Source organism: Eschscholzia californica, unplaced genomic scaffold (genome assembly GCF_041429995.1).
Source record: "Eschscholzia californica isolate CP2 unplaced genomic scaffold, dmEscCali1.0.p SCAF_5, whole genome shotgun sequence".
Lineage (NCBI taxonomy): Eukaryota > Viridiplantae > Streptophyta > Magnoliopsida > Ranunculales > Papaveraceae > Eschscholzia > Eschscholzia californica.
In genome coordinates this window covers 22,003,083-22,147,261 of record NW_028238472.1, presented here as the reverse complement: position 1 = coordinate 22,147,261, position 144,179 = coordinate 22,003,083, and the positions used below count along the sequence as shown (strand labels likewise).

Here is a 144,179-nt window from a genome sequence, read left to right as displayed (position 1 = left end):
CAACTTCAATCCTTAGATATGGGGTTGGCCTCTACCGACTTTCCATAACGTGAACTAAGATTCATTTGATTTTAATTTGGGACATGATTGTTGTAAAAAATTTTGAGAAAAAATTAAATATTTTCATTGATCAAAGGAAAACAAAAAGAAAACGAAGCCAAGATAGCTAGCCATCCCCTCTGTAGAAGATGAAACTAATTAAAGATCAACAATACAAAAGGCTTAAAACCAAATTATGGCATCCTAATCTCGAATTGATTGACTAAAAGAATTCTCAGAATCGCTAAGACCTAATGATAGATGACATTCTTTATATGTATTTGACAAGTTGATCTACATTCTTTATATGTATTTGACAAGTTGATCTTCCTAATGAAAGATGACACCAAAAGACGACAACCCGTCCACCTCCACATGCTCTAGTCTAGATGGTGTGCTAGAATAGCTAAGACCTACATCCCCTTTAGCTGCTCTGATACCAATTGTGACGCTTTGTGTCCCAAAATAGACACGGCCATGTCCCGTCTGTTCACAGACGACAAAAATCCGACAGAGTCTCCTCTGTATATCGAACCGGTCACACCTGTAAAACCTGTCATACAAATCATACATTCGCACACACAGAAATATACTATAGAACGGAAGCTAAACAAACTCAACATAACTTCGGTCCAGAGAGAGAAAGAGAGTTTTACTTACTAAATTTCCATTAAAACCATGCTAAGTCACTTCCTTGTACCTTAATTCAACCAAAGCAAGATTTTCCCCTTGATTTCCATCCAAAATCTCAATTTTATTTTATTGAAACTCCTCCAAACCCTAACCCAATTGAAAAGATCGAACATAGAAAAAAGAAATTCGATTTTTTTCCCTTAATAACTCTCACGGGATTTTAGTTTAGTCCCTGGTTTTGACTGGATTGCAAATTAACCCCTGAAATCAGAACAAATTGCAGAGTTAGCCCTTATCTTGACTTGACCCAAATGAAAAATAATCCCTCTTCTAGCCGAAGTCATTTATTTCTTCAACCGAAAACATGGGATGTTACAACATAAGCAATGCAGAAAATTCTGCCTGTGTAAGGAATTATGATCTCTGGGTGATTGAAAGACCATGGGGCGACGACCATGTTGGAGATAATGAGGAGAGTTTACAGGACTTGTCATGGTGAAAGAGCTGGGATCGATTAAAGGTGAACTGAAGAGGCTTATGAAGGAAGTTGGAGTCACCCGGGAAGAAACCCTCCGATCCGACAAGATAGGAAAGTATCAATTCAAAGACTACCACTATTTAAATCTTAGTTAGGATGCTTGAGTCCACAATCAGTGCATGCTGATGAAATCTTATCTAGACGTGGAGATATATTGAGACTGATTATGAGCTTTACAGCATGATTTTTTTAGCAAAGAAAGAAGAGGAATCTCCCAGTTACTAAACATAAACCCAAAAGAAACTAAGGTTAAGAATGGAGCCCAACATTTAAAAATTTCAGTGGAGAAAAGAAAGGATCCGAAGGATAGGTTGAAAGCGTAAGAGAGACTTGGAGAGCGAGAGGGAAAACCCCTTTTAGAAATGGTCGGTTGGGATGATGAAGGCGGATCACCTCTGCCACGCAAAGCGTTCAATTTATGATTGTGGCAAGAATGCAACTTGTAACGGTAACATCAAAGGCTCAGTTTGGTTACCAAGTAGATATTAGGAAGAATAATATGCTATGACTTGAATGTGACCCCAGAATGTTGAGATGACATAAGCAAACACGGGAAGTATGCCGACGAAGCATATATACTCTGCCTTATAGAATAATTAATACATATAAACCTCAAAGAAGTCTGCCACCTATGCCATGACATGGGAGGTCGCCACGAGTCTTCCTAGGCACCTTGAGCTCTGTTGTGACTTAAAGGCCAGTAAGTGGATGGACCCAAGTCAGCTCTGCGGCATGAGCCTTGAAACGAAATGTTTGTGGAAGTATGCTCGCCACTTTTATATCTGCGCTGCCTAAGAGAAATGTCGGTTACGCAGAAAACCAAATAGCCCTCAGATATCCGCTTACTTGATCGAGAAAATAAGATCACATCTCTATAATTAGAAGAATTATATTAACGGCCCTGCCAGGTGGCCTCCTTTAAGCTGGCGATTTACCATCGCCATGCAAACCCTATACTGAAGGAGTTGAAGGAGATGTCCTTCGACCAAGGTGACAATGCGAACAATTTGTCGGATAGGACAATTGATGTGGAAGATCATCAAGTCCGATTGATTTAGGGATCGTAGAGTTGTAGCTAGAGACCAACTACGATCGTCGAATTACGAAGTAATTCGCGGCTAACTTCGATCGGATCCTACAACGGGTTACACATAAGAGTGACAAATTGATCTAGGATATGACTAGTGGGAGTGAGATATAATCATGGGAGTGTCCCATAAACATATCTCATAGGCCTAAAAAGGAATTAGGCAAAGATAGTACAAAAAGGCCAAAAACAGGGTTTTTGGGCCTTAGCCGATTCGGGCACTTTTAGGGCTCGGATTGGGCTGATTTTTAGAGGGACGTTTCCTTTTGTTATGAACATTAAATATGCCAATTTTTGCTGGGTTTGGACGTCATCTCCTTAGGGAATTGAGAAAATACCAATAGTTGCTATTCCGACTATTTCCCTAAATCTTATTCTAAAGGGTGTTTTGGGAAACCTAAAAGGAGGTGGATTCTTATTAGGGTTCTATATAAACACTCTTAGGCCAGAGAATAAGGTGTGGAATTTCTCTCTAAGCTTTCTTACTCTACCACATCAAGTAGAGAGGAGAAAGTGAGCTAATTCCCATTAACTATCTATCTAGTCAAAGAAGAAGGTGTTCTTCTATCCAACCACCATTGGTGTGCGAGCTATACAACAAGGTGGGAGATCAAGTTGATTGCTCGTGTCCCAAGTAGAGGAGCTACACTTGAAGCTCTTGGTCTTCTTCAATCAATTCAACTAGTTCGAGGGAAAAGCGATTAAGGTAATCTACTATCTCCATTAGATTAATTACTAGTTTTGCATGTGATCCTGGGAATACTAGTGTAGACATTAGATGTCTTATTTCCGCTATAAACACTAGTAGAAGGGTGTAAATCCCTACAGTGGTATCAGAGCCTCTTGCAATTAACTAGTTTTTGCTAAGAATCGAACTAGTTCACATTGGATATGATTGATAGTTCAATAAATTGAGTTTATAAAAGTATTTTAAAAGTATTTTAAAAATTATTTAAACTCACAATTTGATATTATTGAATGGGATTCAATGAATTTCAAATTGAGAATCAAATTGAGAATCAAATTGTTAAAAGTATTTTAAAAGACTCAATTTGATTGAATTTCAAACTAATCCATGCTTGATAGTTATGCTTAAAAAAAAAGATTTAAACATAAAATTTGATTAATTTTGAATTGGATTCAAAGATTTTTCAAATTGATTTCAAAATTGTTCTTTGAAAAGTTTCAAAAACCTAGATTTTGATCCAAAATTGGTTTGATTAAGAGTTGTTTTTAAGTTTTGGAAACTTTTGAAAAACAAAATTTTTGGAATTTTAGAAGTGTTCTAAAAAGAGTAGTTTTGAGTTTGGGAAACTCCCAAAACAAATTTAAAAAATTTAAAAGTTTCTAAAAGTTTTGAAAAATTTTAGAAGTGTTCTAAAAGGAATTTCAAAATTTTAAGAAAAGTTTTAAAATTGGAGAATAGCAACTTAGAGTTGCAAAAGAAAAAAAAAAAAAAATTTTTTTTTGGAAACTAGGGTTTTGAAAAACCCTAGTGTCCGGCCAGGAAGCTTCCTGCCTGGACCAGAAGCTCCTGGATGCGTCCTCTGGACGCATCCAGAGCAGCTGCTGAGACGCGTCTAGGACGCGACCAGTAGCTGCTACAGAAGCTTCTGGACGCGTCTTGGAGACGCGTCCAGAGCAGCTACTGGGGATGCGTCTTGGAGACGCGCCAAGTCGCGTCTAGGACGCGTCCAGGTCGCGTCTAGGACGCGACCAGCAGCTGCGAGGGAGCTTCCTGGACGCGTTTAGGACGCGTCCAGAGCACTCGACCAGACGCGTCTGGGAGGTTCTGGGTGTCTCGGACTAGTCCGAGACACCTAGTGCTGGTCCGGTCCAGCACCAGACACGTCTAGGACGCGTCTGGTACATGGACTAGCGTCCTGGCTCCGGCCAGGACGAGACCAGGCCTTGATAGGCCTCGGCCAGGACATGCCGGCCCTATGGGCCGTGCTATGTCCGGACCTTGTCCGAGCCCTTTTGTGGGCTTGGGCCGGGACTTGTCCCGGGCTTTTTCGAGGCTTTTCGGACTACGAATAGGGACCATCATTCGAGTGGGAGTTTTTGCCAAATTTTCTTCCGATTCCAACCAAATAATTCCAAAATCAATCCGGGCCATCCAGAAGGCCAAGACGGATTTCTCTTTAAATTGATTTATGAAATCATTAAGAATCGAACCAATATTTTTTCCGAAATTGACCCGGGCTTTCTCGAAGCCCAAAACGGAGTTTTTCTTAAAGTTGATTTTAGAAATCATAAAAGATAAAATCGGAACGCACCGTTAGTTGAATTCTTCGAATTTAGACTTAAGGTCCGTAATGTGACATGTGATGTCAACAAAAGTATCTCCCAAGATGATCATGCATATATAATTCTTAGCCTTGATATATTATATGATTGCATGTGATGTGAATGCAGGAAACTAGTATGGCCATAGATTTATTTCCTTATTCTTGTTTTAAGCACGGATGGGTGCATGCTTTGTAATTAATTTTAATTTCAAGTTTATACGATCTGCGAATCGTTAGAGTCTTGTAATTAGAGTTTAGGGTCTATGAGTCCATTGAAGAAACTCGAGGATGAAATCCAAAGGCGAGTGGGAGAAATCAATGGAGGTTCAAAGATGGCGATCTAAGATGAACCAAAAGGCGAAACAAGAAGAAAACCAAAGGAGATTAGATCTTCTAGGTTAGGGGCCATACTAAGATCCATGTCTGCTTGATTTACATTCTCGCGCGCATTTACTTACTTATTTACGCTTTATGTCGTGGATGTTAGTTAGGCTAAATAGTTCACTACAACAAATGCCAGACTAGCGTAAAAGTCCCCAAAAGTAATCTTGAGTAATCGCCTATCCAGATTAAGACACTCGTTGCGCCCTTGTTCGAGGAAGGTGGGTCGGCCTTCGCAGAGTACCTCCTCTACCTTGGGACAATGCGGGTAGGCCTATAAAAGAGGCCTACACGTCTAAATGGTTCTACTCAACGAGATCAGCAAGAGAGTCTTGGATACTCGACGCAAAAGGATAGATTAGTCATTCATTAATGAAATCTATCAACCAAGAGTCATAAGGTATGATCAGTGAAGTAGTTCACTCACCCGGAACGACGGAGTCAAAGGGTAGGGCCTTCGTCCGCTTTACTCCGAAGAACTGGGGTCTTGGAATCACTTATTCAATCGGGGACGATTTTTATTGAATAATGTGGGAAAACTAAGTTTTTCAAAAACGATAACGAGTTTTAAAACTTTGCCATTTCTTTATGTAGTTTTAAGATGACACAAACGATTTCAACATTGAATCACACCTAAGGGAGGTGCTGATCCACTTCCTAGAATGGAAGAATGAATCCGAGAATAGTTCTCAGATTCAAAAGGAAGGTCACTAGAATACCCAATCCCAATGTTGACTCATACAAGAGAAGGTCAAAAGCCTTTTGCAAGCAATCGTATAACATTCTCTTTGGAAGAGTATTGGATGCTAGCATAACCATTAAGACAAACTAAGGAAGAAATTCCTACAGAAGTCATAAATGGAGAGGTACGAGACCTCCAAGGCAATCTGAAAATCATCCTAAGGGAAGACAACAGAATACATCTATCACCCAATTCAATATCGATTGAACAAAGATTGATAAAGACCTTAGATGAGTCACTCAGGTTGTTACAAACAAACTGAGCAGAACATACGGGAATATCCAGTCTAAGAAAGGTTTTTGAGATTTGGTACAAAGAATCTAAGAAAGAGATCTTGAGATTCAAAAGGGCAAAAGGATCAGTCAAGTGAGACAAACATTTGATCAAAGAAAAGCAGTTGCCGAGTACATGATCAAGAGTATTCCTCATTACTGTGAATGTTTCTAAAACAATGGCTAGACCATTTAAAAGGAAACTACCATTAGCACCTGGAGGACAAAAGGAATGGAATTATGAATTCCGGTTCCGTATCCTTGCTAACAAAGTTAAAAACAAGTATCGTAAAATTCCTTCATCAGGTATTTAAGACCAGATGAGCGGCTCAGTGGGAGCATAAGGGAATTACATACTTGACTAAAAGAAGTAAAGATCCAAGAGGGAGCAGAAGCAGTAATGCTAGGGATGCTGAAAGGGATCAAAGTCTTCTTTTAGACACTGATCTAGCTTAGAACTTAATAGTGATTATTTTGTTCTTCTAGAAACATATGATGTTTTAAACCAGTGGTAAAATTAACTGAAGGTTAACATTGATAATGGCTAAAATCAAGAGATTCAAACTCATTAAACTTCAGCATTGTCAATTAGGTCTTAAGGACTGAATTGACAAAGTCACCCTTTTCAAAAGGCATAGAGACTGGTAATCTATTAGGACTCATACAGTGTTATGCAGACCTATAAGGTTACTTGCAGAAGCTAACGAAAGAAACTTCAAATACGTACTCTGACAACTTCATGAAGTATGGAAACGTACAAATCATAAAGTATAAGTCGGAATGTTTGAAAGGTTCAAACAAAGTACAAACCGAAGTAAAAGAATCATTTTACAAGAGAGTTTTAGTCATCCAATTAGATTGGAGTGATAAAAACTTGAGTCAAATACTAAATAACCATCAAAGGAGTTGAGAAAACGTTTCCCAACTCGCTCCATGGAACACATCTGAGGGATGGTGGATTCAGTGGGAGTAATCGAACATTGCTATGCATAATTCGATCAAAGACGGGTTTAAGCCAGTCTTCCGAATATTTTGGGACATATTCTATAAACGATTGTTTTCACACTTACCAAAGTCCGTCTAAAAGCTAAATTTGTAAAAGCGTTACAAAACTAGCTAATATCTGACGCAATTTCTTTTGAAAGAAATTTGGGCTTCTTCCACAACCAATCAAGAGAACAAAGTGTTTGTTGCTCATGATAGTATTCTTCTAATAATTAGCAGTCTGGGAGAAAAGCACTAATTGTTACAAGAATAAGTGGGAGAAAAGTACAAGTCGATTTAATTCGATCATGAGAAAAATCATGAAGAGTCATGAAGAACAATCATGAAAACTTGTACAAGACGATTAAATTCGACCAAGAGCAACAAACTGCGGCTCCTCGGAAAAGGAAAGGTTAAAGATATGATCTTGTAAACCCACCGCACAAAAGCGAATGTCATTCGCAAGAGAACTCTCAAAGCGAGTGAAAGTGTCTCTAAAGGAATATCTGAAAGTAGTTGAGATAACTCCAAGTTGTTGTTCAAAAGCCCTAGAAAGGTCAAAATAAAATCTTAAAGACTCAGAAAATAAAGGTTATTTCTGAAGAGATAAAAGACCTGCGCAGAAACGGAAACTGACTCTAGATTTTTGCTAAGAAGCCAAAATCATCGTGGAATCCATATCTCGTCAAGACATGAAGCTTGATAATTTAAGTTAACAGAAGACCTAAATTGGTTTTCCAAAATAGAAAACTGAGAAGGATGGAAACATTCATGTTTCCCGAAACTAGACAAGAAGAATAAGATTCTTCCAATCAAGTTATGTCCATAAGCATGCTTCAGAAATCTATCGACGGATTAACAGCACGCAAGAGTTAGAATCTTCGATTCAAAAAGGAAATCAAAGAAGTTTGATTCCTGAGGAATGAAGAAAATCTTGAATCACGAGTTTCAAGAAGGTAAGTGGGAGAAACAAACCTTCCGGGTCCGTATGCTGAGTACATACAAAAGATTGAGTACGACATAAGATGTTGTATAACAGTAACGAACTGACTCAATAAAGGACCACACACAAAAGGATAAAATACCATTTTGGGCATCTGTAGATCTATAAGCATAGATCAAAAGGATGATAGGATTAGAGAGACTCAGTACGCTGAGATGCTTGAGATCCGAAACAGAAAATCTAAGACTCGGAAAGTCTAAAAGAATTTCGACCCAAAACTCATGACTAAGAGCGTTGCTAAATCGGAGTTTGAAAAGACACCGACGTAGCAAACAAGCATGAGAGAAAGATTTATGTTCGAATACATAAAGTCAATCATATTGGATATGATTAGCATTTGAATATCCAAATTCAGATTTGAAAACCGAAACACTACTTAGAAACATCCTAGAAGGCTAAAGGATGAAGTAGTACAAAAGTTGAACATGTCATCGTAGCAAACTTTCAGACATGGAAGGAAAGTAGGCTAAAAGTGTTTTAAGCCGGGAACTGTTGCAAATACTACATAAAGAATTAAAAGCCTTAACTCTAGTAAAAGTTACTAGAAATTATCAAGGTTGAAGTAAGCAATCTTCAAATTAATTGATAATTAGCAAAGTTTAAAACGGACTACATACGTAGTCAAACTAAACTGTCACCTAAGACATAGTATGAGATTCATACACAGTCTAAGGCATGAGGTATAATTTTAAACCTCGACAAGTAAAATTGAGTGGGTAAAAGGAGTTTTACGGAAGAGGCTCAGATTTACAACTCTCGTTATCAGAAATAATAGAGTTATTTCACCAGTCGTCTAAATTTGGTTTAGTATTTAAACGACAGTCCATCGATAATAAAACATTCCGAATAGGTTTGTCAGATATGTGATCTGATGAATGAAACCCTATTAAGTGAACTTGGAATATTTATTATCAAATCCCTGGTCCAGGTCATTGCATGGACAACAATGACTCACGAAGACTAGCACGGGAGTCGATGGGATAGCGCAGTTTCATGGGCTATAGGAATAGTATATTCTATTCGACTACGTGGGTGTGTAAAAGGTTTATACACTGGATAACCCTCAAATGAGAAGTACATCACTCGTGATGAACGTCAATACTTCTCATAAAGACAATTGGAGAGATTCCTCAAAACATGAGTGCTCCACTCATCTTATGTAAGGAATGCCCGACTTTGGTTCCGTTAAACGCCGCGCCGTAAAAGGAGGTTATAAAGACGGATACTGGGAAGGACAGGATAGACATGAAGTTAAGTGGGAGCGCAAGAATGGATTGTGTCACCCTAATCACATTGGGTACAAAGTGTCTCAAGGCCACTTGATGAGTAGCAACTGAAAATGCGTGGCCGCGCTCAAACGGATTAAAAGTTAATCGTTTGTCTTTTACAGTTGTACTCGGATATCAAGAAAGTCTGAATGACGTGACGTATCAGATGGGATACTAAATTGACACGGGAATCGAGGCATTGCACTTGTTCTAAGTCCAAGTGGGAGTCTGAAGGAGTTGAAGGAGATGTCCTTCGACCAAGGTGACAATGCGAACAATTTGTCGGATAGGACAATTGATGTGGAAGATCATCAAGTCCGATTGATTTAGGGATCGTAGAGTTGTAGCTAGAGACCAACTACGATCGTCGAATTACGAAGTAATTCGCGGCTAACTTCGATCGGATCCTACAACGGGTTACACATAAGAGTGACAAATTGATCTAGGATATGACTAGTGGGAGTGAGATATAATCATGGGAGTGTCCCATAAACATATCTCATAGGCCTAAAAAGGAATTAGGCAAAGATAGTACAAAAAGGCCAAAAACAGGGTTTTTGGGCCTTAGCCGATTCGGGCACTTTTAGGGCTCGGATTGGGCTGATTTTTGGAGGGACGTTTCCTTATGTTATGAACATTAAATATGCCAATTTTGGCTGGGTTTGGACATCATCTCCTTAGGAAATTGAGAAAATACCAATAGTTGCTATTTTCGACTATTTCCCTAAATCTTATTCTAAATGGTGTTTTGGGAAACCTAAAAGGAGGTGGATTCTTATTAGGGTTCTATATAAACACTCTTTGGGCAGAGAATAAGGTGTGGAATTTCTCTCTAAGCTTTCTTACTCTACCACATCAAGTAGAGAGGAGAAAGTGAGCTAATTCCCATTAACTATCTATCTAGTCAAAGAAGAAGGTGTTCTTCTATCCAACCACCATTCGTGTGCTAGCTATACAACAAGGTGGGAGATCAAGTTGATTGCTCGTGTCCCAAGTAGAGGAGCTACACTTGAAGCTCTTGGTCTTCTTCAATCAATTCAACTAGTTCGAGGGAAAAGCGATTAAGGTAATCTACTATCTCCATTAGATTAATTACTAGTTTTGCATGTGATCCTGGGAATACTAGTGTAGACATTAGATGTCTTATTTCCGCTATAAACACTAGTAGAAGGGTGTAAATCCCTACATATACAACACTGGTTTGTCCTAAAAAGAGATCTGATCTTTACCTACGGTTATTGACTTTCATCCTTCAACACTGGACTGACTTAAGTGTCAAAGTATCTTCGCAGATACTGCCTATCCCATCTACTCACCGGCAACACGGAGGAACAATAACTCAAAAGTACAATAACGATTTCCGGAAAGCCACAATCCAGGATCGATAGGACCATCAAGATTTTACTGATAATTTAGTTTAACTTTATATTATAGTTCCCGGGTTTAGAATGATGTGGTCATCAATAAAGGTAAAACATAAAGTGAGAGTACATAACTAACCCTTAGTTAATGTTGACAAAATTAATTGAATCCACAAGAGTATGTAATAGAAATGGTTTTGCTCAAGTTAGGTTTTCCAAATCATTTTTAACCGGGTTAAATATTTTTTTTAACTCCCCTGCTTTTACTTAGGCTGCAATTAGTAAGTGCTATTATAACAAACCAACAAAACTGTGGACTCAACCTCACCAATTATGATCATAATTATCAGTTAATTTATTTGGTAACATATTTGTTGGTGTTTCCTTTCCATTATTTTGCACTCATCTGAATTTCATAAATCATCACACCCCATTTTCAATAATTTCTTTGTCTTCATCATTCATCATCCCCCACCTATCTTCTTTAACCTTTCAATATTCTTATTGCTATCTGAGCTTCCACACAATGACACAAACACAAATGCATTTTGGTCATTACAATATACATGCCTCATGTGTACAGAACTGTTTTCTTCAGAGGGTACAGTAGTTCAATAAAGAAACAAGGATCTTTTCATTGAGTACATATATACTATTTAACAATTTCTTTGGTTAAGTAGCTAGCAAGAATTTTAAAGAACAAAATTTTTAGAAAATCTGTCAGGTCAGCAATCTTGTCCAGCACAAGACCTTCGGCTGCATATTTGTTATGTTTGTGGTCATCCAAATCAAAATTTATTGGCAATGAGTGGAGAAGACCTAGACATTATATTCTTGGTTGCTAAATAGTCCTCCCTTGTAAGACTATTCTCACACGCCCCCTCACGTGTGGCGTGGTTAGCCTGATACGTATTTTTTTTTTCAGGTGACGTAGAGCACGTGTGGCTTTTAACCCTATCGCGTGTAACTTTTTAACCCTATCAAGTATGACCCTAGCTCTGATACATGTGATGTTTGTGGTCATCCAACTCAAAACCCATTGACAATGAGTGGAGATGACCTAGACATTATATTCCTAGTTGCTAGATAGCCCTTCTCCCATGTGGAACTATTCTCATAATATTCTAACTCTTGAGTAAAGGCCCTCGACAGTTTTCTACTTTTGATTCAGGTCGTTCCGTGTCTAATAATCTGGACCGTTGATTTCCAAGGACTGTCTAGACCTTCGGTGTTTCTATCATTTTTATTTAAAGAAAGTTATATTAGTCATTTCCCTTGGATATTATTCTTTATCACTAATATTTTGTTTTCCAATTTCTAAGAAAGTCTTGTGTTAGCTATAAGGTGGAAGTTAACAAGAGCATCAACCTTACCAAAGAGAGAAAGAGAGAGAGAGAGAGATAGAGAAAGAGAGATCATGTCATACTCAACCTATCTTATGCTTAACCAACAAGGATTAGAAGATCATCAAGAAATACCTACTGTTTGTATGGGTTTCCATACCAACAACTCTTCATTCTCTCTCAGTAACTGGACTTTCCCTTCAAATGGGTATCCTCAATCTTTATTAAGAACCAATTATCAAACAGATCATGCACCTTTTTCTGAACTCAGTGATCAAGCAGCAAGTCTTCTTCTTTCTACTACTCCTAAGCATATAGATGTTAACATTTCATCAAATATTGGTTCTCAATTTGAAGCTCCTTCATCAGTTCCAAGATCCACTACTTACCTCTGGTATGTTCATAGTCTACTATGAAAAATACATATATAGAGTCATTCCTTCTTTAGGGTTAAATTATATGTCAATAAGAATACAATAACAAATAAACATCTTTTTAGATTTTTCATGCAGAAAGAACTTGTTCCTCAGTCTCTATCTCTCTCTCTCTCTCTCTCTCTTGATTTCAGGCCATGGGGAGAAGTTGATGATGATGGGTATATGGGGAGTAAGCAACAGAGATCTAGTATTGGAGAAAACAATAATAATAATGGTCATCTTGGTTTTGGTGCAATAAAGATGATGAAGAAAGTGAATGGAAGGAGGAAAATTAGAGAGCCAAGGTTTTGTTTCAAGACCATGAGTGATGTGGATGTCATGGATGATGGTTACAAGTGGAGAAAGTATGGCCAGAAAGTTGTCAAGAACACCCAACATCCAAGGTACTTGAACATATACATACACCTCAATATACATGGTCCATTTATACCCAAGTAAAGTTGTATCTACACTATGATTACTTGTTGCTGTTCAGTTTCCTTCTTATTAATAATTTAATATGGAACATATTTGATCTCTTATGCTCTACAATAGAAACCAAATTCTAGGGTTTTGACATGTTCTTGTGATCTACCTTTCTCTTATGCTTTAACTAAATTCTAGGGTTTTTTTCTTGTTTAGCACATTGAGGAATATATGTGAGTAGAGGAACAACTAAATATTAACTAGATTTTATATTATTATGTGCATGAGGATATATGTGGTAAAGTTGATGTTATAGATCTTAGGTTATCTAGCTAATCTCTTTCCCTCTGCCTATTGATGCATTTTCCCTCTCAAAATTGAAATTAAAGGTGAGGTTGGCCCAATGTTTCTTTTTGATAGTTCTCTCAAAGTTAGGGTGGGATTTCTTTTTTTAATTTTGTTACTTCCCTAATAAACTAGCAATAGAAAATTAAAGTTATTTGTAAATACCCCATTTTGCTGAAAGTTCAAACACTACTAAAACTATGCTGGAGAAATGCTATTTAGCCCGAAAATAGAGATCGATCACGAGCCGAAAACTGATGCGACCAGATCCCATTGGCCTGGACTTTTCTCTCTCTACACATTCTGACTAATGGGAGCCGGTTTCCCGCATGTGGTCGGCTCCCATTTGGCCAAATAGCCTTTTTGATAGGATACATGATATGTATTTTGTATACTGCGGATAGTGCCTTATGTTGCATAAACTTGTATTATTGATCATACCTTTTCAACAGTAATAGTGAAAAGAAACTTCCTTTTGTTTAATTTCATTCTCTACATTGCACTCCTAGTTATAATGTGATACAATTGCAACAAAAAAAAGTTATAATGTGGTACAAAGTTATGTAGCCTGCCTGCTCGTATTATACCTATTTTGACATGAAACAAGTGTCGTAATTCCGGTGACCTGGTGGGATATTTCTCTTCTGATTTCAGTTTCTATTATTGTAAACTCTTAATATTATAAATAGAGGTGAGGAGGAATCGTAGAATTCACTCCATTATTCATAATCTTTTAGTTCTAATCTCATTATTCATAATCTTTTAGGTGTAATCTCTTTAACGAAAAATTATACATTTGCAATGCAATGCTGACATCAAGTCATGAAAAGGTGTTCAATTAGCGTGTAGGTGCAACACTACTGAAATGTGGCCAGCTAATGCATTTGGTCCAAACGAATAATATTATTCACTATAATATCGTTTGATTTACAGGAGTTATTACCGTTGTACGGTGGACAGTTGCAGGGTGAAGAAGAGAGTAGAACGATTAGCAGAGGATCCAAGGATGGTGATCACTACATATGAAGGAAGACATGCACATTCCCCTTCTCATGATCAAGAAAGCTTCCAATCGGATCTCCAAACTAACAATTTCTTCTGGTAGTACTAGTACTTAGTATGTAATAAAGGATCACACGTTTTATCAGTAAAACATCGATTAATTTTCCAGTTGTGGAACTAATTACAAGTGTTCTTAGTTCACCTTATCGATGTTGTCATGTGTCTGAAAGAAGAAAGAAAAATAAATAACACAAATGGTATAATGCTTAATTTAAGACTATTATTTCTTTGTTTGTTTACCCTAGCACATCCGCCTGTGCTCTTTGAAGTAAGTACGAGGAGGTAGAACTAATACAGAGAGATTTTCGAAATTTGATTTTCGTAATAGATAAAATAGTATTATCCATTAACAACGATAATACAAAGCAATGATGGTAGATGCCTAGATGGCTAGCTATTCATTACACCTAACCATAGGGCTGATAAAAACAGTTACAATGAAGTTTATAGACAAGATAAAACATCCTATTTATTGATGTATTCGTTAGAGGGGTTGATTTGCTAAATAATTGATGGGAATTAGGTTTTTTACTTTTTGCAACAAAAAAAATATACTCTAGTTTACTTTTTTTTTTTTTTTGTTGAAATATTCCCATATATTAAACTAAAAAGTTATTACAGTATTTTGAAACTAACATATAAGGTACATTTTTTCATATTCTACTTGCGTTCTTCTTCCTCGACCATTTTGCCAGTTTATCTGCACTTGAGTTTACCGATCTTTGGATGTAGTTGAATTTCACCTCTTCAAATTCATTGATCATTGCTTGGATTTTCTGCACATGGATAAGAGATTGCCAATGTATAGAGTGTTTATTGTTATGAAGATGTTTTATAAGATTGACATTGTCATTTTCCACTATAATATTCTTATGATTATTCTCTATAGCCCATTCGAGACCAAATACAATTGCCAGGGCCTCTCCCTCTTCACTGTTCCTCGCTCTCGTCGTTTTAGCCTGTGCTTCGATGAATTTTGAATCTGCATTGTGAACAATAAAGCTAACACCCACATTAGAAGTAAGATTTGTATAGGATGCATCAACATTCACCTTGATAAAATTTTGTGGAGGAGGTTGCCAATAAACCGTTGGTTTTTGTTTACTACTTTTTTGATTGGTTTTGATTTTAGGGAAGTTTTCAATCATTCTAATGTTATGATTAAGATCTGTAATCTCATGTTGGAAGCAGTGATCACACCTCACTTTCCAAATAATCCATAAAATGGTTGAAAAGTGAATGTTATCCTTAGTGTAACTAAGATTTACATTTTCTTCCCACGAGAAGATCCAATCTGAAATAGAAGTGATGTTTTCAGTGATGATATTGTAGTAGAACCAAAGATTTTTCGCTAACGCGCAATGTAGCAACGCATGTTCAATAGATTCTGATAGATTGCAATTCGGACAATTGGTAATATTATTGATATATTTTCCTATCCTTTCTCGCACTGGTAGGGCTTTGGAGCAGATTTTCCAGATAAATAACTTCATACGCGGGATAGCCGATATAGACCAGATAAAGTTCCAGTTAAGGTTGCTAGTGTTATGATTGCTATTATTGACACTAAGGCATTGATACATAGAGGCTACCGTAAATTTACCTGATTTGGTAAGTTTCCATTTGGGGCGGTCTCTACCTACACTATTAATCGGGATAGTTCTAATAAGATTCTGAGTATTAACGTCAAAGTTGTGCCTTAGCATATCATTGTTCCAACTATTATTGGTGATCAGTTGAGCTACTTTAATAAGAGTGGATTGATTGTTGTTTTGAATTGTACCGTTGGTTTCCGGTATCCAGTTGTCAGTCCATATATTAATATCTGTCCCCGAATGCACTTCCCTCGTGGTGAGATCTTCAATCATGCCTAAGTGCTTACTAATAGTTTTCCATATCCAAGAGTGTTGAGCTTTAGCAGGTCCAGGGATATCGGAGTGCGGGTAATACTTGGATTTCAGCATTTTCACCCATGTGGCTTCTGGATCTAATTTGAGCCTCCAAGCCATCTTTGAGAGAAGAGCAGTGTTACCTAAATCCGGAAGATGAAGACCTAGACCTCCAAATTTCCTAGGGATGCAAATAGTATCCCAGGCTTTAGTGCATATACCATTAGACTTACCCCACCAGAATTTCCGTTGAATGGCCTTGATTTTTTTGCAAATTCCTTTAGGTATTTCAAAGCATTGCATTTGGTATCGGGGTACGGCCGCGGCTATGGCTGAAATAACCACAGTACGGCCCGCTTGCGAGAGAAAACGAGTGATTCCATTTGTTAAGCTTTACTTAGTTTACTTGAACGATGATATTATTCAAGGTAGCTTCTTTATTATGGTCTTCTCCTTGGCTTTCTTCTTCCGCTCTAATCACATGGCACATATAATTGCGGGAGGGGTGCAAAATGAAGGAAGGACTTTCTACCTGTCTCTATGGCCAAACCGTCTCGCTTTTTCTTCACATAATCACATATAAGGATTTTTTGCTCATCCCTTCCTTCCGATATACGATTTTTTTCTCTACTTTTTGTGTATCTTGTTAGGAAAAATAACCTAATTAACTTGTTCAGGAATATGAAGATAAACGATGCGAAAGTAAAAGTAGAGACACCAAGATTATTTAACGTGGCAAAAAACCCCTCCAAACTAAAAGGTAAAAAAACCACGGGACCTAGTCCAGAAATCTTCCACTATAATGATAATAATGGGTTACACAACTCTTCACCAAAACTATGGTGGATAAACTGAACAAAGAAACAAAGAAATAAAAATCTCTTACTCCTTAGGATTTGAACAAATCCTAGATTACCAAAAGGTTGAAGAAGATAACCACAAACTAAATTGCTTCACAAGATTAATAATCTTCTTTTCTTCAAACCAATATTCTGCTCTTTCAATCTCTCTTGAAAGAGCCACTTAAGAAATCTCTCTTTCTCTGACTTCTCTTTGTTCTAGAAGTTGTTTTGTGAATAATCCCTTCCCTTTCATTCCCTTTTATAAAGATAAATAGGGAGGTTTACCAATAGAGATAGGAATTCATTTTTAGGCTTGAAAAAATAGAAACTTCTATTTTTTCCCCAAACAAGGAATAAGGGAAATCCTATTCCAACTAGGAGTCCTTTTATTATAAGGAGGGACCCCAACAAACTCCCCCTCCCGACTTATGAAGAGGGACCTGATGGGCCTAAAAGGTAACCCTAAAAGGTCACCACCCGCAAGTATACGGGCGTCAAGTGATAGTTCCGGTAAGACCGGTTCGTTCCTCAGAGACTAAGTTAAACTAAATTCTAACCTTAAAACTATTGAGATTTAAAATTGGTTTGATGGTGGTAAAGTAAAAATAAAATATAAAACTGAAAAATAAATAAAGAAATAAGTCGGTATTCAGAAAAAGGGAACCTAGGGTTTTCGAATCCGTCTTCCTAATAATTCTAACGACAATTTAATTTTGATCTAATTAGAGAGTTCTTTATATAACTCAGGTTTTAGTCCATGAACGGTCTAAAAACCCGGAAGATTCTATCGTTAAAATGGTAAAAACTTTAATAAATTATCGAGAAAATAATTATTATGACTTCATCTAAAACCCTAGATATAAAAGATTTAGCTACTCATGCTAGAAACGATAAATATTTGATTTAGTATAAGAAAAAAAAGAAAGAAACTTACTTTTCTGTGATTTTCCCACCAAACAGAGCCTAAGGAAGTGATTTCCTTCTGATTTTCCGAGATTCTGCCAAACGCACCCTCTGGGAAAACGATTTTCTCGTCTTCCCGGAAATGGTTTCCCTCTGGGAAATTTATTTTCCCATCTTCTTCAACCTTCTTTCTCTCTCTAAACTTTCTGTTTCTTTCTCACTCTTTCTGTAATCTCTCTCTCTCTCTCTCTCTTTAATCTCCCTCTCTCTCACTAAGAAGTAGAAAATAACAAGAGAAATCAAAAAATCAAGAAAAATCAAACTAATTTCTTAAAACCGAGTTTCTGTCTCTTTACAATATCTCTCTGTCTCTCTCTCTAACTTTCTCTCTTTCCCTGTAATCTCTCTTTCTTTCTCACTAAGAAGGTAAGATTAACAAAGAGAAATCAAAAAAATCAAGAAAAACTAAATTGATGAAGCTCTCGGTTTCTGTCTCTCTCTCTCCTGTTCTTCTCTCTAAAATTCGTCCTCTAAAACTCTACAACTCGTGCTCCCCCTCTCTCTGTTTCTCTTCTGTTTTATATACCCGAAAACCAATCGAAATCCTTTGTTTCTGTTTTGATTTGAATTCAATCGAAATCTCTTGGTTCTCTCTCTAAAATCCTAACAACCATCTCTAACAACCGTGATCCAACTCTCGGTTTTGATTTCTTTACTATCTTCTTCACTCCTTCTCTCTCTACTTGTTTTGATTCTTGCCGAGAATATCTCCTTCTCTCTCTCTCGGTTTGAATTCGTATCCTTCCCATTCCCTCTCGGTCTTATCTCTTTCTCTTTCTACTGTAAAAAAGAAAGATACGAGAAAAAGAGAAGGGAGAGTTGGTGCTTCTCGGACGAGTGAAGATCGTTACTGCACCGCTTTTAGATGTCCACACGTGTCCCGTACCTGAACCTGGCCATTAGATCCTCACGGGTTACTACTTTATCTTGGACCGCGTCATATGGAATCAAAGGCCGCAAAAAATCCCGTATAACACCCGTATGGAACCGAACAGAGCCCGCCTTGCTTTGCTACCACCTGATCTGTTTGCCTTTGCGCGCCACGTGTCCGTCTTGTCATTTAGCCCACCAAGTTTGACCCGAACTTCGACCTTCTCTATTTTATTGATCCAGACTCCGATTTGACTTTCGTTTTCGCCTATGGGCTCGTCTTGGATTCTACTTTCCATCCGAACACTAATCTTGACCAAGAAGTCAGAATCAACAAATGACCAAAATGCCCCTAGTCTGTATTCTTTCCGACTTTATCCGTTTTGCACGAGTAACTCTGTAAAAAGGTACCTAAACATAAAAGAGAGTAATTCGTGAGAGTAACTGCTCTAGAGAGACTAACTCGTCTAAATTAAGAGACTCAGATGGGACATTTCCATGTCTCATCAAACATCCCCAAACTTAGATTTTGCTAGTCCTCGAGCAAAACAGAAAAATAAAACTAAACCCATTTCACCACTTTCGTAGAGACCCACGATTGCACTTAGCACGTGCAACAAGCCGTTAAACCTCTAGGTTACCCAAGAGGACGAGTTTTGTCTCGTGAGGGTTTGCAGTGAATATACCCACAAAATTCAAAGATCAAAGATGCAAAAGGGTCTAAATATGATGTGGACTAAAAATGTTCATCCGGTAGATTTTCAAAAGTTAATAGACATGAAATCTAAGTCGACAAAACCATACAAATGCTAAAAATCCCTTCACTAGTAATCAAGACTCGAAGTGCACGTGACCAGCCATTATAAGTATCATTTCGGTTCTGAAAAGACAAGACCTCGATTACCGTCTCGATACATTTCTCCTCGACTACTGCCTCACGGTCATACACTCAAAAATCAAAGTCACTCAAGAATGGTTCACTCTATGTGTTGGTATGAATATGAAGGAAAACTCAACACATGAAAAAGACGGGCTAAAATTCTGTGGACGACTGATCTCAAAGAAGGAAACAACCACTAATATGGAATGGGGAAGCTTACCAACTCTTCTCACCTGATCTACTATCTAACAATGCTTCCTAGAGGTCGATAGACACTAATGAGGGTCTGACTAGAACTCCTGAGAACTCGACGTCTTCAAATCTTCAAGGACTACTTCAAGGAATAAACACTAAAACAAAACTACACAAACACTTTTTTTTTCTTTCATTTACATCATTTCATTTTTTTTTTTTTTTTTTTTACTGACTCTGGTAATAAAACTCAAAATACATAACATACTTTCTTCACATTATTCTTTCCTTGGGTAAAATTCTATTCACTTTGCTTCATGCCTTATTCTCAGGGTTCTAAATAATGATGACATTCATATCTTCCTCTAGTTGACACTGTTTTCAAGTTTCTCAGACTACAAAAGAAGGTTTGCATACCTGATGACATCCCTAGTGGTTGTAAAATTTGAACTCAAGAGATCAACTGAGTTCTAATGAATATTGCGAGGTTGAGTAGCTCTTCATTCTACTCAGAATTAGCTCAGAAGAGATCACTCAAAGCAAAAGGAAAGGCTCAGAATCTCACATGGGTTAAGTCTCCACTAATGATCGATTAAGTTCTCTTAGAAAAGTCTACTCTTCACTTATCTAATACTCACATGGCTAGTGCACAAACAACTTCAAGACTCGAAATTCGTGGAAAAACCTTTAGCAAAAGCATAGTACAACCAACTAGACTCTATAACTATTAACAAGCAAAAACAACTAGACTCACGTTTCCAATCCAAAAATTAAAAATTTTGAACCCTTTTGAATTTTTTTGAAATAAGGACTAAAAATTCAATCCCCATCCCCAAACTTAAACCGAACATTGTTCTCAATGTTCTGAAGACTATGCAAAATAACAGGATTAGGGAAAAGATGTTACCAGATTCAGAAGTCCTATGCATGGGTTGCCTCCCAGAAAGCGCTCAGTTTAACGTCTTCAGCCAGACGAAACAGATGACTAGAAAAATAGAAAGAATTATATCTACTGGATTACAAAAGTGTAACTAACTATAAACCAATAATCGATACATCTGTGGGTCCACCCAAAACACAAAGTTTTCAGTGAACGATAGTCTCACATTTTCATAACTTGGTGATAGTGTAAGTGAGACTATCAAGAAAGAAGGGCAATCCCCAAACTTAGACGATAATAAGGTCGTTAAGTTTGGCACCGCACTAGAGAGAGTACAGACCGGATAGAATGGGTCTTCATATGGATGATTGACAGAAGGAGTGAGTGCTTCAAAATCTACACATGGTTTTGAGGGACAAAATGCAAAGTAATCTAGAGGACTATCAATGACAGCCGGAGTTAAACTAGGGTTCTCTAAAATAGGTACTTCGGGTTCCTTCAATTGGAGAAACCCTACTATCAGACTCACAATCCCTAGAAGTCGAGTTAGATAGTCCTTCTATAATTTCTTTTATCATGTTATCATCGGTGTCCCTAAAGAATTCTAAATCTTCGCCTAAATCTGGCGAGTCAATCCTTTCATTTAGCAAATTGGTCAACCATGATTCATCATTCTCAGTTGAGTCAAACGACTTCAAATCATCTTCAACTCTAGTGAACTCTTCATTATGGTCCGAATGGATTTCAAGTTCGATACAATGAGAGGATATCTCAATATCGGGCTCCATCGTTTCTGAGATTTTAGTCTCAATAACGATGTTGTCGGGAGAACTGTACTCCTCTAAAAGTGTATCCTCGTCATCATAGTACACAGGACACTGTGGACCGTACTCTACATTCTCATGGTGATCTTCTTCTATAATACTGGTTGTTATTTCTTGTAGAGGTCTACAGATATTGTCAGTCTTTTCTTCTAAATTCTGACAAAACTCGAAAGTACTCTTTTTAAGATCACTAACAGTTTCGGCCAACGAAGATGATCCTAAAGATGGAGAGTCAACCTTTTCACTGTTATCCCATTGAGGTTGAGACACGTGTGGAGCAGAAGAGTCTCCATTAATTCTCCTTAGCGCACTAATAGACTCTTCATGAACCTTCTTTAACATACTCATAGTTTCGGCCAACGAAGGTGATGCTGAAGATGAAGGATCAATAGTTTCACCGTTATCCCATTGAGGTTGAGATACGTGTGAAGCATAAAATTCTTCGTTATAATGCATGTAAGATGATCTGTCAGGATATCTATAATATGGTTCATAACCTTCTTGAGGTTGATAATAATCCCTACGACCATCATTATGCACATTGTCTCTAGGATGACTACTACTATTCTGCCCATTTGCTAAATACCACCATGGTAGATTTGAAGAACTCTCGTCCCTTCTGCCATTATGTTGGGAACACGATCTATCCATCTCTCAATTTTATTATTATTATTATTATTATTTTTTTTTTTTATTTTTTTTGGAGACCGAAAACCGAGGAAGCCCTACGAAGATCTTATAGGAAAGCAAACACAATCAGGCTGACTCCACCAAGCAACCTAGACAAAATCTAGCAATGAGCGGGTTTGTCAGATTCACCTAAAAAGCTAGACAACTCCTACTTCGCCACAACACTTGAACTTTGACTGTTATAAAGGTTACTCGATCAGAGTAGTCGGTAAACAATTCTCCAGGAAGACAACCAACGATGAACGTTGTGACAGCCGTCTTCCTTCAGCAAACGTTTCCTCTTCTCGAGGCGGCCTTTTTGACAAGAATTGTTTACAAACTTTCCTCTGAGAATGCCTAGATAAAAGTCAATTTCCCGAGTTGTTTTTGAAGGGTCCTATGAGCTCGATACCTTAGGGGCTGATGTCTAAATAATATTTTAGCTTTTTAAGTGAGGTTTGGGTTCGTGAATGTTGTTACCTATGTGGGCAAGAGAACGGTGATGAAATCCGTTTCTTATCTTGCAACTGGGTTAGTGCCCTTACTAGAATGATTACACTAACAGTTCGATCAAAGCATTTAGGCACACGAATTCACACAAATACCCACTGACAGGAGATTCGTGGGTGTTCAAGAAATTTACCTCCCGTTCAAGACGGGCGATGACCTTTGTAAATGACCCGCGAGTGTTCCAACCTGAGGCTTCGTTTTGGTTTTCGGTTACAATTTAATTAAACCCTCCAATTTAGGGTCAAGACTTTAAAACCAAAAATAAAAAAAACTAGAAAGTCTAAAAGTCTCTCTCTCACCAAAAAAATAAAATAAAATAAAAATACTAAAAATAAAATGTAAATTCTTCTTCTTGAGCTCCTCTCCTTGTTGCGCCTTCTCCTTTGCTCCTTAGTGTTTTTTCTACACAAAAAACGGAAAAGCAAGTAAAAGTGTCCAAAAATATAAACTTACCAAAAATAGAAATAAAATTAGATCAAATTTAAACTAAGTCCCCGGCAGCGGCACCAAAAACTTGATGGGCCTAAAAGGTTACCCTAAAAGGTTACCCTAAAAGGTCACCACCTGCAAGTATACGGGCGTCAAGTGATAGTTCCGGTAAGACCAGTTCGTTCCTCAGAGACTAAGTTAAACTAAATTCTAACCTTAAAACTATTGAGATTTAAAATTGGTTTGATGGTGGTAAAGTAAAAATAAAATATAAAACTGAAAAATAAATAAAGAAATAAGTCGGTATTCAGAAAAAGAGAACCTAGGGTTTTCGAATCCGTCTTCCTAATAATTCTAACGACAATTTAATTTTGATCTAATTAGAGAGTTCTTTATATAACTCAGGTTTTAGTCCATGAACGGTCTAAAAACCCGGAAGATTCTATCGTTAAAATGGTAAAAACTTTAATAAATTATCGAGAAAATAATTATTATGACTTCATCTAAAACCGTAGATATAAAAGATTTAGCTACTCATGCTAGAAACGATAAACATTTGATTTAGTATAAGAAAAAGAAGAAAGAAACTTATTTTTCTGTGATTTTCCCACCAAACAGAGCCCAAGGAAGTGATTTCCTTCTGATTTTCTGAGATTCTGCCAAACGCACCCTCTGGGAAAACGATTTTCTCGTATTCCCGGAAATGGTTTCCCTCTGGGAAATTTATTTTCTCATCTTCTTCAACCTTCTTTCTCTCTCTAAACTTTCTGTTTCTTTCTCACTCTTTCTGTAATCTCTCTCTCTCTCTTTAATCTCCCTCTCTCTCACTAAGAAGTAGAAAATAACAAGAGAAATAAAAAAATCAAGAAAAATCAAACTAATTTCCTAAAACCGAGTTTCTGTCTCTCTATAATATCTCTCTGTCTCTCTCTCTAACTTTCTCTCTTTCCCTGTAATCTCTCTTTCTTTCTCACTAAGAAGCTAAGATTAACAAAGAGAAATCAAAAAATCAAGAAAAACTAAATTGATGAAGCTCTCGGTTTCTGTCTCTCTCTCTCCTGTTCTTCTCTCTAAAATTCATCCTCTAAAACTCTACAACTCGTGCTCCCCCTCTCTCTGTTTCTCTTCTGTTTTATATACCCGAAAACCAATCGAAATCCTTTGTTTCTGTTTTGATTTGAATTCAATCGAAATCTCTTGGTTCTCTCTCTCTCTAAAATCCTAACAACCATCTCTAACAACCGTGATCCAACTCTCGGTTTTGATTTCTTTACTATCTTCTTCACTCCTTCTCTCTCTACTTGTTTTGATTCTTGCCGAGAATATCTCCTTCTCTCTCTCTCGGTTTGAATTCGTATCCTTCCCATTCCCTCTCGGTCTTATCTCTTTCTCTTTCTACTGTAAAAAAGAAAGATACGAGAAAAGGAAAAGGGAGAGTTGGTGCTTCTCGGACGAGTGAAGATCGTTACTGCACGATTTTAGATATCCACACGTGTCCCGTACCTGAACCTGGCCATTAGATCCTCACGGGTTACTACTTTATCTTGGACCGCGTCATATGGAATCAAAGATGGCAAAAAATCCCGTATAACACCCGTATGGAACCGAACAGAGCCCGCCTTGCTTCGCTACCACCTGATCTGTTTGCCTTTGCGCGCCACGTGTCCGTCTTGTCATTTAGCCCACCAAGTTTGACCCGAACTTCGACCTTCTCTATTTTATTGATCTGGACTCCGATTTGACTTCCGTTTTCGCCTATGGGCTCGTCTTGGACTCTACTTTCCATCCGAACACTAATCTTGACCAAGAAGTCAGAATCAACAATGACCAAAATTCCCCTAGTCTGTATTCTTTCCGACTTCATCCGTTTTGCACGCGTAACTCTGTAAAAAGGTACCTAAACATAAAAGAGAGTAATTCGTGAGAGTAACTGCTCTAGAGAGACTAACTCGTCTAAATTAAGAGACTCAGATGGGATATTTCCATGTCTCATCAGGACCTACCATCCCCAAACCTGCAACACTGCTACATAGCTCATGTTTGCCTTTGGGTAATGGTTTTGTCATCATATCTGAACCATTGTCGTCAGTATGGATTTTCTCGATCTTCAACACCTTTTCTTCAAGAACATCTTGGATCCACTGGTATCTCACATTTATATGCTTGGACTTGGAATGGAAACTAGAATTCTTACTGAGGTGGATGGCACTTTGACTGTCGCAATGAATAACATAATTATCCTGATTCATACCAAGTTCTTCTAACAGTCTCTTCATCCATAACATCTCCTTGCAACATTCTGTAATGGCAATATATTCTGCCTCTGTAGTAGATAAAGCTACACACTTTTGTAATTTAGATTGCCATGACACTGCTCCCCCTGAAAATGTAAATAAGTAGCCTGATGTGGACCTTTTAGAGTCTACATCTCCTGCTATGTCTGCATCTGTGTAACCGACTAATATTGGCTTATCATTACCAAAACATATACGAGCTTTAGACGTACCTCTAAGATACGTCAGAATCCACTTCACTGCTAACCAATGCTCTTTGCCTGGATTTGCAAGAAATTTGCTTACTACTGCAACTGCAAATGCAATATCCGGTTTTGTACACACCATTGCATACATCAAGCTTCCTACAGCTGAAGCATAAGGAATTTATCCATTTCTTCTTTCTCACTTCTATTTGATGGACACTGATCACGAGTCAACTTGAAGTGACTGGCTAGTGGACAACTCACTGGTTTTGTCTTGTCCATATTGAACCTTTCTAGAACCTTCTCAATGTATCTTTCTTGTGATAGCCAAAGTTTTCCAGCTTTCCTATCACGAGATATATGCATGCCAAGAATTTGTTTTGCTGGACCCAAGTCTTTCATATCGAAATACTTGTTTAGTTCTTTCTTTAACCTGCTAATTTTATTAGCATCCTGACCAACAATCAACATATCATCAACATAAAGCAGAAGTATAATCAAATCTCCATCAGGAAATTTATGAACGAAAACACAATGATCTGAAGTCGTCCTGTGATACCCTTGATCCTTCATGAATGATTCAAACTTTTTGTACCACTGTCTTGGTGCTTGTTTCAGCCCATACAAACTCTTCTCTAACTTACAAACCAAGTGTTCCTTACCTTTAACTTCAAACCCTGTTGGTTGTTCCATATACACATCTTCCTCCAAGTCACCATGAAGGAAAGCGGTCTTGACATCTAGTTGTTCAATTTCTAGGTTCATACTTGCAGCCAATCCTAATAGTAACTGTATCGAGGACATCTTCACCACCGGAGAGAAAATCTCATCAAAATCAATACCCTTCTTTTGCCTAAATCCTTTCACCACTAGGCGTGCCTTATACCGTGGTTGTGAATTTCTTTCTTCGGTTTTGATTTTGAAAATTCACTTATTTTTAAGAATCTTCTTATTCTTAGGTTTTTCAACCAACTTAAAAGTGTTGTTCTTATGCAATGATTCAATCTCATCTTGTATAGCTTTCAACCACTCCTTCTTGTGTTCATCATCTAAGGCTTCTTCATAACACTGTGGTTCTCCACTATCAGTAACCATCACATACTCGTGTGGAGGATACTTGGTAGATGGTGCTCTCTCTCTAGTCGATCTTCTCAATTCAGCTGGTGGTTCATGTTGAAATTCCATTCCTTGCTCAACATCATCACCCATAGGAACATCTTCATGAGCTTCATCTTCATGATTTTGTTCTTCACCTGCATTATCATGCATAACCTTAGAAGAGATATGTGGATCTAGGTCAATGAGATCACTACTATGATTCTCATGCTTCTCAATTTTCCCGAAGTCCTCAATAGTTTGATCTTTAAGAAAGACCACATCTCTACTTCTAATAATATTCTTATCGACTGGATCCCATAACATGTATCCGAATTTCTCATCTGCATAGCCTAAAAAGATGCATTGCTTGGCTTTATCATCAAGATTTGCTCTTTGATCTTTAGGTATATGCACAAAAGCCCTGCAACCAAACACCCTTAGGTGTCCATAACTGACTTCTTTCTCAGCCCACACTCTCTTAGCTACATCTCCATCTAATGGTGCTGAAGGTGATAAATTAATCAGATAACATGCAGTACGCATTGCTTCACCCCAGAAACTTTTAGGCAACTTAGCTTCTGAGAGCATACATCTGATCCTCTCCACAATAGTGCGATTCATGCGTTCTGCTACACCATTTTGTTGTGGAGTTTTGGGAACTGTCTGTTCATGTCGAATACCATGGGTTTTGCAATACTCTTCAAACGACCCGATGTATTCTCCTCCATTGTCAGTGCGAATGCACTTCAATGATTTTCCTGTCTCTCGTTCTACCATGTTGTGGAAATTCTTGAAAAGTGTAAGTACCTGATCTTTGGTCTTTATGGCATATGCCCAAACTTTCCTGGAAGCATCATCTATAAAAGTAACGAAATACAAAGCACCACCAAGTGTTTTGACCTTTAAAGGTCCACAAACATCAGAATAAACAAGCTCTAAAACACTAGATTTTCTTTCAGATGCATTCCTTTGAAAGGAGACTCTGTGTTGCTTTCCTACTAAACAATGGGAGCAAGTGTTCAAATTTATACCTTTTACGTTCGGCAAGTCTTGTCATTTAGCAAGGATTTGAAGTCCCTTCTCGCTCATGTGCCCGAGTCTTCTATGCCAAAGATCAGTGGAAGAATCTTTTTCAACTGCATTCAATTCTCCTTTACACAGTTTTACTTGAGTCCTGTATAAAGTACAACACTTCTTCCCCCTTGCTATCACCATTGACCCTTTTGTGAGCTTCCACTTTCCATCACCAAAGTGACTGTGGTACCCTTCATCATCTAATACTCCTGTAGAGATTAGGTTATATCGAAGATTTGGTATATGCCTCACATTCTTAAGAATCAATGTACTCCCTGTGCTCGTCTCAATTTTCACTTCTCCATTTCCTACGATTTTTGAGCAACCTAAGTTTCCCATCCTGACTTTGCCAAGGTCACCAGTTCTGTAAGAGTTAAAGAAATCCTTACATGGAATAGCATGATACGAAGCACCTGAGTAAACCAACCATGTTGTTTCTGGTTCTGACTCAGCCATACCTAAGCAAGTGTCTCCACAACCTGAGAGTAAGATAATGTCATCACCTGATGCAACTGCCGCAACATTATTTTGTTTTTCATCATCCTTTTTATTTTCCTTCTTTGGTTTCTTGCAATCACTCTTGTAATGACCCATTTTTCCACAACCAAAACATCTACCTTCTTTCTTTGGTTTTGATCTCCCCCTTGACTTATCACGGTTATGAGGTTTTCTACTTTTACCTCTCCCCCGTCTTTCTGTAACAAGTGCCTTTGAATGAGACTCGTCTGACGATGATTTCCTTCTTGTTTATTCATTCAACAAACTACCTGTTACGTGATTCATACGCATTATGCCATCAGGAGCAGAATTGCTAAGAGACACCACCAATGTCTCCCAACTATCTGGTAATGAATTTAGAAGAAGTAAGGCCTGCAACTCATCATCCAAAACTAACTTCATTGCAGAAAGCTGATTTACTAGACTTTTCATCTCATTCAAGTGTTGAGCAATTGAGGTTCCTTCTTTTTATTGCAATTTTCCTAGCAGTCTGAACAAGTAAGCCTTTTTGGCAGCTGTCTTCTGATCATATAATTCTTCTAATTTCCTCCATAGACTAAAAGCGGAAGTCTCCGTCGATACATGATGAAAAACACTGGGTTCTACCCATTGTCGAATAAATCCAACAACCTTACGATCTAATACCTTCCAGTCTTCTTCATCTATCTTCATTGGTTTTGTACCGTGATTTTCAATGAGTGCAGCTAGGTCTTTGCAGTACAACAAATCTTCCATTTTTTCTTTCCACATCAAGTAGTTTTCTCCATCTAAACTAATCATGCGATTAATATTCACTTCCATATTTCTGAACAATAAATCCAACCTAAGCTCTGGTACCACTTGTTAGGAAAAATAACCTAATTAACTTGTTCAGGAATATGAAGATAAACGATGCGAAAGTAAAAGTAGAGACACCAAGATTATTTAACGTGGCAAAAAACCCCTCCAAACTAGAAGGTAAAAAAACCACGGGACCTAGTCCAGAAATTTTCCACTATAATGATAATAATGGGTTACACAACTCTTCACCAAAACTATGGTGGATAAACTGAACAAAGAAATAAAAATCTCTTACTCCTTAGGATTTGAACAAATCCTAGATTACCAAAAGGTTGAATAAGATAACCACAAACTAAATTGCTTCACAAGATTAATAATCTTCTTTTCTTCAAACCAATATTCTGCTATTTCAATCTCTCTTGAAAGAGCCACTTCAGAAACTCTCTTTCTCTGACTTCTCTTTGTTCTGGAAGTTGTTTTGTGAATAATCTCTTCCCTTTCATTCCCTTTTATAATGATAAATAGGGAGGTTTACCGATAGAGATAGGAATTCCTTTTTAGGCTTGAAAAAATAGAAACTTCTATTTTTTCCCAAAACAAGGACTAAGGGAAATCCTATTCCAACTAGGAGTCCTTTTATACGATTTTTTGCTCATCCCTGTCTCTATGACCAAACCGTCTCGCTTTTTCTTCACATAATCACATATAAGGATTTTTTGCTCATCCCTTCCTTCCGATATACGATTTTTTTCTCTACTTTTTGTCTATCTTTCAGTCAAAACAACCAAAATACCCTTCGAACTCTTTGTGACATCTTTACTCTTTTCTTCTGTATGAAAGATCAAAAACCACTTGGACTCTTTATGCCATCTTGAATCTCTTGTTGCTTTCTCCTCAAGCCCAAAATGATCAAATTCCTTGGGATTTTCATTCGATCTCATGCTTCTCGATCAACAGTATAAGGTCTGGTTCTCCATTTTTTTTCTTTTGTATTGATAAGCGGATTAAGGGCCCGAACCGATACAACTATTAGAAATCAGAAAAGCGAAGATAAAATAAAAACAAAAGTACATTAGTAAACGAATTAGCCCCATCCCTTTCGTAACCGAACAGTTCCACGAGTATCCATGCAAACAATGTTGATTAATTCCAAAGGAAGATTCTGGAGATCCAAAAAAGTCTCTCCCGGTCCCAGTCTCATCTTGGAAAGAAAATCAACCACTTGGTTGCTCTCTCGATAAATGTGGTAAACATGAACACTTCGAAATTAATCTCTTAGCCTTTTGACCCGATGCCATAGGGTTCGACCCTTCCACTTGCTGAGCTGGCTTTGTTAAAAGTGAGACAATATTCTGTGTATCCATTCCAATATCAACATTTGTAATTCCCTGTTGAAAAGCCATACAAAGCCCTAACTCCACTCCTTGGAGTTCGTGGATAAATATAGTTTTTCGCTCCGTCTCTGCTGTAGCAGCCCCTAGCACTTGGCCTGTTGAGTCCCTAAGGACCGCTCCGTAGCCCGCAAATATATCACTTAGAGCGCCGTCCATACTAATAGTGACCCGCCCTGGTTCCGGTCCAACCCACTTACATGACTTATAAATTGGGTGGACTGAGGAAATAGAGAGATTCCACCTATCCACTGTCCTACGGTTATCCACATTATCTTCAAGTTTAGGCTAATCGAAAGCTATTTTAATTTTAACCTCATCTCTAATATTGCGAATTATAATCGATGGCCCAGTGAGAGTGCCTCGAAGTATTCGATTATTTCTTTCAATCCATATATGGTATATGTAGGCGTTAAGCACCATTCAGCCCAGTTGAGCACCCAAAGCCAAGCCTAAAAAATGATGAAGGCACTAGTGCACATTTGCTTCCCAAGTGTTAGCACACTGAAGCTGAAATCCTAGAGTTTAAAGAATCGATTCCCAAATCTTTGAAGTGAAATGCAACCGAACAGTAAGTGGAAATCCGTTTCTTCCTCCTGAAGATAGAAAGTAGATCCACCTGTAAGCCCCATCTCCGTAATCGATGCTTAGTTTTCAACTTACGACAAAGGGAAATCCATGTAATGTGGCAATGACGAGGAATTCCTCCCGTGTACCAGACCAACCTAGCCCAATTGGGCTTTTGACCTTTATTTCAAAGCGCCTCATAAGTGTCCTTCAGCGTGAACACTCCTTCCTTATTGGGGATCCAAACGACGTCATCATCTGTGTCAGCCTCCACCTCAACAGTCTGGATGATAGTTGCTACATCCCCTAACATATTCTCAATGTGATTGGGGAACTGCCACCCTACTGGACCGATAAAATTTGACGCTTTCGCATCCTTATTAAGGCACGAATCGTGTCGAAATCGAGAATTAAAATGATCAGCAAGAAGGCCACTCGGGTGCTAAATATCAGTCCAAATGAAAGTGTCTCTACCATCGCCAATTAGGGTAACCACCAAACCTTTTTCCTTTTCTCGACTCTGTAGTATCCGACGCCAACACCAGGAGCACTCCGAAGGAGTCCTCATAGTCCAGAAATTCTGCGTCTTAATAAGATTCACCCTTACCCATTGGACCCATAAAGTGTCATTTCCACTGATTATGTCCCAAATATGGCGAAGATTGGAAGCATCGAAGATGGTAGATAGATTACGGATACCCAAACCTCCTACTTGAACCGGATAACAAGTCTGTTCCATTTAATACCCATCTTCTTGCTATACATTTCTATCCCTGTCCATAGAAAGAGGCTAAGAAACATATCAATTTCGTTAATTACCCGTTTCGGTAGAACAAATACTCCAGCCCAGTAGATAAGCATGCTGTTAAGCACCACTTTGATGAGTAATGCTCGACCTGCAAATCTACTCAAAATGTTCAAAAATTTTCAAATTTTAGCTAATTTGAACCCTTTTTGTCTTTGATACCCATGGTCATGCATTGGTTATGGTCATATCCCCGCATCCCCAAACTTAAAACTAACATTGTCCTCAATGTTCTAAGCATACACTCACCAAAAGATAAAGATGCATATCAATTTAAAGAGAAGAGTGGAGAGATATTACCATAACCGTAGGAGATAAAAGATGATACTACCAAGACTCATGTATAAAGAGGTTCCAAGTTTTCTACCAAGCTCGCGCCATCCCCAAACTTGGAACAAACCACGCCTTAGAAGTAAAACATATAAGAAATGCTCCTAAAATATCACCAAAATATAATGAGAATCAAGCACATAAAAAACATGACCATATAGAAATCTACCACTAACGCGGGTATACACGATTGCATTGAGCTATGCAATTAGCCTTTGATTCTCTTGTTTTCACCCAAGAACACGAGTTATGTCTCGCGGAGGGTTTCCAGAGATGCTACCCACAAACATCAAGGCCCATCTTAATCGGCTAAATATCATATAACAAAAGACGGAAGATTTGGGAGTCAACCCAAAGAAAGCTATATACAAATGCTAAAAGTCTCACAATAATATCAAATGAAAGAAGTGCAAGTGAGACTAAAAGCGAAAAGAGGCCATCCCCAAACTTAGTGGATGCACGGTCCACTAAGTGCGCATAAATGTTAGGGGCGACGACTAAACAGTCGTCAAAAGGATCGACATACAAATGAAGGGCCAGGAAGTCAGTCGAAGGCAAGAAGTCAAACTCAAGCTTAGTGGATAAAACATCCACTAAGTCCCTAGACATGCTAGGGAAGACGTCCGAAGTATCTCAAAAGGGGTCAACAACCGAGTCTGAGATCATGTGGAAGGTCGAACTAAACTCTAAGGGTAAGACAATAGGCTCAGGGACCAAGTCAAGGTCCATAATTTCCTTAGGTAAATAATCCAACAAGCTATCCGTTATCTCTTCAACTACTATGTTATCGACATCCTTAAAGGCATCTGGAGCCTCAAAGTTAGGCATAACACCTTCCATTCTACATAACCCATCCAAATAATCACAAGTGCTAAAGATTAGAAAGTTCAACATTGTGTGATCCCCAAGTTTGCTCGTAAAGCTAACATCCTGAACATCAAAATCTAGAGTAGTCCGATCATGGTGAGATGACAATGGTGGAGAGATTGAGCAATAAGATTCATCAGTCAGTTCATGCTCTAAGGGCCTATTAAGAGCTTCTTCGACATTTAACTTAAGACTAGAGTTAGGTGTATTACCCTCACCATCATTCATAGTCTCTTCTTGAGTTAGGGGTGCGCAAACCCCTTCCTCGTCGATGATAGGCTCTGACTCAATTCTATCAACAATTTTGAGAATCCATTCCGTGATCTCTGCTACATCTCGATTGAACCTAGTCTGATACTCTAAAACTAATTGGAGAGTCTCTTCAGACATCTCCTCGTAATAAGGCACATGATTATAACTAGACGAAGACTCTCGCGGAACACGGATCATGGGACAATAGTCGGTCAAATGGTCTAAGCTCGCACAAATAGCACAAACCGGGCTAATGGTCTCCATGGTCCTTTCTTCACTACCTTCATGTAGATACGTAGACTCGACTCTTTGAGTGGAATCATCGAGTCGGGAATTGTCATCACCCGAAAAGGTTGCACATCCAAGCGGAGGTATCAAGTAGTAATCCGGCAAAGCCGGGATCGATCCAAGGATAGGAAGGTAGTTTGGATGTCGAAGGGTCTTATCCCCCGGTCTAGATATCAAATGCTAACTTAGAATAAAAAGGAAAGGAAACAAAGACAAATGGGGGTTTAGATTGAATGAGTAACAAAACAAAGAAAACAATCAAAACTAACTAAACAATATAAGTAAAATGGGTGAGAGAGATTCGAGAGAAGTGTCGGAGGAACAAGAGTCGGGAGACGGCAAAACTCGATTCGGACAACAAATAAGTAAGAGAGGTGTCGAAGTCCGGGAATCCATAATGATAAACCTACGACTACGTATGATCCAATCTAATGTGTCGAAGTATAATCGATGTTAGACTCCTAAAGTAGATGTTTCTAAGTACTACGTATATCCGGAGATCATACCTAGTCAAACAAACGCCTAATTCGGTTAATCCCGAGTCATCGAAAGTGTCGTCTAGTCGCCTGACTATGTGAAGTGCATGACAAGACACATGAAATTATGATTTAGACTACAATCGATATCGAATACCTCGTTTCGCCTATTAACTATGCGAAGTGCTTGACAAGACACATGAAAATACGATCGAAACGATAATCGAATCAAATGAACATCAATTCATAATCGAAACATGAAATCATATTAAACATAATCACGAATTCATCACATTTCATCCCATATATTCGACACACTTGATTTAGCTAAACATGTTGAATGAATAATAAATGAAAAGATGATGATGAGAAATCCCCCTTTTTCGATGTGGTTCGAGGCTAGGTTCGTCGAGAAAATGAGTCTCTAAGTGTAGTCGATCTCCCCGTAGCAATTTTCTGGATTTCCCTTTAATAGTGAACTTTGGGTGTCCCCGAGTGAAAATCAGATTTCCCCATAGCACCCATCATCATCTTCTCCATCTCAAGAACATCCACCATTAAAGCTTCATTAAGCTTTCTCTCTCTAGAGATTTTTCACCCAAAATCAAATCAAATTACATGGGAAGATAGATCAAGACATGGGGAGTAAAAGCCCTAAGGTTTCGACTCAAGAAAGTTACCGGAAAACCATGAAAAATCCGATCAAGAAAGCTAGGTTTCCGGCCAAAAATTATCAAAATCCGGCCAAAAATCATCAAATCCGGCCATGTCCCTTTATTCCAAGCTGTCTCGTGTCACAGCCAAGCTGCTGCCGTCGCGTTTTGCTGCTGTAGCAGCTGTTCCGCCGCTGTTGTTGCCGCCATAGCTGCTGTACTGTGCGTCGCGATGTGCTGCTGTTGCAGTTTGCTGCAGTGCTGTCGCGGTTCACTGTTGTGCTGTTGCGGTTCACTGCTGCCGACCGTCGCTACTGTTGAGTGTGTTGCTGTCCGGCGAGCTGCTGTAGGTGCTGTTCCTTCCATGTTCCGACCGAACCTTATGGTGCCGGCCAAGTTGGCCGGCACCTCCCTCTCTCTCTTTCCTCTCTTATCAAACTCTCACCCTCACCCTAGTGTTTGATTTGGTGAAAAAGATGAAGAACTCTCACTTTCTCTCTCTTTCGGATCTTGGCCGGCACCTCCCTCTCTCTCTTTCCTCTCTTATCAAACTCTCACCCTCACCCTAGTGTTTGATTTGGTGAAAAAGATGAAGAACTCTCACTTTCTCTCTCTTCCGGATCCTCCCAAGTTTGTGTATTCTCCCTTTTTGTTGTATGATGAATGAGTAAGAAGATGAATAGTGGATTTGACTCAAACCCTAGACTTAGTCAACCTTGACTTTGACTCAAACTTGAGTCCATTGGGTGCCTCCAAAATCTCTTCCTTCTTTCATCTTCTTTGGGCTTGGGTTTTATTCCTTCATATCTAGGCTCTTGGGTTTTAGACTTAGGCTTTAATCTACACTTGGAAATAAAGGGGGTGCCTTCATAGAATCTTTGTTTTAGGACCGAACCTCGACTTCTTTCTTTCACAACTTCCCCGTCCGAACTCGGAATGGACTTCCGTTTTCACCGTTGGACTCGTCTTTGACTCCTCTTCTCATTTGATTTGTTTGAAGTCTTTTTCTCTTGTTTTCGACGCAAGAAATGATAGTGACAATTTGTTCCCTTTATTCTGATTTACATGTTTAACTCCAAAATAGGTACCTAACATTAAAAACACATAATATATTATTGATAACACTAAAAAAGGAATAACTAGTCTAAGTTAGGCTCTCCAAATGTGACATTTTAGTGTCACATCAGTTATCATCTAGAGTAAGCCACTCTGTCTTCGCTTATTGTTTACTCATGGTGAGTTCTGTTCGCGCAGCCCGAACATAGTTATTAGTTGCCATTTTCTCCTTTCTTCGAAGAGTCGGATCACTAGGGTTCTCCTGTAAATTAACCTGCACAGCAAGCAACTCGTTATGAAAAGATAGAACTTTGTCATTAAGGTTCCTGAATTGATCCTTATGTCAAAGGACCATATTGTCTTTGAGAGGTTTCAATTTCGCCACTAAGCGAAACATCGGGGTCCCTCTAATATCAACTTCCTAAACTTCTTGAACCAGCTGTGTGAAATCCAGAAGTGTTGTCCAAGCATTGAGGAATCGAAATGGCCTTCTGAAGGATATTCCTTTAGAAAAGAAGATGTCCTTGAAAGAGATGTCCTTCGACCAAGAATACCATGCAAGCTATTTGTCGAATAGGAAAATTGATGAAGAATATCAAGTCCGGTTGATTTAGGGGTCGTAGTGTTTATCTAGAAACCAACTAGGATCGTTGAATTACGAAGTAATTCGCAACTAACTTTTACCGGCTCCTACATCGGGTTACACATAAGAACGGCTATTTAACTGGATGATATGACTAGTGGGAATGAGATATATAATCATGGGAGAGTCCCATAAGTATGTCTCATATGCCTAAAAGAAGTTTAGGCAACGATAGCACAAAAGGCCCGAAAAGCGGGATTTTGGGCCGGGTCACCGGAAGGGTGTTTTGGGAATAAAAGTGTCGTCGACCATGATCATTGGGGTGCCCTAAAGGGGACGGTCAGATCTGGACAACTTCCCGTAAAGGCGATGGCCACAACTATTAAGAAAAGGAGAAATATAAACTAGTTTCTATTTTGACTTTTTCTTTAATCTTATTCAAAATGGACTTTTTAGGAATCTAATTAGGGTCGAACTCCAACTTAGAACTCTATATAAGGTCTCTTAGGGACTTGAAGAAGGTGTAGAATTTCTCTAAGAGCTTCTTACTCTACAACATCAAGTAGAGAAGAGAATGTGAGTTAATTCCCAAAAGGTATCAACTAGTCACTTAAAGAAGAACAAGTTCTTCTCATCAAACCACCATTGACGTTCTAGCTAATAAACAAGATGGGCGATTAAGTAGACCATTCGGTGTCCCAAGTAGAGGATCTACAATTGAAGCTCTTGGTCTTCTCAGAAGCGATTGGAAAGGTTTGAGGGAAAACTAGCGATTAAGGTAATCTCTAACTCTTAGTTGATTATTAGCTTATGCATGATGATCTTGGGATTACTAGTGTTTGACATTAGATGTCAAGTTATCCGCATACAACACTAGTAGGTGACTCCATAACTCTACAGTGGCGTCAGAGCCTCTTGCAAATAGCTAATTTTTGCTAAGTTTCGGACTAATCCATGATTGATTAGCTTGATAGTTTTGTCTAAAAGTGTTTTAGACATTCGATTTGATGATTTTGAATGGGATTCAAAAGTTTTCAAATTGATTTTCAAAGTTGATGATTGAAAATAGTTTCAAAAGATTCAATTTTAGTTGATTTCGGTATTGAAAAGAGTTTTCAAAAGAGTTGATTTCATTGATTTTAGAAATCGATTGATAATCAAAATTGAAATTTTAGAAGTTTCAAAAGTTATAAAATCTTCATAATTTTAGAAGTTGGTGGAAATCAAAATTGGGTTTTTAGGAGTTTCCTAGAAGTTTCAAGAGGATTTTCATGGTTTTAGAAGTTTTGAAAATCAAATTTGAGTTTGCTGGAAGTTTCTAAAAGAAGCGAACAAAAGCTTTGGAAGCTAAAAGAAAAGAAAGAGGTGGGAAGGAAACTTGGAGTTTGTAGAAGTTTCTAAAAACTTCAAGGTCGGAGCTCAGGCCGCGTCCAGGACGCGTATGAGACACAACCAGGACGCGTCCGCGGTCACGTTTGAGACACGACTAAGACGAGTCCTGGGACGCGTCTCTGGATTGTCTCGGCTATGGCCGAGACAGAAGCTCCTGTACTTGGGCAGACGCGTCCCAGGACGCGTCAAGGCCGAAGTACCACGTCCTGGCCTAGGGCCAGGACGCGTCCCATACTTCATGGGCAAGAACTAGTCTGGCCCAGGCCAAGTTGCAATTGGAATAAGCCAGTTCTTGCCCTAAACCGAGACAAGCCCATGGGCTTGGGCCGAGAGTCTCTCAAGCCTTCGCCAAGGCTTGTCCCGGGTCGTTCTGAGATAGGTTTTGGGCTACGGGCTAAGTTTTTCGGGTCTTGACCCGAGTTGAAGTTTTTTCGACGAAAGTCCAATTTTTCCTCCCGATTCCACCCAAATATTAACAAAATTGCTTTGGGCCACCGAAGGCCCGAAACGGGTCTTTCTTGAAATTTAATTGGGAAATCATTAAGAGTCAAACCAATTTTTTCGAAATCGACCCAGGTTCTTCAAAAGCCTAAACCGAGTTTTTCTTGATCTGATTTTGGAAATCATAAAAGATAAAACCGGAACGCCCCATTCATTAGTCGAATTCTTCGAATTTAGACTCAAGGTCTGTAATGTGACATAGAATTGTCGACAAAAGTATCTCCTGGATTATCATGCATGTATAATAGTTAGCCTTGAATATTATATAAATGCATGTGATGTGAATTCGAGAACTAGTATGGCGATAGAATGTTTTCTTTAATTTTTGTTTTAAGCACGGAAGGGTGCAAATATGTAATAATTTTAATTTCAAGTTTATGCGATCTGCGTATCGTTTGAGTCTTGTAATTAGAGTTTAGGGTCTATGAGTCCATTGAAGAAACTCAAGGCTAGAGATCCTAATTCGAGTGGGAGAAATCAATGGAGGTTCAAAGATGGCGATCTTGGCGAACCAAAAGGCGAAATCCTAAGAAGATTAGATCTTTTAGGACTAGGGGTCATACTAAGATCCATATGTGCTTGATTTACTTCTCGCGCGCATTTACTTATTATTTACGCTTTACGTCATGGATGTTAGTTAGGCTAAATAAATCACTATAACGCATACCAGACTTAGCGTAAAAGTCCCTAAAAGTAATTTTGAGTATAGTGCCTATCCATAACAAGACATGTGTTGATCCCTTATTCGTGATGGTGGGTCTGCCTTAGCAGGGTGCAATCTCTACCTCGGGGTAATGCGGGTAGGCCTATAGAAGAGGCCTACAAGTCTAATGGTTCCACTCAACGAGATCAGGAAAAGAGCTTTGGATACTCGAGGAAAAAGGATAGATTAAGCATTCATCAATGCAATCTATCAACCAAGAGTCATAAAGGTATGATCATTGAAAGAGTTCACTCACCTAGAACAAAGGAGTTGAGGGCAGGGCCATAGTCCGCTTAACTCCGGAGAACTAGGATCTCGAAATCACCTTGTTCAATTGGGACGATTTTATTGAATAATGTGGGAAAACTGAATATTGTGGAAAATGATAACGAGTTTTAAAACTTTGCAATACTTTCGTGTAGTTTTAAGATGACAAAAGAGAACTTCAACTTTCACTCGCTTCTCGACAAGGAGAAGTTGTACGAGCACAACTTCCTTGAATGAAAGAAGGAATCGGAGAATGGTTCTCAAATTCAAAAGGAAAGCGTACTAGAATACCCAACCCAATGTTGACTCATACCGGATAAGGTCAAAAGCCTTTCGCAAGCAATCATAGAACATTCTCTTTGGAAGAGTAATGGATGCTAGCACGACCATTAAGACAAACTTAGGAAGAAACTCCTACAGAAGTCATGAATGGAGAGGTACGAGACCTCCAAGGCAATCTGAAAGTCATCTCAAGAGAAGACAACAGAGTTCATCTATCACCTAGTTCAATGTCGATTGAACACAGATAGTTAAGACCTTAGATGAGTCACTCAGATTGTTGTGAACAACTGAGCAGAACGCACAGGAATATCAAATCTGAGAAAAGGTTCTTGAGATTTGGTGAAGGGAATCTAAGAAAGAGTTCTTGAGATTTAAAAGGGCAAAGGGTCCGACAAGTGAGACAAACATATGATCAAGAAAAGGGAAAGTAGTTGTCGAGTTCATGATCAAGATGGTTCCTCGTCACTGTAAATGTTTCTATGATTGGCTTGACTAATTCAAGAAAAACTACCCTTAGTACCTGGAGGACTAAATGAATGGAATTGTGAATTCCGGTTCCAATATCCTTGTTAACAAAGTTACACAAGTAAAATTCCTTCATCAGGTGTTCAAAACCGGATGTTCGGCTTAGTGGGAGCTTAAGGGAATTACATACTTGACTAAAAGGAGAAAGATCCAAGAGGGAGCAGAAGCAGAAATGCTAAGGATGTTGAAAGGGATCGAAGTCTTCTTTTAGACACTGATCTAGTTTAAAACTTAATAGTAATTATTTTGTTCTCCTAGAAACATCGTATATTTTAAATCAGGGGTCAATTAAGTAAAGGTTATCGGAGAAGCGAAATTGTTAACATTGATAATGGCTAAGATCAAAAGATTCAAACACGTTACCTCCAGCATTGTCACTTAGGTCTTAAAGACCAATTGATAAACTCACTCGTTTCAGAAAGGCATAGAGACTAGTAATCCTTCAGGACTCATACTTGGTTATGCAGACTTATAAGTTTAATTGCAGAAGCTAACGAAAACTACTTCAAAACGTACTCTGACGACTTAATGAAGTATGGAAACGTACAAGTCATAAAGTATAAAGTCAGAATGTTTGATAGGTTCAAACAAAGTGCTAACCGAAGTAAAGAATCACCTTGACAAGCAAGTCAAACACTTGATAACCATCAAAAGATTTGAAGAACGGTTTCCCAACTCCCTCCAAGGAATACATCAAAGGGATGGTGAATCCAGTGGGAGTAATCGAACACTGGTACGCGTACTCGATGATGGATTTAAGTTAGTCTTCCGAATTGTGGGACATATTCTAAAAACGGTTGTTTTCGAAAGGCATAACTGAAATTCGTTTAAAGGTAAAAGTCATGCAATACGATTACAAGGCATAAAATTAGCAAAATCTAACGCAATTTTTTAGAAGAAATTTGGGCTTCACACGATCTATCAAGAGAACAAAGTGTTTGTTGCTCATAATAGTATCCTCCTAATAATTAACTCCGAGAAGATTATTAGTAGGATAGTGAGAAAAAGAGTCGGACGCTTTAACGCTTCCTCGAAGAGTCGAACGCTTCTTCAACCAAGAGTAACAAAAATTTGGGAGGAAATAGAGTTGTTAAAGAAACATTGGGAGCTACCTCACCAAGCGAATGAGATTCGCGAGAGAACTCTAAAGTAGTTGAAAGTTGCTCAAAACTGGAATATCTCATGGAGTTGAGAGTATTCTGAATAGTTGTTCTTAAGCCCTAAAGGTCTTTAAGGTTTATCTACAAGATTAGTAGATTGAAATCTTACTAATAAAAGATAAACAATGAGACCGGCGCAGAGACGGAAACCATTGGACAGAAATTAGTTTTCAAGGAGGAAAACTGAGAAGGATGGAAACTTTGGAGTTTCCCAAAACTAGACAAAGAACATTAAGATCGTGGATTCATACCAAGAAACTATTAACAAGAACTTATATCAGTCTATGTTTAAAGTCCATAAACGAAACACAAGAAAGTCAAAAATCGTGACTGTAGCCGACTTTAGTGATTAGTAAACAAACATGCTCTGGAATATCCATCAAGGGATGAAGCAAGGTAGAGTTGGATTCTTCGATTCAAAAGAGGAAAATCAAAGACGCTTGATTCCTAGAAATTCAAGAATATCTTGAATCTAAGGATCTCAAGAAGGTTAGTGGGAGAAATGTTTTTCAGATCCGGTGTGTAGTGTACACACCATAACTGAGAAAAACATGGAGACGTTGGAATCAATTAAGGACAGACCATAATAGATTAAACATGCTTTGGGCATCAATGGTTTATACGCATTGATCAAGTGATGGCAGGACTAAGATACGAAAACTTGAGATTCTTAACAGTCCGAATGCGAAACGCTCTAAAGGAGATATTCAACCCAAACTCATGGCGCATAGCTCGACAAGACTCAGAGCCAGGAAATTCAGATGAGCAAGCACGCATGAGAAACATGATTATGCTATAGGCATAAGATCGGTCATGTGAGACATGATTTAGCATTTGCCCAAGACATCGAGAATACTTAGAGTATCAAGAGATGCTAACATCCGAACTCAAATAAGACAATTTGAAATCATGACTAACATCCTAAAAGGCTAGGACAAGTTAGAATGGAGAAAGTTGAACATGTCAATGCAAACTTCCAGCAATGGAAGGAAAGTAGGCAGAAAGTGTTTCTGGCCTGGAACTGTTGTAGTAAATACCATCTTTCAGATAGATTGTACATTGTTTGTTATAGTAAATATCTAAGGTCACTAGTACACCATGTTCTAATTGTGTGTTACATTACATACATTGTATAATACAACTTCGGTAAAATGTCACCCCATAACTTCATATGTAAAATACAATATACAAACTTTGTATGCATTATAGCACTACTATATACATTATATATTGATGCACCCGAAAAGGTTGTATACCCAAACGGAGGTATCAAGTAGTAACCGGCAAAGCCGGAGTCGATCCAAGGATAGGAAGGTAGTTTAGATATCGAAGGATTTTATCCGTCGATTTAGAGATTAAAGACTTACTTAGACAAGAATTAAAAAGAAACAAGGTAAACGAGGGGGTTTATAATCGAATAAGCAATAAGAAAATAAAGTAAGTAAAACAAACTAAGATATCAATGTAAGAGGGCGAGAGAGATTTGAGAGAAGAATTCGGAGGAACAAGAGTCGGGAACAACAAGTGAGAGTAGTGTCGAGGTCCGGGAATCCGATGTGGTGAACCTACAACTATGTACGGTCTAATCGAATGGATTGATACAAACCTAGTCTCGATTCCTAAGGTAGATGTTCATAAGCACTACGTATGTCAGAAGATAATACTTAGTCAAATAAACTTCCTAAACGAATAAAACCGAATCATCGATCACATTGCCTAATTGATTAACTATGCGAAGTACTTGATAAGACACATGAAAAACGATTGAAACAAGTAATCGAGATAAGAGAACATCAATTTATTATCAAACACATTAAATTATCACAAACACAATCACAAATTCATCACATTTCATCCATATAATCAACACACTTGATTTAGCTAAACATGGTGATAAATAATAAATGAAAAGAAGATGATGAGAAATCCCCCTTTTTCGATGTAGTTCGAGGCTACGTTCGTCGGAAAATATGAGTAGATGAGGTTCAGCCGGTCTCCCCTTAGCAAATTTCTGGATTTCCCCTTAACAGTGCATAATGGGTGTCCCCGAGCAAAAATCAGATCTCCCCTTAGCAATCAGCATCATCTTCTTCATTTAAAACCCACCACCATTAAAGCTTCACCAAGCTTTCTCTCTCTAGGCAAATTTCAACGAAAATCAAATCAAACAACAAGGGTAGCTAGCCAACGACGTGGGGGGTAAAACCCCTAAGGTTTCCGGCCAAGAAAATGGCCGGAACACCATGAAAAATCCGGCCAAAGAAAATCAAGAAATCCGGCCAAAATTGAGAAATCCGGCCAAATAGTGCACTGTCCCGAGTTGATGGCTTCTTCCCGTGCCTTTAAGCTGCTGTCCCGAACCTCTCCAGGCCGTCCCGAGCTTGCTAGTGAACATCCGGAGCTGCTGGCCGGACTAGAGCTGTTGTTCGTCCCGTCTGAGTTGCTCCCTGCCGTTCCGTGCTAGCAGCTGTTCGTGCGAGATGATGCGGCCCTTGCTTGCTGCTGTTCCGAGCTGAAGAAACTTGCTCGAGCTGCTGTACAAGCTAGCCCGAGCTGCTCCTTGTTGTTCCCACGACTTTGCCGGCCAAAGCTTGGCCGACCTTAGTGCTGGCCGGCCTAAGCTTGGCCGGTCCTCCACCTTCCTCTCTTGTTCTCCCTTCAAACTTTCAAGCTCTCTTGATGAAGAACAAAGAAACCCTAGAAGAAGCCCTAGGTTTTCTCTCTCTCTTGCTTGGTGAAGAAGAAGATGAATAGTAGTTTTTTTTTCTTACTTGTGTATACACAACCCTAGACTTAGTCAAACTTGACTAAGTCTTTGGCCATTTTGACTTGGACCAAAAAGGTGCCCATAGAATCTCTATTCTTCTCTTCCTCTTTAGGCTCTTGGGTTGGGCTTCTTTCTAAAGAAAGGGAGTGCCTTCATAGAATCCTTGTTTCAAGATCGAACCTCGGCTTCTTTCCTTCACAACTTCTTCGTCCGAACTCCGAATCGACTTCCGTTTTCATCGGCGGACTCGTCATTGACTTAACTTGTTGTTTGACTTCTGATTTTGACCAAAATGACCAAAATACCCCTGGTGCTCTTTTCTTCCCTTTCGCCGCATAAGATGAAAATGTGATAATTCGCTCTATTTATTCCGAATTACACGCCAAACCCCAAATAAACTACCTAGCAATAAAAACACATAAATAATTAGAAATAAAACTCGAAAAGAACTAACTAATCAAAGTTAAGTGACCTAAATGTGGCATTTTCACCCCACATCAACATCCCCAAACTTAGAATTTGCTAGTTCTCGAGCAAACAAACAAAACAAGATAATAAAGTAAACCTAACTCAGTTTCGGAGGCATCCCGGTTGCATTTAGCGTATGCAACAAGCCTTTAAACTCTTAGGTTACCCCTAAAGGACGAGTTTTGTCTCGTGAGGGTTTCCAGTGAATACACCCACAAAGTTCAAGATTCCAAGAGATAAAAGAGTTGAACTATCGATGCAAATAAGGTAACGATCAACAAGTGAGAGACTTAAGTGTGTCAAACATATGAATCAAACCAATAAACACAAAAGCATGCTAAGAGTCTCCTCACTAATAGTTTCATACTTAAGTGCAAGTGTCCCATCATCATGAGCATCATCCAAGTCTAAAGTAACAAAACTTTGTTTCCTATCATAGCACATTTCGCCTCGTCTTTGGCCTCACGGTCATTCGCTCTTAAACATGAAATCACTCAAAATGGAATCTAATGGTTCACTCTCATGTGTGAGCATGGAATAAAGTAAACTCAACACATACAATATTAAATGAGGATATCAAGTTCTAAAACGAAATGATCTCTTAGGAATGGAAACAACCACTAACGGAATGGGGAAGCTCACTCACCCTTCTCACACACTCTACCCTCTAATAATGTCTCCTAAAGGTTCACGGATACAAGTGATGGAATGGAAGATGATGAAATCCCGAGAATGTCGACGCCTTCAATTATCAAAGAATACTCAAACAACCTTTAACTTGACTTTTTGCTTTGAATACTTTATTTATTCCAAATACTCACATAAACACTCAAAAGTTCACATGAACTTTTACACAAAAAGTACTTTCTTTCTTTTCTTTTTTCTTTTCTTTTCTTTTTTCTTTTTCTTTTTTTTCTCTTTTTTTTTTCTTTTTTTTTTCTTTTCTTTCTTTTTCTTTCTCTTTTCTCTTTTTTACACACATAACCAAACACCAAACGCAAAAGTACAAACTAGTATTCTCAACAAATCACCTTTACTTTCACACTTTGCTTTCGCATTCTTTACTTTTCATGCCTTCTTTCTCGGGAGTAGTATGATGAATGGATGGTGGAGTATCCGTTTCTCTAAAGTTGACGCTATTATCGGGTTTTATGGACTACAAGAGTAAGGTTTATTCGCTATCCTGATGTCACTCCTAGTGGCTAAGGAAGTTGAGCTCATGAGATCGTCTAAGCTCTATTGAAAGTTGCGAAGTTGAGTAGCTCTTCATTCTACTCGAAGTTAGCGCGGAAGAGTACACTCAAAGGCAATAAAAAGGCTCAGATATCTCACATGGGTTTAAGTCTCCACTAATGACTATTTTAGGTCACTTAGAAGTGTTCCTTCTTCCTTAAGATGATACTCACATGATAGCACACGAACACTAAAGGACTCAACATTCATGAAAAGACTAAGAGCATGCATAAGATTTATCGAGAAAGAGCCATATGCATCAACATACTTAAGAATACCACTGGAATCATACTAAATTTACCCAAAAAAATTTCAAATTTGGTCAATTTGTTGAACCCTCTTGTCTTTTGAAATCTAAGGTCATGATGTCATGCGACCAAAAGGTCGTATCCCCATCCCCAAACTTAAAACTAACATTGTCCTCAATGTACTAAGCATATACTCACCAAAAGATGAGAGATACAACAAGTTAAAGAAAATAGTGGAAGGATATTACCATAGCCGAAGGAGATAAAAAGTGATACTACCAAGACTTAAGTATTCGAGTTCCAAGTTGATGATAAGTCCATCGCCATCCCCAAACTTGGAACGAACCACGTCCCAAAAGTATACAAATTGAGAAACGCTCCTAACACATCAATAAATAGAATAAGAATGAAACATAAGCATGACCATATAAAAATGACCACTCACGCGGGATCACTCGATTGCATCAAGCTATGCAACTAGCCTTTGAGTCTCTCGTATGAACGAGAGCACGAGTTTTGTCTCGTGGAGGGTTTCCAGAGATGATACCCACAAACATCAAAACCTATCTTAATCGGTTCAACGATCATAAAGCAAAAGACAAAAGATTTGGGGATCAACCCAAATAAAAATATATACAGGTGGTAATCGTCTCACAATAGTATCAACGTAAAGAAGTGCACGTGAGACGACCAAAGAAAAGAAGCCATCCCCAAACTTAGTGGGTGCACAATCCACTAAGTAAGCATACATACAAGGAGTGAAGACTAAAAAGTCATCAAAAGGATCAACATACAAGTGTACGGTCAAGATGTCAGTCGAAGGCATAAAATCATCTGCAAGCTTAGTGGATAAAACATCCACTATGTCTATAGATGTCTTCGGGAAGACGTCTGAAATGTCCCAAAAGGGATCAATAATCGAATCTGAGATTGTATGGAAGGTCAGACGAGGCTCTAAGGATAATTGATGTGACACGAAAATGTCACATTTAAGGAGCCTAACATAGACTAATTAGTCCTTTTCGAGTGTTATCAATAACATTTTATGTGTTTTTCTTGTTTAAGTACCATATTTGGAATAAAGAACTTAATTCGGAATAAAGGGAGCGAATTATCACTATCATTTCATGTACCCAAAATGAGAGAAAAAGACTTCAAATAAATCAAATGAGAAGAGGAGTGAAAGACGATTCCAACGGTGAAAACGGAAGTCCATTCCGAGTTCGGATGGGGAAGTTGTGGAAGAAAGAAGTCGAGGTTCGGTCTTAAAACAAAGATTCTATGAAGGCACCCCCCTTGATTTCCAAGTGTAGATTAAAGCCTAAGTCTAAAACCCAAGAGCCTAGATATGAAGGAATAAAACCCAAGCCCAAAGAAGATGAAAGAAGGAAGAGATTTTGGAGGCACCCAATGGACCCAAGTTTGAGTCAAAGTCAAGGTTGACTAAGTCTAGGGTTTGAGACAAATACACTATTCATCTTCTTCTTCATTCATGAATCAACAACCTTGGAAAGGAGTTAGAGAGGAGAAAGAGGCAAGAGGGTTTGGTTCTTCATCACCAAGTTCTAGGGTTTCAAGGCAAGAGTTTGAAGATAGGGAGCTTGAGAGAGAAGAGGCTGCCGATTCTAGCTTGGCCGGCCAACATGGCTCGGCCGGCCAAAGCTAGGACCGGCTGGAACAGCAAGTGCTCAGGACGGAAGGTAGTAGCGTCCACGGGAGCTGCGCAGAGCAAAGGGACGCGCCCACGGGAAGCACGCAGCAGCAGCAGCAGCAGCAGCAGCCGGGAAGCACGAACAGCAGCAGCTTCCACGGGATGCTCCAGCAGCAGCACCTCGGAGCAGCAAACAGCACGGCACGGGAAGCTTCTCGGCTGCTCGGACGTGCACGGTTGCAGCTCAGACAGTACTAGGGACGCGCGCACAGCACGGCACTGTCCGGACCCGAGTTCTCTTGCCGGATCTAGGGTTTTTGGCTGGATTTCATGCATACTTTGATCGGATTTTTATGAGTTTTCCGGCCACCTTCTTGATCCGAAACCATGGGGCTTTTACTTCTCATGTCCTTGGCTTGCTTCTCATGTGGTTTGATTTTATTTTGGGCTATAAATTTCTAGAGAGAGAAAGCTAGGGTTAGCTTTAATGGAGGTTGTGTTCTAAATGGAGAAGATGATGGTGGTCGCTATGGGGAACCTAGAAAATTGCTAAGGGGAGATCGGCTGCAACTAAAAACTCATATTTTCCGACGATCTTAGCCTCTAACCACATCGAAAAAGGGGGATTCTCTCACCATTTTCTTTCCATTTCTTATTCAATCACCATGTTTAGCTAACTTTAGTTTGTCGATTATATGAGATGAAATGTGATGAATTCGTAACTATGTTTAATATGATTTGATGTTTTGATTATAAATTGATGTTCATTTATTTCGATTATCGTTTTGATCGTATTTTCATGTGTCTTGTCAAGCACTTCGCATAGTTAATAGACGAAACGAAGTATTCGATATCGATCGTAGTCTAAGTCATAATTTCATGTGTCTTGTCATGCACTTCACATAGTTAGGCGACTAGACGACACTTTCGATGACTCGGGATTAACCGATTTAGACATTTGTTTGACTAAGTATGATCTCTGGATATACATAGTACTTAGAGACATCTACTTTAGGAGTCAAATATTGATTATACTTAGGAACATTAGATCGGACTACACGTAGTCGTAGGTTTATCATTATGGATTCCCGGACTTCGACACCTCTCTCGCTTATTTGTTGCCCGAATCGAGTCTTATCGTCTCCCGACTCTTGTTCCTCCGACTCTTCTCTCGAATCTCTCTTGCCCATTTACATTTATTGTTTAGTTAGTTTTACTCGCTTTATTCTTTTACTCTTTCAATCAAAACCCCTTATTCATCTTTCTTCCTTTCCTTTTTAGTTTAAGTTAACATTTAATACCTAGACCGAGGGATAAGACCCTTCGATATCCAAACTACCTTCCTATCCTTGGATCGACTCTGGTTTTACCGGTTACTACTTGATACCTCCGCTTGGGTGTGCAACCTTTTCAGGTGCATCAATAATGCAGTAGGCTCGGGGACCAAGTTAAGGTCCATGATTTCCTTAGGTAAATGGTCTGAAAAACTATCCAATATGTCTCTAACTACTACGTCATCAATATCCTCAAAGGCATCTAGAGCCTCGCAGTCAGTTATAATATCAGGCCTTCCTAACATGGCATCTAAGACTGACTCCTTACAAGTGTCAAAATTCGGAAAGTTCAGAATAGCGTCATTCCCAAACTTGCTCATATAGCCATCAAAATAGGTGTATTACCCTCACCATCATTCCTAGTCTCCTCTTGAGTTTGGGGTGGGAAAACCCCTTCCTCGTCGACGAGAAGCTCCGACACAATTCTATCAACAATTTTGAGCATCCATTCCGTGATCTCAGTTACATCTCGATTAAATCTAGTCTGGTACTCTAAAAATGCTTGGAGACTATCTTGAGAAGTCTCCTCGTAATAAGGCATATGAGTATAACTAGATGAAGACTCTCGCGGAACACGGGGCATGGGACAATACTCGGTCAAATGGCTTAAGCTCCCACAAATAGCACAAACCGGGTTAATGGTCTCCATGGTCCTTTCTTCACTACCTTCATGTAGATACATAGGTTCGACTCTTTGAGTGGAATCATTGAGTCGGGTATTTTCATCACTAAATGAGACATTCATATATGCTTGTCGATAGTCACGAAGACTTCGACATGGCCGATCACTGGTAATAGAACTACGGGCATCATCAAATGACAAATTCATACATGAAGGTGCGGTCAACCCAAATGTTTGTTGATAGTCTCGAAGACTCCTACGGGATTGGTTACCCTCATGCTCATAATCCCTAAGACCATACCCATCTCTAGTCTGACCGTCTTTATACATCTGTCGGTATTCACCCATGGTCATCCGAGGTCGGTCAGGTTCAAATCGCATATTCCCATTACTAGTCGGGTCGTGCCTATATGCATGTCTATTGTTTTGGAGACTTCTAGGTGGTCGACTAGTATTAATGGCATGGGAATCACTGATGTAGTCACCATCCTCATCGTAAGGCTAATCATTACAATAATGTGCCATTTGTACCAATGAGACGATACTATGCAACTATGTTCAATGATGATAATTCACAAACTATGAATGGAAACTAACACTTTTCCAACTAATCACACACAAGTAAGAAAGAGAGAATATAATACGATACTAGCGAAAGCCTCTTGCTTTGTTCCGCTTCTCTCTTTCCTACCCTTCTTGATTCCTTTCTTTTCTTCCACTCCAATGTCTGTTTTTAGCTCTTTTCGAAGAACAGGTACCTAAAAAAAACAAGAAAAAGTAAGAAACTAAGAAAATAAAAGAAAACAAAAACGCCTAAGTAAGCAAATAACCCTAAACTAATGAACAAAACAAACAACCTATATCCAAACTACTAAACCTATCCCCGGCAGCGGCGCCAAAAACTTGATGCACCCGAAAAGGTTGCATACCCAAGCGGAGGTATCAAGTAGTAACCGGTAAAGCCGGAGTCGATCCAAAGATAGGAAGGTAGTTTAGATATCGAAGGATTTTATCCCTCGATTTAGAGATTAAAGACTTACTTAGACAAGAATTAGAAAGAAACAAGGTAAACGAGGGGGTTTATAATCGAATAAGCAATAAGAAAATAAAGTAAGTAAAACAAACTAAGATATCAATGTAAGAGGGCGAGAGAGATTTGAGAGAAGAATTCGGAGGAACAAGAGTCGGGAACAACAAGTGAGAGTAGTGTCGAGGTCCGGGAATCCGATGTGGTGAACCTACAACTATGTACGGTCTAATCGAATGGATTGATAGAAACCTAGTCTCGATTCCTAAGGTGGATGTTCATAAGCACTACGTATGTCCGGAGATAATACTTAGTCAAATAAACTTCCTAAACGAATAAAACCGAATCATCGATCACATTGCCTAATTGATTCACTATGCGAAGTACTTGATAAGACACATGAAAAACGATTGAAACAAGTAATAGAGATAAGAGAACATCAATTTATTATCAAACACATTAAATTATCACAAACACAATCACAAATTCATCACATTTCATCCATATAATCGACACACTTGATTTAGCTAAACATGGTGATAAATAATAAATGAAAAGAAGATGATGAGAAATCCCCCTTTTTCGATGTAGTTCGAGGCTACGTTCGTCGGAAAATATGAGTAGATGAGGTTCAGCCGATCTCCCCTTAGCAAATTTCTGGATTTCCCCTTAACAGTGCATAATGGGTGTCCCCGAGCAAAAATCAGATCTCCCCTTAGCAATCAGCATCATCTTCTTCATTTAAAACCCACCACCATTAAAGCTTCACCAAGCTTTCTCTCTCTAGGCAAATTTCAACGAAAATCAAATCAAACAACAAGTGTAGCTAGCCAACGACGTGGGGGGTAAAACCCCTAAGGTTTCCGGCCAAGAAAATGGCTGGAACACCATGAAAAATCCGGCCAAAGAAAATCGAGAAATCCGACCAAAATTGAGAAATCCGGCCAAATAGTGCACTGTCCCGAGCTGATGGCTTCTTCCCGTGCCTAGAAGCTGCTGTCCCGAACCTCTACAGGCCGTCCCGAGCTTGCTAGTGAACATCCGGAGCTGCTGGCCGGACTAGAGCTGTTGTTCGTCCCGTCTGAGTTGCTCCCTGCCGTTCCGTGCTAGCAGCTGTTCGTGCGAGATGATGCGGCCCTTGCTTGCTGCTGTTCCGAGCTGAAGAAACTTGCTCGAGCTGCTGTACAAGCTAGCCCGAGCTGCCCCTTGTTGTTCTCACGACTTTGCCGGCCAAACCTTGGCCGGCCTTAGTGATGGCCGGCCTAAGCTTGGCCGGTCCTCCACCTTTCTCTCTTGTTCTCCCTTCAAACTTTCAAGCTCTCTTGATGAAGAACAAAGAAACCCTAGAAGAAGCCCTAGGTTTTCTCTCTCTCTTGCTTGGTGAAGAAGAAGATGAATAGTAGTTTTTTTTTTCTTACTTGTGTATACACAACCCTAGACTTAGTCAAACTTGACTAAGTCTTAGGCCATTTTGACTTGGACCAAAAAGGTGCCCATAGAATCTCTATTCTTCTCTTCCTCTTTGGGCTCTTGGGTTGGGCTTCTTTCTAAAGCAAGGGAGTGCCTTCATAGAATCCTTGTTTCAAGATCGAACCTCGGCTTCTTTCCTTCACAACTTCTCCGTCCGAACTCCGAATCGACTTCCGTTTTCATCAGCGGACTCGTCATTGACTTAACTTGTTCTTTGACTTCTGATTTTGACCAAAATGACCAAAATACCCCTGGTGCTCTTTTCTTCCCTTTCGCCGCATAAGATGAAAATGTGATAATTCGCTCTCTTTATTCTGAATTACACGCCAAACCCCAAATAAACTACCTAGCAATAAAAACACAGAAATAATTAGAAATAAAACTCGAAAAGAACTAACTAATCAAAGTTAAGTGACCTAAATGTGGCATTTTCACGCCACATCATATATCATGTTTTGTATATGTTGTATAATGTTTCGTTTGTATGCATTGTAGCACTACTATTTGCTTTATGTTTTCCAAGCACAAAATGTAGATATTAGATAGACAAGTCTCTGAACATAAAGAGATGAACCATACGTTTTTTGATTTATTTATGTTGTTTCTCTCTCTACACTTTATCTTGTTTAAGCATTATATATAATTCTGTATACATTTTTCAGAGTTATTGTACATAACTCTGATAGTTTGTATATTTTTGGACTTTATATTCCAGTTGTCTAAGGATATGTAGTTTATATATTTTTTTAGAATGTTTGTTCAAAATGTCTAAGGATCAATAATATTGCAATGCTTAAATTGTGTCATACATTTTTAGATTTCCCTTTATAATTTAACCATTAATATAATATTACATAAACTGTACCCTACATTCTTACATATTTTTCAAGTATTATATGTAATTCTGCATATATTTTTCAGAATTATTGTACATTATTCAGATAGTTTGTACATTTTTCAAAATGTATATTTTAATTGTCTAAGGATCAATAGTGTGTACATTTTCCCAAAACGTCTAAGGATCAATAATACAATGTAATACAATGTAAGTTCTCCAAACTTCTTTTATATTTTAACTACTATTTTTGCATTGTATAAGTTGTATCCTACATTACATACAATGTACACTACAACTTCGGTAAAATATTTCCCAATTAATTAATTTGTAGAATACAATCTACAACCTCTGTATACATTGTAGCACTATTATTTACATCATATAACTTGTTTTCTACATATTATCTACAATGTTGTGTAAGGTTTCATGTTTGCTTTGAGCAGATCAATCTACTTTAGGTACACTAATAGAAATGATCATTACTGTGTTACCACTGCATGTCCAAAAGAAGGGAGTCAATGGAGGTCATATGGATGGGCACCAGCAAAGTGTAGCTCGATGTTTTTATTGAAAGAATCTAACCTCAAATGTGATTGTGTGTATGCTATTGTGAAGTAAAATAAACAAAAATTGTCAAGCAAATTGGTTGTTTTTTTATATATAAATTTTACCTTTTTGACGTATGTATAATGTTATGAAACTTTATTGTGAATGGAAATAAAAGGTCTACATTTAAATTGATGTATTAACCATCACGCACTGTGTTTCAATACATTTGAGTAAATGTACAATCCATCACATTAAGTCTATGAAGCATGTCACATTTTGATGTACAGATTTAAAAATAACACATACACATTAGAAATGGATGTAAGCACAGTAGGAAATGTATACGACCAAGATACAATTTATATAACAAAAACCAAAGTATCTTAATGTATACCACAAAAATCAAGATACAGCTCATACATGTGTCTAGCATCCTTTTTAAGTATACCACAAAAAAGTTTCAAATTGGAGCATTGTCGACTTTGCTCTCGGAATAGGCGCGTACTAGAACATAAGTGAAAATGTTGTAATCTTAGTCTTTAAAAAATAAATTGTACATTCTACAAATTCGTTTAGCACTCTGCTTCCATTCACGTTTAATCTCTTTCAACAACATGTTAGATACTTCTCCTCCTTTATGTTGTGCAAGTTTTGTCTAATCAATTTCTTTCATCATTCCCGGGTCGTACTGGATGCAAATTTTCCCTTTCATCATTCTCGGTTTGTACTAGATAACACACTTAAACATGCACTATACAAATTACCAGATGTAACATACAAACATTTACTTACAAAAGTATTACATCCAAACTTTACACAAAGTTATTTATGGATACAACATTTCTAATAGTGCATAACCTAATTTTTTTCAGATGTTTAGAACCTAAAGTAATTGATAAAAATGGATTACACGCTTAAAAATGCATTACACAAACTGCCAAATGCATTATACAAACATTGAATTAAAAGTGGGTTACATCTAAGATTCATACAAAGACATTTGTGCATAGTCCATCACCTAATTTTTCAGATGCTTAGAACCTAAAGTGACTGACTAATATGAATTACACACTTAAAAATGCACTGTACAAGTTACCACATGCACTATACAAACCTTGAATTACAAATGCATTACATTAAATCTTCATAAAAGGTCATTTATGCATTCGACATTTCTAATAGTCCCTAACCTAATTTTTGCAATTGCTAAAAACTAAAGTTTCTGACAAGTTAAAATATGTATATATTTTTTAGAAATTCTTAATACAATTCGACAATTGATTTGTATGTTCATGTTTTCGTCAAAACATTTCATGAAATGTTTAGATTCCAAACCGGAAAAGTACAACAATTTTTTATTTGTACAAGCAATCATAAAAGAAATATGACATTTTCAGATCTAGAAGAGGCATTTCCCAAAAGATGCTCCAAATTTACATGTTTGAAAAAACAAACCCTAAACCCTGATTTTCATATCTGGATTATCATCTAAATGTAGAAAGATTACTTAAAATGCTTTGTAAATCATGGTCAATCATCGTCCAAAATTACTTTTGTATCAGGCATTTAAGAAATAAACCATCTTAAGAAATAAACCAGATTAAAAAAAACTTTCTAACCGAAATGACCCACTGAAATCTAGTCATAGCATCGGAAAAACTGAAATCTGAGAAAGTTAGTCTAGGATTTCTACCTTTCCCACTGAAAAACTTACCAAAACACTAATCAGACGTCAGATATGAAATATCTTTTGAAGTAGCTTCAAGGCTTGTGAGAGAGAGGACGAGAAAGAAAGAAAGCGAGAATGAGAGAGAAAGGATAGAGAGAAGACCAACAAGAAAAATTTGTTCGCTGGAGAGAGAGAGAGAACAAGAGAAAATAGGTTTAGGTTAAAATTTTGAAATATCTTTCATCTTTCTTAGAACTATAAAAAATAATCTGTATATGGATGTTTTGCTGCGACCTTTGGGCGGGAAAGAGGGCTGGGTAGGTTTTGTGCATTAAATCTTTGGATTGAGGGTATTTTTGACACTTCAGACAAATGACTAAATACCTATAGATCTTTATGGGTGGGTTTCGGACAGAATTTTCTCCCTTTTTTGGACCTCAAACCCATGATCCCTTGCTGTTATTTATTCAATGGTTCTTGGTAATAAATATTTCTATAATTAGAAAAGGACTTTTAATGTTAGGTTAACTATAGTGCTCCTGCCCAACTAAGTTGGGTATAGATATCAGAAATCATATTACAACCTTTATGTGACGCCCCGTGTCCCAAAATAGACACGACCACGCCCCGACAATTCACAGACGAGACAAAAATCCGGCAGAGTCTCCTCTGTAAATCGAACCGGTCGCACCACCTCACCGGTCGCACCACCTCACCGGTCTCACATGGGTCACACCCCATGTCCACATGTCATCCGAACCTCAATGGCTACGTGCCCGTAGGATGACATAATCCGCAGTCGGGTACATACAAGAAAACCCAAGTATTTCACAATCATCGTAAAAACCATTCGAAAGCATTTCTCATATCACAGCAAAACCATTCCAGCATATTTCAGTTCATCACAAAAATTGAGTTTCATGCTACCTAAACTCTAGTTATAATGGCGTATATATAACTATAGAATTTAGCATATTCATTATCTATAAAACCATGCTGGATAAAGGATTCAGAACCCCTACCTGGCGGTACTTCAACTCCCCCGAAACCGTAGCATGATCGTCAACGATAAGCTCCGGCTCCCCCCACTACCAAAACTGAAAACAACCGATATAAATATTAGGTTCTTCGGTAAGAACCTTTGTATAACAAAAACAATAATAAAAGAAAACAAAGAAAACTTAAAAGATAAAAGCAAATTCGAAAAGTTTGGAAGACTTCGAATAATTAAACGAATCGAACTCTAACGTCATAGTCCTGCCCAAATAACACTAATCCTACATTGTTTAGAAGAGATTTACTTCCTTAACATATGTTCATTGAATGTCTACGCCAAACTCCGAGTGAATTACCCTCGAAAGTTACCACACATACACAACCGTACCATAGATATCCCTACCAGCGCATTACGCACTATAACAATCACAACTCCATCCGAACTCCAAATAAATCGTGCTATACCTTTCCGGAATCGTAACAAGATGAGCTAGAATATTCAAGAAGACTCAAATAACATTCAATATCTCGATGACCAGCTAAAATAGTAAAACAGTGGGCAGCTCTCAGGTTTGCTGAATAGCGCGCTGCTCGCCAAAATAGTTGTAGCTCTCTCGTCCGATATCGGAACGACTTGTACCATACCATTCTGGAAATTTAAGATCCTAAGCTACGAATCTCATGTTTCGGGAAAACACATCCGAGTACTGTACAAGGCCCAGATTATCCGACAACAAGAGACTAAATTTCAGTCCCTCGATTAATCGTTCAATCGATAATTTAACCCAATTATCTTTTCTAACATAGTTTCTACCTCATAATTACCTAATTACTAACAATATAAACCCTTAATTTAGTTCTTTAGCTTCTCCTTCATGAAACTCAGTCCAATTTCTTCAAATAAATCAAATTCCCCTTGAAATTCGATTTAGTTTTTCTCCTCAAAACCCTAACCTCAAAGCAAAAAGTGGGACAGAGAAAAGGATGAAGAAATCTGATTTTCTTCTTCTTATCCATTCTAACGAAAGTCTTGTTTAGTCCCTAGTTTTGGCAGGATTTTAAAATACCCCCTATTTTGTACTCTTTGCTGATTTAACCCCTTTCTTGACTTGGCTTTAATGCAAAATAGTCCCTCTTCTAACTTTAAAAACATGGGATGTTACACTTTAACCCTAATTTTTCCCTCATATTTTTTTTTCTTTTATTTCCATCTCTAGTTGTTGCCGTGAGTTACCGAGATGGAGAGATATTGGGTTTTCTACAGAAATAAAGAAGATGAAGGGATCAAAGGTGTTGGTTTTTCTTCGTTGATTTTTAGCTTGGCGATTACTTTGATTTAGATTAATTCGAGGTATGTTTCAAAATACCCCCCTATTTTGTACTCTTTGCTGATTTAACCCTATTATTTTGTTGCTCTTGGTTGAAAAGCGATCGACTCTTCGAGGAAGCGTTAAAGCGTTCGACTCTTTCTCCCACTTATCCTACTAATAATCCTCTCGAAACTTTTTATTAGGAGGATACCATCATGAGCAACAAATACTTTGTTATCTTGATTGGTTGTGTGAAGCCCAATTTCTACTCAAGAAATTGCATCAGACTCTAATTTTGTGCCTCGTAATCCCATTACATGCACTTTTAGCTTTAAACGGATTTCGGTTATGTGTGGTTGGCTGTGTCTAGACATAGTGTTTATCAGAGGACAGAGCTTGATCCGATCCCTTCATTTTGATCCTTTTGGTCGTTCCAACTTGGAAGGTTAGAATGATGATCAACTTTTGTTATTAACTCAAGGCCTTCTATCTTGTCAATTCGATTCTTCGCTTTTGAAGCATTCTTGGTTATGTTTGGAACCACTTTCCTCATCCCTTTGTCATTGGGATGATCCCGTTGTAAGAGTCACATCCTTATGTGTCCCTTTTACATGTATAACCAAGTATAGAATCTTTTGGTATATGTTAGTTAATTTAGCATTTTAAAACATCTCAATTAAGGATTGAAAGTCTTTCATTGATTTTCCTTAATACTTAGTACAGAGATGATGTCTAACTAGAAAAACAAATTAATCTAGACTTGGTGCCTAAAGAAGATTACGATCCCTTTCAGCATCCTTAGCAGTTTTGGCTTCTGCTCCCTCTTGGATTTTTTCTCCTTTAGCCAAATATTTAGTTCCCTTTTGCTCCTGTACATTCACAATGATACGGCAGTAGGTATCTCATACCAAGTTAGGACATTTCAATATTTGATAAATTAATTGTCAATACCTGAAGTGGAAGCTATTGTTCCATTCTTCGTGTCCTCCAAGAACTTAAGGCAGATTCTTTTCCATTGACCCTTGCCATCGCAGTAGAAACATTTAGCATCAGAAAGAGAAACTTTCTTCTTGGACTTAGCATTCTTGTTATTTTCTTCGAACGCAGGTTTCGTCTTCTGCCTTTTGTTCTTTTGAACCACAAGAATCTCATCCTTTGGCTCCTCTTGTGTTATAAACACTTCGTTGCCTGAAGCATGTCAAGAAACTCCTCCAAGGACTTGGTCCATCCATTCATATTGTAATACATCTGGAATGTGTTAAAGCCCTTATGAAGTGAATGGAGGATGATGTCATTGGCCTCACTTAGACCAAAAGGACAACCCAGCCTTTAAAGTTTCGCAAAGAGTCCAATCATTCGCGAAACATGAGGGTCTACTAATCTTCCTTCCTCAAGACGCATATTCAATAATTTTCCGGTGGTTTCAAACCGTTCCATTTTCGACGTCCTTGAAGATAAATCCTCAGTTCGTCGATCAATGGTTTGGTCTTCCATGTCAGAGGGATCTTCTAGAAGAGCCTTCTCTATGGATTCCGAAGTCTATGAAGTTATTGATTTTATTTCTGCCCTCGATTGATCATCCTCTTCATGCTCATCATCTTTGCCAGTCGAAATAGCATCCAATTGAGAAATTGGATAGTCTGAGACATCTAGCTCGTTTCTAAACTCGTGATCCATCATGTGAAGTATCTCTCGATTCCTTCCTTCATGTATGGATTTATTCAGCTCTTTCGTGACGAATGATTCAAGGTTAAACTCATCGTCTTGCGACATCTTAAAACTAAATGAAGGAATTGCAAAGTTTTAAAACTCGTTATCGTTTTTCGAAAAAATTCAGTTTTCGCACATTATTCAATAAAATCGTCCCTAATTGAATAAGGTGATTCCAAGATCCCAGTTCTCCGGAAGTTAAGCGGACTATGGCCCTGCCCTCAACACCTTTGTTCCAGATGAACTCCTTCACTGATCGTACCCTTATGACTCTTGGTTGATAGATTTCATTGATGAATGCCTAATCTATCTTTTTGCCTCGAGAATCCAAAACTCTTTTGCTGATCTCGTTGAGAAAAACCATTTAGACGTGTAGACCCCTGCCATGAGTCTACCCCCATTACCCCCAGATGGAGAATGACACTCTACTATGGCCAACCCACCATTCACGATCAAGGGCGCCAAGGGTATCTTAGTCTGGGAAGGCATATTTCTCAAAATTACTTTTAGGGACTTACACGCTAGGTCTCTAACGCGTTATAGTGAACTATTTAGCCTAACTAAGATCCACGACAAAAAGCGTAAATAAGTAAGTAAATGCGCGCGAGAAAAGCACATATGGATCCTAGTATGACCCCTAGTCCTAAAAGATCTAATCTTCTTAGGATTTCGCCTTTTGGTTCACCAAGATCGCCATCTTTGAACCTCCATTCATTTCTCCCACTCGAATTAGGATCTCCATCCTTGAGTTTCTTCAACGGACTTATAGACCCTAAACTCTAATTCCAAGAATCAAACAATTCGCAGATCGTATAAACTTAAAATTAAAATTATTACAAACTTGCACCCATTCGTGCTTAAAACAAGAATAAAAGATGAACTTTCTAAGGCCATACTAGTTTCCGCATTCACATCACATGCATTCATATAATATTCAAGGCTAACTATTATATATGCATGATAACCCGGGAGATACTTTTGTCGACATTTCTATGTCACATTACGGACCTTAAGTCTAAATTCGAAGAATTCGACTAATGGTGCGTTCCGGTTTTATCTTTTTTGATTTCCAAAACCAAAATCAAGAGAAAACTCCGTTTCGGCTTTTGAAGAGCCCGGGTCAATTTAGGAAAAACTTGGTTTGACTCTCAGTTATTTCCCAAATCAATTTGAACAAAAACCCGTTTCGGGCTTTCGGATGGCCAAATACAATTTCGGTAATATTTGGGTGGGACTAGGAGAAAAGTTTAGACATTCGTCGAAAAACTCCCACTCGGGTCAAGACCTGTAAAACTTCGGCCAAAGCACCCTAGTCAAATTTGGAATAACCCGGAACACCCAAAATTCAAGGCCCAAGACCCGGAAGTCAAGGCCCAAGACCCGGAAGTCACGGCCCAATTGGATGGTCCGACCCTAAGGAGATTCGGGTCTAGCATAGGTCCGACCGAGCCAGACGCGTTTGGACGTGTCTCGGTCTCGGTCGAGGCTTAGGACACGTCCTGGCCCTAGGCCAGGAGGTCAGGCTAGGTTTATACGCATCCTAGATGCGTCTGGCCTATAGGTCGAGCCTTATTGGTGTCTCGGTACTGAGACACCATAGCCGTCCCAGAGGCGTCTGGCCTATGGCCAAGGCCCCAGTTATCTCGGTTTGCATCCGAGCCTCCTTCCCTTTTTTTTCTTTTGGTTCTCAAGCAACTAATCCCGATTTTCTTTTAGGAACTTCCAATAAGCTTAAACTTGATTTTCAAAACTTCTAAAATCATGAAAATCACAACTTTTCATGCTTTTGGGAAACTTCTAAAAACAAAATTTTGATTTTCAACAGGTTCTAACATTATGAAGATCACAACTTTTGAAACTTCTAAATTTCAATTATTTGTTTTTGAGAGATGTCCAAAAGCCATGAAGAACAACACTTTTGAAAACACTTTTCAATACCGAAATCGATCAAAATTGAGTCTTTTGAAACTCTTTTCAATCATCAATCTTGAACAATCAACTTAAAAACTTTTGAGTCCCATTCAAACTAATCAAATTGAATGTCTTTAGACAAACTATCAAGCTAATCAATCATGGGTTCGTCCGAAACTTAGCAAAAATTAGCTATTTGCAAGAGACTCTGAGGCCACTGTAGGGTTATGGAGTCACTTACTAGTGTTGTATGCGAATTACTTTGACATCGTGCGGCTGCACTGAATTTTATCCGACACCATCTATGTGTAGATCTAAAGTCAAAATATTTAAATATGAGAGGTCATTTATTATTAAGGATCGGTTTAAAGAAACGTTTTGACCATTTTAAAAGAGTTATCCTTCATAAGGCTTTAAATGACTGGCTGCATCTGAGATTGCAGGATTATAAAACTGTTTTTGAGTATAGTTCTGTTTTGTTTAAAATAACGACAAAATTGGCACATTGTGGTTTCCCTATTAGTGAAGAACAAATGTTGGAGAAATACTTTTCTACTTTTCATGTATCTAACATGAACCTGTAAGAACAGTATAAAAATATGAATTTTAAATGTCATTCTGATTTAATTTCTTGTCTGCTTGTTGCGGAACAAAATCAGGAAGTTATTATGAAAAATCAAGAGACTCGTCCGATGGGTTATTCAAAAGTAGTTGAAACCTATGTGACATCTTATGGATGAGGTAGTCGTTACAACGATCGCAACAGGAATAATAGAGGGGGTGGCTACCACTCTAAAGGACGTGGTCGTGGTAATGACCACCAATTAGATATCAGAGATGGTGGCTACCACTCTAGAGGACGCGGTCACGGGAACAGTCAAAGTTGGAATAACAGAGATGGTGGCTACCACTCTGGTGGGCATGGGCGTGGTTACAGTCGTGGTCATCGAGGACGTTATAATAACTCGAACACTAGACCTCATCCATTTAGTCGACAAGACAAAGGAAAAAGAGCATTAAATGAACCATGTGAAATGCAAACTAAATCATGTTATAGATGTGGTATGACAGGTCATTGGCAAAGGACCTGCAGACCCGCAAAACATTTGATAGATCTTTACCAAGCATCATTAAGACGAATACAGAAATGAACCAGATGGAGATAGGCGGTTCACCCTATAACACTGGATTGGATGTCTCTGATTTTCTAGTTGATGAAGTGGAAATACATCATACTGAATCACAAAACCAGTTATTTTCCCTTGATTACGATGGTAATCTTGAAAATTCCAAAAGATCGTGTACCAGAAGATGAAAGAGTTATATACGATGGTAGCTTTATGTTCAGCCGAATTTGACAAGATAGCTACTTGATGAAGAATTTGACAAAGTGTTCGATCAAATTTAATGTTACCCAGAATAGTGTTATATTTGTACATATTGTTTTCTTTCTTAAATAATGTAATATTATCATGTTCATATAATATAAATATGTTTCAATTAGGCCGCTGCTTTAGGGAATAAAGAATAATCTCCGGGGAATATTTTATTTTAGTCCAAAAAATTACTTTATCAAACATTGCCCCCTAATCTTCATCCTCTTTATCACCTTCACAACAACAACTTCCCCTAACCATCATTCCGGCCACCAACATTCCGACCACCATTGCCACCTCTTCTGTTTCCTTTATTCTCCTCTCTAACTCACCTCTACCCTCCCTCTCTTGTTGTTTTCGTTATCTCTTTTTTTTTTTCTCTCTCTCTCTCTCTCACTGTAGATCACTCTCATTATTTCTCTCGTTGTAGACATATTTTTATCTCGCAGTCTCTATCTCTCTTTCTCATAGTCTCTCCTCCTCTTTCTATCTCTCGCTCTGTATAGATCTCTGTGGAGTGGAGAGAGAAACAATGTCAGTGTGAGAGAGGAAGAGAAACAAAGAGAGATCGACTGGGAATCAATGAGAGATTGAGAGAGAAACAATGAGAGATCGAGAGACATAAATAGTGAGAATAGTAGAGAAAGCAATAGAGAGAGACAGTAAAAGATAGACAATGAGGAATCGAGAGTGAGACTAAGAGAAGAAGAGGGAAAGAATAAGAGAACAATAGAGAGATGGTGTGAGACAGTGTGAGAGAGAAAGAGCAATAGGAGCGAGAGCGAGAGAGAGAACAATAAGAGAGTAATAGGAGAGAGAAAAGATGAAGATTAGGGAGCAATTTTAATCAAGTCAATTTTTGGACCAAATAAAGAATATGCCCCTGAATCGATATTTATTGACTAAAATCTTTATTCCCTGGAGAATTTTTTTTATTCCCCAAAGCCGCGGCCTTTAATTATTATCTTATGTCTTATTTTTGTGTACATAAGGTATGGATTGCAGAAAAACAATATCGAAACATGAGGAGGATATATGTGTGGTCGATAGTGGAACCACTAACTCTATCTTTCGAAACAATAAGTATTTAAGACTTTGAGATTATACAAGGCTAATGCGATAACAATCGCTGGTTCATCTAGTCTCATTGAGGGCTCTGGTAGAGCTTTTATAATATTACCGCATGGTACAAAAATAACCATTGACGACGCTTTTTTTCAACCAAGTCTTTGAAAAATTTATTAAGTTTTAAAGACATTCGTCAAAATGGTTATCACATTGAGACTAGAGATGAAAATAATGAAGAATATTGATGCACCCGAAAGGTTGCACACCCAAGCAGAGGTATCAAGTAGTAATCCGGCAAAGCCGGGATCGATCCAAGGATAGGTTGGTAGCTTGGATATCGAAGGGTCTTATCCCTCGGTCTAGATATTAAAAGCTGACTTAGACCAAATAGGAAATGAAACAAAGATAAATGAGGGTTTTAGAATGAATGAGTAACAAAACAAGATAACAAATGAAACTAGACTAAACAATAAAAGTAGACGGGCGAGAGAGATTCGAGAGTAGTGTCGGAGGAACAAGAGTCGGGAGACGGTAAGACTCGATTCGGGTAACAAATAAGAGAGAGAGGTGTCGAAGTCCGGGAATCCATAATGATAAACCTACGACTACGTATGATCCAATCTAATGTGTCGGATTACAATCGATATTCGACTCCTAAAGTAGATGTCTCTAAGTACTACGTATATCCGGAGATCATACTTAGTCAAACAAACGTCTAAATCGGTTAATTCCGAGTCATCGAAAGTGTCGTCTAGTAGCCTAACTATGTGAAGTGTATGACAAGACACATGAAATTATGACTTAGACTACGATCGATATCGAATACTTTATTTCGTCTGTTAACTAAGCGAAGTGCTTGACAAGACACATGAAAATACGATCAAAACCATAATCGAAATAAATGAACATCAATTTATAATCAAAACATCAAATCACATTAAACAAAATCACGAATTCATCACATTTCATCTCATATAAACGACACACTAAAGTTAGCTAACATGGTGATTAAATAAAAAATGAAAAGAAGATGATGAGAGAATCCCCCTTTTTCGATGTGGTTCGAGGCTAAGATCGTCGGAAAATATGAGTCTTTAAAGTGCAGTCGATCTCCCCAAAACAAATTCTGGGTTCCCCATAGCGACCACCATCATCTTCTCCTTTTAGAACACAACCTCCATTAAAGCTAGCCCTAGCTTTCTCTCTCTAGAAATTTGTAGTCCAAAATCAAATCAAATCTCATGGGTAGCTATCCAAGGATGAGGGGAACAAAAGCCCTAAGGTTTCCGGCCAAAAAGGTGGCCGGAAACCCTAGAAAAATCCGGCCAAAGATTGAAGAAATTCTGGCCACAACCATGAAATTCGGCCACATAGGTGTTGTCCCGGCCGGATGCATTCCTGTCCCGAGCATGCGCATCCATCCGTGCATAGTCCGAGCTCGGGAAGCTTCACGAGCGTGCTCCACAGCTGCTGGTCCGTGTTGATGCGGTTGTGCGTGTTGTTGCTGCTGGAGCATCCAGTGTTCCGGTCGGAGCTGCTGTGCGCGTCCCGGAGCATGCTACTGTTGCGCCCGTGAAAGCTTCCTGCAGCCCGTGCTCTTGTTGTTCCAGCCGGTCCTAGCTTTGGCCGGCCGAGCCATGTTGGCCGGCCAAGCTAGAACCAATAGCCTCTTCTCTCTCAAGCTCCCTCTCTTCAAACTCTTTCCTTGAAACCCTAAAACCAGAAAACCCTAGCCTCTAGCCTCTTTTCTTTCTCCTTTCTTCGTTGCCTCCTTGATGAATGATGAAGAAGATGAATAGTAACCTCACTTGATTCAAACCCTAGACTTAGGCAACTTGACTAAGTCTTTAGACTACTTTGACTTGGGCCCAAATGTGGGTGCTCATAAAATCTCTACACCTTCCCTCTTCTGTGGGTATTCTTAATCTTGGGCTTAGATGTTGGGCTTGGAATTAAAGACCAAGGAGGTGCCTTAATCTAGCCTCTACAATTAGAACCAAAGGGGGTGCCTTTAAGAAAAGACCTTGGCTTCTATCTTTCACAACTTCCTCGTCCGAACTCGGAATTGACTTCCGTCTTCACCGTTGGACTCGCCATTGCCTCCACTTGTAATTTGATTTGCTTGAAATATTTTTCTCTCATTTTGGGCACATGAAATGATAGTGACAATTCGTTCCCTTTATTCCAATTTACACTCTTAACTCCAAAATAGGTACCTAACATGAAAAACACATAAAATATTATTTATAATACTCGAAAAGAACTAATTAGTCTAAGTTAGACCCTCCAAATGTGACATTTTCGTGTCACATCAAGATCCCCAAACTTAAACTTTGATCGTCCTCGAGCAAACAAAATAAAATAAAAGCCTAACTCACTTTCGGAGGCATCCCGGTTGCATTTAGCGTATGCAACAAACCTTTAAACCTCTAGGTTACCCCTAGAGGACGAGTGTCGTCTCGTGAGGGTTTCCATTGATGACACCCACAAACATCGAGTCTCATGAGACACAAGGGTCCAACATCGAAATCATAGATAAGCTTCATTCATATAGTAAAGGGTTTAAGCATGTCAACACATAATGAATCAAGTAAATAAGTTCTTGTAAAAGCTAAAGATCTCTTCACTAATGACCTTACCCTAAAATGAAAGTGTCATATCATAACGAGCAACATCTATGTTCCGAAGTCACAACGCCTTGATTCCTAGTTTAGTACATTTCGCCTCGACTTCGGCCTCACGGACATACACTCCAAATATGAAATCACTCAAGAATGGTTCGCTCGTATGTGTGAGTATGATCACTAACATGGACTCAACACATAAAAAGGGGTGAGTACAACATTTTGGAACGAATGATCTTCGAAAAGGAATTAGCCACTAAATAGAGTGGGGAAGCTCACTCGCCCTTCTCACCCATTCTACCCTCTAAGAATGCTTTCTAAAGGCTAACGGATACTAGAAATAGATGACGATGGTGGATTCCCGAGAATGTCGAACTCTTCATGATAGAACCTCTTAAGCATTTCCACATTCGTTTCTTGCTGCGAATACTTATTCATGAACATACACACAAACACACATATATACAATCACATCACTCACACAAAAGAGCTAACATGCTCAAACATAACATAAACAACTTTATTCATCATTTATTTTTATTTTTTTGTCCTTCTTTCTTTTTTTTTCTTTTTTTTTATTCTTTTTTTTTTTCATAACACAAATACAAACAACCAAAACAAAATACAACACACACAACTCTATTCTTGCAATCAACTTTTCATTTCATTCTTTCTTTTGACTTTCTTCATATTTCTTCACATGGCTTCAATCTCGGGATATAAGATGATGGATGGTGATGAAGTATCCGCCTCCCTCTAGTTGGCATTCTCATCGGGTTTCATCTATCGAAACCCTCACGAGACAAAACTCGTCCTCTAGGGGTAACCTAGAGGTTTAAAGGCTTGTTGCATACGCTAAATGCAATCGGGATGCCTCCGAAAGTGAGTTAGGCTATCATTTTGTTTTATTAGCTCGAGGACTAGCAAAGTTTAAGTTTGGGGATCTTGATGTGACACGAAAATGTCACATTTAAGGAGCCTAACATAGACTAATTAGTTCTTTTCGAATGTTATTTGTAATATTTTATGTGTTTTTCTTGTTTAGGTACCATATTTGGAATAAAGAACTTAATTCGGAATAAAGGGAGTGAATTATCACTATCATTTCATGTGCCCAAAACGAGAGAAAAAGACTTCAAGCAAATCAAATGAGAAGAGGAGTCAAAGACGAGTCCAACGGTGAAAACGGAAGTCAATTCCGAGTTCGGACGGGGAAGTTGTGAAAGAAAGAAGTCAAGGTTCGGTCTTAAAACAAGGATTCCATAAAGGCACTCCTTGGATTTCTAGTTGAGAAGCCCACAACCAAGCCCAAGAGCCCAAAGAAGAATGACAAGGAAATATTATATGAGCACCCTCTATTTATGGACTCAAGTTTGAGTCAAAGTCAAGTCTTGACCTAGGGTTTGAGTCAAAAAGAGGGGTTCATCACTATTCATCTTCTTCTTCAATCATCTTCAAACTTGGAAAACAACCAAGCAAGAGAGAGAGAAAGGTGGCTAGGGTTTGAGTGTTCATCATCAAAAACCTAGAGAATCAACTAGGGTTTTAAAGGTTTGAGAGGTTGAAGGAGAGAGAGCAAAAAGAAGGAGAAGTGCCGGCCAAAGCAAGGCCAGCCAAGCTCAAGGCCGGCCAAGCTTGGCCGGAAGCAGCTCGGGCTGCATGAAGCAGCTCGGGCTGCATGAAGCAGCTCGAGCTGCTCGGGAGAGCTGCAACAGCAGCTGGCCGGCACGGGAAGGATGCACGGGAGCTGCTGCTGCAGCTTTCATGGACGCACAGCAGCACCCGCGGGACAGCAAGGGAGCAGCCCCGATTTCGCTCGGAACGGACAGATCGTGCACGGGAAGCTTGCTAAGGTCGCGGCTGCAGCTCGGAACGGCCTTGGGGACGCGACTTCCAGCAGCTCAAGGCCGGACATCACCTCATTTAGCCGGAAACTCCATTTTTTGGCCGGATTTCTTCTCAACTTTGGCCGGACTTGTATGAGTTCTCAGGCAACCTTCTTGACCTGAAACTTTAGGGCTTTTGTTCCCCTCATCCTTGGCTAGCTTCCCATGTGGTTTGATTTGATTTTGGTTGAAGATTGCTAGAGAGAGAAAACTAGGGTTTAGCTTTAATGGAGGTTGAGTTCTAAATGGAGAAGATGATGATGGTCGCTATGGGGAACCCAGAATTTGCTAAGGGGAGATCGGCTGCACCTTAAAGACTTATATTTGCCGACGATTTTAGCCTCGAACCACATCGAAAAAGGGGGATTCTCTCATCATTTCCTTTTCATTTCTTATTCAATCACCATGTTTAGCTAACTTTAGTGTGTCGATTAGATGAGATGAAATGTGATGAATTCGTGATTATGTTTAATATGATTTGATGTTTTGATTATAGATTGATATTCATTTATTTCGATTATCGTTTTGATCGTATTTTCATGTGTCTTGTCAAGCACTTCGCATAGTTAATAGACGAACGAAGTATTCGATATCGATCGTAGTCTAAGTCATAATTTCATGTGTGTTGTCATGCACTTCACATAGTTAGGCGACTAGACAACACCTTCGTTGACTCGGGATTAACCGATTACGACGTTTGTTTGACTAAGTATGATCCCTGGATATACGTAGTGCTTATGGACATCACCTTAGGAGTCGAACATCGATTATACTTAGGAACATTAGATCGGACCATACATAGTTGTAGATTTATCATTATGGATTCTCGGACTTCGACACCTTACTCTTGTATTTGGATACTCTTGAAGCATTATTTGAATGTGATGAATGACTTATTATTTGTTTACATGTGATTTTAATTGACTTCGTCTAGTTTTATAAACTAGAAACCTTGATCTTAGTCGCCTATTGACACAAAGTTTGATAATGCGTGCATAGTTTGATAATCGATACTTACTAACCTTTGATCGATTATACTTAGTTTGACGTATTATACTTATTAGTGTCATATTTGTTCATTTACAATTCATTAGATAGTGTGTATAAGTTTGATAGTCGATGCTTAGTGACGTTTGATCGATTATGCTTAGTTAGATACATGATGCTTAGGATTGTTAATATGGGTGAAGTTAATTGCATTTTCATCTGAATAGATTATTAGTAATTGTCACTTTCAATCTTGTGGATCGAAGTATCCCTCTCGATCGATGTTTGCCCGAATCGAGTCTTACCACCTCCCGACTCTTGTTTCCTTCGACTCTTCTCTCGAATCTCTCTCGCCTGTTTACCTTGATTGTTTAGTTTAGCTTTACTTGTTTTCTTCTTTTGCTACTCTTTCGATCAAAACCCCCATTTATCTTTGTTTCTTTCCTCTTTAGTCTAAGTTAGCTTGTAATATCTAGACCGAGGGATAAGACCCTTCGATATCCAAACTACCTTCCTATCCTTGGATCGATCCCGGCTTTGCCGGATTACTACTTGATACCTCCGCTTGGGTCTGCAACCTTTTCGGATGCATCAAGTTTTTGGCGCCGCTGTCGGGGATAGGTTTAGTAGTTTGGATAACGTTAGTTGTTTTGTTCATTAGTTTAGTGTTATTTGCTTCTTAGACATCTTTATTTTATTTTGTACTTTCTTAATTTCTTTTTCTTTTAGGTATCATTACAAGAAAAGAGCCAAAAGTGACATTAAGGCGAAGGAAAAGGAAGGATTCGAGAAGCTTAAGAAGAAAGAAGAACGAAACAAGAGGAACACTCGATAGTATCGCATTCTATCTCATCCTTTTTACTTGTGTGTGATTGTTTAGTTTTATAAGTGTTAGTTTCTATTTTTGCGATTGCGTGTTAGTATCCCTGAATATTGTGAGATCATGGCAAGTTGGTCATTTGATGAGAATGACCTTATGCGAACTCGTTCCAACACTAGTCGAACATCTACAAGTCATCAGGACTACTCAAATTTATATAGAAATGTTACGACTAGTGATAGGAATAGGCGAGTTGAGTCTGACCGACCTAGGATGACCATGGGTGAATATCGACGGATGTATGGAGTCGGTCAGACTCGTCACGAGCATGGTTTTAGGGATTATGAGCATGAGAGTAATCAACCCCGTAAGAGTCTTCGAGACTATCGACAAGAATTTGAGATGACCACACCTTCATGTATGAATTTGTCACTTCATGAGGACCGTAGTTCTATTAGTATTGATCGACCACGTCGAAGTCTTCGTGACTATCGACAAGCATATATGAATGGTTCACTTAGTGATGACAATTCCCGACTCGATGATCCCACTCAAAGAGTCGAGTCTAGGTATCTACATGAAGGTAGTGAAGAAAGGACCATGGAGACCATTAGCCCGGTTTGTGCCATTTGTGCGAGCTTAGACCATTTGACCGACTATTGTCCCATGATCCGTGTTCCGCGAGAGTCTTCGTCTAGTTATACTCATGTGCCTTATTATGAGGAGATGTCTGAAGAGACTCTCCAATTAGTTTTAGAGTATCAAACTAGATTTAATCGAGATATAACGGAGATCACGGAACGGATTCTCAAAATTGTTGATAGACTTGAGTCAGAGCCTATCGTCGACGAGGAAGGGGTTTGCGCACCCCAAACTCAAGAAGAGACTGTGAATGATGGTGAGGGTAATACACCTAACTCTAGTCTTAAGTTAAATGTCGAAGAAGCTCTTGATAGACCTTTTGAAATGGAATTGACCGATGACCCTTGTTGCTCACTCCCTCGACCATTGTCATCTCACCATGATCAGACTACATTAGATTGTAATGTTCAGGATGATAGCTCTATGAGCAAGTTTGGGGATCACACATTATTGAACTTTCCAACTTTTACCACTTGTGATTATTTGGATGGGTTTTGTAGAAGTGAAGGTGTTGCAACCAACTTTGAGGCTCCAGATGCCTTTAAGGGTGTCGATAACATAGTAGTTGAAGAGATAGCGGATAGCTTGTTGGATTATTTACCTAATGAAATTATGGACCTTGACTTGGTCCCCGAGCCTATTGTCTTACCCTTAGAGTCTAGTTCGACCTTCCACATGATCTCAGACTCGATTGTTGACCCTTTCTGGGACACTTCGGACGTCTTCCCTAGCAATTCTAGGGACTTAGTGGATATTCTATCCACTAAGCTTGAGGTTGACTTCTTGCCTTCGACTGACCTCCTCCCACTTCACTTATATGTCGACCCTTTTGACGACTTTTTAGTCGTCGCCCCTAGCATTTATGTGTACTTAGTGGACCGTGCATCCACTAAGTTTGGGGATGTTTTCTTTTCTCTATTAGTCTCACTTGCACTTCTTTCGTTTAATATTCTTGTGAGACTTTTAGCTTTTGTATATAGCTTTCTTTGGGTTGACCCCCAAATCTTCCGTCTTTTGCTTTATGATCGTTAGGCCGATTAAGATGGGTCTTGATGTTTGTGGGTATCATCTCTGGAAACCCTCCGCGAGACATAACTCGTGCTCTTGTGTGACAACAAGAGAATCAAAGGCTAATTGCATAGCTCAATGCAATCGTGTATACCCGCGTTAGTGGTAGAGTTCTATATGGTCATGTTTTTTATGTGCTTCACTCTCATGATATTTGGTGATATTTTAGGAGCATCTCTTATATGTTCTACTTCTAAGGCGTGGTTTGTTCCAAGTTTGGGGATGGCGCGAGCTTAACATCAACTTGGAACCTGTTTATACATGAGCCTTGGTAGTATCATCTTTATCTCCTTCGATTACGGTAATATCTCTCCACTCTTCTCTTTAAATTGATGTGCCTCTTTATCTTTTGGTGAGTGTATGCTTAAAACATTGAGGACAATGTTAGTTTTAAGTTTGGGGATGCGGGATATGACCATAACCAATGCATGACCATGGGTTTCAAAGACAAAAGGGTTCAAATTAGCCAAAATTTGAACATTTTGAACATTTTGAGTAGATTTGCATGTGATTGTAGTGATGGTTTTAAGAATGTTGATGCATATATGTCGAGTTGATGAGTTTTGTGATTGCTAATGGTCTTTGCATGAAAGTCGAGTCTTTGAGTGTTTGTGTCATACTATGGGAGTAACATCTTAGTGAAGAAGAAACATCTCTAAGAGACTTAGAGTAGTCATTAGTGGAGACTTAACCCATGTGAGAGCTCAAAGCCTAAATTGTCCTTCGAGTGTACTCTTCCGCGCTAACTCCGAGTAGAATGAAGAGCTACTCAACCTCGTAACTTATAAAAGAGCTCATTTGATCTCGTGTGCTCAACTTCCTTAGCCACTAAGAGTGACATTAGGATAGCGAATTAACCTTGCCCTTGTAGTCCATGAAACCCAATAAGAATGCCAACTAGAGGGAGGCGGATACTCCATCACCATCCATCATCTTATATCCCGAGAATGAAGACATGAGAAGAAAGAATGAAGAATGTCAAAAGCAAGTATGAAATGAAAAGTTGATTGCACGAATAGAGTTATGTGTGTGTATTTTGTTTTGGTTGAGTGTATTTGTGTTATGTTAAGAAAAAAAGAAAAGAAAAAAAAAGACAAAAAAAAGAAAGAAAAAGTAATATGAAAAAAAAGAAAAAAAAAAAAGAAAGAAAGAAGCAATAAGAGTAAAATTGTTTATGTGTATGTTAGATTATGTTAGCTCTTTTGTGTGAGTAATGTGATTGTATATATGTGTTTGTGTTCATGTTCATGAATAAGTATTCAAAGCAAGAAACAAATGTTGAAGTGCTTGAGAGATTCAATCATGAAGAGTTCGACATTCTCGGGAATCCTCCATCGTCATCCATCTCTAGTATCCGTTAACCTTTGGAAGGCATTCTTAGAGGGTAGAATGGGTGAGAAGGGTGAGTGAGCTTCCCCACTCCGTTTAGTGGCTAATTCCTTTTCGAAGATCATTCGTTCCAAAATGTTGTCCTCACCCCTTTTTATGTGTTGAGTCCATGTTAGTGATGACACTCACACATACGAGCGAACCATTCTTGAGTGATTTCATATTTGGAGTGTATGTCCGTGAGGCCGAAGTCGAGGCAAAATGTACTAAACTAGGAATCAAGGCGTTGTGACTTCGGAACATAGATGTTGCTCGTTATGGTTTGACACTTTCATTTTAGGGTAAGATCATTAGTGAAGGGGCCTTTAGCTTTTACAAGAACTTATTTACTTGATTCATTATGTGTTGACATGCTTAAACCCTTTACTATATGAATCATGCTTCTCTATGATTTCGATGTTGGACCCGTGTGTATTTGAAACCACGACGTTTGTGGGTGTCATCAATCGAAACCCTCGCGAGACAAAACTCGTCCTCTAGGGGTAACCTAGAGGTTTAAAGGCTTGTTGCATACGCTAAATGCAACCGGGATGCCTCCGAAAGTGAGTTAGGCTTTCATTTTGTTTTATTTGCTCGAGGACTAGCAAAGTTTAAGTTTGGGGATCTTGATGTGACACGAAAATGTCACATTTAAGGAGTCTAACATAGACTAATTAGTTCTTTTCGAATGTTATTTGTAATATTTTATGTGTTTTTCTTGTTTAGGTACCATATTTGGAATAAAGAACTTAATTCGGAATAAAGGGAGCGAATTATCACTATCATTTCATGTGCCCAAAACGAGAGAAAAAGACTTCAAGCAAATCAAATGAGAAGAGGAGTCAAAGACGAGTCCAACGGTGAAAACGGAAGTCAATTCCGAGTTCGGACGGGGAAGTTGTGAAAGAAAGAAGTCAATGTTCGGTCTTAAAACAAGGATTCCATAAAGACACTCCTTGGATTTCTAGTTGAGAAGCCCACAACCAAGCCCAAGAGCCCAAAGAAGAATGACAAGGAAATATTATATGAGCACCCTCTATTTATGGACTCAAGTTTGAGTCAAAGTCAAGTCTTGACCTAGGGTTTGAGTCAAAAAGAGGGGTTCATCACTATTCATCTTCTTCTTCAATCATCTTCAAACTTGGAAAACAACCAAGCAAGAGAGAGAGAAAGGTGGTTAGGGTTTGAGTGTTCATCCTCAAAAACCTAGAGAATCAACTAGGGTTTTAAAGGTTTGAGAGGTTGAAGGAGAGAGAGCAAAGAGAAGGAGAAGTGCCGGCAAAAGCAAGGCCGGCCAAGCTTGCCGGCAGCAGCTCGGTCTGCATGGAGCAGCTCGGGAGAGCTGCAACAGCAGCTGGCCGGCACGGGAAGGATGCACGGGAGCTGCTGCTGCAGCTTTCATGGACGCACAGCAGCACCCGCGGGACAGCAAGGGAGCAGCCCCGATTTCGCTCGGAACGGACAGATCGTGCACGAGAAGCTTGCTAAGGTCACGGGTGCAGCTCGGAACGGCCTTGGGGACGCGACTTCCAGCAGCTCAAGGCCGGACAGCACCTCATTTAGCCGGAAACTCCATTTTTTGGCCGGATTTCTTCTCAACTTTGGCCGGACTTGTATGAGTTCTCCGACAACCTTCTTGACCCGAAACTTTAGGGCTTTTGTTCCCCTCATCCTTGGCTAGCTTCCCATGTGGTTTGATTTGATTTTGGTTGAAGATTGCTAGAGAGAGAAAACTAGGGTTTAGCTTTAATGGAGGTTGAGTTCTAAATGGAGAAGATGATGATGGTCGCTATGGGGAACCCAGAATTTGCTAAGGGGAGATCGGCTGCACCTGAAAGACTTATATTTGCCGACGATTTTAGCCTCGAACCACATCGAAAAAGGGGGATTCTCTCATCATTTCCTTTCCATTTCTTATTCAATCACCATGTTTAGCTAACTTTTGTGTGTCGATTATATGAGATGAAATGTGATGAATTCATGATTATGTTTAATATGATTTGATGTTTTGATTATAGATTGATATTCATTTATTTCGATTATCGTTTTGATCGTATTTTCATGTGTCTTGTCAAGCACTTCGTATAGTTAATAGACAAACAAAGTATTCGATATCGATCGTAGTCTAAGTCATAATTTCATGTGTTTTGTCATGCACTTCACATAGTTAGGCGACTAGACAACACCTTCGTTGACTCAGGATTAACCGATTTTGACGTTTGTTTGACTAAGTATGATCCCTGGATATACGTAGTGCTTATGGACATCACCTTAGGAGTCGAACATCGATTATACTTAGAACATTAGATCGGACCATACATAATTGTAGATTTATCATTATGGATTCTCGGACTTCGACACCTTACTCTTGTATTTGGATACTCTTGAAGCATGATTTGAATGTGATGAATGACTTATTATTTGTTTACATGTGATTTTAATTGACTTCGTCTAGTTTTATAAACTAGAAACCTTGATCTTAATCGCCTATTGACACAAAGTTTGATAATGCATGCATAGTTTGATTATCGATACTTACTAACCTTTGATCGATTATACTTAGTTTGATGTATTATACTTATTAGTGTCATATTTGTTCATTTACAATTCATTAGATAGTGTGTATAAGTTCGATAGTCGATGCTTAGTGACGCTTGATCGATTATGCTTAGTTAGATACATGATGCTTAGGATTGTTAATGTGGGTGAAGTTAATTGCATTTTCATGTGAATAGATTATTAGTAATTGTCACTTTCACTCTTGTCTTACCACCTCCCTACTCTTGTTTCCTTCGACTCTTCTCTCGAATCTCTCTCGCCCGTTTACTTTGATTGTTTAGTTTAGCTTTACTTGTTTTCTTCTTTTGCTACTCTTTCGATCAAAACCCCCATTTATCTTTGTTTCTTTCCTCTTTAGTCTAAGTTAGCTTGTAATATCTAGACCGAGGGATAAGACCCTTCGATATCCAAACTACCTTCCTATCCTTGGATCGATCCCGGCTTTGCCGGATTACTACTTGATACCTCCGCTTGGGTGTGCAACCTTTTCGGATGCATCAGTGTCCCAGAAGGGGTCAACAACCGAGTCTGAGATCAGGTGGAAGGTCGAACTAGTTTCTAAGGATAAGGCAATAGGCTCGGGGACAAAGTCAAGGTCCATAATTTCCTTAGGGAAATAATCCAACAAGCTATCCGCTATCTCTTCAACTACTATGTTATCGACACCCTTGAAGGCATCTGGAGCCTCAAAGTCAGGCATAACACCTTCCATTCTACATAACCCATCCAAATAATCACAAGTGCTAAAGATTGGAAAGTTCAACATTGTGTGATTCCCATGTTTGCTCGTTGCTATCATCCTCAACATCAAAATCTAATGTAGTCGAATCATGGTGAGATAACAATGGTCGAGAGAATGAGCAATAAGGATTATCGGTCAATTCATGCTCTAAGGGTCTATCAAGAGCTTCTTCGACATTTAACTTAAGACTAGAGTTAGGTGTATTACCCTCACCATCATTCATAGTCTCTTCTTGATTTTGGGGTGCGCAAACCCCTTCCTCGTCGACGATAGGCTCTGACTCAAGTCTATCAACAATTTTGAGAAGTCGTTCCGTGATCTCCGTTATATCTCGATTGAATCTAGTTTGGTACTCTAAAATTATTTGAAGGGTGTCTTCAGACATCTCCTCGTAATAAGGCACATGAGTATAACTAGACGAAGACTCTCGCGGAACACGAATCATGGTACAATACTCGGTCAAATGGCCTAAGCTCGCACGAATAGCACAAACCGGGTTAATGGTCTCCAAGGTTCTTTCTTCACTACCTTCATGTATATACATAGACTCGACTCTTTGAGTGAAATCATCGAGTCAGAAATTGTCATTCCTAAGTGAACCGTTCATATATGCTTGTCGATAGTCGCGAAAACTTCGACGTGGCCGATCAATACTAATGGAACTACGGTTATCATCGAATGACAAATCCATACATGAAGGTGTAGTCATCTCAAATTCTTGTCGATAGTCTCGAAGACTCCTACGGGGTCGATTAGCCTCATGCTCATAATCACTAAAACCATATTCAGGACGAGTCTGACCGACTACATACATCCGTCGATATTCACCCATGGTCATTCTAGGTCCGTCAGGCTCAACTCGCCTATTCCTATCACTAGTCAAAATATTTCTATATAAATTTGAGTAGTCCTGATGACTTGTAGATGGTCGACTAGTGTAGGAAAGGATTCGCATAAGGTCATTCTCATCAAATGACCAACTTGCCATGATCTTACAATGTTCAAGGTACTAACACACAATCACAAAATGGGAGCTAACACTTAAAGAACTAAATAATCACACACAAGTAAAAAGGATGAGATAGAATGCGATACTATCGAGTGCTCCTCTCTTTTCGTTCGCTTTTCTTCTTAAGCTTCTCGATTTCTTCCTTTTCCTTCGCCTTTATGTCTCTGTTGGCCCTTTTCTCGAAACGGTACCTAAAAAAAAATAAAAGATAAGAAACTACAAAACAAACAAAACAAACAAACGATATCCTAACTACTAAACCTATCCCTGGCAGCTGCGCCAAAAACTTGATGCACCCGAAAGGTTGCACACCCAAGCGGAGGTATCAACTAGTAATCCGGCAAAGCCAGGATCGATCCAAGGATAGGTTGGTAGCTTGGATATCGAAGGGTCTTATCCCTCGGTCTAGATATTAAAAGCTAACTTAGACTAAATAGGAAATGAAACAAAGATAAATGAGGGTTTTAGAATGAATGAGTAACAAAACAAGATAACAAATGAAACTAGACTAAACAATAAAAGTAAACGAGCGAGAGAGATTGAAGAGAAGTGTCGGAGGAACAAGAGTCGGGAGACGGTAAGACTCGATTCGGGCAACAAATAAGCGAGAGAGGTGTCGAAGTCCGGGAATCCATAATGATAAACCTACGACTACGTATGATCCAATCTAATGTGTCGAAGTACAATCGATATTCGACTCCTAAAGTAGATGTCTCTAAGTACTACGTATATCCGGAGATTATACTTAGTCAAACAAACGTCTAAATCGGTTAATCCCGAGTCATCGAAAGTGTCGTCTAGCCGCCTAACTATGTGAAGTGCATGACAAGACACATGAAATTATGACTTAGACTACGATCGATATCGAATACTTCGTTTCGTCTGTTAACTATGCAAAGTGCTTGACAAGACACATGAAAATACGATCAAAACGATAATCGAAATAAATGAACATCAATTTATAATCAAAACATCAAATCACATTAAACAAAATCACGAATTCATCACATTTCATCTCATATAATCGACACACTAAAGTTAGCTAACATGGTGATTAAATAAAAAAATGAAAAGAAGATGATGAGAGAATCCCCCTTTTTCGATGTGGATCGAGGCTAAGATCGTCAGAAAATATGAGTCTTTAAAGTGCAGCCGATCTCCCCTAAGCAAATTCTGGGTTCCCCATAGCGACCACCATCATCTTCTCCATTTATAACACAACCTCCATTAAAGCTAGCCCTAGCTTTCTCTCTCTAGAAATTTGTAGTCCAAAATCAAATCAAATCACATGTGTAGCTATCCAAGGATGAGGGGAACAAAAGCCCTAAGGTTTCCGGCCAAAAGGTGGCCGAAAACCCTAGAAAAATCTGGCCAAAGATTGAAGAAATTCCGGCCACAACCATGAAATCCGGAACATAGGTGCTGTCCCGGCCGAATGCATCCCTGTCCCGAGCATGCGCATCCATCCGTGCACAGTCCGAACTCGGGAAGCTTCCTGAGTGTGCTCCACAGCTGCTGGTCTGTGCTGATGCTGTTGTGCGTGTTGTTGCTGCTGGAGCATCCCGTGTTCCGGTCGGAGCTGCTATGCGCGTCCGCGAGCATGCTGCTGTTGCGCCCGTGAAAGCTTCCTGCATCCCGTGTTCTTGCTGTTCCAGCCGGTCCTAGCTTTGGCCGGCCGAGCCATGTTGGCCGGCCAAGCTAGAACCGGCAACCTCTTCTCTCTCAAGCTCCCTCTCTTCACACTCTTTCCTTGAAACCCTAGAACCAGAAAACCCTAGCCTCTAGCCTCTTTTCTCTCTCCTTTCTTGGTTGCCTCCTTGATGAATGATGAAGAAGATGAATAGTAACCTCACTTGATTCAAACCCTAGACTTAGTCAACTTGACTAAGTCTTTAGACTACTTTGACTTGGGCCCAAAAGTGGGTGCTAATAAAATCTCTACACCTTCCTTCTTCTTTGGGTATTCTTGAACTTGAGCTTAGATGTTGGGCTTTGAATTAAAGACCAAGGAGGTGCCTTAATCTAGCCTCTACAATTAGAACCAAAGGGGGGTGCCTTCAAGAAAAGACCTTGACTTCTATCATTCACAACTTCCTCGTCCGAACTCGGAATTGACTTCCGTCTTCACCGTTGGACTCGCCATTGCCTCCACTTGTAATTTGATTTGCTTGAAATCTTTTTCTCTCATTTTGGGCACATGAAATGATAGTGACAATTCGTTCCCTTTATTCCGATTTACACGCTTAACTCCAAAATAGGTACCTAACAAGAAAAACACATAAAATATTATTTATAATACTCGAAAAGAACTAATTAGTCTAAGTTAGACCCTCCAAATGTGACATTTTCGTGTCACATCAAATATTTATATATATTAGTTCCATTACTTCTGGCGAGAAGCATGATCTAGAGAGACTGACGACTCTCTCTTCTAGATTGTATCTTGTAAAAATTAAACGATAGAAGATATACTGTCGTAAACTAGAAGCTTTACGACCCTAGTGTGGTGACACTTTGCCATGATCTTTTGGGACATCCTGGATCTACCATGATGAGTAGAATAATCTAAAATTCTCAAGGACACCCATTACAGAACCAGAAGTTTCTGATAAGTAAGGATTTTACTTGTAAATCCTGCTCTCTTGGTAAATTGGTTATAAAACCATCTTTCACAAGTGTTCATATAGAATCTCCTAAATTTTTGGAAAGGATTCATGGAGATATTTGTGGTCCTATTCACCCATCATGTGAACCATTTAGATATTTTATGGTATTAATTGATGCATCTACCAAATGGTCACATAATTAATCTTTTATCTACTCGATATTGAATTTGCACGGTTACTGGCTCAGATTATTAGACTACGTGCTCCTTTTTTAGATTTTCCTATCAAAAGGATACGTCTTCATGGGGCAGGTGAATTTACATCAAAAGCTTTTGATGCTTATGGCCAGGCAGTTGGTATTGATGTTGAACATCTTGTAGCCTATGTTCATACCCAGAATGGTCTAGCAGAATCATTCATAAAACATCTACAACTAATTGCGAGACCAATGTTGATGAAAACTAAGTTACCTGTTTTGGCATGGGGATCTGCAATATTACATGTTGCAGCTTTCATCCGCCTTCGGCCTAGAGGGAATGGTTATTCGTCGTTACAACATGTTTTGGGTCATTAACCAAATATTACACATATACGTATTTTTGTTTGTGCGGTGCATACCCCTATTTCACCTCCAAAACGTACTAAATTTGGACCTCGGCGGTTGGGTATATATGTTTGTTTTGACTCGCCATCTATTATAAGATATCTCGAACCTATGATAGGTGATACTTTTACCGCACGGTTTGCGGATTGTCATTTGATGAGACAGTATTCCCACCATTAGGGGGAGAAAGTCCGTCAAAATCGAATAGTAAACAAAATGATTTATGTTGGCATACACAAAGCTTGTCTTATCTAGACCCTCGCATTAGTCAGTCAGAACTAGATGTACAGAGAATAATACATTTGCAAGGCATTGCAAATAAACTACCAGATGCATTTAATGATACAGCAAGGGTAACAGAATCATATATACCTGCTACTAATGCTCGTGCACGAATCAATATTCTAGGAGGACCGTGTGAAAATGTTATAGTAAATGAGTCGTCTAAGGCACGTCAGAAGCGTGGACGGCCAATTGGTTCTAAAGATACTATCCTAGAAAGAGGAAAAAACAGTGACAAAATAATAGCTCTCTAGATGTGACAATTAATGAAACACCAACACTTTCTGAACAATACCTCTTGAAGAGGATGAAGCCCTTGATGAGGCAGAGAAACCTAATAAGGAGGAAATCTCTATAACTTATGAATGTTCGAGAGCAGTGTGGAATCAAAATGAAACAATTATTGATGACGTATTCTATTTTGCAGTAGCAACCTTAATTCTGAAAAAGAATGATGATTATGAACCACGCTCTATTGAGCAATGTCGACAAAGACCTGATTGGTCGAAATGGAAAGATGCAATTCAGGCAGAACTAGATTCACTCAATAAGCGTAGTGTTTTGGACCAGTGGTCCCCACACCTAAGGATGTAAATTCAGTTGGGTTCAAATGGATTTTTGTAAGAATTCCAAAGGCCCAAACGGAGTTTTTCTTAAACTTGATTTTGAAAATCATAAAAGATAAAACCGGAACACACCATTAGTCGAATTCTTTGAATATAGACTTAAGGTCCGTAAGGTGACATAGAGATGTCGACAAAAGTATTTCCCGGGTTATCATGCATATATAATTGTCAGTCATGAATATTATGTGAATACATGTGATGTTAATGCGGGAACTAGTATGTCCATAGAGAGTTGTTTATTTCATTCTTGTTTTAAGCACGGACTGGTGCAATTTGTAATAATTTTAATTTCAAGTTTATATGATCTGCGTATCATTGGGTCTTGTAATTAGAGTTTAGGTTCTAGTGTCTATGAGTCCATTGAAGAAGCTCGAGGACGAGATCCTGATTCGAGTGGGAGAAATCAAGGGAGGTTCAAAGACGACGATCTAGGCGAACCAAAAGGCGAAACAAGAAGAAACCAAAGGAGATTGGATCTTCTAAGTTAGGGGCCATACTAGGATCCATGTCTGCTTGATTTATTTTCTCGCACGTATTTACTTATTTACGCATTATGTCGTGGATGTCAGTTAGGCTAAATAGTTCACTGTAACGCATACCAGACTAAACGTAAAAGTCTCTAAAAGTAATTTTGAGAAAAATGCCTACCGAGACTAAGACCCCCTTTGAGCTCGTCTTCATGATGGTTGGTCCGCCTCAGCAGGGTGCCATCTCTACCTTGGGACAATGCGGGTAGACTTATAGTAGAGGTCTACGCGTCTAAATGGTTTTTCTCAACGACATCAGCAAAAGAGTTTTAGATACTCGAGGCAAAAGGATAGATTAAGCATTCATTAATGCAATCTCTCAACCAAGAGTATGATCAGTGAATTAGTTCGCTCACCTAGAACGACGGGGTTAAGGACAGGGCCCTAGTCCGCTTAACTTTGAAGAATTGGGACCTTGGAATCACGTTACTCAATCAGTGACAGCTTTATATTGAATAATGTGGGAAAATTGAATTTTTCCAAAAACGATAACGAGTTTTAAAACTTTGCAATTCTTTCATGTAGTTTAAGATGACGCAAAATAACGAGTTCAACATTGAATCACACCTTAGGGAGGTGCTGAACAAATCTATCCATGAAGGAAGGAATCAAGAGATACTTCAAATATTGGATAACGGGTTTGAAAACTAGTTGGGTGTCTCAGATTATTCAATTTCAGAATTAGATGTATCTCAACTTGTGGAGAGGTAGAGCATCAAAAGGATAATCGAAAGAGGGCAGAACCGGAACCGAAACTTTTTGGATGCAGGCATCCATAGAGGTCACTCTTTTGGAGAAACCCTCTAATATAGAAAGCTGCACCATTAGCCGACAACCTGAGGAGTCACTACGAAGGAAGTCAAGATTGGAAACGTTTGAAACCACCAAGAAATTATTGAGTCATCGCCTCGAGGAAGGAAAATCAGTAGGCCCTCATGTTCAGCAAATGATTGAACTCTTTGATAAACTAGAAGAGCTAAGTTTTTTCGATTAGCTTAGAATTGGCTAACGATATCATCCCTTGTTCACTTCATAAAGGGTTCAATCTGTTTTGGATGAACTACAACATGAATGGATGGACTAAGACCTTAGAGGAGCTTAATGCAATGCTTCAGGGAGCCGAGCAATTTATAGCAAAGATGGAACCAAAGAATGAGATTCTTGTGGTTCAAGAGAACAAAAGGCAGTAGAAACCTACGTTCAAAAGAAAAGGCAACACTGCTAGATCCAAGGATAAAGGTTCGCCTTCTTATGCTAAATGTTTCTACTGTGATGGCAAGGATCATTGGAAGAGACACTGCCCTAAGTTCTTGGAGGACAAGAAGAATGGAATAATAGCTTCCACTTCAGGTATTGGTAGTTAATTTATCAAATACTGTAAAATTCTCAATTAGTATGAGATACCTAATGCCCTATCATTGTGAATGTACAGGAGAAGCTGAGAACTGAGTATTTGGCTAGAGGAGACAAGATCCAAGAGGGAGCAGAAGCCTAGACTGCTAAGCATGCTGGAAGGGATCGGAGTCTTCTCTAGGCACTTGTCTAGAATTTTGTTTTTTCAGTTTAACATCATCTCTGTACTAAGTATATGGAGAATCAATAAAGAAGTTTATTTCTATATTGAGATGTTATAAAAGTGTTGAATTAGCAACTAATACCGAAAGATTCTAAACTTGGTTAGACCTGTAAAAGAGACACATTGATATGTCACTCATAAAACAGGATCATCCCAATGATAAAGGGATGAGGACAAAGTGTCCAATATAACCAAGAACGCTTAAGAAGCACAAAATCGATTGACAAGAAAGAAAGTCTTGAGTCAAAAATAGAGGTTGATTGTCGCTACAATTCTAACATATCCAAATTGGAACGTCCAAAAGGATAAAATTGAAGGATGTGAATCAAGCCCTGTCCTCCGATAAACACTAAGTTAGACTCAACTTCCCACACATAACCGAAATCCGCCTAAAAGCTAAAGGGCTATGTACAAAGGTTACAAGGCATAAATTAGCAAATCTGACACAATTTCTTTAGAAGAAATTTGGGCTTCACACAACCAGTCAAAGAACAAAGTGTTTGTTGCTCATGATGGTATCCTCCTAAAATTAGTTCTGAAAAGGTTTATTGATTCAGAAGGATAAGTGGGAGCAAAAGTCGAATGGTTCGACCAAGAGCAACAAAATTGTTATAAAACAGTGGGAGGAAAAGGTAAAATAGAAGGGATCTAAGTACCTACGGCCTATGACGAATAGAAATTCGTCAGAGAACTATCAAGTAGTTGAAAGTCACTCAAAAGCGATATCTCAAGTGTTGAGAGTATCATGTTGCTCATAAGCATTGAAGGTCGTTAAAGCTTATCTTACAAGCTCAGAAGATTGAAATCTTACTGATAAAAGGATAAGAGCATAGACATGCGCAGAGACGGAAACCAACTCATAATTTGGTTAGAAGCCAATAGATATGAACTCCTTTCTCATCAAGATTAGGAACTTGATAATTTGGTCAATCGAGTAAAACCATTGGACGGAAATTAGTTTTCAAAGAAGATTAAGATCAAGGATTCATACCATGAGACTATGAACGAGATCTTACATCAGTCTAAGTTTGAGTCGATACTAATACAATGAAGACAAAAACCAAAAACGGTCGCCGACTTTAGTAGTTAGTAAACAAGCATGCTTCAGAGAATCCATCGAGGGATTGAAGCGGGCAAGAGTTGGAATCTTCAATTCAAAGAGGTAATCAAAGGGGATTGATTCCTGAAGAATGAAGAGAATTTTGAATCTCAAGATTTCAATAAGGTTAGTGGGAGTAAAGCTTTTCAGGTCCGGTATACAGAGTACATACCAGAATTGCGAACAACATAGGGATGTTGGAATCAATTGATGAAGGACCACAAAGGATGAAATGTTATTGGGGGTCAAAGGTCTATGAGTATAGATCAAAAGATGATAGGACTAAGAGAAGAAACTTGGCATTCTTAAAAGTCCAAATACGAAAGACTCTATAAGAGATATTCGACCCAAATCTCATGGCACATAGTTAGGCAAGATTCAGAGTCTGGAAGACCATGATGAGCAAGCACACATGAGGAAGATTGTTATGCTACAGGCATAAGATCGGTCATGTGGGACATGATTTAGCATTTGCCCAAGCCATCTCAAATACTAGAGTATTAGAAGATGTTAACATCCGAATTCAGATAAGACAATCTGAACCACAACTAACATCCTAAAAGGTTTGTAAAATTACTAGGATGAGTTAGTTCAAAGTGGAAAAGAAAGTTGAACATACTCAATTTATTAGTCAAGGTTATTCTCAGAATGTACCTTATGCCTTAGACTTATGTATGGTTCTCATACTTTGTCTTAGTTGACAAATTAGTTGACTACGGATGTAGTCCGATTAAACATGCCTATTATAGAAGGTTGTTTCGAAACGGAACTGTTGCAAATACAAACAAAATAATAGAAGCCTTAACTCTAGTAAAGGGTTACTAGAAATTGTTAAATGAAGATCGCAGAAAGCAACCTTCTATAATAGGCATGTTTAATCGGACTACATCCGTAGTCAACTAATTTGTCAACTAAGACAAAGTATGAGAACCATACATAAGTCTAAGGCATAAGGTACATTCTGAGAATAACCTTGACTAATAAATTGAGTATGTAAAAGGGGTTTTACGGAAGAGGCTCAAATTTACAAACTCTCATTATCAGAAATAAGTTAGTTATTTCGCAGTCGTCTAAATCTGGTTTAATATTTAAACGAAAGTCCACAGATAATAAAACATTCCAAATAGATCTGTCAGATACGTGATCTGATGATTGAAACCTTATTAAGTGAACTTGGAATATTTCATTATCATATCCCTAGTCCAGGTTATTGCATGGACGATAATGACTCAGGAAGACTAGCATGTAGGTCGACGAGATAGCGTTGTTTCATGGGCTATAGGAATAGGAGTATTCGAATCGACTATGTGGATGTACTATTGGGAATATACATTGGATAACCCTCAAAGAAGAAGCACATCATTCGTGATGAACGTCAAACGCTTCCCATTGACAAGATTGGAGAGATTCCTCAAAAAATTAGTGCTCCGCTCATCTTATGTAAGGAATGTCCGACTTTGGTTCTGCCAAACGCCGCGCCTTAAAAGGAGGTTATAAAAGTGGATACTGGGAAAGACATGATAGACAATAAGTTGAGTGGGAGTTAAAGAATGGATTGTGTCATCCTAATTATATTAGGAAAAGTGTCTCAAGGCCGCTTGATGAGTAGAAACTGAAAATGCGTGGTCGCGCTCAAATGGATTAAAAGTTAATCATTGTCTTTGACAGTTGTGCTCGGGATCAATAAATTCTAAATGACGTGACATAGCAGATGGGATACAAATTAACACGGGAATCGAGCATTGCATTTGTTCTAAGTACATGTGGGAGTCTGAAGGAGATTTCCTTCGACCAAATATGCAATGTGAGTAATTTGTCGGATAGGACAATTGATGCAGAAGATCATCAAGTCCGAACGATTTAGGGGTCGTAGTGTTTAGCTAGAAACCAACTACGATCGTTGATTACTATGTAATTCGCGGCTAACTTCGACCAGATCTTACATCGAGTTACACATAAGAATGTCTATTTGATCGGATGATATGACTAGTGGAATGAGACATATAATCATGAGAGAATCTCATAAACATGTCTCATAGGCCTAAAATAAGTTTAGGCAAAGATAGCAAAAAAGACCCAAAAGAAGGGTATTTGGGGCGGGCACCAAAAGAGGTAATTTGGGGCCCAAAAGGGCACGACCAAGCTTGGCCTTGTGCCCCTATAGGGGCCAGAAAGATCTGCCCAAGATGGGCTTGGTTTGGCCGGCCAATAATGAGGAAAAAGGAAAATAGAAACTAGTTTCCATTTTCGACTATTTCCTTAATCTTATTCAAAAGGGATTTTTTAGAAACCAAATTAGGGTTGGACTCTAACTAGTATTCCATATAATGTTTCTTAGGGACTTGAATAAGGTGTGGAAATTTCTCAAGGAGCTTTCTTACTCTACAACATCAAGTAGAGAAATAAAGAGAGAAAATTCTCAAGCTATCTATCTAGTCTTAAAGAAGAAGTGTTCTTCTAATCAACCCACCATTGGTGTTCTAACTAGAAACAAGGTAAGAGATCAAATTGATCATTCGGGTGTCTTGATTAGAGGAGCAACACTTGGAGCTCTTGGTCTTCACATTCGATTGGAAAGGTTCGAGGAAAAATTTAGCAATTAAGGTAATCTTTAACTCTTAGTTAATTATTAGCTTATGCATGTGATCCTATGAATACTAGTGTTAGACGTTAGATATCTGAGATTCTTCTTAAAAGACTAGAAGTCACCATAACCCAACACTTAGCACTCTAATGGTTGTTAGATCTTTAGATACTATAAAAGATCCTTTCCTAAGAAGATAATGAAACACTACTTGGTCCCGAAGTACCATATTTAAGTGCAATTGGTGTTTTATTATATTTGGCTCAATATATTAGACCTGATATTTCTTTTGTAGTAAATTTATTAGCCAAGTTCAGTTCCGCGCTAACAAAGCGACACTGGATGGGAATAAAGCATATTCTTCGATACTTTCGAGGAACTACTGACATGGGGTTATTTTATTCGAAGAATTCATTAGATGGTTCATATGTAATAGCATACACAGACGCTGGATATCTCTCTGGCCCACATAAGGGAATTTCACAAACAGGTTATGTTTTACTAGTGGCGGTACAACTTTCTAGTGGCGATCAAGTAAGCAAAGTATGTCCGCTACATCTTCTAACCACTCAAAGATTACTGCTCTTCATGAATCTACAAGAGAATGTGTATGGCTCAGGTCTATTATCAGTCATATTAGAATTTCATTGTGTGAGGGTAAGAATTCGCGGGTCGAGAAGTCAGCGGAGACCGGGTCATTGACCGGAAGTCGAACCTCCGCCTGATAATATTTCTGCGGGCACGTCTTTGGGCTTAACCTGTGACAAAAGAGACAACAACGCACGTGACCGTAAGATCTCAGGGGACACCAGGATGGTGCCGGCCTAAGGGGTCTCGCTGACAATCAAGTCAGTGAACTTGGCAAAGAGTAAATAAGGTCTATAGACTAGAGTTGGAGCTATATAGTTAAATATGTTGCTTGAGCGAGTCGGTCGTTGGGAGAAAAGGTGATACACCCAAACGTATGCCTGTCTTAGTTCTCTGGTCGTCGAGCAAATTAAAGCGCTTGCACCCCTTAGTCATGTGGTGAGAGAAATGGTCAGTACTCTCCCTTGAATAGTTGGTCGTTAGGAGAGAGAAAGATCAGTCGCCTTCTTTGAACAAGTAATCGTAAGGAGAATGAATGATCAACCGTATTCCTTGTGCAGGTGATGGTTAGGAGAGAGAGTGATCACTCGTCTTTTTTGGGCAGATGATCGTTAGGAGAGAGAATGATCTCTCGTCTTCCATGAGCAGATGATGGTTAGGAGAGAGAATGATCACTCGTCTTCCTTGAGCAAATGCTGGTTGACTGCCAGTGGTTTGGATGATCGATAGGAGAGAGAAAATAAGTGGTTAGTTGATTACGAATGAATTTAGAAGTCGGGTCTTCTTATCCGTCGTTGGATGCCTTAGCCGATTACCAGTTGATTCTTATATAGGGTTTGTGGTCAACTGTGCATTTTGGTCAACCGTCACCTGGTGGTGGGTTGTTGCCTTGAATATGGTAACGCACGGAGTTATTACCATGAATGGGAATATCGTAACTACCATCCAACGGATATATTTGGGATATTGTCATCTTGAATGACGGTAACGCTTCCCCAGATATACGAAGAGAGGTCAGCTGGGGAGGAGAGGGCGGACCTCTTCTATCCAGAGCTGGTTGTATTTCCGTATTTTGGTCTGATGAGGGGGTGAGAACGGACCTCTTTATCCAAAGCTGAACGCACTTCTTTACTTTGGTCTGCTGATGAGGACGAACCTCTTTATCATGAGCATGGGCCTTAAAGCCATGCATAAGCAACTATATATAAGATCCCCTCTTCCATTCTTGTAGTGATATAGTTAGAGAGAAATATACTTATGTAAACATCTAGAGGCTTTAAAATTGCTCAAATCAAAGAAGGATATATTAAAGGTGACAGAACGAAACACATTTGGCCAAAATTATTTTTCTCATAACATTTACAAAAGAATGGTGAAATTGATATTCAGATATAAAATCATGTGAGAATTATGTTGACTAGTTTACAAAGCTTTTGCCTACTACAACGTTCCGAAAACTAGTAGAAGGTATCGGAATGCGAAGCTTGAATAATCAGATGATGTAAAAGTACACCGGTCCACGATATGATATTTATTAGGGGGAGAATATTATCATGTGGAGATTTTCGCATCAGTAATATTGGATATTTACACTCTGTACTCTTTTTTTCTTCGTTCAGTTTTTGTCCCAATGGGTTTTTCTGGCAAGGTTTTAACGGGGCAGCATTTTGTGTATCTAACGTCACTCAGGATTTTTACTATTGTAGTCTTTTTTCTCTATCAGATTTTGTCCTATAGGATTTTTCTGATAAGATTTTAATGAGGCAATATGTGGAGTGATGGTCATCCAAGGGGAGTGTTATAATATGGTTATATGGTTGACCATCTAATTTGGGTGTGCCTATATCATTTACTTTGATAAGGATTAAAGTTTGGTTCTTAAGGTCATAACTTGAGGTGGCTAAAAGGATGATGTGGAAGGAACTTAGAGATTATCTCAATTCCTTAGAGACTAAGCATCATATCATAGGTGCTAGTGTCTTGTGCATGGGCCTTAAAGCCATGCATAAGCAACTATATATAAGATCCCCTCTTCCATTCTTGTAGAGATATAGTTAGAGAGAAATATACTTATGTAAACATCTAGAGGCTTTAAAATTGCTCAAATCAAAGAAGGATATATTAAAGGTGACAGAACGAAACACATTTGACCAAAATTATTTTTCTCATACCATTTACAAAAGAATGGTGAAATTGATATTCAGATATAAAATCATGTGAGAATTATGTTGCCTTGTTTACAAAGTTTTTGCCTACTACAACGTTCCGAAAACTAGTAGAAGGTATCGGAATGCGAAGCTTGAATAATCAGATGATGTAAAAGTACACCGGTCCACGATATGATATTTATTAGGGGGAGAATATTATAATGTGGAGATTTTCGCAGCAGTAATATTGGATATTTACACTCCGTACTCTTTTTTCTTCGTTCAGTTTTTGTCCCAATGGATTTTTCTGGCAAGGTTTTAACGGGGCAGCATTTTGTGTATCTAACGTCACTCAGGATTTTTACTATTTTAGTCTTTTTTCTCTATCAGATTTTGTCCTATAGGATTTTTCTGATAAGATTTTAATGAGGCAATATGTGGAGTGATGGTCATCCAAGGGGAGTGTTATAATATGGTTATATGGTTGACCATCTAATTTGGGTGTGCCTATATCATTTACTTTGATAAGGATTAAAGTTTGGTTCTTAAGGCCATAACTTGAGGTGGCTAAAAGGATGATGTGGAAGGAACTTAGAGATTATCTCAATTCCTTACGAGACTAAGCATCATATCATAGGTACTAGTGTCTTGTGCATGGGCCTTAAAGCCATGCATAAGCAACTATATATAAGATCCCCTCTTCCATTCTTGTAGTGATATAGTTAGAGAGAAATATACTTATGTAAACATCTAGAGGCTTTAAAATTGCTCAAATCAAAGAAGGATATATTAAAGGTGACAGAACGAAACTCATTTTACCAAAATTATTTTTCTCATACCATTTACTAAAGAATGGTGAAATTGATATTCAGATATAAAATCATGTGAGAATTATGTTGACTTGTTTACAAAGCTTTTGCCTACTACAACGTTCCGAAAACTAGTAGAAGGTATCGGAATGCGAAGCTTGAATAATCAGATGATGTAAAAGTACACCGGTCCACGATATGATATTTATTAGGGGGAGAATATTATCATGTGGAGATTTTCGCATCAGTAATATTGGATATTTACACTCTGTACTCTTTTTTCTTCGTTCAGTTTTTGTCCCAATGGGTTTTTAAGGCAAGGTTTTAACGGGGCAGCATTTTGTGTATCTAACGTCACTCAGGATTTTTACTATTGTAGTCTTTTTTCTCTATCAGATTTTGTCCTATAGGATTTTTCTGATAAGATTTTAATGAGGCAATATGTGGAGTGATGGTCATCCAAGGGGAGTGTTATAATATGGTTATATGGTTGACCATCTAATTTGGGTGTGCCTATATCATTTACTTTGATAAGGATTAAAGTTTGGTTCTTAAGGTCATAACTTGAGGTGGCTAAAAGGATGATGTGGAAGGAACTTAGAGATTATCTCAATTCCTTAGAGACTAAGCATCATATCATAGGTGCTAGTGTCTTGTGCATGGGCCTTAAAGCCATGCATAAGCAACTATATATAAGATCCCCTCTTCCATTCTTGTAGTGATATAGTTAGAGAGAAATATACTTATGTAAACATCTAGAGGCTTTAAAATTGCTCAAATCAAAGAAGGATATATTAAAGGTGACAGAACGAAACACATTTGACCAAAATTATTTTTCTCATACCATTTACAAAAGAATGGTGAAATTGATATTCAGATATAAAATCATGTGAGAACTATGTTGACTTGTTTACAAAGTTTTTGCCTACTACAACGTTCCGAAAACTAGTAGAAGGTATCGGAATGCGAAGCTTGAATAATCAGATGATGTAAAAGTACACCGGTCCACGATATGATATTTATTAGGGGGAAAATATTATCATGTGGAGATTTTCGCATCAGTAATATTGGATATTTACACTCTGTACTCTTTTTTCTTCGTTCAGTTTTTGTCCCAATAGGTTTTTCTGGCAAGGTTTTAACGGGGCAGCATTTTGTGTATCTAACGTCACTCAGGATTTTTACTATTGTAGTCTTTTTTCTCTATCAGATTTTGTCCTATAGGATTTTTCTGATAAGATTTTAATGAGGCAATATGTGGAGTGATGGTTATCCAAGGGGAGTGTCATAATATGGTTATATGGTTGACCATCTAATTTGGGTGTGCCTATATCATTTACTTTGATAAGGATTAAAATTTTGTTATTAAGGTCATAACTTGAGGTGGCTAAAAGGATGATGTGGAAGGAACTTAGAGATTATCTCAATTCCTTAGAGACTAAGCATCATATCATAGGTGCTAGTGTCTTGTGCATGGGCCTTAAAGCCATGCATAAGCAACTATATATAAGACCCCTCTTCCATTCTTGTAGTGATTTAGTTAGAGAGAAATATACTTATGTAAACATCTAGAGGCTTTAAAATTGCTCAAATCAAAGAAGGATATATTAAAGGTGACAGAACGAAACACATTTGACCAAAATTATTTTTCTCATACCATTTACAAAAGAATGGTGAAATTGATATTCTGATATAAAATCATGTGAGAATTATGTTGACTTGTTTACAAAGTTTTTGCCTACTACAACGTTCCGAAAACTAGTAGAAGGTATCGGAATGCGAAGCTTGAATAATCAGATGATGTAAAAGTACACCGGTCCACGATATGATATTTAAAAAAGGTAACCGCATTATTCTTTTTATTAGTTTTTAAGTGGAATTAGGGGGAGAATATTATCATGTGGAGATTTTCGCATCAGTAATATTGGATATTTACACTCTGTACTCTTTTTTCTTCGTTCAGTTTTTGTCCCAATGGGTTTTTCTGGCAAGGTTTTAACGGGGCAGCATTTTGTGTATCTAACGTCACTCGGGATTTTTACTATTGTAGTCTTTTTTCTCTATCAGATTTTGTCCTATAGGATTTTTCTGATAAGATTTTAATGAGGCAATATGTGGAGTGATGGTCATCCAAGGGGAGTGTTATAATATGGTTAAATGGTTGACCATCTAATTTGGGTGTGCCTATATCATTTACTTTGATAAGGATTAAAGTTTGGTTCTTAAGGTCATAACTTGAGGTGGCTAAAAGGATGATGTGGAAGGAACTTAGAGATTATCTCAATTCCTTAGAGACTAAGATCATAGGTGCTAGTGTCTTGTGCATGGGCCTTAAAGCCATGCATAAGCAACTATATATAAGATCCCCTCTTCCATTCTTGTAGTGATATAGTTAGAGAGAAATATACTTATGTAAACATCTAGAGGCTTTAAAATTGCTCAAATCAAAGAAGGATATATTAAAGGTGACAGAACGAAACACATTTGACCAAAATTATTTTTCTCATACCATTTACAAAAGAATGGTGAAATTGATATTCAGATATAAAATCATGTGAGAATTATGTTGACTTGTTTACAAAGTTTTTGCCTACTACAACGTTCCGAAAACTAGTAGAAGGTATCGGAATGCGAAGCTTGAATAATCAGATGATGTAAAAGTACACCGGTCCACGATATGATATTTATTAGGGGGAGAATATTATCATGTGGAGATTTTCGCATCAGTAATATTGGATATTTACACTCTGTACTCTTTTTTCTTCGTTCAGTTTTTGTCCCAATGGGTTTTTCTGGCAAGGTTTTAACGGGGCAGCATTTTGTGTATCTAACGTCACTCAGGATTTTTACTATTGTAGTCTTTTTTCTCTATCAGATTTTGTCCTATAGGATTTTTCTGATAAGATTTTAATGAGGCAATATGTGGAGTGATGGTCATCCAAGGGGAGTGTTATAATATGGTTATATGGTTGACCATCTAATTTGGGTGTGCCTATATCATTTACTTTGATAAGGATTAAAGTTTGGTTCTTAAGGTCATAACTTGAGGTGGCTAAAAGGATGATGTGGAAGGAACTTAGAGATTATCTCAATTCCTTAGAGACTAAGCATCATATCATAGGTACTAGTGTCTTGTGCATGGGCCTTAAAGCCATGCATAAGCAACTATATATAAGATCCCCTCTTTCATTCTTGTAGTGATATAGTTAGAGAGAAATATACTTATGTAAACATCTAGAGGCTTTAAAATTGTGCATGGGCCTTAAAGCCATGCATAAGCAACTATATATAAGATCCCCTCTTTCATTCTTGTAGTGATATAGTTAGAGAGAATTATAGTTATGTAAACATCTAGAGGCTTTAAAATAACGATCAATATATATTTTGTTGTTTTTCTCCTATCTTTTACTCCATCGTACCCATATTATAAGAGGGCTATCCCTATTTCATAAAAAAAAAATGAAAAACGAGGGCTATCCCTATTTCATCAAAAAAAAAAAAAACGAGGGCTATCCCTAATTCTACATCTTTGGTGGGCGGTACTGCTAAGTTCCTTATATTTGAATCAATCGGTTTTCTAACCAAAAGAAATAGGAGAGAGAAATGGGGTCCACTCCAACGAAGACACGGTAGACACCAGACATTTACATTTGAGAGAGAGAGAGAGAGGGAGAGGGAGAAATAGGAGAGAGAGAGAGATACGAGAGAGTGTGAGAGAGAAGATAATGACAAAAGAAAGAAAACCCCACAACACAGTCACCATTAATGATTTCAATGATACAGATGAACCCATTTAAGGATTAGTCAATGAATAGAACTTTTGAAGAGATTCATCATTCCTTTGATTTCAAAATGGGATATTTTGCAAAAGGGGCAAAGTAATGTTCCAACTGATGAGTTTGGAGCACGAATTTTAAATTTTTTGAGTTTGGGGCATTGACTAACTTTTACTTAATTTTCCATCCAAAAATAACAAAAACTAACTTTAAACTTAACTTTCCATCCAAAGTTAATGGAAACTAACAAATGTTACTGTCAAATTTTCATTACCGTTAGTTTCTAGCATCGACGACTCACATTATTTCGCATCAAATGATCGGAACTAACTCATAGTTTATGAAAATAACTTTTTCTCCTGTACAAGAAACCCACTTTTTTTTTAAGGAAGAAAAAACCTACTTTTAAACCAATGCGAACTCAATTCTTTTCGTAAAAGCTTTTATAAACTACTTAATTTTAATACAAATTGCACAAAACACTAAAAAACTACATGGTTCATCCATATGTGGGATCCATCAATTCATTAACATGAATGCAGGTTATGTTCATGTTAATGAATTGATGGATCCCATATATGGAAGAACCATGTAGTTTTTTTTAGTGTTTTGTAAAACTTGTATTAAACTAAGTAGCTTATAATTATCAAAAGAATTGAGTTTGCATTGGTTTAAGAGTGAGTTTCTTCTACACAAGAAGAAGTTATTGTCATAAAATATGACCTAATTCTGATCATTTGATGCGAAATAATTTGAGTCGTTGATGCTAGAAATTAACGGTAATGAAAACGTGACACTAACATTTGTTAGTCTCCGTTAACTTTGGATGGAAAGTTAAGTTAAAAGTTAGTTTTTATTATCTTCGGATGGAAAATTAAGTCAAAGTTAGTCAATGCCCCAAACTCAAAAGTTTAAAAATTTGTGCTCCAAATTCATCACTTGGAACATTACTTTGCCCCTTTTGCAAAATATCCCTTTCAAAATTTGGAGTTTTTTTTTTATGAGATGCACAAAATTTGGAGTTAAAACACCTTATTATATATACACAAAAAGTAGAACAAAAAAAGACTGGGCTTACAACTTGAACAACCTTCCTGTACTTAATCCAAACACCAAATGAATTGTAGTTCTACAAGCCACCGATTTGCTATTGAAGAAAATCAAACATATTTAGATAGAAAAGATATGATACAACATTTTTATACAAAAAATAAAGATAAAAAGAAAAGATATTTGTATACCATTGATGTGGAAAAGAACAGAGGGTTAATTTATATAACAATCACCTTCCTCATCAAAGAATTCTTATGGTAAACTTCATAAGGGATATTCTACTACTGCTGCTGCTGCTGCTGCTGCTGCGGCTACTACTACAGTCTACAGGTTGCCCATTTCAGATTCACCTTCTTTTATGCTCATATCAACCATTTCAACCGTACTAAAACTATCATCAGGATCAACAGTATTAACAGAGGAATCAATACTTGGACCTGCTTGAATTTCTTTAAACATTGCCATTACTTGAATCATCGTTGGTCGTCTCCAAGGTCGATCATCTAAACAAGCACAAGCAACTTTCAGATGTTGTAGTAATTCAATCTCTAATGTTGGATTCTCTTTCATCAACTCTTGATCAAAAACATCGCTTATTTTCAATTTAGCGTGTTGTTTCACCCACCCAACTAAATTATTATCACCAAAATCTGCTGAATCTGTTGGTGTTCTACCAGTTAGTAATTCAAGAAGAACTACTCCATAACTATAAACATCTCCTTTAGTTGAACATCGAAAACTCTGATAGTATTCTGGTGGAACATAACCTGGTGTTCCTGCTAGAGTACTAACACTGAGGTGAGTATCCATGGCACTCATCTCTCTTGCCATTCCAAAATCTGAAACTCGAGCTTCCAAGTTTTCGTCGAGTAAAACATTGCTTGATTTCATGTCTCTGTGAATTATATGTGGAATGCAGTTATGATGAAGAAAAGCTAATCCTCTTGCTGCTCCAATCGCGATCTTTCTTCTGGCTGCCCATTTTAGTTTGATTCCTGCTTTCTTCCGATCATGTATTATATCTTCTAAACTTCCGAATCTCATGTACTCGTAGACTAATAATCTCTCATCTCCAACTTTACAGTAACCCAGAAGAGGAACGAGATTTCGGTGTTTGATTTTCCCAATTGTTTCCATTTCAGCTGTGAATTCTCTATCTCCTTGTCCACTGATATGTATTAGTTTTTTCACTGCAACAATGGATCCATCCTTTAGTTGAGCTTTGTAAACATCTCCGAACCCACCTGAACCGATTAAGCTGTCGTTATGGAAGCCATTAGTGGCTTCAAGAAGGTCTGCAAAAGTAAGCTTTCGAAGAGGCTTATCGAAGGTAGCAAGATTAATACTCAAAGCTTCTTGAACACTTGTGAGCTTCCAGTTTGTATTTGCAGTTCCAGAATGAGACTTACTATCAATGTAAATATCCAAGGATGAATCTTTCCTTTTCTGTCTCTTCCTTCTTTCCACAATAATAATAATCAAACCGAAAATGCAAAAGAAAGAGAACAATAAACCCATAGCAACACTTCCGGCAAGAGAAGCTTGTCTTCGATGAGATTTCGGATGCCGAGACAATGAAGAATTTGAGCTTGAATCTCCACAAGAAGGTAAAGGATACCCACAAAGACCATCGTTGTTTTGGTAGTGATAAGCAGGGAAAAGTGCCAACTGACCCGATTGAGGAATCAGTCCAGAAAGCTTGTTGTTTGAAACATCGATCTCTGTTAACAAAGAAAGTCCAGATAGGGAATTGGGTATCCGACCTTCGAGTTGATTGTTAGATAGATCAAGAATACCAACATTTTTCATGTTACCTAGTTCTGTTGGTATAGAACCAGATAGATTATTATGGCCTAGATTCAAAATGGAAACATAATACATCGACCCAAATTCCTTTGGAATACTACCATTCAAAATATTATAAGAAAGATCAAGAAATATAATTGAGCCATTATTGTTGAATGTGTATTGAGCATTACCAAAGTAAAGTCTAGTGAAATTGCAGGAATGTCTCGTCGGGACTCTGTTCAAACCATCTTGTCTGATCCCGGCAAATTCAAGGAGGTTTCCAGCTCCATGGCAACTTCGACTCCCGTCATTCTTCAGATAAACATATTTTTTCCCTGAAATCAAACCAACGGCTATGTTCCCAGATTGTTTAGAAAGTGTGGGAGGAATATTTCCACTCAATTTATTGCTATTAAGATCCAACCATATCAAGCTTCGACAATCTCCGAGTTCTGCTGGAATCGACCCCGAAAAAGAGTTGTTTCCAAGTTTGAGAATTGCTAATTTACTTAACTGACCAATCCATCCTGGTATGTCACCACTAAGTAAATTGCTTGACAATGAAATCCAATTCAAATCAGTACAGTTACTTAAACCAGATGGAATACTTCCAGTTAGTCCATTGTTATCTAAAATGAGATTTTCAAGTGTAGTAATATACTTGAGCTCTGCTGGAATCTCACCGGACAACTGATTCATCCACATCATAAGATCACGAAGCTGAGATAAAGAACCTAAACTTGAAGGTATAGTTCTTGTAAGATAATTGAAGCTAAGATCAAGTGAAATTAGTTTAGAGCAGTTACTTAGAGTTGCTGGAATTGACCCTGTAATTAAATTGTTCTGAAGATAAAGTTCTTTCAAACTACTATTAAGATCCTGACATAACTCTGGAGGAATTCTTCCAGAAATATTATTTGAACTTAGGTCAAGCAACTCCAAACTTATCAACTTAGATAAAGAATCAGGTAACGAACCGACGAAATTATTGTATGATAAAATCATCTTCTTCAAATTCGTCATCTGAACAAGAATATCAATAGGAAACTCACCGGAAAAATTGTTCGTTCCGAGGTTAATCAGTTCTAATGAAGAACAAGAACCTAACTTTTTAGGTAGTGTACCATACAAACCATTATAAGAAAGATCAAGCTCCAATAAAGTTGAACAAGAATCAGTGAGGTGAATAGGAATCATTCCTTGAAGATTATTTGAAGATAACAGAAGAAATTGCAAGTTTTCAGTTGGAAATGAAGGGATTTTTCCTGAAAGTAAGTTACATGAAAGATTCAAGAAACTCAAATACTTACATTTTGTAAGTCCATCACTTATATCTCCAGTAAAATTATTCCCAGAAAGATCAAGATGTTTCAAACTTGCACAGTTTCCAAGGGATGGAAAATTTCCAGAGAATTTATTAGAAGATAAATCAAGATAGTCTAAACTTGAGCAATTTGATAATGGAATTTCACCTTCAATTTTATTTCCTTTCAAATTTAAGTATTTAAGCTCAGAACAACCACCAGAGATTATCCAAGAAAGAACATTATCATCAGAAATTTGATTAAAAGATAGATCAAGAGATTGAAAACCCATGTTTAATTCATCATTTCCTCTCAAATCACCAAACAAATTCCTAGATAAATTGAGTGATTTAAGACTTGAACAAGATGATAAACTTGAAATTTCTGAAATAGAACCAGACAAACTGTTTCCTGATAGATCTAAGTTTCTTAGCAAACCACCACAACTAGAATCAGTAAGTGAAGAGAAATTTCCAGTAATGTTTGTAAATCTTAAGGATAAGCTTTCCAAACTCTTCAAACTCATTAAAAATGAAGAAACAAGATATAAATCAACTGTTAATGGTATATTATCAAGATTTAGAGCTGAAACTTGAGAGTGCTTACAAGATACTCCATTGAAGTAACAAGGATCTTGATTCTTTTGCCAGTTATGAAGAACACTTGGATTCATAAGTTTACTTTTGAAAGTAAGTAACTGTTGAGCTTCTTCTTCTCCATTAACTGACTGTGGTGAAGTTTTTCTTGGGAGTAAAGCAAAACAGAATACTATGTATGAGAAAAAGATTCCCTTTACTAACTCCATTGATTGAGGTAAGAACTAATGATACAGAAGTTTCACTTTTTTTGGTTTTTCACTTGGTTCAAGTTTTAGGAGAGGTTTTAGGGTTTCAGTCGTCCATGAGAGAGTAGAGAGAGAGAGAGAGAGAGAGAGAGTAGAGAGAGAGAGAGATATTGAATATTTGAAAGAAATGCAGAGAGAGGAAGAAGAGTCAAAAAAGTCAGTGGAGTAGAAGGTTGGGGTGTATATATAGGGGAAACAGAGACGTGAGGGGGATGGCGGAACACAGCTGTTGTCACATGCTTTGTGTCCCACACACCCTCCAAGGAGGGTGAGATAGGGCCTGTGTGGGTCACCTTTGCCTTTCTCCACCATACAATTATTTATGTGACGCTTCTAAAGGCACCGGGCCAAATGGCGGTAAGCGGGCGGCTCTATGAGCACCGACCTCAACAGCTAAATATTCTATAGGCGCCGGAAAACATATAGACAAGCCCTAACTTTTCTCTGTCTAAATCTAACGCCTAAGTTAATTCATCCATAACTCAACAGTCCTCTCCCCCACGAAAATCTTCAGTCGTTTCTCTCTAAAACCCTCTCCAAAACGAACTAATCTCTCCACCTAATCTCTCATATTCTCACTCGTCTCTCTCAAAATGTTGCTCTCGTACTCTCTCAATCATCTGAAACAACAATCATTTGGTTAAGACAAAGTAGAAATCAAGCTAGAAATATTTGCTCCTTAAGGTTTGTTCAAAAAAATCCTTAATTTGTTGTTTGAATGATTGTGGACGTCGCTAACATCTTATAACATGTTTGGAATGTTGTTTACTATAATATCGAACACATTTAGAGGGTTTTGTGTGATGATTTAACCCCCCATGGGTCGGCCCTAAGGTGTTGTTCAACGATTAGACGGACTGGTCCAGTCCGAGGTCTTTCGCACCTGCACGGATTACTTGATCCATTTTGGTGAGAAAGACCCCAAACTGGTCCACTCCGTCCACATAACCGAGACTTGTATTTTTTTCGCACCAAACTATACAATACGCATTGAAACATCAAATATTAAAATGGGTCGAGGAATGGTTGTATACCTCATGAGAAACTCCTCCTTGCCCAGAAATAGGTTAAGGAGTTGGAATCGATGTAGATTTCATATTTTTGGAACCCCCTTCTTCCATGGTTAACTTCTTTAAAAAAAATATGATATAACGCATGTTATGAAATAACCAAGAAACCAAGAAAAGCAATAGAAAATAAAGAACAATCACACAGAGCACAAGAGATTTACGTGGTTCGGTTGGTGAGACCTTCTCAACGGCGATATTGACGCGATAATTTCCACTATGATAAGCAAACAAGTTACACAAGAGATTCATGAGAATTCAACACAAATATCTCCTAGGGTTTTAGTTTATGTAGACACTAAATCCCTAATCCCTCTAACACACTGCCTCACCAACTCTCTCTTTTCAAATCTGAAATACACATGGATACGCTAACACTAATAACCAACAAAAGCTCTGCTTCTCATCCAGCTTTATCTCGGAGTCCAGCTCTGTAGGGTTCCAACTCTATCTCGGTAATCAGCTCTGCTAAAGGGTCCCAAATTCCGCGCTGAAACCCTTGTAAGCGGGTTGGTGGGACGTACACCCGGTTAGGTATCAACTCATATTCAAGACACTTTCAATAATTATCCACCTTGACTTGAATATGCTCCTATTGACTTTAATCTGCCACCATCATAACTCAACGCCTCTAAGCCATTGTCGCTTCAACCATGTTAGGACTTGCCCTCTAAAGGACTCAACATCTGGAAATCCCAATCATGTTTAAGCAATGACTAAAATTGAAAGTTATAACTGCCTTGGTCAACATATACGTTGGATTATCTTCCGTCTACACCTTCTTCATTGGGATCTTCCCTTCTTCAATCACGTCCTTTGGTAAATTGATACCTGACGTCAATGTGTTTAGTTATCTCGTGATACATTTGATTTTTGGTCAAATAAACCGCACTCTAGTTGTTGCAGTAGACCTTTGTCACCTCCTGTTTCAGGCCCAAATCACCAACTAAACCACTCGGCCATATTGCTTCCTTCACTGCCTATGTCGCTGTCATGTATTCAGCTTCTGTTGTAAACAGGGCTACTACTGACTGTAACACTGTTCTCCAACTTATGGCACTCCCGCAGAGAGTGAACGTATAACCCGTCAACGATCTCTTATTATCAAGATCCCATGAAAAATCTGAATCCACAAATCCAACTTATGAACCTTCTCTCACTTTTATCTCATCACCTCTCTGTTTCACGTCATCGCTATCTCGCCACCTCATCATCTTCTCCAGCGATGGTCGCCGGCCAGTAAAATTTTCGGCGACCGTCAAACTTTTTTTCTTCTTCTCTTTGTCTTTTCTTGTTCTTCTCTCTCTTCTTTCTTCTCTCTCTCATTTCTTCTCTTCCCTTCGCCGGAGCCCCTGATTTTCAGACGAGACAAAATCACTTTTATAACAAGGGTAGTTATGAAAACAAAAAAAAATTAACACTAAAGTTAGCTGACGATTTTAACAAAAAGGGGTCAAATTTGAATTTACGAAAACAGGGAGCCAAAAAGGAAGTTGGTCGCAAAGTAGGGAGCCAAAAATAAAATAACTCAAAATTTAATGGTAATTTTTCTTTTTTGTCATCTTTCTTCCTTAAACCCTAAATATTCAAACAATATTACCTCTCTTTTCTCTTCACAATCAAGTTTTATAATGACCATTACCAATAAACAACTAGTTTATTTATTGCCAACAACCCTTGGTTGGAGTGGTAATTAAGAGGTATAATCTTCCACCTTAGAGGTCAAGGGTTCGAGGCACACGCTGAACATTTAAAAAAAAAAAAACTAGTTTATTTATCTTTATTTTCTTCTTCTATTGGATGCTTACATTTATTATGTCTCAAGATATTTCTGATGTTGTTTAAATGGTGGAAAAATATATTTTTGAATCGAACCAACAACTACGTACTCGATCAAACAGTGATACTATAGATGAAGACCTCTATAGAGATGTAAAGAACCCTAGTGAAGGGAAGGGAGTGTAAAAGGAGAAGTCGGAGGGGAGAATGGGAGAACCCGAAAATCGAAAGGGAGAACGAAGTGAAGAAGAAAGATTTTTATTAGTTCTATTTAATTTGACCTTATTGCATTTTGGTCCTTCAAATCATGAGTTTCACATCTAAAATCTGTAACATATAAGGTCTTTAACATAATAATCCATAAGTTTTATCTACCTTTACTAATGTTTATAGCTCCCCAACAACAATCTTCAGCTCCCCTTACTAAATTCTTAGGTTTTTATTGGGGAAGATCCTCTCTCTAAACCCTGGAGCACTTTCTCTCTTTAAGCCCTATGACACTTCCTCCCTCTAAACTCCATGTTCAACAAACATGAGATCGAGTTTTGTTTTAAAATGGGGCCTCGTTAAACTTCTCTTTACATCCAATGTTCGGTGTCTCTTTCCACACCCAGCTAAACAACAATCAAATTGTTGGTTCGATTTTAACTCTGAACAAAAACAAATTAGAACTTTTAAAAATCAAATCCATGTTAGAAAAACTATTGCAATTCTTTTCTCCATGAGGATATATAAGAAATTATAAAATTCTCATATAAATAATTACAAGCTCCCGTCATCGTAGAACTTCAAAAGTTCATATACAAATTAGGAATTAGTATAGTAAAATATAAGATTAATGAAATACTCCTTAAATTTAGTATGATAGGTAAGTTTAAATTTCAAAAAAGAAAAAAGATAAGTTTAAATTGACATAAAATATAAGGCATTTAATCATTTGCAGAAACATCTATAGTTGTTGTAATAAAATAGAAATTGGTGGAGAGAAAAGATAGGAATTATAATATTATTATCTTTGTTATACTCTTTGTTTATTACTTACTAAAAGATCATAAGAAAGATGAGAATTATAAGGTAAAAGTGAGAAGAGAAAGAGAGATTCAATCCAACGTTCTCTTACCAGATTCTACCAAGAAGAATGGGATATGAGTTCTATATATATAGTATTTAATGTATGGGAGAAAAGACCCCATAAAGGGACACGTTGAGGAGGTGGTAATGCAAGTAAGGACTTCAAAGAGGGACACGTTGAAGAGGTAGGAATTCAAAACTTCATCCTTAGTAAACTTTGAATTCAAACACTCAAGGCAACCATAAATTTGTCTGTCGGCAGCCAACCATAAATAATTGCCTCATTAAAATCTTGTTAGAAAAACTCAGTGGGATAAAATATGATGAAAGAAAAAAGAGTACCATAATATAGATTCTGAGTGACACTGGATACGCAATTGTTGCCTCATTAAAAAATTGCCAGAAAAATCCACAGGGACAAAAACTGGACAAAGGAAAAAAAAAGTGTAAGATCCAGTATTAGTGATGTGGAAATCTTCACATGATAATGTTTTCCCCCTGATAAATATCATATCGAGGACCGATGTAGTCTTACATCATCAGATTATTCAAGTTTCGCATTCCAATGCCTTATACTAGTTTTCTGAACGTTGTGGTAGGCAAAGATTTGGTAAACAAGTCAACGTAATTCTCACATTATTAAATCTTCTAAATATCAATTTCACCATTCTTCTGTAGATGATGCGAGAAAAATAACTTGGGTGAGATGTGTTTTTCTGTCACCTTTAAAGTATCCTTCCTTGATTTGAAAAATGTAAGCCGCATTGTCTTCATAAATAATGGTAGGTGATTTGTAATTTCAGGTAGATCACATGAAATTTTAATATGACCGATAATAGACCTTAGCCATCAAATTGTCTCGTAGCTTCATGACGAGCAAAAATCTCAGAGTGGTTTGAAGATGTAGTGGGCATACTTTGGTTACTTGGTCACCAAGAGAAATCTGTATTGCCACTAATAAAAACATAACCTTTTTGTGAAAGATGGTTTTACAATCAATTTACCCAAAGAGCAAGATTTATGAGTAAAATCCTTACTTGTCTGAAACTTCTGGTTCTGTAATGGGTGTCCTTGAGAGTTTTGGATTATTCTACTCATCATGATAGATCCAGGATGTCCCAAACGGTCATGTTAAAGTGTCACCACACTAGGGTCATAAAGCTTCGAGTTTACAACAACATAAGATTCAACTGTTTTTATCTTTACGAGATATAATCCAGAGAAGAGAGTCGATCGTCTCCATAGGTCACGCTTTCGACCAAAAGCATTGGAAGTAATCTGTTATATAAATAGGATGGTGAGTGTTGACTAGGCCAAAGTCAAAGACAAACTCTGAGACAAACCGTGAGATAAATCTGGACGTCCATTTTGGGTTAGATTGGTTTGACTGAATCTTGGCTATCAATCCATAATATATCATAATATTTAATGCCTCATAAATCCTAGTCGTTACATGATACTAAATAGGATGAGATTGACTGTTTCATCTATTACCCACCTCATAGAATAAAAAAATGTACACCCTCTCATTAAATCTATATAACAAAACCGAATTAATTCTTGATTGTTCATTTCTTTTCATATCAAATCTTGCCCTTTACATCTAAAATATTCCATCATAGGAATTCAATTTATATTACCTCCTATTAAACACGTTAAATGACTTTCTCTATTCTCTTGCTTTCTCTTTTCTTTCCCCTTTAAGCGGTCAATTTCATTACCTCCCATTAAACCCTTATAGAAGAGATAAGAAGATAATGGGAATAGGCAAACACAAAAATTTAATTTAATAGATAACAGTTCAAGAACATGTTAAGTTCATCGTTCATCACGAATCCAAAAGGTTGGGCATGCGTCATAAGTTCACTCTCAGGGCTAGGCTTGCTAGCTATGGGTGCTAATGTAGTAATGCATGCTGATATTCCTTCAATATTGTATCCTCTCTTACTGGACATTGAGAAACCTGACCTGTATTTGAAGGCACATGGTAACCTGAGTGCTCAAATGGCCACAATCAACCTTTTCTTCAACTTTGTGGGTAACTTGGTATCATCTTTCTTGAATGTTCTTTTAGTTTACCAAATGCTTAAGTCGATTTACTGGCTCTTTGTTGAATATACCAATTCTTAGATTTCAATCGAAAGATTACCTTATTTCGATTCTTAGATTTCTTTTATGTTCTTGAAATAGATATTTCTTCAGATATTTATGATTTGATTATCTTCTTTCTGCTTTAAATTGTATATTTTGAGTATTAAGAAATGCTATGTGTTCCTTTTTACTGGGATTGTTAGTTAACAGGAAAAGGTGGAAGAAACAACATCACACATCATTGTCGTAAAAGAGAGAAAAAGGAAACAAAAATATAAAATATATACGACGTGTTTTACACAATTATTACTGTAAGCTTCACAATTATTAGGGTGAGCTTCTTCTCCTTCTGATTTTTGGTTTTTGACATTTTGATTGATAACATGAAGTTTCTAAATGTATTAATGTTCATTTCTTATGTCACTTTTTCTAAAATAAAGTGTTACTTATTATGTACATTTCTAACCAAAAAAACATGTTGGACCAGCTCTCAACCGTTGGTAATTATCTCTATAGCACTATCTATTTTGATGTACTTAACTATGGAGCTCATTTCTGGAGAATTTGCGCGTTCAAATATAGGTGTTTAATAAGAAAAGCTAAAAAACTTATTGTTGGAGAACTTGTAAATTCTCAATAGAGTTCAGAGATTGTCGTAAGAAAACCTGTAAGACCCTCCCATTTTCTTATTTATATCTTTCTGCTTTATTCCATTATAGATGAATGTTCTCTGGTTTCATTTGGTTTCAAGACTGCTTAGGGTTCGAGAGGCATTTTTCAGTGTCGAAAGATGTTTTAAAAATTCAAGGAATCTTATCTTTGTACGCCACTACCAATTCCGGATTTTCAAAACTAGGTGCTTGATGAAACTCATTTAGTTTTTCGAGCTTCAATAGCGTTCTTAGATCTCATTGCTTTATTAGCAACGATGAACTCTTATTTGGTTAAGATGAATTATGGTATCTTTAATTCGTGCTTCAAACAACTTTTTTAAGCTAAAAACCTGATGTGCGCTTTAGATGGGTTTATTAGTTTGTCATCTTCTTACTCTCATTGGGTACCAATACTCTTTTTCTATCGTATCTTTTTTATCACTTCTTCGTATCGATTTTATCTCTTTTTTGTATTTTCGCAGGTTTATTGATAGCGAGCAACTTCAGGCGAAGTCAACCTAAAGTCTGTTTTACGTTCAGTTTTCATGGTAAGACAGAAGTTGCACACATTAATATCATTTGTCGAAATTTGCATGAGATGTAGTATAACTTTTATGGCTCCTTTACAAATAGATACTCAAAATCATTTTTATAATTTGGTCTAATGTTGTTTTGTGTTTACTTTTAAGGTTGTATTTTATTGATTAATTTTCATTTAGATCTTATATCGTTGCCATTTCTTATAATTCAATGTGACCATCAAATAAAACATTGAATTCTAATTTGCCTGAAAATGATTGATTTTGTACCCTGATCCACTCCTTAAAATTCGTTAGTGAGGATGTCCAGACCATTAATTCTGCTAAATGAAGATCCTTTTTTCGTAAAGGAGATATCACTTATATGTAGTAGGTGTAGATTTATTGTACTTCATAAAAGTAATTAATTTTAACAATGAAAGGTACATTTGAGCAAGGGCAAATCAATTTTTTGGACTCAAGTAATATATGTTTTTTTTTCTAATGTATCACATTCTTACGTGTTTTATAACATCGTCCGTACCCTATGGGCACGGGTTATGCCTAGTATATAAGATCTTCACTATTTTCATCTCTAGCCTCAATCTGATAATTATTTCGACGAATTTCTTTACAACTTAATAAATTTTTTGAAGAGTCCAATTCATTAGCAAGGAACCTGTTTATATAAGCCTCTTGATAAGTTACATAACTAATAGGGAGTCACAATAATGGTGCTTGAATACAAAGTAATGGTGGAAAACTTATGGTGGTGGGAGTTACAAAGTCTCGTGGTCATCCACCATATATCAAATATTTGCAACAAATGAATCCTTTTTAACAAAGAGAAATTTTTCTTGGATGATTTATCCAAATTTTACATTATATGAACCTGTATGGGGCTAAAGTCGCGGGTCAAGAAGTTAGCGGGGACCGGGTCGTTGACTGGAAGTCAGACCTTCACCTGTTAATATTTTTATGAGCACCGACGACGTTCTTGGACTTAATTTGTGACAAGAAACGAAACACACATGCCTGTAAGATCCTTGGGGTACACTAGGATGATGTCGGTCAAAGGGATTCCGATGGCCAAGTCAGTAAGCTTGTATGAGAAGTATAAACACATGAATGATATCCCTAGAATGTTAACGCTGATGGGGATAGTCGGAGTATGGTGCGGCTTGCAGAGTGGCCGAAACTCGATCTCTACGGGTTAGATTGACTTGTTTGAAAAGGGACAGCTTATGAGGTTTGTCGTTGTGCGAGACAACCCTTGTGAGGTCTATCTTTAAGATAAAGTGAAGATGGTGTGTACCGTAGATAAAGCGAAATGTCTGCCTTAGTGAAGGGTCGACCTTTTATAGGAAATCACGTGGATGATGAAAGAGTCTGACCTTCTAGCTAAAGCGGGTAGTCTCTTAGGAGAGATATAGTAGCTTCCCTCCTTGGAGAGATAAAGTAGCATGCTTCCTTGAAGAGATAAAGTAGTTTGCCGCCTTGGAGAGATAAAGTAGGTTGCCTCCTTGGAGAGATAAAGTAACCTGCCTCCTTAGAGAAATAAAGTAGTTGTTTAGGTGAGAGAAAGAAAGGTTGTTCTCCTTGGTCGCTCTTTCTTGATAAAGTGGTTGTTAGGAGAAAGATGTGTTGCAGATTGTTTGTCAAAGGTTTGAACGATCGAAGAAATTAAAAGTCAGTTCTCAGTTGATTGCTAAAGAATTGGATGCTAGACCGTAACATTTGAGGAATACTCGATGATATGTATCATCATGTTTCCGGTCATTTTATGGTGTCTCGGTCGACTGTCACCTAGCGGTGAGCTGTCTCTTTAAGGCGGTAACGCATGGAGTTACTCCATAAATACGGATATCGTAACCCCCTATATTCGAGATACTTCCATCTTGAATGACTGTAACGTTTCTTCTACGGATATACGGTGAGAGGTCCGCTGAGGAGGTGATGACTGACCTGAAGATGAATAGGGCGGGCCCCTTAGTCATTAATTCATGGGTTTGGTTATCCCGTAGGCCCATTTATCGTAGATGACGGATTTTGGCCCATACAGAACCTTGATAGAGAGAGCGCAAAAAAAGTAACTTATGGTGTGTCTGGATGACGGAATCATTAGTCGGTGAATCCACGGATTCATGAATCCAAGTCATATTTGGTTTGTTTGGCAACCAATAAGAATCCTATGATTTATTATTATTTGTGGATTTTTAAACGCTTAATTTAAAAAATATTGAAGAAACCTTGTTCTCGAAACTCGTTTTTTCAAATATCATTTCATTCGAGAAGCCTCCGTTTTCTTCATAATTTTTTTTTCTCGAGAAACACTTTTCCAATTTTTTTCGTAAACCAATTTTTTTTTTCATAAAATAATTTTCCTCGAAAGTCGTTTTTTCCTCGAAAAATATCCCAAAATAATTTTTTTTCGAAAACCATTTTTTTCGATAACCGAGGTTTCATGAAACCGATATTTTTTTTGGAAACGGTTTTTTCCGTGAAAAATACAATTCGGGAAAACAGTCTTCATGAAGTAAAAAAGTTTTCAAAGAATTTAAGTTATCGAAAAAAACGGTTTTCGAGAAAAAAATGTGATTTTTCGGTAAAAAAAACTGGGTTTGGAGAAAAAATGTTTTCGGGGAAAAAAATTATTTGGGGAAAAATCGATTTTCGAGCGAAAAAAACGGTAGTCAGAAAAATCGGGTTTGGGATAAAGACGCTTTTCGGGAAAAAAAAATGATTTTCGAGAAAAACATTTTTTTGGAAAAAAACGAGTTTTGAAAATAAAAATTTAAATAATGATTTTGTAGAAGGAAACATTTTTTTTTTTTTTGGTTTCAAGTTTGAAATCTAAATTTATTAATCCAAAATCCTAGGGGGTAGAGTGGAATTTTGGTCCAATACAAATTCATTCTGTAGCTTGCAAGTCTGACAGTTCATCTTGAAATAGTTGTGCACTTTGATCTTAGAAGTTTGCCTGGTTGAAAGAGAGATGAAACTTGTACTTAGCATCCTGTAACATTGAAGATGGATTAAACAGACACCCAAGGTTACGGCTAACTCTCTTCTGAAAACTCTTGATAGGCTACAAAGATCGACAGGGTTGGCTGTGAATGCAGGGAAGAGCACAATTTTTTGTGCTAGTATGACATCTGAGCAACAGGAGAAGATTAAATCTCTTTTGGGTTTTCAAGTGGGTACATTACCTATAAAATACCTTGGACTTCCTCTTATTTCGTCGAGACTCTCATATGTTGACTGCTTACCGTTGATTCATAAGATTCAAGCTCGAATTCAGACTTGGAAAGCAAGATATTTATCTTTTGCAGGCCGCTTGTTATTGATTAATGCAGTCCTTAACTGTATGCTGATTTTTTGGACAGCAGTGTTTGTTCTTCCAAAGAGGGCATACAAAGAAATTAATCGAGCTTTCAGACAATTTTTATGGGCAGGGCTGGAACAAGGAAAGAAGAATGCTGCAATTAAGTGGGAAGAAATTTGTCGTCCAAAGAATGAGGGTGGTTTGGGCATCCGTGATATTGAGTGTTTGAACATGGCATTGAACCTCAGACACACATGGGAAATAGTCAGCGACAAAAACACTTTATGGGTTAAATGGGTTAAAATAAATCTGATCTGAGACAAGGAATTCTGGACCATGGCTATATCCGCGAAATGTTCATGGTGTTGGCGTCGTATTCTGGATAGTCGGGACACAGCCAAACAGTTTGTGACTACCCTCATTAGTAATGGTAGCAAAACCAAGTTTTGGTTCGATATCTGGCATCCGATGGGGTTATTATATGATGTGTGTGTGAAAAGTGGAAGGATCGACCCAAATTTATGCAACAAGGGTTTGATCTCTAACTATATTACCAATAATGCTTGGTCCTTACCATAATATTTCAGTTATGAAGTGAGAGATGTGGTTGAATTACTTCAAGAGGTCATAATTGGAGGCATTGAGGAAGATAAACCGATTTGGCAAGTAACTAAGACAGACGAATATAACGTCAACGACACCTACAACAAGCTTAGAGGAGTGAAACCGTTAGTTCCGTGGACAACTATTGTATGGCGTAGTGATGGAATCCCACGCCATAACTTTGTTGCATGGATGGCATTAAAGAGAGGATTAAAGACTAAATCGAAGCTCCAGGCCTGGGGCATGAATGTACCTAACATATGTGAATTGTGTGGACAAAGTGAAGAAGATGATGATCACTTGTTATTTCGATGCGTATACTCCACTCATATTTGGCAGGTGTTGTTAAGGAAGCTGGGTATTAACAAATTGGTCTTTGGACAATGGGATGAAGAAATTGAATGGTGCACAAAAATGTTTAACGGAAATCAAGTCGAAGCAAAAATAGGTTGTCTTGTGTTCAATGGATATATTTATCATATATGGAGAGAACGAAATGCTCGCATTTTTCAGGGAGTTCGGAACTCGATGGAGGAGATCGTCAGACAAATTTCAGAAGAAGTGAGAATAAAAGCTAGTTCTTGGGTTGGTCAGGTACTTGATACTCCGACGTGTAGAGAACTGCTTGGACAATGGAATATTACTCTTCCGTTGAAAACTCTGTTTACTTAAATTTGCAGATGGGAAGGTCCAGAGAATGGGTGGACTCTAGTGAACACAGATGGTGCATATGACGCGGAGTCAGGCGGATTCGGGGCAATCTTAAGGCGAAGTACTGGAGAAGCAATAGTTGCAGCGACTTCGTCGACAAAGCGTGAATCAGTTTTATTGCATGAACTCCAAGGTGCATTGTTAGGCTTACGTCTAGCATGGCAATATGACCAAAATAAAGTTATATTGGCGACTGATTCGACAACGGTAGCAACAATTCTGTCTAATGGAAATTTTGTCCCTCCATGGAAGACTATACGAGTATGGAAAGAGATACGATATTTATGGGGTTTATTTGAGGAGTGTCGAGTAATCCATGTATATCGAGAACTAAATCAAGCAGCAGATTACCTATCGAAGATGCAGCCGAGTAATGGTGTCCTAATTCTAGAGAGTAATGAGTTTTTACGAGCACTAGTAGATATTATAGAGGCAGATAAAAGCAGAGTCATTAGACTCAGGAGAACTTGGTGTAATTCTTTTATGTTTTTTAACCGCTGACTAATGCAAAAAAAAGAAACAAGGATGTCTGCAAGAAGGAACCAAAAAATGATTCCGAGTTATCCCGCCAGTATTCTCTAAATAAAGAGACCATACCCGCTCGATTCCTAATAAAAAGAAACGAATCAGACACCTGGTAATTGGGATCGCCTTCATAGCGTGAGTATAAATACAAAGCTAATCCAACAAAGGGTTGCAAATGAATTGCGAATAAGGGTGGAAGTGAAAATGTTAAGGACTTTGGATAAAGAATTAAATCTATTCGGTAACCAAAGAGAAAGGTAATCAACAAAAAGTGAGCTGGGAGATTAATATTCGAGATATAGTGTCGTCCGGGGTTGAAGGGAAAGTTCAGATGAATGCTTTGTATTACTGCTCTGATCGAGAGGCAAAAGTAGTCGAGAAGTGGTCGATTAATGTTCCTAATTGGGTTTCGGTTATAGAGGGGTAAGACTAAAATAGATAGCCGATCAAAATGATCAGAAGTAGGTCGACAAAATGATACCACTTTATAACGAAGAAAAGAAATATGATCGAAATAGACATAAAGGTTAACCATGACTAGTAGATCAAGATGAAGTAGGCAGCATATCAAGATAATATCCAGGTGTTCATTGATGCAGATGAAGTAGGCATGCATAATATAGTCAACGTTGTACGGAAAGCTTGAAAATATCATATATAGACCATAAAGTCCAAACCTGAGATAAAGGTTTAGGAGGTTAACTCCTCTGCTAGATGAGATCCATGGAGGGTTTAAGATCTTTCTACTATCTTCGTTGTTGGTTTTCTTGTTACCTTCGTTGTTGGTTTTCCTGGTATCTTAGTTGTTTGTATGATAGATGTTATTGTCCTTTGCTGGTTCAGTGAGTTAGATTGTTACCAATTTATCTTATCCCCCATCTGATTCCTTCCTCCGCTGCGATGTGATGAGAAAACCTAGATCTAGGGTTGACATGTTTGGGTATAAAAATGAACTGCTTATTTTAGGTTGTGATCATATGAAACTGGTTGACAATTAAATTATTTGGTACAAAAGATACTTATATTAAAGATTTTAGTGAATGAAATCGAAGATAGCTTGGTAATGGTTAGGGTTTACCAAGAAAGAAGAGGGAGAACTAGATCTAAGGTTTCAGCAAATGGGTATTAGAAGATTGTGAATTGTGTACTTACATGGAGCAAACTGAAGATCTGATTATACACCATGAAATTATTAGCTAAATCTATTCAGTAGATGAATCGGTTGGAAGATGAGATAACTAGGTTTCTATCGGGTGGAAAAAGGGGAGAGAATCGCACGAGACGTTCTCTCTCCTCAAAAGATCCCGTATTGCCCCACCTTTTTTTGTTGATGGTCATACAACTACCATGTGGACATTTTTATTGCTTATGCACCAAATAGAATATCGAGCAATTACTTGTGTATCAACAGAAGTCATTTGGCTCATTTCATTGTTTCAAGAGTTGGTTGTTAAACTTTGCTCCACTAACCTTATGGTGTAATAATATTGGTGCTATATATTTTACTTCAAAACCGCTTTTCATGCACAACTCGAAATTGATTTACTTTTGTTTGGTAAACGGTAAAACAAAAGCATCTTCTAGTCAGGTCTATTTCCACTAAAGATCAACTGACTGATAGTTTTACAAAAGAATTGTGTACACCTCGGTTTACTTCACTACGTGACAAGCGCAACGTTCTCCACATACCGTTGAAATTGAGAGGGCATATTAGATCAACCCAAGATACCATTAACTCCAATCAAGCAACTAATTGAGTCTAGTAGGTACTTGATTGATATCATATCAAATGATACGATATATGCAAGAATATCGTTGTTTCCATTGTAGCTTAATTTTCTTGTACAATAATTGACCTTTGTAAACATTCTTTGTGTAATGAGTGTAAACATCTATACACTAAAGGAGTTTTGTTAAGTCTCCGACAGAAAAGAGAACTCCAAAGTACATATCTCATAGTTACCACCAATTGCAGTTCAAAATTAAGCCAAAAACACTCAAAAATCTTATTTAACAATAGAGGGGGAGAAAATGACCTGTTTAGATTTGTAGAAAGAGAAAGGAGAAAAATAAGGAACCTGAATCTATTAGTAGAGATAGAAAGATCATATCAATAACCCCAAATTTAAAGAACTCTGATTGAAGAAAATGAGATAAATCAAACTTTCCTCTAAGGTTTCTGTTTTGATGAGGAAGAATGTAACATCCCTTCTCGAAATCACAGGTAGGTTTTAAATAATGCTTCTTTTATTTTAGAGTACTATAAGCCCTTGTTTTTTAGAATAAAAAATTTTAGGGACAAGAATCAAACTAAATATTAGTTGATTTAATCAAGTGAGAGACCTGTCACATGCTTAGGGCTGGGAAAACGGTCCGGAAATACGAAACCCGGCCCTAACCGCTCGGACCGGGGAAACCCGACAACCGAGAAGAACCCGGTTCGGGCATACCCGGCCCGAAATATCGGTCGGGCGTGGGCGGGACTCGGGTAAGGTGTCTTTACCCGAGTCCCGACCCGTTAGGTGATGAGACATGAAAATGTCCCATCTGAGTCTCTTAACTTGGGTTAGTTAGTCCAAATCGAGCGGTTACTCTGATGATTTGTTTGATGTTCTTTCTCAGGTGTCTTTACGGAAGTCAGCGGGAAAAACATATGAAATCGAGAAAAATAGATGTTGGGGGGCATTTTGGTCATTTGTGATTCTGGAAATTTTGGTCACATTGGTCATCGGTTGAAAAGTAGATCCGAAGACGAACTCGTGGACGAAAACGGAAGTCAAACTGGAGCTTGGATGAAAGAGTTAGACTAAGTCAAAGTTGTATTTATAACCAGTTGACCAGAACAGAGTAGGCCATGTGTTGACGACAGAATGGAAGATCGGACGATCATTGGCGCATGTGGTATACTGTCGGGACGTACATGAGGGCACTCGGGTGATTTTTGGGACAACATAAGGCTATGATTCAGTGTGGTGCGATAACTAATAGCTCGGTGATCCCCACACGTTACAGCAAACTCCCTTGCGACACCTGTGTAGTTATACCATCCGGCGGCCACTTCAATTTATTTCGTTGATCCGTGAAGCACCATAGCCGCCCCTATTTCCAGCTACTTGCACGTCCATTGGTTATTATCCTCTCCCATTTCTCCCATCTCTATTTAAACTGAATATTTTATTTCCTTGTCATTTGACAACCTAATTGGAAACAGATTGGATATTAGATAGGGACGGGCGGACGGCATTTACGGGTGGGTTATCGGAAACACCCATTCTCTTCTACGTCTCTCTTTGATTGTTATCTTGGAAATAATTCTAGAGATAGAGAATGAAAATAGCGAGAGAGAGCTTGAAAGGGAAAGAGATGAAAAGATTGAAGATAATGTTTTGGAGAAAGATTGATGGCAAGATAGGATTCGATTGAGAAATCTAGAGAAGAATTGGAAGGTTACAGTTTATGGCTGATTCATAGAGAAGAATATATTTTCTTCTCTACTCGGTTGGAAACAGAGGCAGAGATGGAGCAAGAGAGATAGATGGAGATATTCGGTTCATGATGGAAAGAAGAAAGAAAACACAGCAAAGAAGGAAAGCAAGATTCGAAATCAGTTTTAGAGAGGATGAGATATTTCCCTCTTTAATATAACAACAAAGAAATAGATTGGATTGGATTCTTCTCAGCTGGACTTTATAAAAAGAAGACAGAGCCATCTTCTAGGGGCATCTCGACTAGGGGGTTGATTATCATCCTCCCTGGAGCTCAACTAGAACAGAAAGATTAAAGAGAGAGAGTGAAATTTGTAGAGAGAGTTTTAGAGAGAGAGTATCTTCATTATTTTTATCTTAGTCTTCTTCTGTATCTTTTCTTAGTGAGAAAGAGAGATTAACAGGGATTGTAGTAAGAGAAAGAATTCAAACAGATTGCTGTAGAGAGAGAGAGGAAGAAAGAGATCATAAATTCAAACATTGATTATCATTTTATGTGTTCTTTTGTTTCTGTTTTGACTCTTTTAGTGAGAGAGAGGAAAAACAGAGAAAGAGAAAGATTAGAAGAAGTTAAATACAGTAAAGAGAGAGAGAAATCAGTGGGGAAGATGAGAAAAATGTCTGGAAAATAATTTTCCCAGAGAGAAAATACTTCCGAGAAGAAGAGAAAATTATTTTCCTTAGGGGCGCGTTTGGCTGCCAGTGGAAAATCAGTGATAAAAGTTTTGTATTCCTCCCTATTTCTCTTTTATTTGTCATATTTGTTTTGAACTTTTATTATGAGTAGCAAATTCTCTATCTAGGATAGATGATGAAACCATGTTCAAAATTTTAATCGAGTTTTAACGAAAACATCTCCCAGAATTAGGATAGTTCATTATCCGAAATTCTGAGTTATAAAAAGAACGTGATTTAATTTGTCTAAATATTTGTTCTTAAAAATGATTTTATGTGGTGAATTCAGAAAACCCAGACTCTCCCCCATTTGAGTTCCTTGTATTATTTGTATTTATTTTCATTTCCGTTATTTTATTTTAATATTTTATTCATTTTAAAACCAAAATCAAAACATTTGAAAAATCTTATTACTTCCTAGGCCCATCATTAGGCCCATCATTAGGCCCGCTCGATTCTCAACCGGTACCTGCCCGCTCGTTAGGCCCGCCCGATTCGAAATTGGTACCTGCCCGTCCCTTAGGCCCGCCCGATATCTCATCTATAAAAGAGGCCCAAAGTCCCAAACCCTTGTTCATTCTCTTCTAACCCTAATGGCCGACTTCCAACAGCCAACCTAAATCACCTCTCCGCCACCATCCTACACAGAACCACCTCCACCCCTCACCTCCTCCATTATTCTTACACCATTTTCCACCATCACAAACCCTAAAGCTATTGAACAACAAATCGTTAAACACAACCACCTCCATCATCTTCAACAACGATTTCTCTTCTATTCCCTCCATGACTCCATCAATACATCATCTTCAACAACCCTTACTTTATTTGGATGAAGATTATAAATGAAATCAAATCTATGTTTATGATCTATTTCAGATTTTTTTTTGTTATGATTTATATTTTGAAACAGATCTGAAATAGATCTCTTTTTGTGTTATGATGTATATTGTGAAGTAGATTTGAAATAGGTCTGTATTCTGAAACTTATCTAAAATGGATTTGATGGGAATATGTAATTTTTTTTGTCATGATGACGGTGTAAATTTATTTAAAACAGATGGGGTCTATATTCTGATGAGAATATGTAATTTTTTTAATGGTTGTGATGACGTAAACTTATACAATTTGTACATTGCTATTAAGTTATATTTCCTAACACAATTTCTTTGTTTTTGCAGATGGAAGTTGGATGAAGGTTTTGATAGTTGGGACTTGAAGGGAACCATATTTTGTAAATTAACTAGGTATAACCCGTGCCTCTGGCACGGACGTTCTTATTGAACTTGAGTGTTCTAAGTGGTGACTCTTCTGTTACAAAATTAGCTTAGCACAATTTTCTTTTAGCGGGGTATTGTCCGTGACTCCGCCTGAGAGAAAGTACATTATGAAGTCTGTACGCTACTTTCAAATTCTAAATTTGAAATTATTTCATATAATTATTTGTTTCTGTCCATTTTTAATTTATTGATCATCAATAATTCATTAAGAATTATAGACACCCAAGTATTGATAGATAATCTTTTAACAAAAAAAAGTATTGATAGATAATAGTGTCAAACAAATACCACAAGTGCATGCCAAAGATTTCAGTATACTGCAACAAAATATGACACAAAACAAAAAATATGACCCAAAACTAAATATGTGAGAAATTAGAGAACTAAAATTAAGACTCTACAAAATCTAAGTGGAAGGAAGTCGGAAATAACTAAACTTCAACTAATGGCCTCTCAATGTTAAGAGAGCAACATATTCCGGACAGATGTAAAGCATAAATAAGCCATCGATATAACTCTGGTAAGCAGTCCGAGGGGGATAATCAAGTCCCAATAGCTGAGATCATTGAAGATGTTACAATACCAATTCCTACCTGGAGTGTTTGTGGTGATCTCCATCCAATGCCTCTTGCCTCATAATCCCCATATTTAGGGGCATCACCAGCCTCTGTCTCTCCAAAATGATTGTTTTGTAAATCGTCATGATAGTCCATGCTCACTTGGTACCTTCTCTTCCTATAGTATTTAACACGGTAGCTTCTCTTCTGCTTTTGGTCAGAAACACCTTTCACCGATTAGGTAACGGGTATTGAAGAATCGATTTTGTACGGAAGGAGAAGACAGAGCATGTCTTTGGTTGAGTTGGAGAAGAATTTGACGGTGTAGATTAACAAACGAAAGAGATGGATTAAACAGTCCAGATTAATAATTTTGTTACATATACCTAATGTGTGGGTGAATAGATTTTTTTTTCTTCAGATAGATGATAGATCTAACAGCTAAGATTTAAGATCAAACACAACGAACAATCAAATTTGTCTTTCGGCCGGTCAACACAAACCTAGGTATAGCCCGTGTCCTAAGGGCACAGGCATGTGTGTGGCAAATATACACTCTATTGATTGTTCAACATGGATTACTCTTCAGCATTGAGGCATGTACTATAAACAATGTTATTATCGATATCCATAGTGTTTCATAAAGAAGACCAGGATTAACAGCCTTCACAGGATCAATGTGACCAGCACCATAAGCAAATTCACCTTCTTCATTGTTGGTACTATTCATTGGCCAAGCTAAAATCAAACAATAGTGAGTACATTTAGACTTTAATTACCGTAATCGAAAGCAAAAGGAAGTACTTCAATTGATTATACATACCAGTAGTCATTAGAGCAGATTTAATGGCAGAAGGAGACCATTCAGGGTGAAAAGTTTTGACGTAAGCTGCTGCTCCAGTTGCATGAGGACACGACATTGACGCCCCGGATAATATACTGTACTTTACCGATCTTTCATTATGGGTTCCCCAAAGGTGAGAACCCAGCCAAAATGTCAACACCAGGGGCAGTTATATCTGGCTGTTGTGAGATTAGTGTAATGGTTAAAGAAAAGCAAACAGACACAAAGATACTTTATATATATGTGTATGGGTGTAGACAAAATGAATTACTTACCTTGATAATATCAGGTAAGACGACATTCGGCCCGCGAGAAGAGAAAGAAACAACTACAGGAGCTTTAGAATCTTTTATAGACTCACTCTACAAAATTGTTCCTACAGCGTTTCTGCAATTAGTAGAGAAGAAGAAATAACATAGTAAGATGGCCTTCGTTTGTATTGAACATTCATAATCACTTTTTCAATCTCGAACGGACTTACTTGGCGGATTGAATATAAGACCGAACATCTTCACCACTTCGGTTGCCTAAAAGAGTAGCGGGTAGAGGATAAATGAAAGAAAAATCGCGTCCCTTAGAAATCATGAAGGTTCCTAAAGCTTCGCTGGTGAAAGCTTCCTGACCTTTGCTTTCCTTGTCACATAGAACAATCTTCCCATTCACTAAGTTGATATCTAAACAGCCGATTTCACAACTCCTGGATTCTCAATAATATTTAAAGTTAATATAAACTTCTGATTTGTTAATAAAACCAAATTCTTCAGTAAAAAAATTTACCGAACGTCTGTGGCTCCATCCACACGTGCTCGAAGCTTCTCCCCCATATACAAGTGAAAATTTAGTTCCTTTCAAGGTGAAGGAATTAACCGCAGTACCCTAACCAACATAGACGGGCAACCAAATTGAACATCCTTTATTAACCTAATATTGTGAGTAGAATCAATGGATAACTAAAAGAAATTGAGGCTTACCACGACTGTCTTCCCATTTCCTAACACAACCTTGTCGACTATCCGTTGTTCTGTACTACTTGTTGCTACACTTAGCAACCAAGGTGCAGCACTGCTTGAAGTTTGTGGTAATGGACCACTATTACAAGCCGCTTGTGAAGTAAGAATGCCACTTTTCACGGCATGGAAAGAACCAATGGCAATTGGGTCCACGTCAAAGTCACTCGAGCTAGATGACCCTAATGAGGCTGAAATAATGTCGACACCGTCGGCAATTGCATCATCAAACCCACTTAAGATGTCGGCGGTTGCGCAACCTGCTGGGGAACAGATCTTGTAAACAACAATTCTTGCCGAGGGTACTGCACCTCTTGCATTTCCCTTGGCCAACTCAAAGAAGCTTGCATCTTTTACTTCAACACCTGCTGCAGTTGATGCAGTATGTGTACCATGTCCTTCTGAGTCCCTATCAGATGAATCCAAGTCAAACTTAGTCTTACACCTATGAGCTTGTGATGCACCCGAAAAGGTTGCACACCCAAGCGGAGGTATCAAGTAGTAATCCGGCAAAGCCGGGATCGATCCAAGGATAGGAATGTAGTTTGGATATCGAATGGTCTTATTCGTCGGTTCAGATATCAAAGGCTTACTTAGACAAAAGCGCAAGTAAATGAAGATAATGAAAGATTTTTAAACGAATGAGCACTAAGAGAATAAAGGAAGTAAAACAAACTAGAATATCAATGTGAGAGGGCGAGAGAGATTCGAGAGAGGAGTTGAAGGAACAAGAGTAGGGAGGCAACAAATAAGTGAGAGAAGTGTCGAGGTCCGGGAATCCGTTGTGGTGAACCTACAACTATTTACGGTCCAATCGAATATATTGATACAAACCTAGTCTCGATTCCTACGGTGGATGTTCATAAGCACTACGTATGTCCGGAGATAATACTTAGTCAAACAAACTTCCCAAACAATTAAAACCGAATCATCGAAAATGTCGTCTAGCCGCCTAACTATGTGAAGTGCATGACAAGACACATGAAATTTGGATCTAGACTACGATCGATATCGATCACTTTGCCTAATCGATTAACTATGCGAAATACTTGATAAGACACATGAAAAACGATTGAAACAAGTAATCAAAATAAGAGAACATCAATTTATTATCAAAATATTAAATCATCACATAGATAATCACGAATTCATCACATTTCATCTCATATAATCGACACACTAAAGTTAGCTAACATGGCGATTGAATAAGAAATGGAAAGGAAATGGTGAGAGAATCCCCCTTTTTCGATGTGGTTCGAGGCTAAGATCGTCGGAAAATATGAGTCTTTAAGGTTCAGCCGATCTCCCATTAGCAAATTCTGGGTTCCCCATAGCGACCACCATCATCTTCTCCATTTAGAACACAACCTCCATTAAAGCTAAACCCTAGCTTTCTCTCTCTAGCAATCTTCAACCAAAACCAAATCAAACCATATAGGAAGCTAGATCAAGACATGAGGAGCAAAAGCCCTAAGGTTTCGGATCAAAAAGGTTGCCGGAATACACAAGAAAAACCGGCTAAAGAGATGAAGATTCCGGCCAAAACCCTAGGTGTATCCGGCAAGAAGCTGCTGTCCCGGCAAGAAGTTGCTGTTCCGTGCGCGTCTAAGGTGCTGTCCCGAGCTGCAGCTGCTGTCCCGTGATGCTCCTATGCCATCTCGAGCTATGCACGCGTCCCATGGCCAGATCCCGAGCTGCTCGTGCTGGAGAAGCTGCTGTTCGGCCGTGCTTTAGCTGTCCCGTGCTGCTGGTTGCTGCTGTTCCCGAGAGCTGCTGTCGGAAGCATCCCGAGCTGCTGTTGAAAGCAGCCCGAGCTGCTGTGAAGACAGCAACTCGGCCGGCTAAGCTAGGCCGGCCTAGTGTGCTGGCCGGCCTATGCTTGGCCGGCCCTCCTCCTTCTTCCTTCTCTCTTTCTAGCTCTCAACCCTTTTTAACCTTCAAGAACAAAAACCCTAAAGTTCCTAGCTTCTTCTTCCTCCCTTTCTTGCTTGGTGAAGAAGATGATGAATAGTGTCTCCCCCCTTTTTCTCACTTGTGTATACACAACCCTAGACTTAGTCAAACTTGACTAAGTCTTAGACCATTTGACTTGGACCAAAGAGAGGGTGCTCATAAGTTCTCTATTATTCTCTACCTCTTTGGGCTCTTGGGTTGGGATTCTTTCTAAAACAAGGGAGTGCCTTCATCTTATCTCTACATTTAAAACCAAGGGGGGTGCCTTCATAGAATCCTTGTTTCAAGACCGAACCTCGACTTCTTTCCTTCACAACTTCTCCGTCCGAACTCCGAATCGACTTCCGTTTTCACCGTCGGACTCGTCATTGACTTCACTTGTTGTTTGACTTCTGATTTTGACCAAAATGAACAAAATACCCCTGGTGCTCTTTTCTTCCCTTTTGCCGCATAAGATGAAAATGTGATAATTCGCTCTCTTTATTCCGAATTACACGCCAAACCCCAAATAAGCTACCTAGCAATAAAAACACATAAATAATTAGAAATAGAACCCGAAAGGAACTAACTAATCAAAGTTAAGTGACCTAAATGTGGCATTTTCACGCCACATCAACATCCCCAAACTTACAATTTGCTAGTCCTCGAGCAACAAACAAAACAAGACAATAAAGTAAACCTAACTCACTTTCGGAGGCATCCCGGTTGCATTTAGCTTATGCAACAAGCCGTTAAACCCCTAGGTTACCCCTAGTGGACGAGTCTCGTCTCGTGAGGGTTTCCAGTGAATACACCCACAAAGTTCTAGATTTTCAAAAGACATAAGAGTCGAACTATCGATGCAAATAAGGTAACGATCAACAAGTGAGAGACTTAAGTGTGTCAAACACATGAATCAAACCAATAAACACAAAAGCATGCTAAGAGTCTCCTCACTAAAAGTTTCATACTTAAGTGCAAGTGTCCCATCATCATGAGCATCATCCAAGTCTAAAGTAACAAAACTTTGTTTCCTATCATAGCACATTTCGCCTCGACTTTGGCCTCACGGTCATACGCTCTTAAACATGAAATCACTCAAAATGGAATCTAATGGTTCACTCTCATGTGTGAGCATGGAATAAAGTAAACTCAACACATACAAAAATTAAATGAGGATATCAAGTTCTAAAACGAAATGATCTCTTAGGAATGGAAATAACCACTAACGGAATAGGGAAGCTCACTCACCCTTCTCACCCACTCTACCCTCTAATAATGTCTCCTAAAGGTAAACGAATACAAGTGATGGAATGGAAGATGATGAAATCCCGAGAATGTCGACGCCTTCAATGATAAAAGAACACTCAAACAACCTTTAACTTGACTTTTTGCTTTGAATACTTTATTTACTCCAAATACTTACATAAACACTCAAAAGTTCACATGAACTTTTACACAAAAACAACTTTCTTTCTTTTTGTTTTTTTTCTTTTTCTTTTTCTTTTTCTTGTTTCTCTTTTTTTTCTATCTTTTTTCTTTCTCTTTTCTCTTTTTTACACACATAACCAAACACCAAACACAAAAGTACAAACTAGTATTCTCAACAAATCACCTTTACTTTCACACTTTGCTTTCACATTCTTTCTTCTTTACTTTTCATGCCTTCATTCTCGGGAGTAGTATGATGAATGGATGGTGGAGTATCCGTTTCCCTAAAGTTGACACTATTATCGGGTTTCATGGACTACAAGAGTAAGGTTTATTCGCTATCCTGATGTCACTCCTAGTGGCTAAGGAAGTTGAGCTCATGAGATCGTCTAAGCTCTTTTGAAAGTTGCGAAGTTGAGTAGCTCTTCATTCTACTCGGAGTTAGCGCGGAAGAGTACACTCAAAAGCAATAGCAAGGCTCAGATATCTCACATGGGTTGAAGTCTCCACTAATGACTATTTTAGGTTACTTAGAAGTGTTCCTTCTTCCTTAAGATGCTACTCACATGATAAGACACCAACACCAAAGGACTTAACATTCATGAAAAGACTAAGAGCATGCATAAGATTTATCAAGAAAGAACCACATGTATCAACATACTTAAAAATACCACTAGAGTCATACCAAATCTACCCAAAAATTTTCAAATTTGGTCAATTTGTTGAACCCTCTTGTCTTTTGAAATCTAAGGTCATGATGTCATGCGACCAAAAGGTCGTATCCCCATCCCCAAACTTAAAACTAACATTGTCCTCAATGTTCTAAGCATATACTCACTAAAAGATAAGAGGTACAATAAGTTAAAGAGAAGAGTGGAAGGATATTACCATAGCCGACGGAGATAAAAATTTATACTACCAAGACTTGTGTATTCGAGTTCCAAGTTGATGATAAGCCCATCGCCATCCCCAAACTTGGAACGAACCACGTCCCAAAAGTATACAAAGTGAGAAACACTCCTAACACATCAATATAAAACATAAGAATGAAGCATAAGCATGACCACATAAAAATGACCACTCACGCAGGATCACTCGATTGCATCGAACCATGCAATTAGTCATTGATTCTCTTGCTTTCACAAGAGCACGAGTTAGGTCTCGTGGAGGGTTTCCAGAGATGATACCCACAAACATCAAGGTCCCACCTCAATAGACCAACCAATCATATAACAAAAGACGAAAGATTTGGGGGTCTTCCCAAAGAAAAGATGTAACCGGTAAGAACCATCTCACAACAATGTAATGACATTGGTACATAAGTGAGACGGTAAAAAATAAGAGGTAATCCCCAAACTTGGATGATGACAATGCAACAAAGTTTGATATAATAACAGGGAAAACATGCATTTCACTAAAAGGATCTACATATGTTTGAGATATTGGTTGAGATGTCGAACTAAAACCTAAGGGGTTGCCCATAAGGCTCAAGACTAAGTCAGAAGTTTCCTTAAGTGAGGGTTCAACCAATCCTTTAAACATTATTCTTGTCTCGATATCATATGTGTCCTTAGGGAAATCTATAGCCCCGCTCAAGAGGGCATCCACATCTCGTCCATTTTTACTAGCTACAAAGGTCTCAGGTAAAAAATTAGTCATGTCGTTATGATTCTCCTGAGCACTAGTAGTATTGTCCCTCTTAACTATCAATGCAAGCATATTCATATCACGAGTAGGGAACAATTGTTTATGAAAAGTGGAATGAGGTTCATCAACTAGTTCAGACTCAGATTTCGACTTTAAAACCTCGTTATGTCCATCTCCTCTCTCGGAATTTGTAAGATCCTCGGGTATGTCTACCTTCATAGGAGTATCCAATCTAATCATTTCATCACTTCCAAGAATGAAGTTGGACTTAACATTAGCATTAGGTGTATTACTCTCACCTATACCCTTGAGATCTGTTGGAGTTTGGGGTTGTGAAACCCTTTTCTCGATGTCTTTTAATTTTTCCTCCATCTCTTCAAGGGCGTGCAAGGTGTTTTGGCTAAACTGAGTTTTTGCCTCATAAAATGATTTTGAAACATCTTCAAGAGTTCTCTCATGATGAGACGCATAAGAACTAACTAAGGGCTCTTGAAGATTCTCATAATCATTGGTAAAGACATCACTCCTCGAACCTACGGGCTTCATATGAGTGTTTACGACATTTGTGCATCCTAGCGAGACATTTCGACAAAGAGAAATAGTAGGGCATTTACTCGCTAGGTGTTCTCGACTTGCACAAATGCTACAGACACTATCAATCGCTAAATCACCATCATGCATATCTATAAATTCTTTCCGAGTCATGTAGGCAATTTTATCTTCTACTTTCCCGTTCTCCTTTAAAAAGCATATGCCTCCTTTTGAGTAATGGTTTCCTTCGGCTATATCTTTGTCACTCTTAACGGGTGTGTCCCAATCTTGGGCCTTCTCCGCTAAGAGGTCGAGATACTCCCAAGCCTCATTAGGATTTTTACTCATAAACCCTCCGTTGCACATCACTTCCACGAAGTGTTTCATTTTGGAGGTCAAGCCATCGTAAAAGAACCCGATGACCCTCCATATTTCATAGTTATGATGTGGACATGCGAGAAGGAGGTCTTTAAATCTCTCCCAACACCCAAAGAAGGTCTCCTCTTTGTGTTGCTCAAAATTCATAATTTCTCTTCTTAAGGTGTTGGTTCGATGGATTGGGAAAAACTTTTTCAAAAACGCCCTAGTCATTTCATCCCAACTTCTTATAGTCCTAGGCCTTAGAGAATGAAACCATATCTTCGACTTTTCTTTTAATGATAATGGAAATAGTTTGAGCTTAGCGACTTCCTCAAGTACTCCATTGATTGGGAGTATCGAGCAAATCTCATCGAACTCTCTCAAATGAAAATATGGATCTTCATTCTCTAGGCCTCGGAATATAGGAAGTAATGGGATAATCTCAGGGTCTATGTCTAAATCACACTCATTACTCGGAAATATGATGCATGAAGGTATGCTAGCCATATTAGGTTCAAGGTAGTCTCTAAGACTTCTAAGCGGTCGATGAACCTCATACCCATCATTCCAATTATCATTCCCATAAATATCCATTGAAGCACAATTAAAACAAAATGCAAGCAATCACAAGTGTTCAATTCAACTACTACTATCAATAATAGACAAGATGCAAATGCACTTAAGCCACTCAAATAGGTAAAGGTTAGGGAACAATACTAGAGATGGCGTTTGTTACCACAATTTGATCCTCTTCCCTTTTCTTGTGTCTCCCTTTATATCCCAAAACTTGTTTGCTTTCGTCCTTTAAAGCTCCTTGGAAGAGTACCTCAAAGAAAACAAGAATTAAAAAGAAACTAAAAAAAAACAAAGAAAATAAACGTCCAAGTAAACAAATAACACTACACTAATGAACAAAACACGTAAACGATATCTAAACTACTAAACCTATCCCCGGCAGCGGCGCCAAAAACTTGATGCACCCGAAAAGGTTGCACACCCAAGCGGAGGTATCAAGTAGTAATCCGGCAAAGCCGGGATCGATCCAAGGATAGGAATGTAGTTTGGATATCGAATGGTCTTATTCGTCGGTTCAGATATCAAAGGCTTACTTAGACAAAAGCGCAAGTAAATGAAGATAATGAAAGATTTTTAAACGAATGAGCACTAAGAGAATAAAGGAAGTAAAACAAACTAGAATATCAATGTGAGAGGGCGAGAGAGATTCGAGAGAGGAGTTGAAGGAACAAGAGTAGGGAGGCAACAAATAAGTGAGAGAAGTGTCGAGGTCCGGGAATCCGTTGTGGTGAACCTACAACTATTTACGGTCCAATCGAATATATTGATACAAACCTAGTCTCGATTCCTACGGTGGATGTTCATAAGCACTACGTATGTCCGGAGATAATACTTAGTCAAACAAACTTCCCAAACAATTAAAACCGAATCATCGAAAATGTCGTCTAGCCGCCTAACTATGTGAAGTGCATGACAAGACACATGAAATTTGGATCTAGACTACGATCGATATCGATCACTTTGCCTAATCGATTAACTATGCGAAATACTTGATAAGACACATGAAAAACGATTGAAACAAGTAATCAAAATAAGAGAACATCAATTTATTATCAAAATATTAAATCATCACATAGATAATCACGAATTCATCACATTTCATCTCATATAATCGACACACTAAAGTTAGCTAACATGGCGATTGAATAAGAAATGGAAAGGAAATGGTGAGAGAATCCCCCTTTTTCGATGTGGTTCGAGGCTAAGATCGTCGGAAAATATGAGTCTTTAAGGTTCAGCCGATCTCCCATTAGCAAATTCTGGGTTCCCCATAGCGACCACCATCATCTTCTCCATTTAGAACACAACCTCCATTAAAGCTAAACCCTAGCTTTCTCTCTCTAGCAATCTTCAACCAAAACCAAATCAAACCATATAGGAAGCTAGATCAAGACATGAGGAGCAAAAGCCCTAAGGTTTCGGATCAAAAAGGTTGCCGGAATACACAAGAAAAACCGGCTAAAGAGATGAAGATTCCGGCCAAAACCCTAGGTGTATCCGGCAAGAAGCTGCTGTCCCGGCAAGAAGTTGCTGTTCCGTGCGCGTCTAAGGTGCTGTCCCGAGCTGCAGCTGCTGTCCCGTGATGCTCCTATGCCATCTCGAGCTATGCACGCGTCCCATGGCCAGATCCCGAGCTGCTCGTGCTGGAGAAGCTGCTGTTCGGCCGTGCTTTAGCTGTCCCGTGCTGCTGGTTGCTGCTGTTCCCGAGAGCTGCTGTCGGAAGCATCCCGAGCTGCTGTTGAAAGCAGCCCGAGCTGCTGTGAAGACAGCAACTCGGCCGGCTAAGCTAGGCCGGCCTAGTGTGCTGGCCGGCCTATGCTTGGCCGGCCCTCCTCCTTCTTCCTTCTCTCTTTCTAGCTCTCAACCCTTTTTAACCTTCAAGAACAAAAACCCTAAAGTTCCTAGCTTCTTCTTCCTCCCTTTCTTGCTTGGTGAAGAAGATGATGAATAGTGTCTCCCCCCTTTTTCTCACTTGTGTACACACAACCCTAGACTTAGTCAAACTTGACTAAGTCTTAGACCATTTGACTTGGACCAAAGAGAGGGTGCTCATAAGTTCTCTATTATTCTCTACCTCTTTGGGCTCTTGGGTTGGGATTCTTTCTAAAACAAGGGAGTGCCTTCATCTTATCTCTACATTTAAAACCAAGGGGGGTGCCTTCATAGAATCCTTGTTTCAAGACCGAACCTCGACTTCTTTCCTTCACAACTTCTCCGTCCGAACTCCGAATCGACTTCCGTTTTCACCGTCGGACTCGTCATTGACTTCACTTGTTGTTTGACTTCTGATTTTGACCAAAATGAACAAAATACCCCTGGTGCTCTTTTCTTCCCTTTTGCCGCATAAGATGAAAATGTGATAATTCGCTCTCTTTATTCCGAATTACACGCCAAACCCCAAATAAGCTACCTAGCAATAAAAACACATAAATAATTAGAAATAGAACCCGAAAGGAACTAACTAATCAAAGTTAAGTGACCTAAATGTGGCATTTTCACGCCACATCAGCTTGCTGAAAGTTAATTAAGACAAAATCAGTGTCTCACAATCTTAGTCTCACAACAATAGTATTTGTAGAGACAAGGGTGTAAAGATAATTACTTATTGCAGGTGAAATTTCTACCACCTTCACAAACACCCTTCCATTTCTTAGGTGGTGGACCAAATCCATTCGGTGGTGGACCAAATCCATTATCTAGTATACCTACAATTGTGTCGCTTTCAACAGTAGGAACTCGTTTCACTTTCTCTGAGAATCTCATAAAATCCCATGATCTCGTTGTGTGAAGTTGAAACATTCGGTTTGTGAAAACAGACACAATGCCTTCCTTGCCTATAAACACAAATATGAAAGGGAAATTATGAATTTGATTAGAAATTGAAACAAGTCAATTACCCCCCAAATGTGAAATTGATTAGAAATTGAAAGTATGGAATATCATATTTCACCTATAAGATTGAAGTTGTAGAGAGATGGAAAAACTAACTTGAAATAGAAATTATGAAATTGATTACAAATTGAAACATGAAAATTATCCCCCAAATATAAAATTGATTAGAGATTGAAATTGAAACTATGGAATATAAGATTTCACCTATAAGATTGAAGTTCTAGAGAGATGGAAAAACTATTTTTCTGAACAATCTTTACAGAGAGGCAGACCGAAAACTTATCCGGTAAGAATATCTTACCCTATAAGGTTGACGTTTGATTATTTGCCGAAGATTAGGGATGCCATGAAGATATTTTTTCTTCTGAAGATCTGGGTGAGTGATTTCTGCAACGATGAGTAGGAACATGATTTCTGCCATGGTTCTTTCTGAAGTTTGAAGAAAATATCTTTTTTCCCAAAGACCTGGGCGTTGGTTTCGGCCATGAAGAATTGGGGAAGAACAAAGATTTGGGGAGGAAGAAAGTACCTTGAGAAGATTGGGGAGATGATTTCTGCCATGCTTCTTTTCTGATGATTTATAATAGATTTATGAAACCATGATTCACAATCGATTTCTTGTAACGTCCCAAGAGGCTTAAACATCATAATCAATTGCACCGGCCATGATTCACAATTTCTAGCCATCAATTTTCTAACGTCCAACCGGCATGAAGAATTGATGAAGAAGATAAGGCGCATACGTTTCTCTTCTTCTTCAGTGATAACGCGGGAAGAAGTATTAGGCGCGAACAAAGATGATGAGATTAGACCACATCTCCTTCTCAGATTTAGGGTTTTATTTACCTTCCCACATTTGGAAACACCAGAGACATTAGAACTCAAAAACTTAACATGTATTATATCCCTTGTAATAAAACAACATAAAAATATATTTCAAATGTACGGAGAGAGAGCGAGAGAGAGAGAGATGAGAATATAGATTCTAGGACAAAAGAAGGAATCACAGTACCTTGCACCAAAGTGTAGGTAGAGAAATAGAAGATGGAAGAGACAATGGAGAGTAATGGAAATGGATCAATGGAAAAGGAAAAGGTTTTTAGCAGGTCACGGTTGAAGACGAAACGATTTGAGTCGGCTGTTGGTCTCTTGGAACAGGTTAGATTAAAATTAGATTAATGGTTGTAGATAAATATGATTAATGATGAAATTAATGAGAAACATCCTAGTCATCGGGAGATACACATGTCATCCCAGTCAATAAACACATGTCGTCCAATTAAGCATTAGGAGCATTTATTTTGTCCTAGTCATAAAAAACCTTCCCTGTTTTGTTATATAGATTTTTTAGTTTGTGTTTTTTATTTCTACAATTTCTTTGTTTATTTTTATTTTTGTGAATTTTGTTTTATAATGTTAATTTGTAAATAAAATTAAGTCTATTAATTTATATTATTGTTTTATATTATTTTATTCAAAAAAGCCCGCGACCCGTCCGCCCGAGTCTTTTAGAGCCCGGTCGGGCTCTCGGGCAAAACCGGACTGCAGGCACAAAATTACTCATATGTGTCCGGCCGATCCGCCTGATAGTCTGATCGGATAGTAAACCCTCGAGCCCGATCCGCCCGTACCCGTGAAAGTAAGAGCCCGAGTCCGCCCAAACCCGCCCGATTCCCATCCCTACATATGCTTAACATGCGTGGCCAGCCAGGACTCGAGCCAGGCAGGTCATCATTTGTGACCTACGGATATGAAGCAAAATAAACAATAGTGATGATACAACCACCGAAAGTGTAGACATTGGAGCAAAAATGAAATCAAGGGTTCAGATTTTCTCGGCAACTTCAACACAAATCTATAGAGAGTTACCCTCAAATCAAAACTGTTGATTTCCGATTCTCTCTCAAGTTGGTTTTGACTTTCCATTGCCCTAACATTTTCGAAAAAACAAAGATAACATAACACAAATAAAAAAATTATTATTTAATGGAACAGCATTATTTTAAAATTAATTTTGTATACATATAAATTAACATTAAAATGGTACTTTAAGTGTAAGAAGGAGAAGGTGAGGCTGCATGAGCACAGTAATTCCAAAGTTCATCACCCTTTGATGGAAGTATTTGTGGTTCATCTTGTCTATAACTATCTATAAGAGAAATGGTTTTGATCAATGCATTATGACATTTTCTTCCTATTTTCGCAATGTAATTGCAACAATTGTTGCTTGTTGCTGCTACATCCTTAGTTAAAGCATAAACAATTTCTACACCACATTCAGAAGGCACTTGAGCTGTGCATTTTTCCAAGAAATCATAAAACCCAGACTCAGGTTCAGGTGGAAGTTCGTTACGGAGATCCGATTCTACGGAGGGTGCTGGTGATTCAGTCAAATCCGAACCCAACCCAGGTTTCACCATTACAACAGCAACAAATGCCACAAGTAGAAACATCATATTGAAATTGATCCAAGATCTTGCCATTTTTCTTAGAAATGTTTGAATTGGAAGAAGCCCTTTTAATTTGCTATCTTAGGTAAAAAGATGCTAGAATTTATACATTTATGTTTTCTCAGTTGCATGGATTGCATTGGTGTTAATTGGAATTTAATAACGAAATTTAACCCCTATTGCAGTTATTTAATTCTTAAGTTTTTTTGTTTTTTTTTGTTGAACTTATTTAATTCTTAAATTGTTCACGATATTCTCTTGAATACAAATCTCATTGTTATCTAGGAGTAACGTCACATTGACCTTAAATAATTGATGAACGTAAATACTAAATAAAAAACCTATCAGACAAAATAAGAAAATAATCATGAGATTTGCCGATTCATGTGTCCTTATAGAAAAATAACACATGTTCACCATATGCATCCTCAGCTTCATGAGACAATTGATGGTAGGTATTTCCTGCTAAATTGTGCGCCAAGTAAAGAAAGAGACTGGATGAGCAGACTGTTGGAATCGGAGACGATTTTGGCTCAACCTGACTCGTCAAAATCAGAAGGGAACGCACCGTTGCGTTCGTCTCATCAAGCTCTAAAATTTAGAGCCAAGAATCACTCAAATCCGATTCCGGATGAATGAGAAATTCAAGTTTAAGATTTAGACGATGATCGGTTGAAATAGGGACTAAAGCGTCAAAGAGGACAAGTCGAAATGGGGGCCATTTATCGAAGCCAGAATGCCCAGATTTGGACGGCTGGCGTTCTACCCGAGCGCATCCAACGGACGCGCGCGAACTCTCTCGGGATTGCGTTGGGACGCATCCAGCATCGTTAGATCCGCAAGATCCAACGCTGGGCGTCTGCTCCGAATCGGGCAGGAGGCGGGATCTCTTTAGATTCCCATCCCACGACCATTTCGACTCAACGTGAGAAGATTTCGGGCCGTACCATTCTCCATCTAACGGATGAGGTTTGCTCCGCATTTTTAAGGGAAATCTGAAGGCCCAGATTGCACCGATTCTTATTTTCAGTTTGAGTCCGCAAAACAGAAGAGTTATGTCCTTTGACCCCAAAAGACATATGCACCTATTCACTTCCTATATAAACAACCCAAACCCACTTCATTTTTCACATCAAATTCATTCTCTTCTTCTCTTCTCTTCTAACAATTAGTTTTTGATTGGGAAGTACTCTAGTATATCTAGAAACTCTTCTAACAAACAGATCTGATTGGGAAGTATTCAAGTATATCTAGAAAAAGGAAGAAAGAAGTTTCGAGTGAATTTGTAAAGCGTCTAGAAGATCATTCACATTAGTCGAAGAGCTTATAATATTTACGAAGGTTCGTCCGCTTTCAGAATATAGAATTACAATCTTAAAATTCTGAAATGATAGTCGTTGTAACCCGAAGGCATACACCCTAACGTCTGGTACTGTTACGGGGGTGTAAAATGTCTTAAGGCAAGAGAATTCATTCTTGCTTCGACTACATTAACTTTTGTCTAACTCGGTTAAACCGAAAGACGGAACACTGATAAATCATTATTTGCTTATAGTCTATCTCTCTATAAATTAGAGAAAAGAAAGCTCTGTTATAATCAAGACAAGAGAGAGAAAAATCAACTTATCGATTGATAATCAGAGGAACAACAATCTTAAGACATTTTATATAACGATTATTTCTCTGGTTATAAGATATTGCTTTTGTTTATTTTCTGTGTGTTTCAGAAAAATGGCAAGAACAAGAACAACTATGCGAGTTATTCCTAACGTCACGAACGGGGAAAAACCAGAGAAGTTCAAGGGAATTAACTTCAACCGATGGAAGTTGAAGATGATGTGTTCTGCCTAACGACATTGGGTCTGGTTAAATACTTGACCGAAGAGAAACCACCCATGCAGAAATAGAGGATGAGGCGCAACGTACCGCTGAAATAAATGCATGGAAACAAGAAGACTTCTTGTGCAAGAATTATATCTTGAATTGTTTAGACGACGGAGTCTATAATCTACATTCGGTTATAGACACTTCTAAACATCTATGGGACACCCTTATCAATAAGTATAAACTGAAAAGGAGGGTGTCAAAAAGTTTATCGTATGACGATTCTTGGACTATAAGATGACTGATTCAAAACCAGATATGACCCAAGTCCAATAACTACAAAGTCTCCTGCAAGAACTACAAGTAGAGAACATGATAACGAATGAACCTTTCTAAGTTCGAGCTGTGATCGAAAAATTACCCACGGGGTGGAAAGACTTCAAAACTTATCTCCGCCATAAGAACAAGGATATGAGTCTTAAAAAACTCATCCTAAAGCTTCAAATCGAAGAGGACAGTCGCATTGCCGAGTAGAAATCTAAAAAGATCTCTAATGTGAACGTCTTATAGGCGAGTCCAAGTAAGAATTTGAAGCGTAAGCATCCGTCTAAGAACGGAGGAAATCCGAAGAAAAGATATTCAACGGCGAATGTTACAACTGTGGCAAACAGGGCCACCTTGCTAAGGATTGTCACTCCAAATCCGGCAAGCGACATAAGAAGGCAAATGACCAAGCCTCGCTAGTAGAAGACGCAGAAAATCATAATCTATGTGCTATGATTACTAAAGCTTAAGAAGTGTCTGAGAAACTTCAGAAATTGAACCTCTGTCTTGTGGTATCTAAAGTTAACCTGGTTAACGACCAGAGAGAGTGGTGGGTCGACTCCGGAGCAACTTGTCACATTTGTGGTGACAAAAGCCTTTTCTCTTCTTATAAAGAAGTAGCCGAAGTAGAGCCCCTGTTCATGGGAAACGACTCAACCACTCAGGTCAGAGGAAAAGGGAAGATCATTCTAAAGTCCACTTCAGGAAAGAAAGTAACTTTGAACGATGTACTCCATGCTCCATACATCTAAAAAAATCTGGTTTTTGGTTCTCTTCTAAGCAAGAATGGGTTCAAACTAGTTTTGAGTCAAATATTTACTTCGTCCTGTCTAAGAATGGGATGTATGTTGGGAAGGGCTATTTATGTGGGGGTTATTTAAATTAAATGTAACCTCTTTAACGCCCGAGGCGTCTATTATTATTAATAAAATTAATAATTCTGTTTATCTTGTTGAGCCCTCCAATATATGGCACGAAAGGCTAAGACATGTCAATAATAAGTCATTAAAGAAGTTATTGAACTTGGAGCTAATTCGAAATTGACTCAAGACGAACATGTCAAACATGTGTAGAGTCAAAAATGACCAAGTCGTCGTTCAAATTAATCGAACGAGACACAGAACCTCTAGACTTAATTCACAGTGATCTCTGTCACTTGAAGATGGTTCAAACCAGAGGTGGAAAAAAGTACTTCATCACCTTTATCGATGACTCCACTCGGTTTTGTTATCTTTACTTACTAAGGAGTAAGGATGAAGCAATTGAACAGTTCGAGCTTTATAAAACCGAAGTAGAAACTCAACTTAATTAAAAGATTAAGGCTTTGAGAAGCGATCGAGGTGGAGAATATGAATCTCCTTTCGCCGAGATATGTGCCAAGAATGGCATAATTTATCAAACGACTGCTCCCTATACACCTCAACAAAATGGTGTAGCAGAGCGAAAGAATAGAACGTTAAAAGAAATGATGAACGCTTTCTTAATTAGTTCTGGTATACCTCAGAACTTGTGGAGGGAGGCGATACTATCGGCTAATCACTTATTAAATAAGTTAGCCCATAGGAAAACGGGGAAAATTCCATATGAACTATGGAAAGGAAGGATGTCATCCTTTAAATACACGAAAGAGTGGGGGTGCCTAGCGAAGGTATTAGTTCCTCCTCCTAAACGGGTGAAGATAGGACCTAAGACAGTGGACTGTGTATACATAGGGCCCGCAATGAATAGTGGCGCCTATAGATTTCTAGTACAGAAGTCTGAAATTGAGGATATACACGTAAACACCATTCTGAAATCGAGAGATGCTAAGTTCGTTGAACACATCTTTCCTTTCAAACAGAATTCAAAGATCTCATCTGAAAGTAGAAAACGTGTAAGAGACGAGGAAGAGGAAAATCGAGAAACATTGAAAGAAGATGATATGGAAATCGAGGAAACAACACTCGAGCCTCGAAGAGGCCAAGGATAACTAAGACGTTTTGGTCTTGATTTTCTAACTTATATGGTAGAAAATGAACCTCAGACTTTCACAGAAGCAATGGCTACTCCAGAAGCTCCATTCTGGAAAGAAGCTGGTAATAGTGAAATTGATTCCATCATGCAAAATCATACATGGGAGCTAGTAGACCTCCCACCGGGTTGTAAGCCTCTAGGCTGGAAATGGATTTTCAAAAAGAAATTGAAAACATATGGATCAATGGACAAGTATAAAGTGAGACTTGTCGCAAAGGGATTCCGACAAAAAGAAGGGTTAGATTACTTCGACATCTATTCTCCAGTTAGTCGAATCACCTCAATAAGAGTGTTAGTTGCTATAACATCCTTATACAATCTGGAAATTCATCAGATGGATGTGAAAACCGCTTTCTTAATCGAACAACTCGAAGAAGAAATTTACATGAACCAACCAGAAGGGTTCATAGCTCCGGGTCAAGAAAAGAAAGTGTGTAGATTAGTGACTATATGGGCTAAAGCAAGCTCCAAAGCAGTGGCACTTAAAGTTTGATGACACATTACTATCAAAAGGATTCAAGATCAACGAATGTGATAAATATGTCTATACAACAATCACTGCTAAAGGATGTGTTATTCTATGTTTGTATGTGGATGACATGCTAATTATGGGAAATAATGTAGATGTCATTAATACAACTAAAAAGATGTCTACGAAAACTTTCGACATGAAAGATTTAGGGAAAGCAGAGGTCATTCTTGGAATTAAGGTGTCCAAGACGGCTGAATGGATAAGTTTATCTCAGACGCATTACGTTGAGAAAATCTTAGACAAATTCAGCAAAGATGACCTAAAAGTGGTGAATACTTCAATAGATCCAAGTATTCACTTAATGAAGAATACAGGTAATGGAGTAAGACAATTAGAGTACTCCCGGATTATTGGAAGTCTGATGTACCTAATGAACTGTACTCGACCAGACATAGCCTACTTAGTTAGTAAGCTAAGTAGATTTATGAGTAACCCGAATAACACACATTGGAACGCCATAACGAGAGTGTTACGGTGTCTAAGGAAGACGAAGGAGTACGGACTTCATTATACAACATATCCCACAGTCTTAGAAGGATATGCAGATGCGAATTGTATATCTAATACCGATGACACTAAGTCTACCAGTGGATATGTGTTTACACTAGAAGGGGCTGCCATATCTTGGAAATCTTCGAAGCACACGTGTGTTACTCGATCGACAATGGATTAAGAATTCATTGCTCTAGATAAACCAGGGGAAGAGGCAGAATGGCTGCCACAATTCCTTGAAGATATTCCAATATGGCCAAAGCCGGTGCCTGCAATCAATATTCACTGCGATAACCAAGCAGCGATTGCATGGGCACATAGCAAGATGTACAACAGTAACTCTCGACACATCCGTCGAAAACATAATACCGTTTAGCAACTTCTCTCTGAAGGGATCATAACTATAAATCATATAAGATCCAAAGATAATGTAACACCCCAAATCCAGATTTCCACGTCGGCCGCCATGAAAACCTAAACTTAATGCATTTCTTCGCAGAACAGTAAACATATACGATATACTCATCAAGGAGACAAATAGTATCGAACATGAAGCTCAAAAAGTAACAATAAATCAACTACTTAAACTTTACCAAGTTTCTCAAAACTCACAGGATGTCTCTAAATCATCGACACAAATGTCGGACAAGATAAAACATAAATAACACCAAGTATTTAGGAGATATAACTCCAAATAACTACCTAAAGAAAGAAAGAAAAACCACTAAAGAAACTCTTCCAAGGCTAACTATGACTCAAGCAGGTGACACTTCCCGATTTCCTTGTCCTGAAAAATAAAAGGTTGGGTCAGACCCCAACAAGTAGATTTCAAAACCTCTAAACCCTCAATAGACAGTTTCAAGAGCTACCAAAACAAATAGACAACCACATATCATGTAAAGATGTCCAAGTATAGTATCCGAGTTGTGACCATTAGAAATAAAGTGTACCACAATGCAACAAACAACAAAAAGCGACATGACGAGTTGGTGTCCACCTTATGTAAGAGTGTGGTCCACAAGGTCATCCATTGTGTTAGCGCCGACCCCATATGCTCCATACCTATATCACATCCGGTAGAGAGGGTCGAACCAACCACAAAACTCTTACAACCCTTCACCAACTCCATCACGTCACACATACATAATATCACACCATTTGTAATAAACAACCAAAAGCAATATGACAAGTTGGTATCCACGTTGTATGAGAGTGTGGTCCACAAGGTCATCCATTGTGTTAGCGTCGACCCCATACGCTCCATACCAATATCACATCCGATAGAGAGGGTCGAACCAACCACAAAACTCTCACAACTCTCCACCAACTCCATCACATCACACACATATAATAGCATCACACCACAACATACATAAATCAAAATCATATTCGTTAGCATATTACGACATACGAGTTTCATATTTATAATGTTTGCAAGTAATGAATCAATGATGATAATAGCCTAAAATTCGCATATCACGTTGACTTCTTGCACATGTTCATGTATATATAAAAAGAGTATTGTCCAATAGTGAGAGGCATCTAATATAAGAGTTATATACTAAAATCATGGCAAATAAAGAGGTTTAGCCCTAAATATCATTGTAATACATGAATCTAGCATGAAAATGTAAATGTAGATTGTATGGTTCATCAAGTAGGTCATTATAGCAAATATCCTCAAAATCTAACACATAGATGAGATTTAAAGTGACCTAAAAATAAGTTTGTAGGAATATAAATCTACTACTTCTAGTATATATATATTGGTGTCAAGAACCCTAATCTATGTTCAAGTAATACTAAAATCTAGGGTTTGTAGTTTCATCTAGTATGTCTAGGTTTATCTATAAAAATGGCTATTCAAGCTCTAGAGAGATAGAAATCTACCTTAGATCCCAAGCTAATCAAGCCCCAAATGAAGAACAACAAAGAAAAGAATCACCAAGCTCTAAACTCCAAGCCCTACTTCTTCTCCTTCCTTCTTAGCCTTTCTCTCTCTAGAACCCTTAAACTATCATTCCCTCTCTATACTCATGGCTGCTGTTTGAGAAGAAAAAAAAGGTAAGTGGCAAAGTGGGGCGTAGGGTTTAGGGAATTAAAAGAGGGTCCTATAAAGACCAATGCTATTTACACCCACTATTTAGGTGGGGGCACTACAATCTCCCCTCCTAAAAGAAATTTCGTCCTCGAAATTGAACGTACCTGATGAGAGGAAAAGATGGGGATAACGAAGTTGCATATCATCCTCGCGCTCCCAAGTAACTTCTTTATCATTGTGATGATTCCACTGAACTTTGACCATGGGAATAGTCTTTCGATGAAGCACATGCTCTCTACGATCCACGATGCGAACTGGTTCCTCTTCATATGATGTAATTGGTTGGAGCTCAAAATCATGGTAGTCGACCACCGAATGTTGATCCTCATCTCTCACATGCTTCTGAAGCATCGATACATGAAATATGTTGTGCACTCCTGCCAAACTTGCAGGCAAGTCAAGACGATAAGTTACTTTGCCTACCTTCTCAACTATTCTGAAAGGTGCAATGTACCTCGGAGCCAATTTTCCTTTCTTACCAAACAGTAAGACACCCTTCATAGGTGACACCTTCAATAACACCTCCTCTCCAACGATAAACTCCAAATCTCTACGCTGTTTGTCGGCATAACTCTTCTGACGACTTTGAGCTGCTTTGAGCCTACTCCGAATTAATGCAATCTTTTCAGAAGTATCCCGAATCACCTCTGGTCCTTCTAGTTTAGCATCTCCTGCCTCTGTCCAACATAATGGTGATCGACAAGGCCTCCCATATAATGCCTCGAAAGGAGCCATACCAATGCTAGATTGGTAACTATTATTATATGCGAACTCTACCAAGGGAAAGTGATCTTGCCAACTACCACCAAGATCTAGTATCGAGCACCGTAACATATGCTCGACTACTTTGTTGACTCTCTCTGTCTGCCCATCGGTCTGAGGGTGAAAGGTTGTACTAAAGTGTAATGATGTTCCCATAGAAGCTTGAAAGCTCTTCCAGAACCGAGAAGTAAAGGATGAATCTCTATCTGACACAGTAGACACTGGAACTCCATGCAACCTGACAATCTCCTTAATGTAAAATTGTGTCAGTCGATCTCCATTATCTGTCATTTTCACTAGTAAGAAGTGAGCCGACTTAGTCAGCCTATCAACTATCACCCAAATGGCATCAAAGCCTCGACTCGAACGCGGTAAACCTGTGATGAAGTCCATCGATATGTTCTCCCATTTCCACTCTGGAATAGGCAACGGTTCTAAAAGTCCCAATGGATGTCGATTTTCTGCTTTCACCATTTGACACACCTCACACTTCCTCACTTGTTCAGCAACATCTTTCTTCATTCCGGACCACCAATATTGCCTCTTCAAGTCTTTGTACATCTTGTTACCACCAGGATGAACAATGTACTTACTCCGATGTGCCTCGTCTAATATATCCTGTCTCAAGATCGGATCTGCCGGTACAATTAACCTCCCTTGGAATCTCAATCCTCCGTCCTGTCCTGTACTGAACTCAGTTTCAGTTTCTTGCATTAACGAAACCTATTTCTGGCACCACTCATCGTTAACTTGTGCATCCACAATACGGTTCAGTAAGGATGGTCTAACAACCATACTACCCAGAAATAACGAGTCAACTCCTGACCCAACCATATCAATGTCATATGTTGCCACATTGTCCAACATCTTCCACTGATTCATCATCAATGCGGCTATGATACCCCTCGGCTGTCGACTTAATGCATCAGCTACTACATTAGCCTTACCCGGGTGGTATTGTAGCGAGAAGTCATAGTCTTTCATCAACTTTAACCATCGGCGTTGGCGCATGTTCAACTCCTTTTGCGAGAATAGATACTTGAGGCTCTTATGGTCGGTAAAGAGATCAAATTTTTCACCGAACAAATAATGTCTCCAAATCTTCAAAGCAAACACTATAGCTGCCAACTCTAAGTCATGAGTTGGATAATTCCGCTCATGCGGTCTCAACTGCCTCGAAGCATAGGCGACCCACCTTATCACTCTACATAAGAACACAACCCAAACCCTGAATTGAAGCATCAGTGTAAATCACGAACCGAACACCACCCTCAGGAATGGTCAAAACTGGTGTAGTAGTTAATCTCGTCTTTAGTTCTTGAAATGCCAAGTCACACTCTGTAGACCATCGAAACGGAACTTCCTTCTTAGTTAGGTTCGTCAAAGGACCTGCAATCCTCGAGAACCCCTTGATAAACCGCCTATAATATCCAGCCAAACCCAGAAAACTACGAACCTCCGTCGCAGATGTGGGTTGCTTCCAATTAAGCACTGTCTCGACCTTAGATGGGTCGACTGATACTCCAATGCTAGAAATAACATGACCCAAGAACTTTACTTCTTCTTGCCAAAATTCACACTTCTCGAACTTAGCATACAACTGATGTTCCATCAGTCTCTCTAGTACTTGTCGCAAGTGATCCTCATGATCTTCCTTAGTTCTAGAGTAGATAAGGATATCATCAATAAATACGATGACAAACTTATCTAAGAAATCTCGAAATACCCGATTCATCAAATCCATGAAAACTGCTGGAGCATTAGTCAAACCGGAAGGCAAAACCAAAAACTCATAAGAACCATAACGTGTCACAAATGCAGTCTTAGGAATGTCTTCTTCTCTAACCCGTAACTGATGATACCCTGATCTCAAGTCAATCTTCGAAAACCACTTGGATCCTCTCAGTTGATCGAATAAATCATCGATCCTCGGTAAAGGGTACTTATTCCTCACAGTAACCTTATTCAACTCCCTATAATCAATACACAACCTCATCGACCCGTCTTTCTTTTTAACAAAAAGAACAGGCGCACCCCACGGAGAGCTACTCTGGAGTGTGAAACCCAAGTCAAGTAACTGTTGAATCTGGTCCTTGAGCTCACGTAGTTCAACTGGAGCCATACGGTAATGAGTTTTAGCTATCGGTGCAGTACCCGGTTCCAACTCTATGCAGAAGTCAACCTCTCTGCGTGGTGGCAACCCTGGTATATCGCTGAACACCCCATGGTACTCACATACCACATCAATCATCTCTAGCGTCTTACCCATCACCGGATGCTCTATCAGTTCCACGTTACCCAAGTGCATCTCCCTCATCTGAATCGTAAGTCCAGACACAACCAACACCTCTTCACTTTGAAGGGAAAATGTGACTGTCTTGGCAAAACAGTCCACAAGGGCATGATATGAAGTAAGCCAATCCATGCCTAGGATGACATCGTAGTAAACTAACTGAAGTACAAAGAGGTCTGAAGCAAACTCTCGTTCACCTAACTTAATAATGCACCCCCGACAAATGTGGTCTATCACTATAGACCCACCCCATGGTGACGACACAATAAAAGGGCTCACACATCGATCTAACACAATAGGCAAAGTGCGTACAAAAGAAGTAGAAATAAATGTACCCATGGCACCAGGATCAAATAATACTCTTCCCAGATTACTATGAATAAGAAATGTACCTTCAACCACCTCAACAGGTGCTCCAACATCTCTAGGAACTACGGCATTCAGCTGCAGCTGCTGACCCCGTCCCTGCAACCTCCCTTGTTGATTATGATCATGTTGTCGCCCTTGATAACCAGTTCGAGTCTCATTCTTCTTAGGACAATCAACTGCTTCACGACCCTGCCCATGACAAGTGTAGCAAGTTCCCTGAAAAGCTCTTTGTCTTCCCCAGTTGCCATTCAGTGGTTCTGGTTGTCCACTAGTTGCTACCACTGCTCTATCATCCCGATCTGTACGAGGCCTCTTGCCATCACGCTGTCCATGATAGCGGTCACTTCGATTCTTACCACCGCTCTTGTTGTTATTACCACTCCATTTCTGTTTATGTCCCATCTCTCCCTTGACACTCCTCTGCTTCCTCATCTCTTGAATGTAGTCATCTTGTGCCTTAGCACATGTCACCACTTTCTGATAAGTGTCAAAACTAGGTTGCGCAATGATTTGTCTCGCAATGTTAGGGAGCAACCCATTCACGAACCTCTCAATCTTGTACTGTTCATTAGGGATCAAGTGAGTTGCAAACAATGACAGTCGATGAAACTCCTGCTCATACTCTAAGACTGTCTGATTCTCTCCCTACTTCAATTTTTGAAATTCTCTTGATACTTTCTGTTGTGTTGAATATGGAAAGTAATTTGCCTTGAATACATCCTTAAACTGTGTCCATGTCATAGCCATAGGATCTACTAACCGAGCCCTTGTATCCCACCAAGAAGCGGCATTTCCTTCAAACTAAAACACTGCCATTCTCTGCTTATACACATCTGAGCACTCGAGATTCTGCAAAATCTTATCCATCTTCTGGCACCATGCATGTGCTTCTAAAGGTCCCGCGGTTCCATCAAATACAGGTGGCCCCATCTTCGTGAAATGGTGATAATGTTGCACCCAAGTCATCTCAGTTTGTGGTCTCTGATTCACCACCGGTACCACAAGACCTCCTGTTTCCCGTGTTGGAACCTGAACCCGATCTCGCTCCCGCATTTTAGCCTCCGCTGCAATGTTAATCAAATCTTGCAATGCAGTTGCGTCAATGGTCACCGTTGCCCCTCCATTCGGATTTTGAACTGGAGTTGCACTGCTCTCAGCCTCCGCCATTGTACCCACAGTTCCTGTTGATCCTCTTTCCTCGGCAAGGACTCCTCGACCTATCGCCTTGCCTGCACCTCGGCCTGCCCCCTGCCTACACCTCGGCCTGTACCTCGACCTCGGATGCGAGCACTACGACGTCCCCTACCAGTAACTCCATCTCCGTCCATGAATCTAATGAAGAGAAGAATAAGGAGATAAACTAAATTAATGTCACGCACAACAACCAAGAAAAGATTAAAGTGCCACTACTGCTTCTAACTGTCTAATAGCCCTAGACACAATCCCTAGGATTTATGAACCTAGAGCTCTGATACCACTTTGCAACACCCCAAATCCAGATTTCCACGTCGGCCGCCATGAAAACCTGAACTTAAAGCATTTCTTCGCAGAACAGTAAACATATACGATATACTCATCAAGGAGACAAATAGTATCGAACATGAAACTCAAAAAGTAACAATAAATCAACTACTGAAACTTTACCAAGTTTCTCAAAACTCACAGGATGTCTCTAAATCATCGACACAAATGTCGGACAAGATAAAACATAAATAACACAAAGTATTTAGGAGATACAATTCCAAATAACTACCTAAAGAAAGAAAGAAAAACCACTAAAGAAACTCTTTCAAGGCTAACTATGACTCAAGCAGGTGGCACTTCCCGATTTCCTTGTCCTGAAAAATAAAAGGTTGGGTCAGACCCCAACAAGTAGATTTCGAAACCTCTAAAGCCTCAATAGACAGTTTCAAGAGCTACCAAAACAAATAGACAACCACATATCATGTAAAGATGTCCAAGTATAGTATCCGAGTTGTGACCATTAGAAATAAAGTGTACCACAATGCAAAAAACAACAAAAAGCGACATGACGAGTTGGTGTCCACCTTATGTAAGAGTGTGGTCCACAAGGTCATCCATTGTGTTAGCGCCGACCCCATACGCTCCATACCTATATCACATCCGG

At 38.4% G+C, this 144,179-nt stretch overlaps 5 protein-coding genes and 1 long non-coding RNA gene across 10 annotated transcripts; 1 reads left to right on the top strand and 5 right to left on the bottom strand.

Moving 5' to 3' along the window:
* The first annotated feature begins 11,876 nt into the window (after positions 1 to 11,876).
* On the top strand, positions 11,877 to 14,403 carry LOC147537825 (uncharacterized). Of its 2 annotated transcripts, none has more exons than XM_086641728.1 (3): positions 11,877 to 12,336; positions 12,511 to 12,762; positions 14,090 to 14,403. In XM_086641728.1, the coding sequence occupies exons 1-3, from the start codon at positions 12,017 to 12,019 to the stop codon at positions 14,232 to 14,234; spliced, it is 717 nt and encodes a 238-aa protein (XP_086497854.1). In that variant the 5' UTR covers positions 11,877 to 12,016; the 3' UTR covers positions 14,235 to 14,403. The 2 variants fall into 2 exon arrangements, with proteins under 2 accessions (XP_086497854.1, XP_086497853.1); XM_086641727.1 differs by having other exon boundaries at positions 14,063 to 14,403.
* Positions 14,404 to 34,291: 19,888 nt separating this feature from the next.
* Positions 34,292 to 35,200, bottom strand: LOC147537824 (uncharacterized). Its single transcript, XR_015225101.1, has 2 exons — positions 34,973 to 35,200; positions 34,292 to 34,934 (listed from the first exon to the last, which is right to left on the bottom strand). It is a non-coding gene; the product is annotated as an uncharacterized LOC147537824 (long non-coding RNA).
* Positions 35,201 to 45,307: 10,107 nt separating this feature from the next.
* On the bottom strand, positions 45,308 to 127,440 carry LOC147537822 (uncharacterized). Of its 2 annotated transcripts, XR_015225100.1 has the most exons (3): positions 126,959 to 127,440; positions 123,689 to 126,883; positions 45,308 to 46,044 (listed from the first exon to the last, which is right to left on the bottom strand). XR_015225100.1 is itself a non-coding variant. In XM_086639913.1 (2 exons), exon 2 carries the CDS (start codon positions 126,015 to 126,017, stop codon positions 124,095 to 124,097), a length of 1,923 nt encoding a protein of 640 aa, XP_086496039.1. In that variant the 5' UTR covers positions 126,018 to 126,883; positions 126,959 to 127,370; the 3' UTR covers positions 123,602 to 124,094. The 2 variants fall into 2 exon arrangements, 1 of the variants encoding a protein (XP_086496039.1); XM_086639913.1 differs by lacking the exon at positions 45,308 to 46,044 and having other exon boundaries at positions 123,602 to 126,883; positions 126,959 to 127,370.
* On the bottom strand, positions 95,358 to 99,516 carry LOC147537823 (systemin receptor SR160-like). The gene has a single exon (XM_086641080.1). It carries the CDS (start codon positions 99,290 to 99,292, stop codon positions 95,720 to 95,722), a length of 3,573 nt encoding a protein of 1,190 aa, XP_086497206.1. The 5' UTR covers positions 99,293 to 99,516; the 3' UTR covers positions 95,358 to 95,719.
* Positions 117,357 to 130,047, bottom strand: LOC147537821 (subtilisin-like protease SBT4.13). Of its 3 annotated transcripts, XM_086639916.1 has the most exons (10): positions 129,904 to 130,047; positions 129,421 to 129,737; positions 129,193 to 129,278; positions 128,602 to 128,833; positions 119,487 to 119,931; positions 119,293 to 119,391; positions 118,997 to 119,212; positions 118,791 to 118,902; positions 118,495 to 118,694; positions 117,357 to 118,409 (listed from the first exon to the last, which is right to left on the bottom strand). In XM_086639916.1, exons 4-7 carry the CDS (start codon positions 128,796 to 128,798, stop codon positions 119,204 to 119,206), a joined length of 750 nt encoding a protein of 249 aa, XP_086496042.1. In that variant the 5' UTR covers positions 128,799 to 128,833; positions 129,193 to 129,278; positions 129,421 to 129,737; positions 129,904 to 130,047; the 3' UTR covers positions 117,357 to 118,409; positions 118,495 to 118,694; positions 118,791 to 118,902; positions 118,997 to 119,203. The 3 variants fall into 3 exon arrangements, with proteins under 3 accessions (XP_086496042.1, XP_086496041.1, XP_086496040.1); XM_086639915.1 differs by having other exon boundaries at positions 129,421 to 129,922; XM_086639914.1 differs by having other exon boundaries at positions 129,193 to 130,006.
* An 892-nt stretch (positions 130,048 to 130,939) lies between these two features.
* LOC147537820 (protein DOWN-REGULATED IN DIF1 11-like) lies at positions 130,940 to 131,374 on the bottom strand. Its single transcript, XM_086642856.1, has one exon. It carries the CDS (start codon positions 131,372 to 131,374, stop codon positions 130,940 to 130,942), a length of 435 nt encoding a protein of 144 aa, XP_086498982.1.
* Positions 131,375 to 144,179: the final 12,805 nt, after the last annotated feature.

Coding starts and splice junctions, on each gene's coding strand:
- LOC147537825 (XM_086641727.1), top strand. CDS start 12,017: ATGTCATACTCAACCTATCTTATGCTTAACCAACAAGGATTAGAAGAT. Junction 12,337..12,510: donor AGATCCACTACTTACCTCTG/GTATGTTCATAG, acceptor TCTTGATTTCAG/GCCATGGGGAGAAGTTGATG. Junction 12,763..14,062: donor AAGAACACCCAACATCCAAG/GTACTTGAACAT, acceptor TTTGATTTACAG/GAGTTATTACCGTTGTACGG.
- LOC147537823 (XM_086641080.1), bottom strand. CDS start 99,292: ATGGAGTTAGTAAAGGGAATCTTTTTCTCATACATAGTATTCTGTTTT.
- LOC147537822 (XM_086639913.1), bottom strand. CDS start 126,017: ATGGATATTTATGGGAATGATAATTGGAATGATGGGTATGAGGTTCAT.
- LOC147537821 (XM_086639916.1), bottom strand. CDS start 128,798: ATGTTTCAACTTCACACAACGAGATCATGGGATTTTATGAGATTCTCA. Junction 119,932..128,601: donor AGAAATTTCACCTGCAATAA/GTAATTATCTTT, acceptor TTCATCTGATAG/GGACTCAGAAGGACATGGTA. Junction 119,392..119,486: donor GAAATGGGAAGACAGTCGTG/GTAAGCCTCAAT, acceptor TATGTTGGTTAG/GGTACTGCGGTTAATTCCTT.
- LOC147537820 (XM_086642856.1), bottom strand. CDS start 131,374: ATGGCAAGATCTTGGATCAATTTCAATATGATGTTTCTACTTGTGGCA.